Below are 136468 nucleotides of genomic sequence, written 5' to 3' on the forward strand. Positions count from 1 at the left end.
TGGAGATCCATTTTGGGTAGTGCACTTCTCTAATTGCTCCTGCCTCCAGCAGGTTACCTACTTCTTCTACTACTATTTCGGCATGGTGAAGTGCCGATCTGCGAGTGCGCTGAATGACTGGTCTGGCGGATAGGTGGACATTGAGTTGGTGATAGATGAAGTTTGGATCAATGCCTGGCATGTCGTAGGGTGTCCAGGCGAACACTTCGATGTTAGAGGTTAAGAATTCTAAGACCTCTAATCTCTCAATGCTGGACAACGACGAACCGAGCAAAAAGAACTTATCCGGGTTCTTTTCATCTATTCTTACCTCTACCAAGTCCTCCACTGCTTTCTGATCCGTCGCTTTGCCGACTTTTGCGAATAGCTCATTACTTTCGGGTTCTTCCACCGAATGAACGTATCCTTTGGCAGCGCGGCTGCCATTCACCGTGACGAAGCATTGTTTTGACATGATCTGATCTCTATAAACTTCTTCAATTATATCGGTGTCGTTGGGGAACCGCATTACCTGGTGGTAAGATGACGCCACTGATCGCATGGCATGCAGCTATGTCCTGCCCAAGATAATGTTGTAAGTGGAGGGGACCTTCAATACCCAGAACTCCACTTGTTTCGTCACGCTTCCTGCTCTGATTGAAAGAATTATTTTACCGACCGGCCATTCTGGCATGGAGTTGAATCCAATTAGGGGAGATACGGCAAGCGCCAAGTCTTTGTTTTGCAGTTTTAATTGTTTAAATATTTCGTAGTACATGATTTCGCATGAACTTCCCTGGTCAATCAGAATCCGCTTGACGTCAAAATCCTTGACTCGGAGAGTGACGACTAGGGCATCATTGTGAGGACAGTATATTCGATCCAAGTCTTTATTCGAAAAAGACATGACGTTTGTTGCCTCTGTCTTCCCTTTCTTGATGGCAGGTTGAGCACTTAGCACCTCCCTTAAGTGTTCAGCCTTTTTGATTGATCCTCTGAGCTCACATACACGCTCAGGTTCAAAGACTCCATGTATCACATTAATAACGCCTTGAGGTGGGTCGTTGATCGGCATTCCGTTGGGGTGGTTATGGTCCTGGGGGGCTGGTTGCGTCCCTCCTTCAATGTATTTATCCAAGTGACCTGCTGCCACCAATTCTTCCAAGTGTTGTCTCAATGGCGTGCAGTTTTCAGTGCGGTGCCCCTTTTCTTTGTGGAAGGTGCACCGTGATTTTTCGTCATAGTCCTTCTGAGCTTCTCCTAGCTTGGCTGGCCACTTGACGAAAGGCTCATCTCTTATTTCGCTCAGAATCCGATATATCGGTTTCTTAAACACCGTGGTTATGGCAGTGCGGATTCTCAACCATCTTTTATCCGGGTCTTCTCCGTTATCTCGTCTACCACGTCCGTTTCTGTTCTGACGATCTACTACATTAACCTTTGCTGAGGTTTTCTTTTCTGGTACTGCGGTCGTACCAGATTTTGCTTTGGCACGTGCGCCATCCTTTTCTACCCTGATGTGCTGATGTACTCTTTCCATCAGGGCTTCCATGGTGAGGGGTGGTGTCATGGTGATCGAGTCCCTTAGTCTGTTCCCGACTGGTAGGCCTCTTTTATATTGTGCAATGGCGAGATTGGTGGGGCAGTCCCCAATCTGATTGAATGTCTCCCAGTAGCGACTGTTGTAGGATCTTAGGCTCTCTTTATCGCCTATGTCGATGGAGAGTAGCTGGTCGATCTCCACCGGGGTTTTAGTGTTTGTTCGGAACCTTGTTACGAATGCTTCTGCCAATTGTGCCCAGGAGGCTATGCTGCCCTCTGGAAGTTTCTCGAACCAAGTCAAGCCTAGGTCGCCAAGGCTTGATAGGAAGAGTATACACATCAAGGCCTCGTTTCGCCTGTACACAGCCATGACCTGGCGAAAGCGGCTTAAGTGTGAGTAGGGATCCGTCTTCCCTTCATATGTAGTGAATTTCGGTTGAAGGAAGCCTGATGGTAGGGGCACGTTTTCAATCACCGGAACAAACGAAGAAGTCTGCAGCCTTGCTAATGCTTTGTCCGTTGGTTCGTAGGCTGGGCGCGGTATTGGCATTCCAACCTCGACGTTTCCATGCGTCCGAGGAGCCAACCGTTGTAAGGCAGAAACTCTGTGTGGATCTCTTGCCTTGGCATCCTCCTTGCATCGTGTCTTTTCATCGAGCACGGTTCGTGAGTCGGATGATCTGGGTAACTCCGTCTGTCTAGATCTGGTTTGGTGTGAATGCGAGGGCCAATACGTGCTTCCTTCAGTGTATGATCTTTCAGATCTCGTCCTCTCAGACCTGGAGTGACGAGTTCTGGAAGACCAGGATTGAGTATCGCATGTCCTGAGGCTTCTGCTCTCTCCTTGCGAGGGTGTGGTATTCCTACTACGATTTTCTGAGTGGCGAGGGGGCGTCTTGTTTTTACGCCCCTCTCCTGTCGCCACTTCTTTTTTCTTCATCTGGCGCTTCAAGGCCTCCATGTCCGCCGCCATCTTTCTTATTAATTCATCTTGCTCCTTCACGCGATCTTCCAGAGCTTGAGGATCAATCCTCCGCCTTTGCCTATCAGGACTTTGCGAACGAGAGTGACAGGGGCTGTTAGTTCGCCTCCCCCTAGTATCCCTCCTGGTGTTATGTCGTTGGGGCTCCAAATCTGCCATGGGAGGGATAGAAGGTAGTCCTTCACGCCTTGCGCCCCCATCTGGAGTTTGTCCGTCGATGGCGGACTGTGGCAATTCTTTAATGTGCGCCATTGTTTCTGAAGAGGAGAAGCTTAATCAAGAGGTTTCGTTCTGTCTGTTTTTCCCACAGATGGCGCCAATTGTACGGGAAAGAAATAAACCTTCTCGATAATCCTGTTGATCAAGTTTGCACTCCTCCAAACAACGTTTGCTTTGCCACCTGAAAGCACAAATGTGAGCTAGCCGGCGGGTGTGTGCCGGAAACCCCTCCGATGCCTAAGTCAGCAACTAGACAATAGACAATAAGCTCTGTGTATTCTAGAGTAAGAATTGGGATACCTGTACAAAGGTCTGGTCATGAGCTTTTATAGACTTTACTTTGCCACAATCCTAGTAGGATTCCAACTCTCCCTATGAGAGTCCTTCTAGGAATCACACACCTTACTCACTACCAACCAAGTAAGATGGTTTTGCACAATCCTAGTAGGACTATACTCTCCTTAGCAGAGTCCTCCTAGGAGTCATACTCCTACTCACTACCAACCAAGTGAGATGGTTTACACAATCCCAGTAGGACTCTAACTTTCCTTAGCAGAGTCCTACTAGGAGTCTCATCACTGCAAACCAAGTGAGATGGCTGAACTTTTTACCTCGGTTATACATTCTTGCCCGAACTGATTTATCTCCGTCCCCTGCCCTTCGGACCGTGTGATCGAAAGCCGATCTAACAGATGTCACCCTGCCGAGCTATACACAACTCGGCCCTCGCCAATTGATGCTACCATCTTTTAATAAGCTGCTGCAACCACACCGAGCTAAGTTACCTCGGTCACACGCTTAAGTAATGATGTAGATGGCGCCCGGTCGAGTTATACCAGGACCGGCGGCCGAGCTATACCAAGCCCGACATCCTTTCTCACCAATACATCGGCTAACCACCAGGCCCACTTATTTCGGCTGACATCTTTACCTCGGCTTACATTGCGGTCAGCTAAGTTACTTCGACTCTGTGATACTTTAAGCACTACTATCAGTCTTGACTTCGAGATGACGCCTTGTAGAGTTATCGTTTAGCTCGGTCCTCTTTCTACTGATACCTCGGTCCATAGTTCGGCCCAAACCCAAAATATGAGATGTCTTCTTGGCCTAAAACCGAGCTACACCAGCCCTTATCTCGGCCCATTACGTGGTCCAACTCCCAAAGAAGACTCTTCCTAGCTCGGCCCAATTTGTTTACAAATTACCCTCTCATAAACAATTATAAGAAAATTGGTTCCACCATAAGTATTTAGATTATTACAAATTAAAACTAAAAACTAACAAACAAAAATAATAAAACAAGATACTATGTGGGTTTAGGTTTAGATTTAGGTTTTATATGAAATAAAAGAAAATACTATATGGGAGGGCGTATTGTATACGGTCTGGATCTGTTTCAATTCGAAACCGTGGGGTTCAATTTGGAACTGATCTGTGGACTACGAATTTTTAATTTTTCAATTTGGAACCAAACTACGGATTTAAAATACTAATCCAAACTTACCGAATTGGACTGAACCGGATTGGATTACGAATTTTATGGATTCCTTGCTCAGTCCCAAGAAAATGTTTTCCGTTGAAACAAACGGAGCATAATATAAATGGTGTGAAATCATGAAAAAGAAATGATAATATCATTTTTTATTCATGTAACTATCAAATTATTGATAAAAATATAATTAAGGCTAAGTTTGGCTACAAAGAAAAAAGTGCACTTATTTCATCTTTTTATCTTTTTTGGGTCACATTAATCAACATCTCCTCTCTACTTTTTCTACACATAATACAAAAAAAAGTCAAAAAGTACACTTATTTAGTCTTTCCAAACTAGGCCTAAATACCATATGTATTAATGTGATGCTGTTTGCACTTTTTTCTTTTTTATTGATGTTAATCCATATGTACATGTTTGTTTGGTTTCATCAATAAAGACATCATTTTTTTTATGATAAAAAAAAAAACTATGTGAATTAAAACTTTAACGGGCTCAGCATAATTATGTTAAAATTATAAAATTTATTGTATTTTCTATAAACTTCAATTAGTTTAGTGTAATTACTCTTATTTTTTTTTTTTATCACTTTGCATGACCAGGACTCCATCTATTTCTTGAATACTCTTGTTTACTTATTTGTTTAAAGTTGATAATCAAAAAGTTGGTCGATGTAATTTTTTTTCTAAGTTGAAAGTTGATAATAAAAAATCATAAGTTACGAACATATTTTTTATTCCTACTTTCATATAATTATTTTTTTTACCAACGTTTATAAGTTAATTTTATCTCAACAACAACCACAAGCAGGATTTGCACTACTTATTTTGATATATATTTTAAAATAAAAAAGGTTAGCTCAAACTCAATAAGCTATATCAAGGCCAATATTGCTATAAAAAATTATTAAATTGTATATTTGTAATGATGAGAGAATATTTAAATTATTTAAACCTGATCCAATTTCAGACCCAAAGGGGCCAAAACCAAAATCATCTCCACAGTTACTTGGACTGCGACATTAATGTATTTAAAAAAAGAAAAAAGAAAATAGAGTGTATTCTTTCCAAGCTTGACCATGATTAATTGAAAATAAAGTTTAAAAAAATGGAAGGAATATAAACAGAAAAGATTATGATGCACCCCTTTTAAAATTATGTGTATAATAATTTTTTTCTAAATTAAAGAAGTGAGTCAAACACTCAAGTTGTCCACTAATCCAATGGTGACATTTTAGCTTCGTTTTTTTTTTGAGGAAATATCATTTTACTCTCCAAACTTTCACTCATTTTTTAAATTGACCCTTAGATTTTGATTAATATTAATTTTACATCTAAACTTTTGAAATTTTAATCAATTTAGCCCCATGCCGTCACATTCCGTCTACAATTGGACGGAATGTGCTGACGTGACATCAAAATTCATAAGAAATTTCATTTTACCCCTCAAACTATATTTTAAAAATTAATTTACCACCCAAATTAAAAATCAATTGGCCCCCCAAACTATACATTAAAAATCAATTTACCCCCACGCCAGCATATTTCGTCCAATTGTAAACGAAATGTGACGGCAGGAGCCAAATAGATCAAAATTTTGAAAACTTAGGTGTAAAATTGATATTAATTAAAGTCTGAGAGTTAAATTGAAAAACATATGAAAGTTTGGGGGAGAAATGATATTTTCTTTTTTCTTTTTTTGTATAGGGATAATGTGGTCACTGCTTTTGGTTCAGATTTTTTGTCTCCTTTTTCTCAGCTTCCAAACAAAATAAAAAAATTAAAGGTCCTGTTTGGCTATCCTTATAATTTTTTTATTTTTATTGTTTTCAGAAATTTGTAATATTTCTTTTTAACATTCTAAGTTCAAGTTTAAGTAATATTTTAGTTAGGAGTTGGTTAAAATTTTAGTTTATCGATTTTGGAGTTGGCTTTCTGCATAATTTTTTATTTATTTATTTATTTTCTTTGTTTTCAATGAAGTTTTTAAAAAATTTCAAAAAATTTTACACGTCTTGATCAGTTGAATTGAAAATTTAAGAAGACTAATAAAAGCAAAAAACGATCGGCTTTTTACCTTCTTTTTTTTTTATAGGTTTGGGGGGGGATAATTGATCAGTGTATTGGTTGAATTTTTTTTTCCAGATTCATGATAAATTTTATAAATTTTAATTATTAAAGTTATAAATTATGTCAGGAGTATGTAATTATTTTTTAAAACCACACCTGATGTGTAATTTTTCTTTCTTTTTTTTGTCTCAAGTAATTTATTTTTAATTTGTTTTTATTTTTTAGATTCGTCTACACAAAAAGGATTAGAAAAATAAAAAACTTAAGCATAATTTTGAAAACAATTACTAAAACCAAATTTTTAAAATAAAAATGTTAGTTTTTTAGTTGGATGTCAAACACCCCCAATTTACCAAAAAAAAAATATGCTAAAAAAATTAATTTATTGGCAATATTCTTAAAATAAATTATTTATTTATATTTTTATATGAAAAACTAGTTTGTCGTCAAGAATGTTTTAGCAAAATGATTTTTTTTAACAATAAGCTATCCTTCAAACTATAGCTAAATGAAGCCTAAAGTTATATCGTGTTAAGGTATATAACTTTAAAAACTAAATCATTTTGTTTAGTTTTGAATTTTTAAAAATAATTTTTTTTTTCTTGTTTTGTTATCTTGAGTAATTTTTTTTTAGTCATTTTTTTAATGTTAAAGATGAACTTAATTTGAATATGCTTAAAAAGTTAAATATTTATAAAAAAATATATAAAATAATTCAATAAATATAAATAATATGAAAATGTATTTTTTTTTTATAAATTTAGTGATTTTTTAAAATATTTTTTTACAAATTATATATATTTTTAAGTGTATCTAGATTAACCAAATTTAAAAATAATAAAATAATAAAATTTATTGAATTATTTCAAAAAATTACAAAAATAAAAAATAAAAAAATACTTAAAAATTATTTTCAAAAACCCCAATAATATCTTAATATTATTTTATTTCGTTTTAAAACTTGAGTAGCTGAGTCATGTATTTTGACTTTTATTATCATGCAAAGCATACAACAAAATCAATTTAAAAAGCGGAAATGAGCCGTAGTTCAAATCCAATGGCTCGAATTGGCTCGAAAGAGGGAGAAAAGAGAGGAGGAAGAAGCAGAGGAGAAAGAGGGAGAGAAGAGAGGAAGAAGAGAGGAGGAAGAACAGAGGAGAAATAGGGAGAGAGGATCGTCGTTGCTCGCCTCGCCACCGCCACCGCTGTCGCCTCGCTGCCGCCGATCGTCGCAGCACCAGCGACCTCCGGCTCTGCCTCGCCTCCCCCCCCCGGCCCCCGCTTCCAGCCCCAAATGTTGGGCCCCCTCCAGTCCCTCCTCCTCCTCCCCCTCCAGTCCCTCCTCCCCTCCTCCTCCTCCTCCTCCCCTCCTCTTCCTCCCTCCCCTGCTTCTGGTTCTGCTTCACCTTCATCTAAAAAACGAGGCCGTTTTTGAATTCGAGTCATTTCGAGCCGCTCGGTTTCGAGCTACCTATCACTGCCGTTTAAAAAGGGAGAATTACTTATCAGTTGGATAATAATAAATAAATAAATAATCCAAACATAAAAGGGTGTAAGTCTCGGTTTTTTACTTACACCCTATCACAAATTTATTTGCACATTCAATATTTTTGTAATTTGTTTTCCTGCCTCACTTTTGAGTAATTCTGCTTTTCAAAAAATAATAAGGAAATTTCAATTCAGGCTAAATTCTAAAAAAAAAAATTTACAATAAATAATAAACTTTATAAATATTAATTATAGAAATTATAATTTTTTGAAAGTAATTTCCCAAAAACAATTGATGGATATTTATCTGTACCAAACGAGGCCTAAATCAATCCTATCCGGGTTGAGAGGCCTAAATATGTTTTCATGAAAAATTATTGATTGATTTTGGGTGCTATGTAACCATGCTTACACCAATCACAATTTATCGTATCTGCTTATGTTCCTTAATCATGTAATATAAATTTATGAATCTCACCATTTTTATTAATTATAACATTATTGTGACACATATGACAATACTCAAGATCCAGCAATAACTTCTCTATTCATTGAAGTGAAGTCACCTGAATTGTTCATTTGAATCATTTCCACTTGTCACGTGATTCTTTCAAACTCTCCCCAACACGTCAAGCAAGCACGTGCATTTAGGAATGGCAACGGGACGGGGCGGGGCCGGGGATCACCCTCCCCGTCCCCGATCCCCGATCGCAGAACTTCCCCTGTCCCCGGCCCCGATCCTCGACTGGGATCCTACTACCCTCCACCCCCGCTCCCTAACGGGGATCGGGTTTCCCCGACCCCGAAAATCCCCGGCCATCAACAACCCACTTGAGCTCAAATACAACATCGTCAACAGATCTTCAAAAGAAATTAACTCTAGAAAAATTTTTTAAAAAAAAAGCATCAACAGATCACAACACATCAACAGATCTTCAAATACAACATCATCAACATCAAAAAAAATCAACAGAGAGATCTGAGTAGAGAGAGAGAGAGAGGTTTGAGAGAGAGATCTGTCGTGGTGGAGACGAGAGGAGGAGGAGGTGGCAGAGGGAACGCCGTCGTCGTCGTCGTCGGAGGTCTCGAAGGAGAAAGAGGTGGCCCTCGTCGTCGTCGAAGGAGGAGGAAGAGGAGTTGGCACTCTTCTCGGAGGAGGAGGGTCTTATTCGGTGGAACGTCATCGTCGTCGTCGTGGTCGCCTGTAGACACCTTATTCGGCAATGATTCTAAATCTGTAGACACCTATCTGCCATTGATCTTCATCACAAGATCTCCACAGGAGAGAGAGACAGAGAGAGGGAGAGAGGCTGAGAGGAGTGTGATGTGAGTGAGAGAGAGGGCTAAACATATAATATAATATAATATATATATATATATATATTATATAATAACCCTAAACAAATAATATAATATATATATATTATAATAACTATACGGGGGTTCAGTCGGGGCGGGGCGGGGCGGGGACGGGGCCGGGGTTGGGGAACCTATCCCCGTCCCCGGCCCGAAAGTCATCGGGGATTTAATTTTTAATACCATCCCCCGCCCTATGGGGATAATTTTCGGGGAAAAACCATTTCAATCGGGGTCGGGGGATCGGGTCCCCATCGGGCCGGGTTTAAATTGTCATCCCTACATGCATTTATCAAATTGTGTTTCGGTGGTGCTTGGATTATTTTTGGGAAATTACACATGGTATGTCAAGAAAAAATATAAAAAAGTAATAAATTTTTTAAATATTAATAATTATAATCATAAACTATTTAACTATTGTGTAATAATTTTTCAAAATACTCAGTGAATGGTAATTTCCCTATTATTTTTTGAAAAAATAATATATCAGTGATATCTTGTAAAAATAATAACAATTTCATAAAAAAGTTTTTGAAATTATCTTTTAATGTTACAAAAATTTTCATTAATTTGTTATTAATTTTTCTACAATCAACTTAAATGATATTTTTATATTTGTTTTAGTGACTTTTTATTTTATTTTTTTTCATTTTTAGTGATTTTGTTTTAAAAGTTTTCATTAAACTTTATATTTTTTAGTTTTACTCTGTTAGACAGATTAAAAAAAAAAAAAACTTTAAACAATTTTTAAAAAAAAGATTAGAAAGTACATAAAAAAATTATTTATTTTGACTTATTTTTGTTTTGTTTTTTTTTTTTGTAGCGAACTTTGTTTGAATTTATTTTTTCATTTTTTTTGAACTCGGGTTAGTCCGAATTGCCTGAATTTCACAAGGCAACAAACAATGCTTAATACAAAAATTCCAAAGTTAAAAGGCACAGATAACTTTATTGAAAGGAAAATGACCTCAAACAAACCTACCAACAAAAAATAATAATATGCCTATTTCTTTTTGCTTTTTTTCAAGAAAATCTGAGATCAATGCATTACAAACAAATAAATAAATATAGCCAGCAAATAAATCAGAAGCTGCTAATCATCTTCTTTATCTAATCATATGCATAACATAACCAAAGAAACACAAAAACAAAAATTTACTGAATAATATATATATATATATATATATATATAAATATCAACTTGGAATCAAACACAAGCAGAGCACAAGCATAGCCCATGGCTGGTATTTCTTGTTGGTTCTCAATATAAACACACACACACTCTTTTTCTCTTTCCATAACCAAACCCATTTTTCTCTTTTTGTCTAGACCTGAAAACATGAAACAGAGTGAAAGAAGAAAGTCGAAATCCAATGAGTCAGTCCCAAAGAAGAAGAAAGAAACAACCACAGAGAGGAATGGGTGTTGCAAGACCAAGACCAAGACCATTGGAAGAAGATAACCCAAACAATTATATACACAAAACTTCACTAACATAAAGATATTTTGCAAATCTATTAAGAAAAAATTTTAAACTCATAGATCCACTAGTTTTGAGTGGTAATCGAACGACGAGTGACCAAAAATAGACAGATTGAAGCACGAATACAAACACAGAGAGGGATCTACCAGTTTTGTGTGGCGTCGGTCAGAGTCGAAAGGGTGGCGTCGTTGCTGGTGGCTCCACTTTGTGTTCATAGCCCTTGTATCTCCGCTGTTCTTCAACTTTGATGAAGAAATAACTCTGATGGAGAAATGAAATGAGAGTCTGAGACAGAGAGGGAAGAAAAGAATAGATAAGGTAGGGTTTTGTTTTTAGTTTTAATCTAATGGTCCAAATAAAATATTCTAATCCAAGGGCCAAAGACCAACCAAATAAATAAATAAATAAAATTAAGGGCCACGTATTTAATTTATACATATATTATATAATTTATATAATACATTAAATGCAATTCGGGTTCCGGTTGCTCAGGCTATCCAAGAATTCTGCCGAGGGCATCAAAAATCTGCCCAGGCCCATCCAGATTACAAGATATTGTTGCCCAAGCCCTAAAAGAACTCGGGCTGGACACAGGTTGCTCGGGTTGAGCCCGCCCGAGTTGCATCCTGTCACAACCCAAACCCGCCCCTATGGGTTTAGCACCGTAACCGGCCAGTAATCCGAGATTACCGAAGGTCTGCTTAATAGTAAAACAGTAATACAGAATACAGGGGCTGGCGGAAGCCAAAACAATAATTAAAAGATGTCCAATGAGCTGTGACGGTCTGTATGCAAAAAGACTTTTCATTACACATGTACAATCGTACCAAAACAGTATGTACAATATATACAATCATTCAGGACAGGGACTTAATCCCTATTTAAAACAGTACAGTACAACCATTCAGTCTATACAGTAATTACATAACAGATACAAAAATGGGGAAACTAAAACACCCCAAAAGCGTTGGCTTGAAGGACTTGGAACCTCGCAATGAGGCACAGTGGTTGGCTTTGACAAAACAGGAGTTAAGCTTGACGCCCCTAGCAACAGTCCGGTGCCTGAACACCTACATATATATATATGAGCAGTGAGCTAAAGCCCAGTGAATAACATATGCGTAAAGAGGTTAAGAATGAATGTCTTTTCAGTATCGAAAATAGTCATTTATTAGTATATCAGTCATTCAGTTTGTGGCTCATAATTCATGCCATAACAGTCATTCAGAAACTATAATAGTCATATGTGGTACATCCAATAGCAAAACAATACAGTAGGTCTTATCAGACCGAACAGTCAGTTGATGGCCATCATATCAGTAAACAGTAGTGGTTCCAACATGGGAACCGACAGAGATCTCTGTGACAGTAGCAGTACAATATAGTAACAGTAGGTCGCTATGGATGCCACGAATACAGTTCACAAATAGGACATCATTCATTCAGTAACAGTATCATTTCAGAAAATAGTACAGTTCAATTGTTCAGAAGATAATCATTATTGAACATATCTTTACAACATTGTTACTCACAGAGTTCTGTGCTACAGATAAGCTAGTACGCGTCCTCGAATGCCAATTCTACACAGTTACAGAGTGAACACACACTAAGCTACACAGTTGAGAAATAATAACTTAATCCCTATCTTGACTCGGTGTGGTTCTACATCGATATCCTCATTAAGATGCCTTAAGCTAGGCCTAAGAATGCCTAGGATGAAATGAGGATGCAAAGATGCACTTTTAAAACACTTAACAAATTTTCAGAAAATAGGGGTTCCGCTCGAGCGTGGGTTTACCCGCTTGAGTGGACAGGCAAACAAAATACTCCGCTCGAGCAGACTGTAAAACATGCCAAAAATACTGAATGTGTGAAAATCACGCTCGATTGGGCGCTCGATACCCGCTCGAGTAGACTGTAAACAAGACCAAAGTGCTGGGAGCACGAATTTCACGCTCGAGCGCCAGTCACTCCGCTCGAGCGTGAGTCCAAAGTCTGGAATTTCCAGATTTGAACCTCAAGCTCAAAACTCAACTTTAAATCATCAAATTCGATCCTCTTGGGCCAATTTTCTGGAAAACACTTCAAAACCCATAATATTACATGTTTCAAAGATCGATTTGAGAAATCAAAGCTCAAGGGTAGTTTAATTAAACACAATTTTGAACCAAAATTTCAAAAACATAACTTTAATGTGACATGCAAGTATTTAACCAAGATCAAAGCTTCAATTACATGCTCTAATGAGCCAATTTCCTCAAAAACAAGATGAATTCATGGTCCATTGCAAAAATATGAACATGCATGTGGAATTTCATGAACATTAAATTCAAAACTCAAGAATGGCAACATGCATGCATGGATTAAGCTCTTAATTCAACATATGAAGCTAATTCATGTCTTTAATCTCTAGACTTCCATGCCATGCAACAAAATGACTTGAATTCATGAACAAGAAGGTATAAACTCTACCTTAAGTCTCCAATTATAAGACTAGAAGCTCAAGTAGGCAATCTCTTCTATGATTCTTCAAATTCCAAGCTAAAACTCTCAAGAACAACTCAATTCTCTCACTCTCTCTCTCTTAGTCGGTTGAGGGCTCAAGAATGGCTGAACAAATGTTTTGTTTGAATGTAATAAGGCTTCAATATGTGTTGCCTAAGTGGTCCACTAACATGGCATTATGGTAAATACTTGGACTTTTGTGCTTCAATGCTATTTAATCTAATTTAATCATACCGAATCACATTTCAAGTAAATATACCATAAAATCTCATAAATTCTAATTAGCACATAACGCTAATCAATTTTTGGTTCAGCCGCCGATAAGGCCTTCAATTTGCAGTTTAAAACATAAAACATGAACAGATAATTTGACAGTCAAACAGATAGAAATGCACTTAAACAGATACAGACAATCAATCAGTTCAGGATTTCAGTCAATTCAGTTAATTATCATGATCAGTCTCAGTTTAGCAGTAATCAGTGGTGTTATTAGTAAATAGTGGTGAGGGTTATTACAGTCTCCCCTCCTTACAAAGAGTTTGGTCCTCCAAACTCGAATTACCTTCATTTTGGAAGAAAACCGGATTCAGTAAGAACAGTTCAGGATATCTCTTCATCATATCATCTTCCCTCTCCCAAGTGGCATACACGCCACCATGGTTTTGCCAGTCAACTTTCACTAACGGAATCTCTTTGTTTCTCAACTTCTTGATCCGTTTGTTCACAATCTGAATAGGCCGTTCTTCATAAGTGTAGTCATCACTTAGCACTACACGGGTAAGGTCAATCACATGGAAGGGATCCCGAAGGTATTCCCTCAACATTGAAATATGGAACACGTTATGCATATGCTCCATTTCAGGAGGAAGCACTACTTGATACGCCACCGGATTAATTTTCTCAATAATCTCATGCGGTCCGACATATCTCGGCTCTAACTTGCCTTTCACTCCAAAACGAGTCTGGCCTTTCATCAGTGTCACTTTTACAAAAACATGATCACCTACTTCATATTCTCTGTCTCGTTTTCGGACATCCGCATAACTTTTCTGTCGGCTCTGTGCGGTTTTTAGTCTCTGTTGAATCAGTTTCACATTTTCAGTAGTTTTCTGTACAATCTCGGGCCCAAGCAAAGGCCCATCTCCAACTTCTGCCCAGCAGATAGAAGATCGACATTTCCTACCATATAAAGCCTCAAAAGGCGCCATACTAATACTTGAATGGAAGCTATTGTTGTAGGCAAATTCAGCTAAGGGTAGATGACTTTCCGAATTTCCCTGGAAATCAAGAACACACATCCGCAGTAAATCCTCTAGAGTCTGGATGGTTCTTTCTGACTGACCATCTGTCTGAGGATGGTAGGCACTACTCAGTCTCAGTTCAGTACCCAATGTAGTTTGCAGACTTTGCTAAAATCTCGATGTAAACTTCGAGTCCCTATCAGAAACAATGGACACAAGCACTCCATGCAATCTAACAATCTCATCAATATAGAGTATAGTCAATTTGCCTGCATTAGAAATTGTTTTGACAGGTAAGAAATGAGCAGATTTAGTCAATCTATCAACAATAACCCAAATTGAATCCATACCTTTATTGGAGCGAGGGAAACCAACAATAAAATCCATAATGATATGTTCCTATTTCCACTCCGGTATCGGTAAGGGTTGCAGTAAACCTGTGGGTCGTTGATGTTCGGCTTTAACTTGTTGGCAATGAAGACATTTTGACACAAAATCAGCAATTTCTTTCTTCATTCCCGGCCACCAGAAATTCAGTTTCAAGTCTTGATACATTTTCATATTTCCTGGATGGATAGACAATTTTGAATTATGGCCCTCTTGCAGAATTCTTCTTTTCAGTTCAGAATCATTGGGTACACACAATCTTCCTTGAAATTTCAACGCATTACTTTCAAATTTGAAATCCGATCTCGGTTTAGATTCCCGTTCTTCGATGATCTTCTTCAAGAAGTCATCCTGTTGCTGTTTCTCTTTAATTTCTTCAATCAGTGCCGGTTGAGCAGAAATAGCAGCTAAGGTTCCACCTTGTTCACGCAAAACAATCTCAATTTCAAGTCTTTCAAGGTCACATAGCAACTCTTTCTGTCCGGTGAGTAAACAGGCTAAATTTCCAATCGATTTCTGACTCAATGCATCGGCAACGGTATTAGCTTTCCCGGGATGGTATAAAATTTACAAATCATAGTCTTTAATTAGTTCTAACCATCTCCGCTGCCTCATGTTCAGTTCTTTCTGTGTGAAGAAGTACTTTAAACTCTTGTGGTCTGTGTATACCTCACATGTCGGCCCATAAAGGTAGTGACGCCAAATTTTTAGTGCAAACACCACTGCAGCAAGTTCCAAATCATGGGTCGAGTAGTTCTTTTCATGCGGTCTCAGTTGTCGGGAAGCATATGCAATCACTTTCCCATTCTGCATTAAAACACACCCCAAATCCTTATGAGAAGCATCACTAAATACAGTATAACCATCCGTACTTGAGGGTAAGGTGAGAATCGGTGCAGTCACTAGTCGAGTTTTCAACTCCTGAAAAGCTGATTCCCTCTGATTGGTCCAGTCAAATGATATCCCCTTATGAGTTAGCTGTGTCAGTGGTAGGGCAATTTTGGAGAAGTCTTTGACAAACCTTCTGTAATACCCGGCTAAGCCTAGAAAACTTCGGACTGACATTTGTCGGTCTAGGCCAGTTCACTACTGCTTCAATTTTCTGTGGATCAACTAAAATTCCATCTTTACTGATTACATGCCCCAAAAACATAACATTGTCAAGTTAAAATTCACATTTAGTCAGTTTAGCATACAGTTTCTGTTCTCTTAGGGTCTGTAGGGCAATTCTCAAATGATGTTTATGTTCCTCCATACTTTGGGAGTAAATTAAAATGTCATCTATGAATACAACAATAAATTCATCGAGGAATGGTTTAAAAATTCTATTCATAAGGTCCACAAATGCAACAGGTGCATTGGTAACTCCGAAAAGCATAACTAAGAATTCATAATGTCCATACCTCGTTCGAAATGCAGTCTTTTCTATGTCCCCTATCTTGACTTTCAACTGGTGGTATCCAAATCTAAGGTCAATTTTGGAGAACACTTGGGCACCCTGTAACTGGTCAAATAAATCATCAATACGAGGTAATGGATATTTATTTTTCACTGTTACCTTGTTCAATTCGCGGTAGTCAATGCAGAGTCTCAGTGAGCGGTCTTTCTTTTTCACAAATAAGACTAGTGCACCCCACGGTGAAGTACTGGGCCTGATGAACTTCTTATCTAACAACTCTTGCAGCTGAACTTTCAACTCTTTCAATTCAGTCGGTGCCATTCTGTAAGGAGCTTTAGATACTGGTTGTGTACCCGGAATCACATCAATGGTGAACTCAATCTCCCTGTCAATCAAATCCCCTGGCAGATCATCTAGAAAAACATCTGGGAATTCTCTGACTATAGGAATATTGTTCACATCAGTATCATCATCAGTAGGTACAGTCAATACAGAACATAGATACCTTTTACACCCCTTTCTAATCAGTTTAAAAGCTTTCATGGATGAAATCAGGTACGGGGGAAGTACTATTCCAACTCCGTTAAACACAAATTCAGGCAGTCCAGGTGGACGGAAAATAACTTGTTTTGTTACACAGTCTATGGTAGTATGATATTTTGTTAACCAGCTCATTCCCAATATCACATCAAAGTGATCAATATTCAATGGCAGTAAATCAATATACAAATGTGCCTCTCCAACAATAATTTCACATGCAGGGTACATATAAGCACAAGTCATGGATCCCCTAACAAGTGAAGATACAGCTAACAGATAGTTCATGAGTTCCAATGGTCTATTCAATTTTCGCGAAAAAGCATGCGATACATATGAATGTGTAGACCTCAAATCAATCAAAACATACTCATTTTGAGCACAAATTGAGAGTATACCTGACACAACGGCCTCGGTATTCTGCACATCTCCCGGTACGAGTGCAAACATTCGGCCTTGCCTCATAGGCTCTTTTCCAGTCGCTTTAGGGTTGGGTTTTGGTGGAGCAGTTGATGCTGCGCCGCTGGCTACAGTTTTACTATTGCCCTGAGAAGCAGAGGGGCAATCTTTGACCATGTGGCCCACCTTGCCACACCTGTAACAAGCACCAGATATTTTATAACAAACTCCCTTATGGTTTTTACCACAGTCGGAGCAGGGCGGTATATAACGATTCCCTTGACTAGAACTAGTCGTTGACCCTGTGTTCTGCTTTTTGTTCGATATTGTTTCTGCCTTTCTTGAATTTAAAACCCCGTCTCTTACCACGCCACTCGGTCGATGGTGTGTCAGTCTGTTTCAATGCCTCGATGTTTGACTCAGTCATTATTGCTCTGTCAAGGACATCTACATATTTTAGTAGTTTCAGAACATTGATCCTATCCAGTATTTCCACATTAAGGCCGCCCTCAGACTTCCTGGCCTTTTTGTAATCTGTATCAACCATGTGTGGTGCATAACAGGCAAATTCTGTAAATTTTGATTCATACTCAGCCACGGACATGGTACCTTGTTTCAGTTGTTCAAATTCAGTCACCTTTCTGTCCTTGACACACTGTGGGAAATATTTCTCAAAGAAGGCTCCCTTAAACTGAGCCCAAGTCATAACGGTGTCGGTGTCACGGACTAGCATCCACCACCTTCTGGCCTCTTCTTGTAAGGTGAATGTAGCCAATAGTGTGCTTCAGAACACGGAAAGACTTCAAATAACTTTTCCGTTTCAAGCACCCACGCTTCGGCCTTTAAGGGTTCAAGGCCTCCCTGAAAGGATGGCGGTTTCATCTTACTAAACTTCTGTGTCAGAGCTATTATATCATCATTAATAGGTGGCTCTGGTTGTACTAGATGAGGTAGGGGCTGTTGGTTCTGTTATTGCAGCCTTAAGGCCTCAGTCAACATTTCCACTATGCTCTCTAACCTTGCCATTCTGGCCTCAAATGATTCAGTTTCATCAGTAGTTCTTGCATTATCCATTTCACTATAGACAATTATGGCAATTATAAACATAGACAGTTGCATACTTAAACACATTAGAACATTAGCACAGATATTCATGTCATGGCCATACACACTTTTCATGCTCATGCAATGCCCTATTTACTTTTCTAGGACATCCTATAGCTCATTTGGACACGTGTGTGCAGTATAACTCGTGGTTTAAGTATCGCTCTGATACCACTCTGTCACGACCCAAACCCGCCCCTATGGGTTTAGCACCGTAACCGGCTAGTAATCCGAGATTACCGAAGGCCTGCTTAACAGTAAAACAAATACAGAGTACAGGGGCTGGCAGAAGCCAAAACAATAATTAAAAGATATCCAATGAGCTTTGACGGTCTGTATGCAAAAAGACTTTTCATTACACATGTACAATCAATACCAAAACAGTATGTACAATATATACAATCATTTAGGACAAGGACTTAATCCCTATTTAAAACAGTACAGTACAACCATTCAGTCTATACAGTAATTACATAACAGATAATGAAAGGGGGAAACTAAAACACCCCAAAAGCCCTAGCTTGAAGGACTTGGGACCTCGCAGTGAGGCACAGTGGTTGGCTTTGACAAAACAGGAGTTAAGCTTGACTCCCCTAGCAACGGTCCGGTGCCTGAACACCTACATATATATATGAGCAGTGAGCTAAAGCCCAGTGAATAACATATGCGTAAAGAGGTTAAGAATGAATGTCCTTTCAGTATCGAAAACAGTCATTTATCAGTATATCAGTCATTCAGTTTGTGGCTCATAATTCATGCCATAACAGTCATTCAGAAATTATAATAGTCATATGTGGTACATCTAATAACAAAATAGTACAGTAGGTCTTATCAGACCGAACAGTCAGTTGATGGCCATCATATCAGTAAACAGTAGTGGTTCCAACATGGGAACCGACAGAGATCTCTGTGACAATGCAGTACAGTATAGTAACAGTAGGTTGCTATGGATGCCACGAATACAGTTCACAAATAGGACATCATTCATTCAGTAACAGTATCATTTCAGAAAATAGTACAGTTCAATTGTTCAGAAGATAATCATTATTGAACATATCTTTACAACATTGTTACTCACAGAGTTCTGGGCTACAAATAAGCTAGTACGCGTCCTCGGATGCCAATCCTACACAGTTACAGAGTGAACACACACTAAGCTACACAGTTGGGAAATAATAACTTAATCCCTATCTTGACTCGGTGTGGTTCTATATCGATATCCTCATTAAGATGCCTTAAACTAGGCCTAAAAATGCCTAGGATGAAATGAAGATGCAAAGATGCACTTTTAAAACACTTAACAAATTTTCAGAAAACAGGGATCCCGCTCGAGCGTGGGTTTACCCGCTTATGTGGACAGGCAAACAAAATACTCCACTCGAGCGTGAGTTACCCCGCTCGAGTGGACTGTAAAACATGCCAAAAGTACTGAATGTGTGAAAATCACGCTCGATTGGGCGCTCGATACCCGCTCGAGCGTGTGACACAAGTCCTCGCTCGAGCGTCTAATACCCCACTCGAGCGGACTGTAAACAAGACCAAAGTGCTGGGAGCATGAATTTCACGCTCGAGCGCCAGTCACCCCGCTCGAGCGTGAGTCCAAAGTCTGGAATTTTCAGATTTGAACCTCAAGCTCAAAACTCAACTTTAAATCATCAAATTCGATCCTCTTAGGCCAATTTTCTGGAAAACACTTCAAAACCCATAATATTACATGTTTCAAAGATCGATTTGAGAAATCAAAGCCCAAGGGTAGTTTAATTAAACACAATTTTGAACCAAAATTTTAAGAACATAGCTTTAATGTGACATGCAAGTATTTAACCAAGATCAAAGCTTCAATTACATGCTCTAATGAGCCAATTTACTCAAAAACAAGATGAATTCATGGTCCATTGCAAAAATATGAACATGCATGTGGAATTTCATGAACATTAAATTCAAAACTCAAGAATGGCAACATGCATGCATGGATTAAGCTCTTAATTCAACATATGAAGCTAATTCATGTCTTTAATCTCTAGACTTCCATGCCATGCAACAAAATGACTTGAATTCATGAACAAGAAGGTATAAACTCTACCTTAAGTCTCCAATTATAAGACTAGAAGCTCAAGTAGGCAATCTCTTCTATGATTCTTCAAATTCCAAGCTAAAACTCTCAAGAACAACTCAATTCTCTCTCTCTCTCTCTCTCTTAGTCGGTTGAGGGCTCAAGAATGGCTGAACAAATGTTTTGTTTGAATGTAATAAGGCTTCAATATGTGTTGCCTAAGTGGTCCACTAACATGGCATTATGGTAAATACTTGGACTTTTGTGCTTCAATGCTATTTAATCTAATTTAATCATACCGAATCACATTTCAAGTAAATATACCATAAAATCTCATAAATTCTAATTAGCACATAACGCTAATCAATTTTTGGTTCGGCCGCCGATAAGGCCTTCAATTTGCAGTTTAAAACATAAAACATGAACAGATAATTTGACAGTCGAACAGATAGAAATGCACTTAAACAGATACAGACAATCAATCAGTTCAGGATTTCAATCAATTTAGTCAATTATTATGATCAGTCTCAGTTTAGCAGTAATCAGTGGTGTTATCAGTAAACAGTGGTGAGGGTTATTACACACCCCTATTCAAAGGTCACAAATTTGGGTGGTTGCTACAGAGCAGGGCCACTCAACCCTGTAGCGGTAAGTCGCGGACTCGCACATAGGCAGGGATTCAAATCCACACTCTTGACCAGACCTGAAATGTTCGTCTTACCAACCATATATTTTGTTTCCCAAGTGAATCCTACCAATCATATATGTTGTTGTCCGAGTAACTGACCTTGAGGAGAGTGGAAAAAAAGACCTCAGGACTTATGTTCCAAGATCTTGCCAAGATGCCATAATCCTTGGGTTAATTTAAACCGGACCATGTTGCCCTCTAGGTGTGGGTGGAGATGCTCTTCAAATAATGCAATTAACAAAACGAGTTTTCTACACATCCACTTAGGCTGTGCGCAATATATGTGTATCTCTGATTGCTCTTATCCACATAGCTCTCTATTTTCTGATTTTTGCACTCACTCTCTCAAAATCTCTGAATCCCAGTAAAGCCAAGTATATCATCACTCCTCATACCATCTCCAATAGTTATTAAATTTATGAATCGTGCTAGAGGCCTTGAAAGTTCAATGCTCGAATGCCTCGAATCATGCTTTTTTTTTTTTTTGTGCTATGTTGGTTTGGTTTGGTTTGTTTTTTAATTTTAAATTTTTTTTGGAAGGGTAGTTATGTATAGAGGTGTACTAAAAACTAGACATCTCGCATCAACTCAGCCTATGTGGTTTAATAAGAATAGTGAGTTGAGTTGGACTGGTTGGGTGATAAAATTGATTGTAATGTCTCCAAAATAATACAATAAAGATAACTCATATGTGGAATAAATATAAGAAACAACATACTTTCATACATCAGAGTTTACTGTTTAATAACAATTAAATGCTATGTAGGCTTACATCTTTCCAAGTCATTACTTGGTTACACAAATTGAGTCTCGCTCATTACATCTTAAGCCCTTGGCTTCACAAATACCAACAAACACACAACAATACATAATTAAGAAGCTCTTGCTTCCCGAACGTCCATCCGCGCTATTGCCTTGGAGAAAACATCTCATCTGCACCTGAAAAATGGTATTCCCATATAGGATGAGCTAACAGCCTAACAGAAATAATCTAACACAATTTATGAAGTTTAGCAAAGGTATAAATACCACGTATATAAACAATACCGATATGGAAGCATCCATAAGGCCTACATACCCATTGGCCACTGAGGCCAATCTTATTCTATGTTCCATCAATTCATTTCCAGTTCATATATATATGACACTCAATTCATGAGTTAAATTCATTATCTTTCAAAAACCAAAATGAGACTACAACTCAATGGTTTTCCAATTATGCAAACATACACATAAACACTTCAAAATTGCCATTTTACAAATATTTCGTCCGAAGGAACCGGCACCCATTTATATAAGAGATTTCGGGTCTTTCACCTAGGACACTCAGGCCAGCTTGCTTCAAATGGAGTCCATCCCCTTTCTTATCTCCAAACAAATATACATATGCAATACATTTATAAATATAATCATATATGGAGTACATCCCCTTTCTCCTCCCAACAAATATACATATACAATGTATTTATAACATCATCAATTATGGAGTACATCCCCTTTCTCTTCCCAATAAACATACATATACAATGTGTTTATAACATAGTCACATTCAATGACAACCAACAATAGATTAGCATTATATCGCCTAATCCTCATACAATTTCTACAAAAATCATAACTATCCTCCACCGATAGCCCAATGCAATTATTTCCAAGATATATTCAATATCGGATTTAATAGTTTATTCAAAACTTCTATAGGTGAGATAATATATATCTAATATCACCATTTATATCAATAATCATCCACTTTAACATATTCAATGTTAATTCCAATCATTTATACAAAATAATCATTTCATCAAATTAGGGCAAAATCCCATTTTTTCCAATATTGACCCAAATACCCCAAAATCAACTATTTTGGTACACCAAGATCTTATTTTCAAGCCTTATACTCATTTACCTCATTTCATCAATATTGACCCAAAAAACACCCAAATCTTAGATTTGTCCAAACCGCAACCAAATCTCATCATCTATACACAATAGCAAATAACTAAGCTAAAAACCATACTAGAGTGTAGAAAATCCCTACCTCGAGTGTAGAAGACGAACAAGCAAGATCGAAACTCCAAAGGTGACGAAATCAACTCTTACTTGGATCAACATGAAGCTCGTGAAGCCCTCTACCTTATTCTCCAAGACACTAGGGTCAAGAACACAATGAATATAGATGAAATCTTAGAGAGAAGGTGACTTCTAGAGAGAGAGACTGCCAATTTAGGGTTCGGGAGTGAAAAAGGAGATAAAAAATGCAGCAAAATGGTGCTGTTGTGTACTGATGTAAACTAGGCTCGCCCAAGCGAAAGAGTTCTCACTAGAGCGACCAGACACAAAAAAGTTGCCTCACTCGAGGTGCTCGCTCGAGCGAACAATGCAAAGCTTCAAGTCTGCAACGCAGAAGCACGCTCGAGCGAAGGAAAGCTCGCTCGAGCGAAGAACACCAACCTTCAGGTCTTACAGAGACGCAGATGCACGCTCGAGCACAAGAGTGCTCGCTCGAGCGAAGAACAGTTTACACAAGGCTCGCTCAAGCGTAAGAAGCCTCGCTCGAGCGAAGAGGCAAATTTATGGGCAACAAAGTTTTGGAAAAACAAGCAACCAACCTGTTCCAAACACACAACTACAACCTCATAACCAACAATAAGGGAAAGACAAGGAAAGCAAGGCATAAACCACCATCCAAACCATACAAACCCGAGTCCGAAACACCACAAGAGACGGGTCAGAACCAGGGTTGCTATATTGACTGATTATGTAATAACCCAACCCTCGCATGTGTTCTCGATATATTTTCAGTCCCTCATTATGCGTATTTATATGCTTATTATGAAATGTCACATGGAATTAAGTTTAAGTAAGTGAACCTTATGACTATGGATTCATATCTGTTGAATAAGGAGACACGTGGGTTCGTTTTTGACATTTTTATTGGTATGTTTGGAACCTCCTTATTTTATTTTGGGGTGTTGCTTGAGGTGGTAATATGATGGTAAAGTAAGATTGGACCAAAAACTTTAATTCGAATAATTCGTCTACGATCAGCCGGCACTCTTTTGCCTTTTTCTTTTTCCACACTTTGAATTTGGATGTGAGGTTAGAACCATTGGAACGCTTATCTCCGGGGCTTCAATTTGACCACAAGAATGACCTAAAACGGAATCCGGATGAGAGAGTTATACCCGTTTGAAGTTTTCACATCTGTGTTGGAAGCAGGTCCGCACGTGCGGGGATAGCGGCGCACGTGCGGGACTGTGCGGGACAGCAGCTCAAAAACGTGATTTTTGGACCATTTCTTACATTTTCTTTTCCTCTCTTCTTCTCCCCTCCTCCATGTCCGAAACCCTAGCCCGCAAAACCTTGATTTCCTCCACTTTTATCAACAATATACCATGGTTCTTGCATTAAGGATGGAGAACAAGAGAAGATCAACATTTTCTACCGATTGGATTTCGAAATTTTGGAGGAATCTCATCAAGCTTGCTTGATTCTTGAGGTATGGAATCTTGGGAGTTAAATTGATGGGTTTAAATGGTGAATTATGAATCCTAGGTGTTTAATCAATGGGAAAATGGGAATAAAAAGTAATGGGTTAATAAGTTTGAATTTGTCTTGAAATTTCAATATTTTCTTGAAACCCTAGGTTGATTAATGATGATAACCAATGATTTGGCCCAAATTGAAAGTAAAATAATGAAATTGAGATATTGAATTATATATGTACAAGTTTAATTGGAATTTGGAAATGTTTGAAAATTATGTTTAAAATTTGCGAATGAACTTTGTTATGAACGTTGTAATTCATGCTTTAATGTAAAGGAAAAATTGGAGAAATAATTTATTAAGGATATGGATGACATGAACTTGGTTGTGGAATGTTGAAATGGGATTCAAGGATTTAGTTTGAATTATGTTGAATTGCAAATTGATGCGTAATTGGTATAAAAAAAATTAAACAAGTTAAGAACGGAATAATTATATGTGACCCAATTTCTATGTGTATTATGAATTGTGTATGGTCAGCTACAGGGGCGGACCAAGCATTTGAACACTGTGAGTAGTAGTACGGTAGTCGTACATTCAATGATCGTTAATGATTCTTATTGTTAACATTCTATTTCTTGCAAGTATGTTGATTGGAAAATCTAAAGGCATTATTGCGCAATACATTTTATTATTGTTGACAAAGAATACTAACATTATGTGCAAGATATCTATAGTGATTCACGACGAACCAAGGGAACGTATAAGCATTATGGAATCATGGTATTCACGTATCTCTGAAATCATTCAATTTGTAAATGTGCTTATCTCTCATTAGTAATTATCAGGAACGTCCTGTTAAACTTAAGTTAACTCATGTGAATGATGTAACGGCTACCAGTAGTACTCTGCTAAGTACAAGTCAAATATGGTAACATATATGAACGAGCAAACAAAGGTGTATGCTTCTATATGTTATTAATAGATCAAGTGAACTACGCTATTTCTTAACAAATAATTAGCTAAGACCACGGATTATTTTATACGTTAATACCTGCTAAGTATTATGATAAATAACGGATTGACTTACGGATGGCTCAACCCAAAGACAGAATTAAATATCGATGACCTTGTCATGTAACCCACATTATGATGTAACCTGTTCTGTCTTTGCTAAGTGTACTGTAATGACATAATATAACAAGAAATGTTCTATGTTCTAATATGTTACGTGTTGACGTAATGAACAGTTGGCCATATATGTAAGGTATTCATGACATCCGTAGCACACGACCCTTACCTGGGGGTAATAATACCGTGTTTTCAAATATGTTACAAGTTCAAGTATGTTACAAGTTTAAGTATGTTTTCAAGTATGTTACCAGTTCAAGTATGTTACAAGTATACGCATGTTACAAGTTCAAGTATGGTACAAGGTTATATATATTACAAGTTCAAGTATATACAAGTTTACGTATGTTACAAGTTTACAAGTTTAAGTCTGTTACAAGTTTATGTATGTTATAAGTTTAAGTCTGTTACAAGTTCACGTATGTTATAAGTTCAAGGATATTACAAGTTCTTAGTACCAAGGAACAAGAATGCTTTATATTGACTTGTTAGCACTATTGAAGTACCAGGTATAATTAAGTTTGAATTCTGATTTTTGTTTATGAATTAAGCATAATGCATATGTATGAATTTGTTTCCGTTTATAATATGACATGATATGTATGGTTGGTCTAGAACAAAGTGCTACTTGGAACTAAGTGCTACATTGTGAGCCATCTCTAGAGTCCATGTGAGCCACCTCTTGAGTCCATACATATATGAATGAGGTTTATAGCCAATCTGGGCTTATGGCCATTCTATATGATCTATGAGACTAGAGGCCATTCTGTATTTTCGGTATGGAACAAAGTGCTGTACGGAACTAAGTGCTGCAATGCGAGTCACCTCTAGAATCCGTTCATGAGCCACCTCTTGAGTCCATACATATGTTATGAGGCCTATGGCCATTCTGGATAAGTTATTATAATATGAAACAAAGTGCTACACGAAACTAAGTGCTACGATATGAGTCACCTCTAAAGTCCGTGTGAGACACCTCTTGAATTCATACACATATGTTCAAGGGCTTTATGTCATATGTTCAAGGGCTTCATGCCATATGTACAAGGGCTATATGCCAACATGTTTAAAAGTTTAATGCTAAATATGTTCAAGGGCTATCGCCACTTTGTTCAAGGGCTTAAAGCCATTATGTTCCAAGATATTATGTTTCAAGTCAATATGTTTCAAGATTGGGCCTTTGGCCATTCAAGAATTAATACAGAATCAATTAACCTTATACCTCATTATTTATGTATGCAATGATATGTATTATAATTCAAGTTGAGCATTGAATCGTTTATGTACTATTATTCACCGAGCTTCGCTCACTTTATATTTTGTCTGTTCTGTAGGTAATCACTTTGGGAGTCCGTCTTAACCCTTGAAGCTCACCCTTCAGTTGTCAACCTCAGTATGCCCAGGCTCCTAGACCAAGTCTATGCATTTATGTCAAGTTTTGTTAAGATTTTGGCTTGCACTTTAATTATTTACCTAAGGTTAAAATGTATGTATATGACCCCTTTCTATACCAATGTTTGTTTATGCGGTCATGTATGTGTATGGGTATGTCTAAAAATAAATGACTCTCACGAATGTGATCCTGGCATGTTAGGTTTAGCTCAATGGATGCTTTTTATGTGTTATTTTATTATATTAAATGCTTCCGTTCAGGCCCCATATGATATGTATATCAGGTTAAGTGTCCGTTTCTGTATGGGTCATGCCCGAACTTTTAGGGGCGAGTTTGGGATGTGACAGATTAGTTAGGCTGATAGTTAAAATTTGTTAATTTCCTCCGAATCTTCCTGATCAAAACTCTATGGAATTAACAAATTTTAACCACTAGCCTAACTGTTGGCCCATTTTCGCTTTCGAATGTTAGATTTGTAATTTAAGTGTGCTTGCAAGGATTAATAAGTCCTTACAGAAACATTTGATTGCCAACCAATTAACCAGACGATTGCTTCGAAGTTTTTTTAGCCTTAATGAAGAGGACTTTTACTGGTGGCTTGTTTTAGGAGAAAATTTAGAAAAAATAATTCATAAAAGTAATAGAAATAGAAATAGGCAGAAACAGTGTTAGAAATTAATTTTACTAAGTAAACAAGAGTTTACAATAGTACCTTCGCACTTTCACAGCTTCGAAAGGGATTATATCAACAGACTACTTTAGAACTACTCCAAGGAAATTGAAGTGTAGTTTAGGAAGCAAAGAACTGAAAACAAAAGACTGGAAATGTAAATTAAAATAAACTAATTTCTGGATCTGGTTCAGGTGTCTTCCATTGTTAGCCTTCTCTTCTATTTATAAGCTTTGATGGTAACTGTTGAAGTGGCTGATAACCATCGAAGTAACCCCCATGATTTCTGAACATGGCTTCAAGCAGTTTGCCTCCACTAAGTCACTCCTGAAGTTAGGTTTCCCTCATAAATTTGAATTTAAACTTTCCATAACCGTTTGGTCACGTCATCTTGCTTGCATTGCTTGTTCCAGTACTTTGCAGATCCATCGTTGTTGTTGTTGTAATCTGCCACACGTCTTCTAGTGATTGGAGACCTTCATTAATTTCCCAAATTACGCTTTACAAGTCATGTGTCATACTGCAATTGGCTTGTACAAAATATATAGCTAACACTAACTAATCAATCAATTTTGTCATCCAACTAGTCCAACCCAATTCACTTACCTTATTAAATCACATAAGCTGAGTTAGTGCGGGATGTCTAGTTTTTAAGCACACCCCTACACATAACCACTATTGCAAAAAAAAAAAAAAAAAAAAAAAAGAAGAAGAAAAATCAAACCAACATAGCTCAAAAAAAAAACCATTTCGACCCATTGGAGCCTCGAAATTTCAAGGCCTCAAGCATTTCAGTAAATTTATTATCAAATTTAAATTTGATAAAAAAATTACTTTTTAATATTCTAACAATTTATCAAATTCGATATCAAATCTAAAATTTTAATTTTTTTTTTTTATCAAACTCAAGATCAATATGCCTTTCAAATCACTGTTCAGTATTGTTATATTTTTTTTAAATGTTTTTAAATGACCCCTTCAAAATAAAAATTTATAAAAATATTATACTAACTAATCGATCGGCCAATCGTTCACCAGCAATTTGATAAAACACTGTTAGAGTATTTGATATGAAAAGAAATTTTTACCTAATTTTTATTTAACTTTAGTGAAAAAATTGATGCAATGCTCTCACTGTCTTACACACAGATACATTACACTGTACACTGTAGTTTCAGATATATATAGAAAGAGAAAAAGAGCACTCTGCCCCATAAAAATAAAAATAAATAAAGGAGAAAAATTTGCATTCAGATAATGACTTGTAACAGTTGTAGTAGTTCACCAATAGTTCTCTGTATTGTTCTCAAGACAAGAGTCAATTCAAATTCACATTAATTGTTGAGAATTGAGTTCCAATTTCATTTCTCTCTCTCTCTTACTTTCTCAGAATTCACAGGCTTTTTTGTAAACCCATTTTGTTAAGAGTTGAATTTTGAAAACTAGGGTTGGGTTATGCGCAATGGCATTGATTTGGGTTCTGTTACTTTGCTTGTTTTGACAGTTGGTTTGTGGGTTTTGTTGGGATTTTTGTAAGAACGCTTGGTGTTTAAGGTTAGAAAAAAATATGGGTTGGTGAGGGTGGTGAACCTGTTTGCCCCTCTCTCTCTCTCTCTTCAATATCAAGCCTTTTCTCTTTCCTAGGGTTTGGTAAGCTGTAAAACTAGCTTGAATTTCTTGCCTTTTCTTTAGGTTCTAAGCCTTTGAATTCAAACCCTTCCTCTTTCGCTTGTTTTAGCTTCTGCTTCTTTTCTTTTCCTTGCATTTACTTTTGTTTATGTATTTATCTATATTTCTGATCCCTATGTATTCTCATGTTTTGCCCAACAGTTTTTAAATATTTTATTTTAGATTTGTAGATTTCTAGCAACTGTATTCCAAGTATTCTCCTTAAAATATATATATATATATTTTTTCTATTTTATATTTAATTTTGTTCTATTTGTAGACTTGAATGAAGCTTCTTCACTTTGTACTATGAAGAACATGTGTTTGTTGTGTAGCCCCACTGAGTTCTTCCTCTAGTGCTGCTTTCATATCTCTTTCCTTTTGCTCATTGCAGCATTTTGTTTATCAAAGTTCTGGCACATTGTGAAAACAGTGTTTGGTAGCAAGATTTTCAAGATTCTAACACATTGTGAAAACAGTGTTTGGTATCTAAGAATTGGGTTTTGTCTTGTTTATCTCAAAGAAAGTTAAGAGTAGAGTGGGGACTTTGAATTTTTGATCAAAGACAGGTGAATTGGTTGAAATTGAGATTTGGGTCAAATTTGGTTTCCAATCAAAAGTAGAAGCTTTCAGGAGTAAATGTATGGATCGCAGGGAAGCTATGTCATTTTCAGGGTCTACTTATTACATGCAGAGAGGGATGCCTGAGTCAGGTTCGGGGACTGGGGTACAGGGCTCACCGGGCATTCCATTATCTAATCTAAATGTATCATTTCAATCGAACATTGGGGGTAGTTCAATTGGATCAACAATGCCAATAGAGCCTTCATTGGCAATTTCACATCATGGGGTTGATGTGGGTTCACCGTCTGCTATGCCATCAACTGAGCGTGTAAGAAGAAAAAGAGGACGTCCTCGAAAATACGGGCCTGATGAGAGTCATGGGACTGTGGCATTGGCATTGTCTCCCACTTCATCTAATCCTCCGGTGACTACAACCCCGAACCAGAAGCGGGGTAGAGGACGGCCCCCGGGGACTGGGCGGAAGCAACAATTAGCTTCTCTTGGTAAGTATTTTTATAGTGATCTAAGGCCATGTTTGTTTGGGTGGACATAAGCTTGGGATTGGACTAATAGTCCAATAAAATTATTAATCCGATGTTTGGTTAAACAATTGAAGTACGGACTAATTATTTTAAACTTGACTATTAGTTAACATAGGATATATAATCCAACGGATTCGTAGTCCTAGGACTATTAGTCATGGGAATGCTAATCCAGTCCGCCCAAACAAACATGGCCTAAGGTCATGTTTGATTCACAAAATTAATAGTGAAGTATTAATAATCCTATTAAATTAGTGTGGTATTCACTATCCAATTGGATTAATATCCATTGGATTAATAATCTCACCCCTACCCCATTACTAATAATCCTACAAATTTGTTGGATTAATTATCTATTGGATTAATAATCCTAAACCAAAATGTTAAAACAAACATAGGATAATTGGGCCCACAGATTAATAATCCTAATTCCATGCTCTAATCCACCCAATCAAACATACTCTAAGAGAATTTCCAATTGTTCAATAGCTAAACGTCTACATATTGATATATTTTAGCAATAATAGTGTCAAAATGTTATATTTTAGCAATGTTGATTTAATGGTGCAAATGTTATTTCTTCTATTTTTCTTTCAAAAAGCCAAATAGAAATGCTATGTGTGGGTCCCAGCACATGAGCGTATAAACAAAAGGGCTTGTCAAATTTTAGCTACAGCTAAACCTTGTGTTAAGGCCTAGTTTGGAAAGACTAAATAAGTGTACTTTTTGACTTTTTTTGTATTATGTGTAGAAAAAGTAGAGAGGAGATGTTGATTGATGTGACCCAAAAAAGATAAAAAGATGAAATAAGTGCACTTATTTCTTTATAGCCAAACTTGGCCTAAATTTGGCACAAGGTGTAGTTAGCCATTGGAGAACCCAAAATTGAGTTTCAGGCAATTTTTTAAGCAATAGCAAGCCTTTTAGCATAGCATTGGTGAAGCATAGCCTTTTAGCATACATAGATTAACCATGATGAATAGGACTGTTTGGGATGTCCTAAATAAGTGTATTTTTTATCTTTTTGGATTAAAAAATTGAGGAAAAAAATATAAATATTTGGGTTAATTTTTTTACTTTTTATGAAAAAATGTTTATTAAAAAATTATAAAAATTAGTTTGTAGGGAAAAATTAGGATTGTGAGTTGTGCAGCCGTAATTGTTGACTTTTGGTGAATAGTGTTAACTTTTTGACTTTTTGATTAACTTTTTGACTTTTTCTTATCTTCCCAAATTTGACCTTAATCTCAGCAACATTATAGTGGAAACAATTGAATTATTTAGCAATTTCGATTTTTATGTATGGGAAGTTCCTCCATTTTTGCAAGGTTGGTCATTATCGTCATGTTGGTAAATATCAACTTTTAAAATGCACTAGTGCGAAATAGCACGACTAGGTATTGGCAATTTGATACTCAATTTTTATTTTTTATTGATAAACGTGGATGTGTTCTGACATGGAAAAGTAGTCTAAATATATTTTAGACTTAAAAAAGTTACAACTAGCAACAAGTGCTCATTGGAACAATGTAATTGGTTAAAATGTTCTACCTCCCACTTGTACAATATAAAAGAGTTCATGACAATATTACATGTGCTGTCATTATAATCAGTGTTTTTGGTATTATATATTATTCTAAAAGTGCCATAACTACTGGAAAAGCTCACTATCGTCATTTCCTGCTGTAGAAGTTTTGCTTGTCATAGAGTTAGTGATGTAGTTAATTTATGTTGTATCATTTAGATTCATTATTACTTCTAAAAAGTAAAGTTACAGCCATTTTAATATTTTAATGTAAATCCCTCTATTTTAATATTTTAGCAGCAATTTGAATGGTTGTACTAGGAAAAACCAATGATGGTCAAGATTGAGTAAATCTAATGGTTAGTGTTGTTTCCCAAAGTCCAATTGCTGAGTGCTACATAGGACAACTAGCGAAATTGCCCATGCTTGAAGGAACTTCATTATTTGGGAAGCAATGCTAACCGTTAGATTTATTCAATCTTGACCCTCAACTATGTCATGCGGGACATTTTTCAAAACTGATTTGTTTTATTATATAGATTGTTGGGAGTTTTGCGAAGTGTCAAGTTTCCAAAACCAAGCAATTAGTTTTCAGGTTATGAGCATGTCTCTCCCACAAATTTTTGATTCGTCAAACACATTTGTACATGTGTTCTAAAGTGTCGGTGTCCCACATAGATGTGTCTACTCTATAGAAATGCCCATGTTATTAGTATATTGGTGCTTGAAGTATTTGTTAGCTTCTTGAGTAAGGTGAACCTGCAAAACCAATAGAATATAGAAATTCAAGTGGAACAAGGAAAACAGATACAGATATATCAAAAAAAAAAGAAAAGGAAGAGAGATAGACTTTTCAACAATGGATCAACACTCTGGTCGTGTACAAATATTTATATTAGAATGCATAACCACTTCCCAAGGTAAGTGGGTTTGTTATGCAAATTGTGGCAGATATTGTCCTCAATTGTCTCCTAGTTAAATGGTGTCTGTTATCTAGTGAGAAATATGAAGAAGTATAATCCTGTATAACATTCACTCGATGGGTCTTCCTAGTCGAATCTCCATCAAGTTGACTTGGTAAGACAGTCTTCCCAGATTCTAAATGGCGTAAATAGATGACACATGGTATGCAAACTTGTAATATTTGAAACCAATTTTTTTGGATAATAATACTTAATTTTGTAAATAAATATTACATGGTGCACCAATACAATATGAGGTTTTCCCATCAACGGTGTTATCCATCATAATGAGAACAGGGCTTTTTGGTGACATAATCCAACAATATTTTGGTATGAGAAACTAGTGAGGAAACTCTAATTAATTATTCTGCATTTAGACACCATAAACAGTATGTTAATTAGAGCTGTGCAAACATAATTTCGTGGTGCAAAATCATATCCCTCTGGTATGCTCTTTTGTTGTTTAAAAATATTAGTGCTGTATTCTTTATGGTATCCCATCCCCAACACATTAACAGGCCTTTGTCTTGATGCTAGGTGTAGGAAAATGGGGCCAAAATAGAATTGAGCAATTTGCATGACATTTTGAAGGAATTGGTTTCAAGTTTTAGTGTGGCACTAGTTGAGTTTGACACGCTGGTGGACCTAGAAATATAACTTTTATTGATAACACTCTAGTACACAAAACAGTTGTACACAATCACACACTAATACACTTTACTTATCCACTCACACATACATTCAAGCACTCACACTTTGTGTCTTCCTCACACAAGGCCTTAAGACCTTAGTTGCACGAAGCGGGAGCGGTGGCGGGAGCGGGGAATCGTAGTCATTCCAAGAATCGTTGGTAGGGAGCGTTTGTATATATATGAAATAATATAATATATAAAAATATATTGTAAGATTATATATATATATATTTTTCTCTAATGATAATGAAAATATATATTATAAATTTAAAAAAATATATATATATAAAAAAATCATATGTTGAAATATTATAATTATATACTTGTATTAAATTTTTTTCATTTATTATAAAATATTTATATTATTTTTTTATTTTATAAATATCTAATTAATTAAACACAACATAAAAAATTTAAAAATAAATAACAAATAAACATTCATTTTAAAAATAAATAAAAAATAAAAATTAAATGATTCATTTTATAGATTTTATTAAATATTTTTTTATTATATATAATTTAATTAGATTTATTATTATATAACAAATTATATTATTTATTATATTTATATTATTTATTGGGGCCAAAATAGAATTGAGCAATTTGCATGACATTTTGAAGGAATTGGTTTCAAGTTTTAGTGTGGCACTAGTTGAGTTTGACACGCTGGTGGACCTAGAAATATAACTTTTATTGATAACACTCTAGTACACAAAACAGTTGTACACAATCACACACTAATACACTTTACTTATCCACTCACACATACATTCAAGCACTCACACTTTGTGTCTTCCTCACACAAGGCCTTAAGACCTTAGTTGCACGAAGCGGGAGCGGTGGCGGGAGCGGGGAATCGTAGTCATTCCAAGAATCGTTGGTAGGGAGCGTTTGTATATATATGAAATAATATAATATATAAAAATATATTGTAAGATTATATATATATATATTTTTCTCTAATGATAATGAAAATATATATTATAAATTTAAAAAAATATATATATATAAAAAAATCATATGTTGAAATATTATAATTATATACTTGTATTAAATTTTTTTCATTTATTATAAAATATTTATATTATTTTTTTATTTTATAAATATCTAATTAATTAAACACAACATAAAAAATTTAAAAATAAATAACAAATAAACATTCATTTTAAAAATAAATAAAAAATAAAAATTAAATGATTCATTTTATAGATTTTATTAAATATTTTTTTATTATATATAATTTAATTAGATTTATTATTATATAACAAATTATATTATTTATTATATTTATATTATTTATTATATGCTATAAACGGGAGGGGGAAGTGATATGCAAATCAGAGAGAGAGAGAGAGAAGAAGAAGGAGGAGAAGAAGCAGACGACGAAAGCGAAGGCGAAGAGAAGACGAAGGCGATCGACACAGATGAAGACAAAGAGAAGACGAAGGCGAAGGCGAAGGCTAGGGTTAGAGCAAAGGTCGAAGGCTAGGGCTAGAGCGAAGGTCGAAGTCGCGAGACCAGGTTTCTCTCTCTCTCTCCCCTTTACGATCCGATCTTGGACTGAATCGCATTTCTCTCTCCACAGAAACGCGATTCTTACACGTTTCTTCCTAGGAAACGCAGAATCGAGTAAGAATCGCCACCTGGTTGCACGATTCCTGCAACTAAGCTTAAGACACTTCACACTAGATAGTACTTGACCACTTACTTTGGACTCACTTTAGACTCACTCTTCTTTCACTCAATTGTCCAATTGCTTAGTACATGCACTCATCTTATATTTATACTAGTTAAAGAACTTTTTAGAATAAACTCATACTTTCCCTACACTCTAGAACAATCTAGATTACTCTAGTACATATTAGAGCTTTCTATTATTCTCTAAAATATTTTAGAACTTTCCGAAACTTTCTAGATTTCTCTAGTTTTCTCCAAACTTCTTTAATGTTCCGGAACCTTCTAGGATATTTTAGAATCTTCCGGATTTCTCTGGGTCTTTCCAGAATCTTCTAGATCTTTTCGGAGTATTCTAGATATAAGTGGAAACTTCTAGAATATTCTAGAGAGAAGATTTTAAAGAGCGAGGAGAGTTAGTGATGACTCTTAACACTCTCCCTCAGCACTAACTCTCATTTGTAGATTATGTAGCCATGCCATGTTGTTTCGGAAATTCTTCGTGAGTATATCTGCACCCTGGTCCTCTGCCACGATAAACTTTGTCCCCATCTCTTCTAATATTGACTTCCCTATTTTGAAATGATTTATTCTTCCATGGAACACCACGTCCTTGGCCAGCTGTAGGATTCCCATCCTCCAATTTAGATAGCGAGTGCCACATTTGAATATGTGTTGATGCATCAATATCTTCTTTTGTTGTCTTCCTCCAATTGTTAAATTTTGTTGTTTCCTGAAATGTTATTGGCTCCTTTATATCATCCATCTTAGCAAAGGTTGCATCAACATACCTTGGATTGTGTTGACATTGCCTTGCAGATATTGATTGCTGTAGCTTTATTGCTTCTTCAACTATTTTTTCTTCTGTTTGCTCCTCTAACTTCTCTAGTAGATGAGCTTCTGAATCTTTAAATGTTGATGACTGAGACTCAATTGTAAGAATCGACTTATCTGTGATAGAGTGTGCATCCATTTCCTTGGTAATTGCATTGCACTGCTCATGTACGCCTTCATCGATGCCTATCTCCTCTTCTGAATCTGCTTCAGTAACCATGAACATTGTAGGAGATGCTTCAAAATCCCATTCTTCTTCAAATTCTGGCTCTTCTTCTAAGTAGCCTGGTTCCACGGTCTCAAACATTGCACATGAAGCTTCGAAATCCCATTCTTCTTCACTATCATCTTAGTAACCATTAGATGTTACCATATTACCTTCAATTGGTCTTCTTCTTGACCGGCAATCTTTTGTGCAATGGCCAATTTTGCCACATTTGAAGCACTCTATGTTGTGTCGTCCAAATCTAATAACTTTTCGATCATTTTCATCATTTCGAACTCCCCCTCGTTGATAACTTCGATCTTGTGATTGTTCATCTTTTTCTTTATTCGATTTTCCATATTCTTGCCACTTCGGTCCATCTCTTTTCTTGTTACTAAATAATGCCTCTTCTTCACTTTCATTCTTCAATGTGACTCTAGCCATTTACTTTGCTAGAGTTTCTTGATTCACCAATAGCCTTTCGAGCTCGACCAGTGATGGTTGAGTGGACCATCCTCTAATAGCGGCCATACACCCACTATATTCGGGTCTTAAATCTCGAGTAATAATGCGCCTCATTCTTGACTCGCTAATTTTTGACTTGGGATCAAGTTGTGAAATTTCATTGCAAATAGTCTTTACCTTGAAAAAATATTAGCTGATAGGCATTGATCCTCGTGTCACCGTTGCAAACTCGTTTTCTAGATACTGAAGTCGTGCATCGTTTATCTTCGAAAATAACGCCGCAAATGTGTCCCAGATTGCTTTTGGAATAGTAGCCTCCCGAACATACTTCAATAACTCTTTCTGAACAGTTGTCCCTAACACGAACATTGCTTTTCCAGCCTTAATCCGTCACTTTCGCAAGGCCTCTGCATTTTCTTCTCTAGGGGACGCAGTTTTCTTGCCATCAACAATCTCCCATAGATCCTGTCCTTGAAGATGTGCTGTGAAAATATATGTATTATTGATTGATATTAATGTGTTGTGTTTATTACAATTACAAGGATTCCTATTATATAGGAGTGTGTTTGGGAGTAGGTGGAGAGTAGGTGAAGTGGAGGTGGTAGTGGTGTAGTGGGTTAGGTTTAGTGGAGGTGGAGGTGGTAGTGGTGTAGTGGGTTAGGTTTAGTGGAGTAGGTGAGGTGGTAGTGGTGGTAGGTTTATGGTAAATTCTAACAGCCCCCCGCAAACTCAAGGAGGATAGAAACTAACCAACTTGAGTTTGAAGAGAGGAACAAAACAAGAAAATACATAAAAATAAAAAAGGATAGGAGACACTGTATGGTCGTGTCAGACCGATGGTGAAGACACTGTATGGTGGTGTCATAACGTTGTAGAGGACAGTTTATGGGGTCATGTCGGACCGTTGTAGAAGACAGTTTATGGGGTCATGTCGGACCGTTGTAGAAGACAGTTTATGGGGTCATGTCGGACCGTTGTAGCAGACAATGTTGTGACAGTTTACGGAGTCTTGCTGGACCCTTGTAGAAACTAACCGGAATCTATGTCGGGACAGTTTACAGAGTCTTGTCGGACCCTTGTAGAAACTAACCGGAATCAATGTCGGGACAGTTTACAGAGTCTTGTCGGACCCTTGAAAAAGCTAACCGGTATCAAATGTCGGGACAATTTATAGAGTCTTGTCAGACCCTTGGAAAAGTGGCACCCTCAAAAGGTGTGCCCAATTTTGTCAAAAGGCGTGCCATCAAAAGGCGTGCCCAATTCATCAAAAGGTGTGCTGGACATGATGGCGAGGCACGTGGGCGCCTTGGCTTGCGTGCCCGTTTGTCGGCTGGTGGTAAGAGGCGCGCGATGCGCGTGGCTGCCTCGGCTATAAGACAGAGGCTGAGGCTGAGGCAAAAAACCTGCGAGAGATATTCTGAGAGAGATTTCTGAGAGAGATTCTGTAACACTCTGTTTTTCTGAGAGAGAATTCTGAGAGAGATACTGTGTAACACTCTGGTGCCTAGAAAATGGCTTCATCGTCTTCCCGCGGGCTGCTCACCCTCTTTCCCGACCTCAACGAGTCAACAAGAGAGAGAACTGGTGCGGTGGCACTGGAACCTCAACCAAGCGCCCCGGAGTTTGCTCCGTTGAACTTTCCGATGCGGTCGGTGGAGCAAAGAATGGCAGTGCAGTCGGATGTGGAGGCCAATCAGTATACTTTGAAGTCATGCGTGGAAACCATGACTGCGGTCACAAACCTGTCGAACCGGCTGCAGAGTAGGACAAATGAGGTGCAGCATTTAAACTCCCAACTGGCTCTGCTCCAACGCATGTATAAGGATGCGCGAGCAGAGATAAGTGTGCTAAGGGCAGAAAACAAGGAGCTGAAGCGGAAGGCCACCGTGATGTTCCGATTTGGAGGTCCTCCATATGCTGCAGTGGAGGAGTATGGGGGAGTGAACGTGCTGGGCGGCGTGGAAAACACAGAGGCAACACCGTCAAGGACTGCCCAGGACGGAGGCAAAAAGAAGAGACCGGCGGCTGAGTAGAGCGGTGGGTGGCCGTCTGCAGAAAAGAAAACAAAGCTGTTGTTGTTGTGATGTTTTGTGTATTTTTGTTTCTTTTGTTTTTTTTTTTTTGTTTGTTTGTTTGTTTTTTTTTTGTTTGTTTGTTTGTTTTTTTTTTTTTTTTTTTTGTGGTGTAAAATGGTGATCGGGGTGAACCCCGACATGAATAAAATAAGATTGGTGTGCAGTTCTTCCGCTTCTTCATTCGTCCTTTTTATTTATTTATTTATTTTTTTTATTATATTTTATTTTATTTTATTTATTTATTTATTTTTTTGGAATAAAAAAATATATATATATATATATATTCTATAGACTCTAGTGGAAGGAATGATGGGTTTGGGCAACAGCACATTGTGGGAGATGTGGAGTCTGACAAATAAAAGAGGTTTGGTTGTAAAGTAAGAGAAACGTGGGTGGTGGTAAAGGAAATAAAATATAATAACAAGAAAGGTGGGTGGTGTCAAGCAGGGGCTATGAGGAATTGTATTTTAGTGGTTTGTGGTAGAGTGGATCACATGGGTTGAGTTATTTTATTTGAAGCTTTGTTGATATTACCATAGATCAGAGAGAGAGAACGAGTGGTCCAGTGCAGAGGTGGCTCCCATGGGCGTTGCAGCTGTGATGTGGTGCTTCCCGTGGCTGGAACATTTTGGTGCGCCTCAATAGCAGCCACCAGCTGAAAGTTCTTGACAGAGGCCACTGTGACACGTCCTTTGAAATTAAGGCACCAACACTGCAACTGCTCGTGCCATCTAGGAGCTTTGTTTTGCAAAATCAGTGGATCTCTCGCGTCATGGACTGATTCAAATGGCTCAGCAGGACTACCGAAGCCAAACTTAACAAGGTTTTTCCCTTTTGAAACCAATGAAGGAGAAAACGGCTCATCAAAACAAGTTCCAAATGTTGATGGAGTTGGGGCAGTGCCACCTTCCTGAATTGCAGACATGGTGTTCGACGAAATTTCCCAGAGGGATTTTGAGTTTGCTTCGGCGAGGTGGTGAAGAAGAATGAAGGTATGTGTAGAGAATTTTAGCAGACTAGATTGAGGTCCGGCGGGCGACTAAGGTGAGGTTGCCGCCCGCCGGTGAAGCGAAAATATTAGGTTCTAAACTCCTGATACCATGTGAAAATATATGTATTATTGATTGATATTAATGTGTTGTGTTTATTACAATTACAAGGATTCCTATTATATAGGAGTGTGTTTGGGAGTAGGTGGAGAGTAGGTGAAGTGGAGGTGGTAGTGGTGTAGTGGGTTAGGTTTAGTGGAGGTGGAGGTGGTAGTGGTGTAGTGGGTTAGGTTTAGTGGAGTAGGTGAGGTGGTAGTGGTGGTAGGTTTATGGTAAATTCTAACATGCCTCGACGCATATTCGCCAATAATCATAATTAGAATAATTTAATTCCTCCATACTACTAATGAAGCTTCCGAAATCCACCATAACAACTGTGCTCATTGACTTCAACAATCTTTTGTATCAATCTCAATCGCTCTTCGTGTCGGTCCCTGAATGACCAAGCTGTGATACCAAATTGTTGAGTTTGACACGCTGGTGGACCTAGAAATACAACTTTTATTGATAATACTCTAATACACAAAACACTTGTACACCATCACACACTAATATACTTTACTTATCTACTCACACATACATTCAAGCACTCACACTTAATGTCTTACTCACACAAGACCTTGAGACACATCACACTAGATAGTGCTTGACCACTTACTTTGGACTCACTCTTCTTTCACTCAATTGTCTAATTGCTTAGTACATGCACTCATATCATATTTATGCTAGTTATAGAACTTTCTAGAATACACTCATACTTTTCCTACACTCTAGAACAATCTAGATTACTCTAGTACATATTAGAGCTTTCTAAAATATTCTAGAACCTTCCGGAACTTTCTAGATTTCTCTAGCTTTCTCCAAATTTCTAATGTTTCGGAACCTTCTAGGATATTCTAGAATTTTCCGGATTTCTAAAATATGCTCTTACTTTTCCTACACTCTAGAACAATCTAGATTATTCTAGTACATATTAGAGCTTTCTATTCTTCTCTATTCTAGTTAAAGAATTTTCTAGAATACACTCATATTTTCCCTACACTCTAGAACAATCGAGATTACTCTAGTACATATTAGAGCTTTCTAAAATATTCTAGAACCTTCTGAAACTTTCTAGATTTCTCTAGTTTTCTCCAAACTTCTTTAATGTTCCAGAACCTTTTAGGATATTCTATAATCTTCCGGATTTCTAAAATACACTAATACTTTCCCTACAATCTAGAACAATCTAGATTACTCTGGTACATATTAGAGCTTTTTGTTCTTCTCTAAAATATTTTAGAAATTCGAAAGATTCTAGAATATCCTAAAAGGTTCCAGAACATTAAAGAAGTTTGGAGAAAACTAGAGAAATTTAGAAAGTTTCGGAAAGTTTTAAAATATTTTAGAAAGCTCTAATATGTACTAGAGTAATCTAGATTGTTCTAGAGTGTAGGGAAAGTATGAGTGTATTCTGGAAAGTTATTTAACTAGTATAAATTTGATATGAGTGCATATACTAAGCAATTGGACAATTGAGTGAAAAAAGAGTGAGTCCAAAGTAAGTGGTCAAGCACTATCTAGTGTGAGGTGTCTCAAGGTCTTGTGTGAGGAAGACACAAAGTGTGAGTGCTTGAATGTAAGTGTGAGTGAATAAGTGAAGTGTATTAGTGTGTGATTGTGTACAAGTGTTTTGTGTACTAGAGTGTTATCAATAAATGTTGTATTTCTGGGTCCATCAGCGTGTCAAACTCAACAATTTGGTATCAGAGCTTGGTCGTTCGGGGACCGACACGAAGAGCGATTGAGATTGATACAAGAGATTGTTGAAGTCAACGAGCACAGTTGTTATGGCGGATTTCGGAAGCTTCATCCATGGTATGGAGAAATTAAAATATTCTAATTATGATCATTGGTGAATATGCATCGAGGCATATCTTCAAGGATAGGATCTTAGGAGATTGTTGACAGCAAGGAAACTGCGTCACTTGGACAAGAAAATGCAGAGGCCTTGCGAAAGCGGCGGATTAAGGCTGGAAAAACGATGTTCGTGTTAAGGATAACTGTTCAGAAAGAGTTATTGGAATATATTCGGGAGGCTAATACCCCAAAAGTAGTCTGGGACACATTTGCGGCATTATTTTCGAAGACAAACGATGCACGACTTCAATATCAAGAGAACAAGTTTGCAACGGTGACACAAGGATCAATGACTATCTGCCAATATTTTCTCAAGGTAAAGACTTTTTGCAATGAAATTTCACAACTTGATCCCGAGTAAAAAATTACCGAGTCAAGAATGAGGCGCATTATTACTCGAGATTTAAGACCCGAGTATGGTGGGCTTATCGGCTGTTAGAGGATAGTCCACTCAACCATCACTGGTCGAGCTCGAAAGTCTATTGGCCAATCAAGAAACTCTAGCAAAGCAAATGGTTGGAGTCACACTGAAGAATGAAAGTGAAGAAGAGGCGTTATTCCGTAGCAAGAAAAGAGATGGACCGAAGTGGCAAGAATATGAAAATCGAAGAAAGAAGAAGATGAACAATCATAAGATGATCAAAGTTATCAACAAGGGGGAGTTCGACATAATGAAAATGATCGAAGAGCTACTAGATTTGGACGACGTAACATAGAGTGCTTCAAATGTGCAAGATTGGTCACTACGTAAAAGATTGTCGGTCAAGAAGAAGACCAATTGAAGGTAATATGGTAACATCTAATGGTTACCAAGATGAGAGAGAAGAAGAATGGGATTTCCAAGCTTCATGTGCAATATTCGAGACTGCGGAACCAATTTACTTAGAAAAAGAGCCAGAATTTGAAGAAGAATGAGATTTTAAAGCATCTCCTACAATGTTTGTGGTTACTGAAGCAGATTCAAAAGAGGAGATAGACATCGATGAAGGCGTACATGAGCAGTGCGATGCAGTTACTAAGGAAGTGGATGCACACTCTATCACAAATAAGTCGATTCTTGCAATTGAGTCTCAATCTTCAACATTTAAAGATCTAGAAGCTCACCTACTGGAGAAGTTGTGGGAGCAAATAGAAGTAGTAGTTGAAGAATGGATAAAGTTGCAACATCCAATATTTGCAAGGCAATGTCAACACAATCCAAGGTATGTTGATGCAACCTTTGCTAAGATGGATAATATAAAGGAGCCAATAACATTTCAGGAAACAACAAAATTTAACAATTGGAGGAAGATGAAGGTGTTGCATTAAGATAAAGTCGGACTTGGCATTCGGTACTTAAGCCCAAGGATCGAGATTGTATATTCAGCCAAGGACCTGGTGTTCCATGGAAAGATAAAGTGTGTGGCAGTGTATCATCACTTCAAATAGAAAAAATCGTTACTGGAAGAGATGGAGACAAAATTTATTGTGGCAAAGGACCAGCGTGCAGAAATACTCACAAAGAGTTTCTAAAACAACGTGGCATGGTTGCATAATCTAGAAATGAGAGTTAGTGTTGAGGGGAAGTGTTGAGAGTCATCACTAACTCTCCTCGCTCTCTAGAATCTTCTCTCTAGAATATTCTAGAAGTTTCCACATGAATCTAGAATACTCCAGAAAGATCTAGAAGATTTTGGAAAGACCTAGAGAAATCCAAAAGATTCTAGAATATCCTAGAAGGTTCCAGAACATTTTTGGTGAAAACTAGAGAAATCTAGAAAGTTCCAGAAGGTTCTAGAATATTTTAGAGAAGAATAGAAAGCTCTAATATGTACTAGATTGTTCTAGATTGTAGGAAAAGTATGAGTGTATTTTAGAAAGTTCTTTAAATAGTATAAATATGAGATGGGTGCATGTACTAATCAATTGGACAATTGTGTGGAAGAAGAGTGAGTTCAAAGTAAGTGGTCAAGCACTATCTAGTGTGAGGTGTCTCAAGATCTTGTGTGAGGAAGACACAAAGTGTGAGTGCTTGAATATATGTGTGAGTGGATAAGTGAAGTGTATTAGTATGTGATTGTGTGAAAGTGTTTTGTGTACTAGAGTGTTATCAATAATGGTTGTATTTCTGGGTGTACCAGTGTGTCAAACTCAACACCTAGTTCTGAAATGCAAGGTTGTTAAAATCGGGATCCTACGTTGGATCGTTGGAGGTGTTTATAGGATCGGATCGTAGAATCGGATCGAGGATCGTAAGATCCTACCAAAAAGGACAGATTACATAATAATTTGTTACAACCTATCACCTACTTCACCCACTTAAACCTAGTCCACTAAACCTAACCCACTACACCACTACCACCTCACCTACTCCACTAAACCTAACCCACTACACCACTACCACCTCCACTTCACCTACTCCTTACCTACTACACACTCACCCTCTTCTATATATAGGAATCATGAATCATTGTAATATATATAACATCAATCAATCAATAATATATAAATTCTTACATGGTATCAGAGCAAGGTTGAGAAACTAGTAATTCTGCTTCACCGGCGGGCGGCAGCCTCGCCTTGGCCGCCCGCCGGCCCTCTAGTGATCCTAACGTTGGTAGAGTATGATCTCTCCATTCCTCTGTGTTTGAATCTTAGACCACTGTTGAAGCTACTTGAACTGCTTGAGCTTCTCTCTAAGCCCTGGAACACGATCTTTCCCGATGAGTTCATACGCGGACTATCAACGGACACACCTCGGACTACTGTAGCAGGTGTTGATTCCGTTGTTGCTCTGCGCCTTGGGCTTCGTTCGATTCTCGTACCGGTGGGGATTTCGGACAACACAGCCCTTCGCTTCACTAATCGCACCCTAGGGGTGCTGGAGTTTGGATTCTGATTCTTTGTGAGAACGATCGGGTTTTGACTGAGATTAGGCTTCTCGGAATCAAGCGAAAGCCTCGGGAGATCATCGTGCTCGTGACCAGACGATGAGGACGAAAGAGATAAGCGAGACGAAATTGAAACGGACTCGCTATCTGAGTCCTTTAGCAAAGGAAGACTGAGCGAAGACTCCAGAACCGAGCTCGAAGATTTTGAGCTTCGATGGAGAAAGTTCTTTAGAGATTTAGAGTTACTACTGTTATGCAAAGGGAAGGACGATGACACCTTGTGGTTGTTATCTTGCTTAGCATTGTTGTTGAGGTAACGTTTCTTCAATCCTAGAAACTCCTTCCACCACTAACATTGTCATGCGGTATTGCCTCGGGTCGGGGTGCTGACTTCGCTACGGTGTCTGTGATGTAATGGAGAGGATGTTGTTTGGTTGCATGCACTGCCAGCGCATGTTAAGCTGCGTTGTGCGTGGTGAGTTTTTATTGGTGCAGCTTTTCTCCCAAGTCTAGCTGTAGTCTGCTAGCTGGTTGATATATGGGGAAGACAGGAACAACTTTCTCACGTGGCTTGTTTTTTGAAATTGTGGTTGCCGGTTATGCAGCAGAGAAGAGTTGGTGGTTTGGTCCCTTTCTCTCCACTAGACCCCTTTTAATTATATCCATGATTCCCTTTCCTTTAACACCAAACCTTTCTCTTCCTTTTGACAGTTTGAAAACACATGCCAATGTTCCCATCATTTTTCTTTTTTATATATATATTTATTCCACCACTCTCACCACACCCCCACTCTCTTCTTTTATTTAAACATATCAAACCCTCTCTCCACTCATTCCTTTTATTATTTTTATTATGCACCTACTCAGACTCCATGTGCTCTTTGACCCTTTTTTACCAACCCTTCCACCCACATAAAAAAAAAAAAAAAAACAAAACAAAACAAAAGAAGAAGACGGACTGCACACCAAACTCATTTTATTCATGTCGGGGCTCACCCCGATCACCATTTTACACCACCAAAAAAAAAAAAAAAAAAAAACACCACATCCACAGGCGGGATTTTTCTTCTCTACTCTGCAGCCGGTCTCTTCTTCTTGCCTCCGTCCTGGGTGGCCCTTGCCGGTGTTGCCTCCGTGTTTCCCACGCCACCGAGCACGTTCACTCCCCCATACTCCTCCACTGCAGCATATGGCGGCCCTCCAAATCGGAACATAACGGTGGCCTTCCGCTTCAGCTCCTTGTTTTCCGCCTTTAGCACACTTATCTCTGCTTGCGCATCCTTATACATGCGTTGGAGCAGAGCCAGTTGGGCGTTTAACTGCTGCACCTCATTTGTCCTACTCTGCAGCCGGTTCGACAAATTTGTAACCGCAGTCATGGTTTCCACACATGACTTCAATGTATACTGATTGGCCTCCACATCCGACTGCACTGCCATTCTTTGCTCCACCGATCGCATCGGAAAGTTCAACGGAGCAAAACCAGAGGTGTTTGGTTGAGGTTCACGGGCCACCGCACCTGTTATCTCTCCTGTTGACTCGTTGAGGTCGGGAAAGAGAGTGAGCAGACCACGGGAAGATGAGGCCATGTTCTGGGTAGCTGAACGGGAAGAAGAGGCCATGTTTTTTTTGGGTTGCTGAGTGTTTCCGAGAAGGGTTGGATACAGAGTATTTACAGATTGTTTCAGAATGACAAGTTCAGAGGTTTCAGTCTGGTTTGGTTTCCTCCGCCTCCGCATTGGTTTATATTGACACTAACGATGCGGCCGACACGCCGCTCTGTCGCTCACGTGCTCGCCGCGTCTCCGGCTCACCTTTTGATGGCTCGACGCTTTCTGTCGGGCACGACTTTTGATGAAGTGGGCGCGCCTTTTGAGGGCGCAACTTTTGATGGCACGTCTTTTTATGGATTGGGCACGCATTTTGATGGCACGTCTTTTTATGGATTGGGCACGCCTTTTGAAAGATTGGGCACACCTTTTGAGGGTGCGACTTTTTAGGGGTCCGACAAGACTCTGTAAACTGTCCCGACATTGATTCCGGTTAGCTCCTTCATGGGTCCGACAAGACTCTGTAAACTGTCCCGACATTGATTCCGGTTAGCTCCTACAAGGGTCCAGCAAGACTCTGTAAACTGTCACAACAACTGTCACAACATTGTCTGCTACAACGGTCCGACATGACCCCATAAACTGTCTTCTACATCGGTCTGACACCACCATACAGTGTCCTCTACAACGTTATGACACCCCCATACAGTGTCCTCTACAACGTTATGACACCCCCATACCGTGTCCTCTACAACGTTATGACACCACCATCCAGTGTCTTCACCAATGGTCTGACACGACCATACAGTGTCACCTATCCTCTTTTATTTTTATGTATTTTCTTGTTTTGTAACTCTCTCCAAACTCAAGTTGGTTAGTTCCTATCCCCCTTGAGTTTGCGGGGGGCTGTTAAAACCTATCACCTACTTCACCCACTTAAACCTACTCCACTAAACCTAACCCACTACACCACTACCACCTCCACTTCACCTACTCCTTACCTACTACACACTCACCCTCTTCTATATATAGGAATCATGAATCATTGTAATATATATAACATCAATCAATCAATAATATATAAATTCTTACATAATTTAATGTAAATAAATATTTCTTATAAAGTATACACGAAATGAGCCTATATTCTATTAAAAAAAAGTGAAGATATTATGAAAAATATAATACTCTATGTAAAATGTACATATAATATTATACAATAGAAAATTCGATGGCAAAAGTATTGTATTTCATCAAAAAAGAAGGTGAAGAAGAAAAAGAATTCTATAACAAAATACTTTACAATCTACAATAATGCATACAAAGTGAAGAAAAAATATTTAACAAAGTTGAATATGAAAATATATTAAAAACTCAAAAGAATAACTTAACCGAATGATAAGGTTTGTCTTTAGCATCCCTGGTGGAGCGGATTCAAGTCACAAAAATAATCTCTCCAAAAATTGGGATAAAATTGCAATCATCTTACCCTCCTTAGACTCTGCTAAAGCTAAGTTTATTTTTCCGACTATTTAATTTTTTTAAATTACCGCAATATTTGAATGTTTGTTTTCTAGTTTGTTTTTCTTAGTCTATTTGATTCAATACTATTTAATTTTTATTATTTATTTTGACCACATAAATTGGTATTTAGACAACAAACATAAAATTTACAATAAAATATGTCATACAATACAAAATAAGGCTTGTAAATTGGATCGGATAGGATCGGATTCGGATCGGGATTCTACGATCCTATAAGATCCCACTACCAGGATCGAAAGATCCTACATATAAAGAGGTTTTTACACGATCCGGATCGATTGTACTTAAATAGATCGTAAGATCCGGATCGGGATTCTGATAACTATGCTGAAATGACCTGGTTCAAATTTTGCCAACTCATTAGTAGCATTAATTAGACCAAAAATTATCTGTTCTTGATATGTATTAAGTTACCATATTTTGTTATTTGGGAATGGGGTCAATTTTTTTGAAATGGTTAAACTCAAGCACAAAACTGGTTTTTCAATCAGTCAATCCCAGTTTTTTGAAATTTGGATAATAGCTCTTGTCAAACTCATCTAGATTTGATGTCTTATTACTTGATAAACTGATGTTAAAGAGAATTCTCACTTACACTTGTTTCTTGTATCCTTTAAATTTTTGAGGGTTTTGCTTAAATTTCGCTTGAACTTGTTGACAACCCTCATGAATTGCTTCCGCTGAAGTGGCCTATTATTTTGCTCAGTTTCTTTGCAACCACAATCACTTCTTTTAATGATTAGTTTTTGTGAATTTTTTTCCTTCATGTAGTTTATCTTTCTGCTTTTTGAATGATGTTGCACATAGTTTAATTGTTTTGCTAGGTGAATGGCTGTCTGGTTCGGCGGGGATGGGCTTTACTCCACATGTCATCACCATTGCTGTAGGAGAAGTATGCCATATCCTCTATCGATCTGTGTTAGACTATTAGCAATTCACAAAGAAAAACCAATTAGCAATTTATAGACGGTGCACTCTATCAGTTAACTGAATTGACCCTAAACATAATGTGTTGGGTCAAAAAGATGAAAGCCATAGATGATTAATTTTCTTGACATTGACATGTTACATTTTCCATGAAAGGGATGTGGTGTAAATCTGCTTAAACAGGCACGGATGCTAGCATGTAAAGTATATAAGAGAGAGGAGTTAGACTTTATAAATTCTAAATTGAAATGTAAATTATATTTTGATGAAAATGGAATTTGAAAGATACACAACGGTCCGTGACATGGCCTGGGATGGTTTTGCTTGTTTTATGCTGTCGATGTTGATGACCTGAAAAGCAGTCTTCAGTAGGATAAGTCAGCCTAAGATGCACTTTTGATAAGGAAGAAAATTGAAAGAGGAAACAAAAATAAGAATAATTAAAAAATTTGACATGCCACGTGTTCACATGTTTCCGTGGTGTGTTGGTTTCCAATACGTGTTGGACACGGACCCAGCGCCCAGTTTGGTGTGTCCATGGTTTCTAGCTTAGAGTGGTAATCTCTTTTTACATTTCATGATTTCTTGTAAATAGTTTATTTTCCTTGATATTGTTTATCTTTTCTTGCAGGACATCACGGCAAAAATTATGTCCTTTTCTCAACAGGGCCCAAGAGCTATATGCATTTTGTCAGCCAATGGTTTCGTCTCCACTGTAACTTTTCGTCAGCCCTCAACTTCTGGTGGCACTGTGACATATGAGGTTTAAGCACTTAGTATTCGCATTATGTATTTACTTTTTTGTTGCTCAAGGACATGCTAAATAATTGTGATATCTTTGAATAACATTGCTAAACTTGACATATGGTGTCCGTCTGTACATGTACATATATATAGTGGATGATGGGATATGTTTAAAAAAGAAACATATCATAGAAATGATCCAATTTCATGACTGATGTTTTAGGTATCCTTGAAAGCTCTCGACTCAAGATAAATGCTTGTGTTTTGAATGTGGCATTGAATCTAAGGCCTATGGTCATGCATTTGGAAAAAGGAGTAGTTCTCTTTCCTTGTTTATGTAACTAGGGTTTAAAGTGATTAGAATAAAATACCTAAGTCTTCATTTTACAGGGAATATGACGGGTAGTTGGAGGTTAAAAGTGATTTGCATCCATAAAAATAAAATGAATGTTCGTCTGTTATGTTTTTGACAATCATAGTACTAAAATCCTTCCAATGCTCTATTTTGTATTAAAGTCATGTTGATTACTTATAGCAAGAAATCATAAATGGATAATTTGTATTGTTTTATTTAGTGTATGTGTATGGACCCATAAATCTAGTTTATACATGGATACATTTATGATTTATGATAGGCTGTGGGATTCACATCATTAATGGGATCTACAACAATTTTCCTATCCAAAGTTTATGCTTGTTGCATTTGGATGATTACTGCTACCTAGGATTTTAAATATTGGCCGTTGAGTATCGTATCACCCATTATATTTCGCGATTTTGGACTTTCAATATCGTTATTCATCAATACATCAGCAGATACTGTCCGATATTGACTAATACATAACTGTATTACCGATACAGATATGTTATTTAAAACCATGTCACTGCTGCAGTAATGTTGTGAACCTGCTTTTTGGAGAAAAACGTTTCTAGATTTACCCAATGAAGAAGAAGAAGAAGAAGAAGAAGAAGAAGAAGAAGAAGATAGCTTCTAGATCATGCCTATTCCTTTTGGTTGGACCGACTTTGATGGAAATTTAACAAGGGAAGGGCCTTGTTGGATATTTTAACTGTGTCAAAATGATATTAGAGCAACATAAACTAATTTTCCTTTCGATATTCCCACATCTATATGCTTATTGTGGTCATTCTATATTTTTTTTAATTATTTTTGTGATTTTGTTTTGTCATGTTTATTTCATTTAAATGAGAGAGTGTCCCAGGCTTGAAATTCTCACCTCAATGCTCACTCATGTAGTACTGGTCCTCGAGTCCTTGACCATTTTTTTGCAATTTATATCTTTGCAGGGGCGTTTTGAGATAGTGTGTCTGTCGGGCTCTTACTTGCTCTCTGACACTGGTGGTTCCCGTGGTCGAACTGGCGGTTTAAGTGTCTCGCTTGCTAGTCCCGATGGTCATGTCATTGGTGGTGGAGTAGGGGGAATGCTCATTGCTGCCAGCCCTGTTCAGGTAACATGTGTTTGCTTTTCACACACTACTGATTTATGTTCCTCATTCACAGTTCTCCTTTGTTTAAAGTGACATTTCACTTCTATCCATTAAAGAAGACAATTGCGGATTTTCTGTGGCTTCTCTACAAATATGACATTTGACTTCCATACTAAATCTGTGAAATGAGGTTATCTAGGGTGAATTTTGTAATACACCTGATCACAAACATTGAGATTTTCCCAAGTCATTTTTTTTTATCAAATTTCCCAAACCCAAGCTGTTTTTAACTTATTTTCTACACTTGGGTTGTTTTTGAAGTCATGTTTTTAATGCATGATTTTGCATTTAAAGTTGTGTTTTTAATTCACAACTTGAAAAAAAAAAAAAAATGAACATCACAAAAACGTGGGATGGTCCCAGGACTTCAGCCAATCGATAACTTTTACTCCTTTGAGATCTTAGGGCATGTTTGATTGGAAGGATTAAAGCATGGGATTAGGATTATTAATCCGTGGGCCCAATCATCCTATGTTTGTTTTGACATTTTGGTTTAGGACTATTAATCCAATGGATAATTAATCCAATAAATTTGTAGGATTATTAGTAATGGGGTAGGGGTGGGATAGTTAATACCACACTAATTTGATAGGATTATTAATACCTCACTATTAGTATTGTGAATCAAACATGACCTTAGTCTCTAAGCCATAACTTTGTTCAATTTTTTTGTTGAAGTTGTGTATTAAATGCAAGATTTTAATTTAAGGTTGTGTATTAGAAATATGACTTTGAAAATAAAGTTGGGAAATAAGTTGAAAACAGCCTTGGTTTTGAGAAATTTGATCTAGAACGACCAGGGTTTTGGCTTTTATAGTCCAAAAAGCCTAAAATAGCTTTAGCCTATTGGGCTTGGTCTTAAAAGTTGAACAAAAGGCTTTAAAACCTGCTTTTTACAGCGCTTAGTCAATAAAAAAAAAAATCTTAGCCATAACTTTTCACAATATACATATATATTTCAAAAATAGTGTGGACTTTACATACTTTTGTACAAGTAAATTCATAAAACTAAAACATAAGTCAATCATATCGATTTTTAGGTGCTAAATTGGAAGATGATGTTACCTATTATTCCAGGTAATAGTTGGAAGCTTCCAGTGGGGTAGTTCAAAGACAAAGAACAAGGCCAGTGGAGGCATTGAAGGTTCCGGAGATTTGAACTGCCAGACAGCTGATGATCCGGTCACTCCGGCTAGTGTTCCTCCCAGTCGGAATCTCACTTCAACCTCTTCTGCCAGTGTTTGGCCCCTCTCACGACCAATGGATATGCAAAACGTGCACGTTGACATTGATTTGATGCGTGAATGACTGTTCTTATTAGTAGATAGACGAGTAGTGTGTATATACTTGTTTGTTAGGCACTTGAACCTAATTCCTTAACTGACGATTTTTCGCTAGAGGGATCAGTCACTTCATATCCCATTGCAGACATTTGGGATGTACTCTTTTTATCTTTCAAGCTTAATGGAAATTTAGTTGGAGTTTAGTTCTAAGCTCTCTATTAACTTTCTTTAAACATAGTTTGTGATTAACTAATTGATATTTTGGGTGTTATTTGTGAGTGACATAAAGATTTCAGAATATGTTTGTTTTTTTTATAACTTGAGTTTGAATTTATTTTAGTCTGCCATAAATTGTACACACATCTGACATTGATTCTTCTAATAGAAGCCAAAGAAACATCAAATTTGGGAATTGCTTTCCTTCCTAATGTCTTGCTTGATAAAAGTAGGAGGTTGTGATTAACCGTAGCAATTTGTCCTTGGCATGATCGAATGAGCTGGGGAAGTAAACATGAACGGCCTAGATGGGCCTGATAAAGACGGGAAGTGCATGTGCTCTCTCAATATAAGCTCAAGTTATAGCTGGAGTTTAGCCCTACTCGAGTTCCGGTAGGCTTAAGTTATAGCTTCACTTTAGCCCATATAAGTGTACACACCTAATATATATTATATACTAGCAGTAACTCGTGCGATGCACGAAAAAATAAATTATATATATTATGTGATAAATAAATCATTTAATCTTAAATTATGTCTATACATAAAAAATTATTAATTATAAAAATTGTTGAGAATAATAGTATCATAATCACTTGATAACATAAATAATTTGTATCAAACTAAACAAAACATTAAAAGAGAAAAATTCAATAAACTCAGAAAAGTTATCATAAATTCACTTAGACTTTTAAATCAGTGGTGTATATTATTATTGTGGGATCAAATTATGAATAAATATCAATTTTTAATTGCACTTTATAAGTAGTTTTTAAAAAATTTTAATTCAAGTTTGTTGCCTTACTCATAAAAAGAACTTCTCAAACAAATCATTAATTGATTATGTTAACAACTCTCTATCTTTGATTTTCTCTATTAATGACACACGCATATCACATCAAAGTATAAATCCTTCTCCATAGTTTGAATAATACTTGCATAATTCCTACATCAATTTTAAAAAATTAATCAAGATAAGAATTTCGTAAGATTATAAAAATTATATAAGAAAATAGTTTTAATCCATTTTATTTATAAAAAAATGCTGAAAAATTATTTGAATTGTACTTGAAGAAATATAACAAATGATAACTTTAATCATTATATACCCAATATATATATATATATATATAAGTTACTCAACGAAAAAATGGTCGAATATAAATAAAGTCATGAACATTGAATTAAATCATATGGGCTCTAAATTGATAGTATAATCTAGCAAATCAACTAATAATAACATAGAGATATTGACAAATATGTAGTACTTCTCTATCATCTTTGTATTATATTCATTAATTTTATATATCATATAAAAGTTTTACTCGTTTCGATCCTTCAATAAAATAAGGATCAAGAAAACAAATTTGATAAGAAATTGATTCTAAACTTTATTATTGCAAAAAATAAAAATTTCAAAGAGAGAATTTAGAGATGGGATTAAGGAAATAATATAACGAATGACGACCTTATAAAAGATAAAAAAAAATAAAATAATAATAATAATAATAATAATAATAATAATAATAATAATAATAATAAAACATAACAATGATCTAATGCAAACTATTTTTAATAACTAATAGAAAGAATATCAAATTATTACCTTGTATAAATATAGTGACAAAAATTAATTTTGTGAGATTTTTGTGCTGCCTTCTCCCATGCAGCCTTCATTATTTCATTATTAATACTGTTCTCATTCAGAGCCAACCAATTTCATTATTGATACTTTTATCATTCAGAGCCAATAAATTTTTTTTAATCTTTATCATTGGGTAGATAATAACGAATAATAAAAACTATTAAGAGAAGGTTAAGAATTTAATAGGAGATAAGAAGTTATAGATATGGGCATTTCATAAGATAAAAAATTTAAAATAAAAAAAGATAATATGTGGTAGAAGGAGAAAAAAATATGAGTAAATCAAAATAAATATTTAGATATATATATTTTTGATAGATATATAGATTAACAAATCATATCTTTGTCTAAATTTTATTATTTTAATTTTTTGTAAACCAATTATTTAATCTTTATCTGTACCTGTAGGCCACAAAATTAATCTTTTTAAATTATTTATCAAATTTTATATGTTTATTTATCTATAAGTCATGAAATTAATTTTTTCAAATAATTTTTAAAATTTTTATCTTTATCTATAGGTCATGAAATAAATTTTCATAAATTATTTACGAATTTTTATATGTTTATCAATAATGAAATTAATTAAAGTACAAAACGAAAGGATAAAAAAAAAGGAGTAATTTCATTTTTTTTAAATCAATTATTTATTCTTTATCTTTATTTGTAGGCCATGAAATTAATTTTTATAAGTTATTTATCAACTTTTATATGTTTATTTATGAGAAGAAATTTTAAATTATCTATAAGTTATGAAATTAATTTTTTTTTTATTAATGGTTTAATTTTTATTTTTATCTGTAGACTATAAAATTAAATTTCAGTTTTTATATGTTTATCTATATGGAGGATTCTCTTTCAAAGCCAACAAATTTCATTATTAATACTCTTCTCATTCAGAGCTAATAGTTTTTTTTAAAAAAATCTTTCTCACTGGGTAGATAATAACGAATAATAAAAATTATCAAAAGAAGGTTAAGAATTTAACAGGAAATAAGAAGTTATAGATAAGGGCATTTCATAAGATAAAAAATTTAAAATAAAATATATATATTTTTTAATATGTTTATTTGTGAGAAGAAATTTTAAATTATCTATAAGTTATGAAATTATTTGTTTAATTTTTATCTTTATCTGTAGACTATAAAATTAATTTTCAGTTTTTATATATTTATCTATATGGAGGAATTTTGAAATTCAAATCTTTATCCATAAGCAATGAAATTAATTTTAATTTAAATTAATCAAACAAAGAGAAAATGAAAAAAAATAGAAAACATGAAAAGCAATCAAAGAAGGTTGCCACGTAAGAAAGAGAGAGATTTAAAATTATGAGAATTTCAGCCCATAGGGGGGCTCCAAACCCTAGCATTTTAATTTATCTCATCTGTAGGCATCTTGGTCGTTTCAAATGACCAACTCCAACAATACGAGTTTCAGTTTAATTTTTTTTTCAATTTTAAAAACGTGTAAAAAAATAGAGAAGTGATGTGACCTAAATAAATAAATAAATTAACTTTTATATTAAGTGCGATGTTTGTATTTATTTATTACTTATTATTTTTTGAGTTTTTAAAAGTTAAATACATTAATTTAAGATGAACATAAAAATAATTTGTTGTGTTTAAATTTGAATCACCCAAGTATATCCCAAATTATTAGAGTTAAACTCATACTCAAATTTGTTTAAACAAATTTAGAGAGTTTGGACTGAGTCAAACTCCAACTATAACAAATCTTTCCATACTTTTAGACCTAATTTAAACATATCCTCAACCAATTAATTTGTATTTGAATTTGGATAACTCCAAGCCATTAGACTTTTTCAAGCAAATTGAGATAACAATTTGGATCATATTCAACTTTCGAACGATCGCTCTGTACATGGGCCGGGCTTTTATGGATTTACTTCAGGCCGGCCCAGTTGGTAGGTTTCGGCCTATAAATAGACCTAAACACCAGTGCTCATATTAAGCCCCAACGCAAACGCAGAGCGTAGAGAAGAGAGGGAGAGGATGTTGGCCAGATTAACAGAATAATAAAACAGAACAGATAATATAGTATGAGCAAAATTTTGATCTTAATAGAATAACAAAACAGATAATGAATAAACACAGAACTTAGTGATCACTTACAACTTTCGTCTGAATTAAACTTAAATCAAATGTTGTGATTGAGGCCAGTGTTTGGACACTGTGTCTTTAAGACAGAAATTCGTCCTCTCCTAGGTGCTTGAGAATTACGGACGTCCTGTCTCCAGGATTCAACAATCACCCCAAACAGATGCAGCACTGCAAACTGATTGTACAGCGAACCAGACTGTGGTATTTCGAACTCACACTAGAAACAAAATGACGAATGTATGTTACAAAGAATGGAGAAGACTGAAACGGGAAAAATTCTCTATCTCTGGAATGGAGGGTTGATATATATATATAGGCTGAGAAATGCCTAAACCGAAAACAGATGACCATTGAAAGAACAGTCACCAAGTTGAGACGCAACTGTTGGAGAAGGAGAAAGGCTGCAACCGAAAAATTTAAAATCAAAATATCAGATTTTGAATTTTTCCCGCTGAAAATTATTTGGAAAAATTCAAACAATTTCGGAGCAAAAAATAAAGGACGGGTTAGACCCATACCCACACCCGCGCCCGCCCCGACCCGGCCGGACGGCGGCGGCAGCGCGCGCGTGTGGTGATGGTTTTGGGTTTGTCCATAACTCCTCCTCCTACAAAACTTGGGTACCCCTTGGGGCCCAACCCAAGGTCTCCACCTTAGAGCTTATAAACACTTTGAAAATCTTCTATGTTTCCTATGTGGGACAAAGTTTTAGATACCAATTCAAAGTAACCACACAAAACATTTTTCATGTTTATGAGGCTTACTTCGGTATCAATTTCTCATTCACTCGTAAATGGTTTCAACCACCCGAGTATATATTCTTGTTCCCCACATGGCAAGGAACGTATTGCCACTCGGACCCACCCAAACCGAGGTGTGGGACCTACATTAAATAAAGCTCAAAGTTACCGGAAATTAATGGTTATAAACCATTTTTCTCTAACAATCCCCCACATGAATGAAATTGAAAACGAATATGCAACAACATGCAGACACTGAGAGTACAAAACTGAAAATATCCTGCAAAGGATAGGTAGCTTTTGGCTTTGAACCTTCCCTTGTGAAAGACGATCGGGTTTACTGGCTGATTAGTGAACATGATGTCTTGAACTATTCTGCCATAGGTGTAAACCAAGACAACAGTCTGTCACACAGTTTTATTTCCTTACACAATCTGGTTCTATCGGTTGTGCCCATTTTGGCCCTGGACAATACCTGGTTTTCATGAGTGCTCTAGAGAATTCAGCCTTTTACCAATTCTCATTGAACCGGCCCAGTTCACACTCATATAGGTGATTTTCATTAAGAGTATTCTGCTATACCCCACTTGGATTTTCAAGATATGAATATCATTAAAAGCAAAAGCTTAACCTGATTAGCGCTGCAGACATCACTATGTCATCATAGGAAAGGGTAGGAAAATTTTTCCCTTAGTGATACTAATGAGTCACACATAATTCGGTTGTCCCTTTGAACCTAGATTTTGGGATCTCCAGTCAGCTAGGTTGGGTTGCCATTAAGGCGACTCTTTAGTTAAAGGCTTTAAGCCCATTCCCCTCGATGATCTTAAGACTTGTTCTCTGGTCAAACCTTTGGTTAATGGATCCGCGATATTATCTCTTGACCTTATGTACTCAATGGAGATCACTCCATTTGAGAGCAGTTGCCTAACAGTATTATGTCTACGTCGTATATGACGAGACTTACCGTTATACATATTATTTTGTGCTCTTGCCATTGCTGCTTGACTATCGCAATGAATGCAAATGGCTGACACAGGTTTTGGCCACATTGGGATATCCTCTAGAAATTGACGAAGCCACTCTCCTTCTTCACTTGCTCTATCTAAAGCAATAAATTCGGATTCCATTGTGGACCTTGCAATGCATGTCTGTTTGGATGACTTCCATGAGACTGCTGCACCTCCCAAGGTAAAGACATAACCACTGGTAGACTTAGAGTCTTTAGTGTCTGAGATCCAATTAGCGTCACTATAACCTTCTAATACTGCTGGATATCTCATATAGTTCAGCCCATAGTTTCGAGTATACTTTAGATATCTAAGTACCCTAACTATTGCTGTCCAGTGGTCTGTTCCTGGATTGCTTGTATACCTACTTAATCTGCTAACTGCATATGCTAAATCTGGACGAGTGCAGTTCATGAGGTACATTAAGCTTCCGATGATTCGGGAGTATTCTACTTGTGATACACCTTCACCCATATTCTTTATCAAATGAAGATTAGCATCTATAGGGGTCTTAGCGAGACGATCGTCATGCTTGTTAAATTTCTCAAGTATTTTATCAACATAATGTCCTTGAGACAAGGTATATCTTTCAGATGTCTTTGTAATTTTTATTCCAAGTATAACATCTGCTATTCCCATATCTTTCATGTCAAACTTAGAGTTCAACATTTTCTTGGTAGCTTTGATCATTTCATTATTACTACCAAGGATGAGCATATCATCTACATATAGGCAAACAATGACATATCCCTTTTCTGTGTTTCTCACATAAACACATTTGTCACATTCATTAATTTTAAATCCATTTGACATCATTACATTGTCAAATTTTTCATGCCATTGTTTGGGTGCTTGTTTTAGACCGTAAAGAGACTTCACAAGTTTGCACATTTTTTTCTCTTGCCCTGGAACCACAAACCCTTCTGGTTGTTCCATGTAAATTTCCTCATTCAGATCGCCATTCAAGAATGCAGTCTTAACATCCATTTGATGGATCTCAAGATTATTCAAAGCTGCAATAGCTATTAACATTCGAATTGACGTTATTCTTGTTACAGGTGAGTAAGTATCAAAATAATCTACTCCTTCAGTTTGCCTGTAACCTTTAACTACAAGTCTTGCCTTGTATTTATCAATTGAACCATCCGGCTTCATCTTCCTTTTAAAAATCCACTTGTAACCCAGAGGCTTACAGCCTGGTGGAAGATCCACCAACTCCCATGTATGATTTTGCAGGATTGATTCAATTTCACTGTTGATAGCTTCTTTCCAGGAAGGAGCTTCAGGAGTAGACATTGCTTCTTTGAAAGTTCGAGGCTCCTCTTCCAGTAAGTATGTTAAGAAATTAGGACCGAAAGATTTTTCTGTCCTAGCTCTTTTACTACGTCTGGGTTCCTCCTTGACTTTTTCCTCTAGGTTTTCCTCAACTTGCCTTTGATCATTGTCAAAAGCAGTATCATATGTCCTTTTAGGCTCTTGCGTCAATTTACAAGGAAACACATTTTCAAAAAATGATGCATTCCTTGACTCGATAATTGTATTGACATGGATCTCTGTGTTCTCACTTTTATGTACCAAAAACCGATAGGCACTGCTGTTGTTTGCATATCCTATGAAAATACAATCAACAGTCTTGGGTCCAATTTTAACCCTTTTCGGTTCTGGTACTGCCACTTTAGCCAAACACCCCCACACTTTCAAGTATTTGTAGGAAGGCTTTCGACCTTTCCACAGTTCATAGGGTGTTTTATGAGACTTCTTATGAGGAATTTTATTGAGAATATAATTAGCGGAAAGAATAGCTTCCCCCCACAAGTTCTGAGGTAACCCTGAACTTATTAACATGGCATTCATCATTTCTTTTAAAGTACGATTTTTCCGCTCAGCAACTCCATTTTGCTGAGGTGTATAAGGTGCAGTGGTTTGATGTATTATTCCTAATTGTGAACATAAGTCACCAAATGGTGCTTCATATTCACCACCTCTGTCACTCCTTATAGCCTTTATTTTCTTGCCAAGTTGATTCTCAACCTCAGCCTTAAATTCTTTGAATTTTTCTAAGGCTTCATCTTTGCTTCGCAACAAGTATACATAGCAGTATCGAGTGCTATCATCAATAAAGGTGATGAAATATTTTTTCCCTCCTCGTGTTTGAACAAATTTCAAATCACATAAATCACTATGGATTAGATCTAGAGGTTCAGTATTTCTTTCAATTGACTTAAAAGACGCCTTAGTCAATTTTTATTCAACACATACTTCACACTTATGATTTGCATCAATATGAAATTTAGGTAGATATTCTAAATTAATTAATCTACGCAAGGTACCATAATTAACATGTCCTAATCTACCATGCCACATACATAAAGACTCAACAAAGTAAGCAGAAGATGTGTTATTCTTATTAGAAATAGGAACCACTGTCATTACATTTAGTTTAAAGAGCCCATCGCTCAAGTACCCTTTCCCCACATACACCCCATTTTTAGTGAGTACAAAATTGTCAGATTCAAACACAAGACGAAACCCGTTCTTGCTCAGCAATGATCCAGATACCAGGTTCTTTCGAATTTCTGGTACATGCAGCACTTCTTTCAAAGTAAGCTCTTTGCCTGATGTCATCTTGAGTACTACTTGTCCCTTGCCTTCAACCTTGGAGGTAGAAGAATTGCCCATATAAAGTTGTTCCTCGTTAACCACCACCTGATATGTGGAGAACATCTTTTTCTCAGAGCAAATGTGACGTGTAGCACCTGTGTCCACCCACCATGTTTTGGGGTTGCTTACCAAATTCACTTCAGACACCATTCCGGACACATGTAATCCCGAAATCATTGCACAAAGATTTTCCTCCTCTGTTACGTTGGCTTGAGCAGGTTTCTTTTTCATGGTTCGTTGAGTCCGACGCTTGTAACAATCTTTGGCACGATGTCCTTGCTTGTTACACACATAGCATTTGCCTGTGAAGTTTTGAATTTCACTTGTCTTAGAACCAGAGCTACGTTTTGAACTCTCACCAGGATACTTCCTCTTCTTATTGTTGTGCTTAGGCTTCTGTTCCACCACATTAGCCTTAGCCTCCATCAGATTACGCCCACTTTTCTTTTCAGACCCACGGTTGTCTTCTTCAATCCTCAACCGAACAATCAAGTCCTCCAGTGACATCTCTTTGCGTTTGTGCTTTAAATAATTCTTGAAATCCTTCCAAGACAGCGGTAATTTCTCAATCATAGCTGCTACCTGAAAAGACTCACTAAGAGACATACCTTCTGCATGAATTTCATGCAAGATAAGTTGTAGATCTTGGACTTGACTGATCACCGTCTTGGAATCCACCATCTTAAAATCCAGGAAGCGACCAACAACAAATTTCTTTGTTCCTGCATCTTCCGTCTTATATTTGTGATCCAAGGAATCCCACAACGTTTTTGCTGTCTTGATTGGACTATACACATTGTAAAGTGTGTTGTCCAATCCATTGAGGATATAGTTCCTGCAGAGAAAGTCTGCATGTTTCCATGCATCTACTGCAGCAACAACTTGCGCATCACTCTCATCTTCTTTTAGTGTTGGCGCATCTTCTCGTAAAAGCTTGCCAAATTCAGGGTGGTTAAATAAAATAACATTTTTTGTTGCCACCTTTTAAAATCGGTACCACTGAATTTTTCAGGTTTTTCCCCATGGTTCACTGGAACATGTCCATGACCCGGGCCATGAGTCAGAGCAGGAGTAACAACCGGAATCGATACTACCGGTGGAGGCACAATGGGATTAGGAGTAACAACAGTACTTTCAGTTGTCATCTTTAACTTTCTGATTAATAAAACAATTTAATTAACCAGAAATTATTTTCCAATAGAATAAATAATCTAACAAAATTCTAGAACAAAATATTCTATAAGAAAATAAACAAATAAATAAGAGGAGATCAAGAATATATATTTATTGGAAACAGACAAAAAGGTAGTATAAACTAAATCAAACAAACAAACTGTTTATGAGAATCAATTAATTTCACTAAATGAAGTATCTTATCAAATTAATCAAATTATAATGACCAACAGTAATATGACTAAATAAAACAACAATTATAGAGCATATACTGTGTATTAAAAAAAAAAAAATTATATACAGAAATTTAATTTTATCTAAATACAGTACAATATGTTTACATACTGTATTTTCTTAACAAACTAATCATGCTCCAAGAAAGCAAATAAATGGATAACCAAATATAGTAGCACTCAGAATTTGTTTAAACAAACAAAAAAACAAAAAACCAGAATTCTAATCAAACATAACAGTCAATAAACCAAAACCAAACAGACTACTTATGTATTAAAAAACTTATCAACACACATGGCATGTGATAAAAACTACTAGAGCTCTAATAAAATAAAGAATAAACATGTTGTTCAACAGGCATGTGATAACATTGAACTTTAACTTTCTGCAGATATGAAATAAAGAATAAAACAATCACTCAAAAAGTTATCATTCATCAGTGGATCCCAAATAAACTGGAATCTATACAAAGACTAATTTATTATTCTGTCTGGAAGATAAACACACAGACTACTTCAATATTCTGTAAAAAAAAAAAAATTACTAAACCGAAGAATATTTATACTGGATTACAAACGTAAAACAGCAACAAAAGAAGAGAAGCAGTATTTCTGTCTTAAACTTGTTGGCCAGATTAACAGAATAATAAAACAGAACAGATAATATAGTATGAGCAAAATTTTGATCTTAATAGAATAACAAAACAGATAATGAATAAACACAGAACTTAGTGATCACTTACAACTTTCGTCTGAATTAAACTTAAATCAAATGTTGTGATTGAGGCCAGTGTTTGGACACTGTGTCTTTAAGACAGAAATTCGTCCTCTCCTAGGTGCTTGAGAATTACGGACGTCCTGTCTCCAGGATTCAACAATCACCCCAAACAGATGCAGCACTGCAAACTGATTGTACAGCGAACCAGACTGTGGTATTTCGAACTCACACTAGAAACAAAATGACGAATGTATGTTACAAAGAATGGAGAAGACTGAAACGGGAAAAATTCTCTATCTCTGGAATGGAGGGTTGATATATATATATAGGCTGAGAAATGCCTAAACCGAAAACAGATGACCATTGAAAGAACAGTCACCAAGTTGAGACGCAACTGTTGGAGAAGGAGAAAGGCTGCAACCGAAAAATTTAAAATCAAAATATCAGATTTTGAATTTTTCCCGCTGAAAATTATTTGGAAAAATTCAAACAATTTCGGAGCAAAAAATAAAGGACGGGTTAGACCCATACCCACACCCGCGCCCGCCCCGACCCGGCCGGACGGCGGCGGCAGCGCGCGCGTGTGGTGATGGTTTTGGGTTTGTCCATAACTCCTCCTCCTACAAAACTTGGGTACCCCTTGGGGCCCAACCCAAGGTCTCCACCTTAGAGCTTATAAACACTTTGAAAATCTTCTATGTTTCCTATGTGGGACAAAGTTTTAGATACCAATTCAAAGTAACCACACAAAACATTTTTCATGTTTATGAGGCTTACTTCGGTATCAATTTCTCATTCACTCGTAAATGGTTTCAACCACCCGAGTATATATTCTTGTTCCCCACATGGCAAGGAACGTATTGCCACTCGGACCCACCCAAACCGAGGTGTGGGACCTACATTAAATAAAGCTCAAAGTTACCGGAAATTAATGGTTATAAACCATTTTTCTCTAACAATCCCCCACATGAATGAAATTGAAAACGAATATGCAACAACATGCAGACACTGAGAGTACAAAACTGAAAATATCCTGCAAAGGATAGGTAGCTTTTGGCTTTGAACCTTCCCTTGTGAAAGACGATCGGGTTTACTGGCTGATTAGTGAACATGATGTCTTGAACTATTCTGCCATAGGTGTAAACCAAGACAACAGTCTGTCACACAGTTTTATTTCCTTACACAATCTGGTTCTATCGGTTGTGCCCATTTTGGCCCTGGACAATACCTGGTTTTCATGAGTGCTCTAGAGAATTCAGCCTTTTACCAATTCTCATTGAACCGGCCCAGTTCACACTCATATAGGTGATTTTCATTAAGAGTATTCTGCTATACCCCACTTGGATTTTCAAGATATGAATATCATTAAAAGCAAAAGCTTAACCTGATTAGCGCTGCAGACATCACTATGTCATCATAGGAAAGGGTAGGAAAATTTTTCCCTTAGTGATACTAATGAGTCACACATAATTCGGTTGTCCCTTTGAACCTAGATTTTGGGATCTCCAGTCAGCTAGGTTGGGTTGCCATTAAGGCGACTCTTTAGTTAAAGGCTTTAAGCCCATTCCCCTCGATGATCTTAAGACTTGTTCTCTGGTCAAACCTTTGGTTAATGGATCCGCGATATTATCTCTTGACCTTATGTACTCAATGGAGATCACTCCATTTGAGAGCAGTTGCCTAACAGTATTATGTCTACGTCGTATATGACGAGACTTACCGTTATACATATTATTTTGTGCTCTTGCCATTGCTGCTTGACTATCGCAATGAATGCAAATGGCTGACACAGGTTTTGGCCACATTGGGATATCCTCTAGAAATTGACGAAGCCACTCTCCTTCTTCACTTGCTCTATCTAAAGCAATAAATTCGGATTCCATTGTGGACCTTGCAATGCATGTCTGTTTGGATGACTTCCATGAGACTGCTGCACCTCCCAAGGTAAAGACATAACCACTGGTAGACTTAGAGTCTTTAGTGTCTGAGATCCAATTAGCGTCACTATAACCTTCTAATACTGCTGGATATCTCATATAGTTCAGCCCATAGTTTCGAGTATACTTTAGATATCTAAGTACCCTAACTATTGCTGTCCAGTGGTCTGTTCCTGGATTGCTTGTATACCTACTTAATCTGCTAACTGCATATGCTAAATCTGGACGAGTGCAGTTCATGAGGTACATTAAGCTTCCGATGATTCGGGAGTATTCTACTTGTGATACACCTTCACCCATATTCTTTATCAAATGAAGATTAGCATCTATAGGGGTCTTAGCGAGACGATCGTCATGCTTGTTAAATTTCTCAAGTATTTTATCAACATAATGTCCTTGAGACAAGGTATATCTTTCAGATGTCTTTGTAATTTTTATTCCAAGTATAACATCTGCTATTCCCATATCTTTCATGTCAAACTTAGAGTTCAACATTTTCTTGGTAGCTTTGATCATTTCATTATTACTACCAAGGATGAGCATATCATCTACATATAGGCAAACAATGACATATCCCTTTTCTGTGTTTCTCACATAAACACATTTGTCACATTCATTAATTTTAAATCCATTTGACATCATTACATTGTCAAATTTTTCATGCCATTGTTTGGGTGCTTGTTTTAGACCGTAAAGAGACTTCACAAGTTTGCACATTTTTTTCTCTTGCCCTGGAACCACAAACCCTTCTGGTTGTTCCATGTAAATTTCCTCATTCAGATCGCCATTCAAGAATGCAGTCTTAACATCCATTTGATGGATCTCAAGATTATTCAAAGCTGCAATAGCTATTAACATTCGAATTGACGTTATTCTTGTTACAGGTGAGTAAGTATCAAAATAATCTACTCCTTCAGTTTGCCTGTAACCTTTAACTACAAGTCTTGCCTTGTATTTATCAATTGAACCATCCGGCTTCATCTTCCTTTTAAAAATCCACTTGTAACCCAGAGGCTTACAGCCTGGTGGAAGATCCACCAACTCCCATGTATGATTTTGCAGGATTGATTCAATTTCCCTGTTGATAGCTTCTTTCCAGGAAGGAGCTTCAGGAGTAGACATTGCTTCTTTGAAAGTTCGAGGCTCCTCTTCCAGTAAGTATGTTAAGAAATTAGGACCGAAAGATTTTTCTGTCCTAGCTCTTTTACTACGTCTGGGTTCCTCCTTGACTTTTTCCTCTAGGTTTTCCTCAACTTGCCTTTGATCATTGTCAAAAGCAGTATCATATGTCCTTTTAGGCTCTTGCGTCAATTTACAAGGAAACACATTTTCAAAAAATGATGCATTCCTTGACTCGATAATTGTATTGACATGGATCTCTGTGTTCTCACTTTTATGTACCAAAAACCGATAGGCACTGCTGTTGTTTGCATATCCTATGAAAATACAATCAACAGTCTTGGGTCCAATTTTAACCCTTTTCGGTTCTGGTACTGCCACTTTAGCCAAACACCCCCACACTTTCAAGTATTTGTAGGAAGGCTTTCGACCTTTCCACAGTTCATAGGGTGTTTTATGAGACTTCTTATGAGGAATTTTATTGAGAATATAATTAGCGGAAAGAATAGCTTCCCCCCACAAGTTCTGAGGTAACCCTGAACTTATTAACATGGCATTCATCATTTCTTTTAAAGTACGATTTTTCCGCTCAGCAACTCCATTTTGCTGAGGTGTATAAGGTGCAGTGGTTTGACAGATTTCATGAGTTTACAATTGTTCCTTCCCTGTTGGCCTTCAATTTTTATGACAGTAACCGTATTATTTTAATATTTTTGTAACTGATGAAATGGAACATAATCAAAGTTATGGTGCATTTACATAAATACAGGTGGGTAAGAGGAGGATTATTAAAAAGAGGATCCATGTGGGCATTCAACATGTGCAGCCATCAAGGTGCACTGACGATTTTAAGATGAGGACCATGAAAAATGAGCAACTGAAGTTGGAGGCGAAGGCTAGAGGTCTTGTTATCAGCACAAAAAGGCAACCAGAGAGCCCTAAATCTGGTTTCATGGTGGAAAGTCCCATCTTGGAGACTGTCAGTTCTATACCCTATGACATCGTGAATGATCTCTAGGGTTATTAAATTTGTTTGAATTAAATTTTTTTTAGATTCTTTGCCCACCAATTTTTACAAGGACCATTAATTTGACAACAATTTTTGCATAATATTTTATTTTATTCTGTTACAAGTTCTAATCAAATTTTTTTGTTTGATTAAGGAATACACTTATTCTTGTATCTTTTTTTATCAGCAGACTCTGGTTGATTAAAGAAGGCATACTTTGCTGCTTGATTTCAGATATATTTAAAAAAAAAAATATGATGCAATAAGTTTCTTGGCCCTATGTTTATACAGGGCATTCACTCTGACTTTAAACCTGATTATGAAAAAAAATAAATAACATATGCCCATAATTTGGTTACAATTTTGTATGCTCATAGAATTTTGATTAATTTGCTAAATTGCTACTAGATGCTAGGATATTTGGAGCTTATAATAATATTTTTTTTTTTTAAATGTGATCCAATTCCACTAGAAAGAAGCATACGCCAACAGCATACCAAACATTACCATGCTTAAGTTTCCTTTGCTACTTTTGGTTGGCAATATCAATTCATGTCTTATTTGATTAATAATTTGGCAATTCCACATCACTTTTTATAGCTAAGTCTTTTGCATATATTAAGGTATCTACAATCTTTATTCAAATCTTGACTCAAATTTAAATTTGAGTAAAAAAAACATTCAAAACTCATTTTCCAATTTATAAATGACAGAAAACTTATTGCTTGCTTTGGAGCAATGCTTCATGGTAATTACCAAATCATACCTCCTTGTATATTGGCCAAAATATCAATAAGAAAGGTTAGAAATTTACAATTTAAATTTCACAATTTATCTATAATGACATAGTAGGGAAGTTGAGTTTTACATTATCAAGTTTGTAATAATTCAAAAATTAATACATAGCATATCATGTCATTGTGGATCCAATTATGAGACTTAAATTAACGGGTAGTGTTATGGTGTGCAACCCCTTAAGGTTGCACACCATATGCAACCAACACAACAGAAAGGCGTAAGTGTAAGGTGTAAGTTGCACACTTAAGAAAAGTCCTAAACTATATCTCAAGGCTTTTTCCAATTCTGATATACAAAAATTATGTATAATCTTATCCCTTAAATCAATTTTTATCAAGTTAGAGTACAGCCTATAATTGTTTTAGGAGCACCCAATAATTTCCCCAATAGGGTCCTGACTATCTGAAATTCTCTGTTTAAAAAGATTGAAACTGGATAAACATCAAAAAAATATTTTCAAAAAATAAATTTAAAAATTAAGCCAAACAGTGCTAATTTGAGTAAAATAGTGTTTGGGTTTAGGTATTTCATGTCAAAAGAACTTTTTATGAATTTAGTCATGATTGAAATATTTTCAAAAAATAAATTTAAAAATTACGCCAATCAGTGCTAATTTGAGTAAAATAGTGTTTGTGATGAAGTATTTCATATCAAATGAACATTTTATGAATTTTGTCATGATTGAAGATGGCTTTATTTATGATTGTTTTGGCAAATGGGTAAAAAAATATTTTTTGACTTTTAATTGTATTACCTCTCTATTTTATTATATATTTTTTTTTTAATAAAAACATAAAAAAATTAAAAAATTAATTTTTAACATAATTCCCAAAATAACACCAATTCTCATTAGAGTAGCATAGCATATCAGTTCACGCAAAGAAAGTGTACCACTCATTTTATTTTATTTTTGATAAAAAAAAGTGTACCACTTATGCATTCCATAAAACTTGAGTAAGGGAAAAGGCACCACATAATCCCACATATATTAATTGGTATATTAATTAGTATATTAATAGATAATGTGATATAATTTTAAAAGTTTTGAATTTTTATAATTTGTATAATGAGTAGAGTCATAATTTTAAAGTAATAATATCATAATAATATATATATTAATGTACGGGGGCGAAATATCCTCTGCTTTTCGTACTCTTTGGAGTTCAAGCTTCGCGTGACGGCGTCTAACCTGACAACACAGAGAACGGTGAGCTGTCCGGCGGTGGTATGCCGGATAGACCCTCCAACGATCAAGTCAGATTACTAGAGGAAGGAGGCTATTCGAGAGAGACAGAGTATTTCAGATAGCGCAAGTTTCTTGCCACCAACATTCGTCCTCCCTTCTTTTTTCTAGGTTGGCCATGCAGCCTCAGGATTATGCGCGCACTACCTCTGCTGTCCTTCCCTAGACAGTTGGCTGCGCTCGCCTCCCACCACGTTACACGTGTAAAGGCCAAATCCTCCATACAATACATGCAAGACTGCCAAACGATACTGACGCGTGCCTGGAGCAGATATCCCCTCCCTCGCGCCATTGGCCCAAGTGACACACCCGACCGGCATACCAAGACCGGCCTATTCCTTGGGAGCAAATCACAACCACAAAGAACACGACCAAGCTGCCGAGCTATCGGGCGCACGCCGACCTCTTCCCGGCCTAGACTCTTTCCGGACTGTCATCTGCTCGGTCGCGCCGTGCTAACGCGCCTACCGCTGAACGACTAGCAGCCACAGCTCGGCCAGGCCTTAGAGCATGCCTGGTCGGCAAACCTAGCTCGACCGTGTAAAACAGGCCGGAGGGCCGTGCCGATTGAGGAGATAGCTCGGCACCGAGAGGCTTGCCAAACCTGCGTTATCGTAGCTCGGCCGTACTGTCCGGTGCAAATCTCCCCTCTCAATTGTCCCTTAATCCCATCTGAGCTAATCGTGATTGGGGTTACCACCATGACTGAGCTAACGGTCCCTGAGCTGCGCCAGTACCAAGCCGCGCGTGATTGGTTTGGAAGCCGTTACCGAGCTATCCCATTTTGGTCGTCACTGCTTCAGCGGTCTCGTCGAGGGCCGTACAACCGTACTGACAGCCGTCCTTTCGATGCCACGTGGCTTTATCCCATTGGCCCCGTGCGGCCCCAAAGCGGTCTTTTCAAGCGCGAAATTCAAACGGCGCAGCCGTTTGGTTTTTCCCACTTCCTTAAACACTTACACGAAGGGTCACTTCTCCCTCACTATTCATCTTCTCCTTGAGCCAAAACCTTAACTCTAAAAACTCCATTTCCTTCACCGTCGTCGCTGCCACTTGCTTCACCCATCGTTTCTGTTACTTCTGAAGCTGCCTACAAGCTTGTAGAGTCGAACCCCGCTCGTCATCAGGTTGCAGTGAGTTTCCCCACTTCCCCATTGTGTTTTCAGTTTCCATTTTCCAGTTTTTCAAACCTGTTCTTCATTTTTGTGCTATTGTTCTTCATGTTCTTTGCTTGGGACTATCGACATTTCCTCTTATGCGTAGAACCTGTACACCCTAGGGCAAATGGAAACTGTAGGAATGGAAGGGGCCCTCGTGCCCTTGGTTCGAACAAACGAGCCCTATTTTTGGGATGAACAGTTTGAATCTGGGTAGAATCGAGCTAAATGCTCATTTAGATCCGTAAGTGGAGCTTCAACCGAGCAAAAACTGGTTTATGGCTTCTTCTCGGGGCCTTGACCGAGCTGAATACTTAATTAGATCGGTAAATATGACTGAATCGAGCCAAAACTTGTTCGAGTTATCCTCTTGGGCCTTGACCGAGCCAAGAATAGAGTAAGAACCAAACCATGAAGGCTGAATCAGCCGTGCAGTCGAGCCGCGATAGGGGTCAGACCGACCAAACTCCCAAAAAACCTTTCTCCGAGCTAAGAGTTCCAATATCAGCCGTGCAATTAATGCCGTGCTAACCCTTGGGCTTATTATTTTATTTTTATTTTTTTTCAACAATGCAAAATAAACTAGGACCGATCAGGCCAGTCCAGAACCCTCACTGGTAGAGCTCAAAGTCTGAGCAAATACACCAGAATTTTCCCCCGAGATACAAATTAAACCACCAAATAAGTAAAACCGAGGTAGATGGGGAAGTACCAGTTCATGGTGAGCTCGTCCGGTGCACTAGCTGAGTTTCGTAGGAAGTATAACATTCCAGACGATGTCCATTTAGAGCTGGCCAAGAAGGGAGATACCCCATGGGGTGACCTAGATCGGTGCCCCTTCACGGTTATATTCATCGTGGAATGAGGGCTTCGCTTCCCGGTCCAACCCTTGATCTGCGAATTTTTGAGGCAGACAAGGCTTTGTCCAACCCAAGTCTCGAACAACACGTACAAGATAATAAACGGTGTGGCCGAGCTGAATAGGAGGCTCGGACTCAATCTCGGTCTCGCCGAGATATTACATCAATGCAGCCTTAGCAAAAATAAGGGTGGGTTTTGCTGGTACCTGAAGGTTAAGAAGGGCCGAGCAAAATTCATAGAGGGTAACCCAGATAAGGAGACAAACGACGATGACTTCTTGTGGGTGTCCGGTCGTTATGAGGACACCGTGGCACCCATACCGGGCTGGTATATTAGGAAAGATTTTGGTAGTGCTGGTGAGTAGCTCGACAAACTGCACTACTTTCTTTTTGCACTGATTTTCTTCTTGCCGATCTAACGCTTGTCCTTCTTTTTGTAGATTACAAGCTCTTGGCCGACGACTACTCCCGAGCTAATCAAGAGGCCATCAGAGTTCTGCTTTGTCATCCGGCCGAGGAAAGGGAGTTTCCAAAACTCCTCGGCTTCGAACCGACCTACCACTACACAGCACCACGCAAGAACAGGGTGACTGACTTTCTTCGTGCGCCCTCTCTGGAACCAGATCCAAGTCTCCCAGCGATCAAACTTGTTCCCCTCACCGCCGAACAAGAAATGGCAAAAATCCGGGCAATCAAATCAATGATCATCGGAGAACCGAGCGACTCCCAGCCACCAGAGGTACCTGGGGGGACTTCCTCTACTCCAACCGAGCAAAGGGAGGGGGCTGTGTTGGCTCTTGCAAGCGAACATCCAACAGGCCGGTCGAAGAAGCGACCAAGAAAAGACCAAACCGGGCAACAACTGGTCAACGAAGATTCAACCAAGCGCACATCCACCGAGTTGGGTGACCAGACCGAACAACTTAGCGAGCCATCCAAAGCCACTACGACCCCGCCGGTCTGGGCGCCCGAGATTAAGTACAAAGGCCGGGCTGTCTCTGAGGCCGACTCCGTGTACGCGGACAAGGATTCCTCCCTCGGTTTCAACATGACCAAGGGGCTGATCCTTCCCGCTGACATGAAGAAGCACGACGAGCTGTCTGACCTGAAGGTGCTTCGCTCGGCAGCAAAATCGATCGTTTTGGTAAGTTCCACGCTTTTTTCTTCAAGTTGTTGACCAGTTTTTGCTCGATTTTCTGAGCGTTTACAATCTTTTATTTGTTTTCAGGCCGCGCAAAAGGACTATTTAGCGCACGACCGAATGATCGCAGTGCGGCAGAGCTTGCAAGATGCCATAGCTGAGAACAAGGCCCAAAAGGCCGAGATAGCGAAGCTTAAGGCCGAGCAGGAAGCAGTTGAGGCCGAACGAGATAACCTGAGCCAAAAGGTTGATCGAACTGAAGCGGACAAACAGCGGGCCGTGAAGTCGACCAAAGCCCGGTATCTCGCCGAGCTGAGGAAGCTGCGCGATGCCCATAAAGAGGAGAAAGATAAGGCAGTTAGCGACGCTGAAGACAAGGGCTATGCTCAAGGCGAAAAAGCGTATGAACGGCAAGTGCAGGCGACCAAGGACATCTTTTTCCAGTGCGGTTGGAAAGCTGCCGTGGAGAAAGTTGGCCTTGGTCAGGATGCTGACATGTTCCTACATCCGCCTGCGGCCTTCATACCGCACTATATACAGGCTTATGCGAGCGCCGCGCAGAAGAGACTCATAGAGGAGGCCAAAAAGGAAGCCGCGGAAGAAACCGCTGCCGCGCAAAAAACCGAGCAAACTTCTCCTGAAGCATCTCAGGATGCCAAAGATCAAGTAGCCGATTGAGAGGTTGTCGCGGTGGAGGACGCGGATGATGAGTTGGAAGAAGGCTTGCCCGAGCACAGTGCAGAGGTGGCCGAGCAGACTCTAGAGGTCGCCGAGCAAACGGTTGACCTGGAATTGGACTGAAATGCCCCCTCCTATTTCCTTCTTTATTTTCGTCTCTTTTCTTTCTTTGTTTAATGTAACCGGGCTAGGGCCCCACAATTGTAATGCAATTTCCTCAATCAATGAAATTTGAACTTTTTGCCTGCTGATCTTCTCTTTTTGTTCGGTTGCAACGTGCGAAATGTCCTAGTTCAAACTTTAATGTACCATAACTGATAGGCCGGCTGGCCGCTCAGAATTTCTTCAATTTAAATGTTCGCAGTTACTCTCAGCTCGGTTTTTCTTTTTTCCTTTTTTTGAACGAACCCAAAAATTTTTATTCGGCCGAGCAAAAATTATCACTGCCGTTCTGGTTTTGACAACACTTCAAGTCTTTTATTTGAGCGGGCAAAAATCAGCTCGGCCCTAAAGGAAGTTGGACAAATTTCAGTTATTTTGCTTCGACCAAGCAAAACCAGCTCGGCCATTAAATTGGACAAAACACCAATATTCCGACATGGAGTTGGAGAGAACGCCAACATTTCCTTTCTCTAAGCGAAGTCAGCTCGGCCTCTTGTAAGTTGGACAAGGCGCCAACAGAGCGCTTGGCCGAGCAAAGTCAGCTCGGCTATTATTTGTTGGACAACACCAACATTCCGTTTTGGCCGAGCAGAATCAGCTCGGCCTTAACATTGGGCAAAACACCAATATTTCATTTAGGTTGGTCATGACGCTAACATCCCAATTGGGTGAGCAAAAAACCAGCTCGGCCCTTGAGTTGTTCCATATGCCAGTCATTTCGTTGGACAACAATACACCAACTGTTGGTGCGGTCTGCTTCTATACCGGCGAGATAAAATTAGTCCGGTCCCATTCAGGTCGATCCCTTTGCCCCTGGCATCCACAGTGGCCTTGTACCCTTGCGGTGTCATTGTACAGAAAGATGTGATACAAAAAAACAAGAGAGCTATTTTTCATTACAAAAAGCAGTGCTATCCTTACATTAAATGCCAAAAGGCTTAAGGTCTAGAAAGTTAAGCAACAAAAGCAATTACATTTTAAAAATAAAAGATCTTAAGGTTGGCTGCATTCTACGGTCTGGGGACAGCTTTGCCATCTAAATCTTCCAGATGGTATGCCCCTTTGCCTGCGAGACCGGTCACCTTGTATGGTCCTTCCCAGTTTGCACCGAGCTTTCCTTCGCCAGGGACCACCGTGTTGCCCAGCACTTTTCTTAAGACCCAGTCCCCGATCTTGAACAGCCTGGGGTGCACAGCCTTATTGTATTTCTTGGAGAGTTCTTGCTGATAGGCTGCTATGTGGATTAGGGCCCGCTCCCTCCTTTCCTCAGCAAGGTCTAGCTCCAATGCCACTGCTTCATTGTTCAAATTTGGCTGGAAGTTTTCGGACCGGATGGTTGGCATGTCAATTTCCAGCGGGATAACGGCTTCCATGCCATAGGCCAAGGCAAACGGAGTTTCTCCGGTCGACCGTCTTGGCGTAGTGCGGTATGCCCAGAGTACGTTAGGGAGTTCTTCAGCCCACCTCCCTTTGGCCTTCTCAAGCCACTTCTTCAGCCCATCCAGGATGGTCTTGTTTGAGGCCTCTGCTTGACCATTTGGCTGAGGATAGGCCGGCGTTGAATTGTAGAATTCGATCTTCAGCTCTTCGCAAAATCTGCGAAAGAGTTTCCCATCGAATTGAGTGCCATTATCTGAGATGAGGGCCTTGGGTATACCAAAGCGAGTGATAACATTTTGCCAAACAAACTTCTTCACATATTTTTCCTTTATGGTCGCCAGTGGCTCAACCTCAACCCACTTTGTGAAGTAATCGGTGGCGGCGATGAAGAATTTGCGATTGTCCGGGGCTGATGGGAGTGGCCCCACTATATCCAATCCCCAGAGTGCGAACGGCCAAGGACTTGTAAGGGGGAGCAATTCTCTCGCTGGCTGGTGGATCTGGTGAGCAAATTTTTGGCACTTTTCACATCGGCGAACGTATTTCTGCGCGTCTGCCTGTATACACGGCCACCAATAACCTTGTGAAATTGCTCTGTAAGCCAGTAACCTACCCCCAGTATGGCTGCCGCAGATGCCTTCGTGGATCTCATAAAGGAAGACTTCCACCTTAGCAGGGTGAACGCACTTCAGATATGGCCCGGTAAAAGACTTCTTATACAAGGCTCCGGACGGGGAGAGCCAAAACTGTTCTGACTTGGCCCGAATCTTGTTGGCCGCCTTTTCTCTTCCGGTAGAACTCTATCTTTCAGGAAGATGATGATGGGGTCCATCCAAGAAGGACCCAAGTCGGCGCAGAGCACCTCGGTCATTTCCGGTTCCTTAATGCTTGGCCGAGGTAAAAATTCTATCATCAAGGGGTTAGGGAAAGCTGTCTGAGCAGAAGCAAGTCCGGCCAATTCATCAACCGCGTTGTTTTCCTTGCGGTTGATTTGTTCCATTCTTATTGCAGCGAACTTCTTGATCTCTGCGCGTACCAGCGCCTGATACTTGGCCATTCTTTCGTCCTTTGCCTCATACTCCCCCGAGACCTGATTGACCACCAGCTTGGGATCGCTGAATACCATCAGGGCTGACGCCTTCATTCTCAATGCGCTTCTTAGTCTGGCAAGGAGGGCTTCATACTCCGCTTCGTTGTTGGATGCTGGGAAGCCGAGCGTAATTGCCTGCTTGATAATCAGCCCATCCGGTGAAGTCAGTACGATACCCAGCCCGGCCCCATGCCTGTTGGATGCCCCATCGACGAAGAGCTTCCACATCTCGCCAATAAACAACTTCTAGCAATCAGAGGGGTTCTGGGAGCTTCTCAATTCCAAGTCTCTGATCGGTTCATTCTGGTCTCTTTCCTTGCCTTGATTGAGCACGTCTTCCAAGAAGTCACCCGGCTCCTTTAGTGCGGTCGCTCGTCGGCCTTCTCCCGCTTTTGAGCCAACACTCGTTTCTATTGCCAGAACTGTGGGCTGTGCTAAATCCGCGCCAGCCAGATCGACCGGGCAAATTGGATGCGTTCCAGGGGCGAATTCTGCCACAAAGTCTGCAAGAGCTTGAGCCTTGATTGCGGTGCGCGGACGGAACTTGATATCGTATTGCCCCAATTCCACGGCCCATTTCAAAATTCTTCTGGTGAAGTCTGCTTTTTCAAAAAGCACCTTAAGTGGGAACTCGGTTAACACAACTATTGTATGGGCATGAAAATAGTGCGTCAGCTTTCTTGATGTCATTATCAGGGCCAGCGCTAATTTTTCTAGCGGAAGATACCGCGTCTCGGCCGGGAGCAAAGTCTTGCTTACATAGAAGATGGGCAAGTGCTGGATGCCTTCAGCGCGGACTAGGACGGCGCTCACAGCATGTTGAGAGACAGCCAAGTAGAGATACAATTCTTCGCCCGGCCGAGGTGTGACTAAGATAGGGGCTGAGGAAAGGTATATTTTTAAGTCTGCTAGTGCACGGTCACATTCGTCATCCCAAAAGAACTTGGCCTTCAAAGTTTTAAAGAAGGGACTGCAATGATCTGAAGACCGGCTGATGAATCTGTTCAGCGCGGCTGCCATCCTGGCAAGATGTTACACGTTCTTCGCGGAGTTTGGGCGCTCCAGCTCTTTTATAGCCTTGATCTGCGATGGGTCAGCTTCAATCCCTCGGTTTGTGACCAAAAACCCCAGAAACTTCTCGGTGCCGACTCCGAAGGCGCACTTGAAGGCATTCAAACGAAGTTTGTAGTGCTTAAGTATGGCAAACATTTCTGCTAGGTCGGCGAGGTGTTGAGACTTCTCCTTACTCTTTACCACCATATCGTCGATGTAGGCCTCCATTGTTCGGCCCAAAAGAGGAGCGAACATCTTTGTCACCATCCTCTGAAAAGTTGCCCCAGCGTTCTTCAGTCCGAACGACATGACTTTACAACAATACAGGCCTCTAGGAGTAGTGAACGACGTGATCTCTCAGTCCGGTTCATATATGGCTATCTGGTGGTAGCCGCGATATGCATCCAGGAAGCTAAACCTCTGATGGCCAGCGATCAAGTCCACCAGCTGGTCAATTCGAGGGAGGGGGAAGCTATCCTTTGGATAAGCACGGTTGACCGTCTTGTAGTCAACGCAGACTCGCCACTTACCATTCTTTTTCGGGACCACCGCCGTATTGGATATCCATCGAGGGTATTACACTTCTTCTATCGCCCCTACTTCTAACAAGTTTTTGACCTCCTCCGCCACTACCTCGGCATGGTGCAGAGCCGAGCGGCGAGTCCTTTGAATGACCGGCCGCGCGTTTGGAAAGACGTTCAACTGATGGCAAATGAAGTTAGGGTCGACGCCAGGCATATCGTAAGGCGTCCACGCAAAAGCCTCCATGTTGGAGACCAAGAAGTTGACATAATCCAACCGCTCGGTGCTAGTCAAAGACGATCCCAAGAGAAAGAACTTAGTTAGGTCATTCTCGTCGACGCGCGCTTCCACCAAATCCTCAACCGATTTTTCCTCGGCCTTTCTTCCTACGTCATCAAGGACCTCATTTCCCTCGGGTCCCTCAATCATTTGGACAAATCCTTTAGCTACTCGGCTGCCATTTACCGCAACGAAGCATTGTTTGGCCATCACCTGGTCTCCCCAAACTTCCTCTATTTGTCTGTTTGGCACCGGGAAACGCAAGACCTGATGGTAAGTCGACGCTACTGCTTGCATGGCGTGCAACCAGCTCCTGCCTAAAATTAAGTTGTAGGTGGACGGGGCCTTGAGCACCTAGAACTCTACTTGCTTTGTTATTGAACCCGCTTTGACCGGCAGTATGATCTTCCCTACCGGCCACTCTGGCTGAGAGTTGAAGCCAACCAAAGGGGACGTCGCAGGGGCCAAGTCCTTGTCCTCCAACTTCATTTGCTTGAATGCGTCGTAGTACATAATTTCGACCAAACTTCCCTGGTCGATCAAGATCCTCTTGGTGTCAAAGTCTTTGACGCGAAGAGTTACCACTAGGGCGTCATTGTGGGGTATCTGGATCTGCTCCAAGTCCCTGCTTGAAAAGGTAAGAATGTCCTTCTCCTCGGTCTTCCATTTCTTTACAGCGGGCCGAACGGAAAGCACTTCCCTCATGTGCTCGGCTTTTTTAATCATCCCTCTGAGCTCGCAGACCCTTGCAGGTTCAACGATGCCATGGATGACGTTGATTACGCCTTAGGGTGCTGCCTCTAGGGCGGCTAGGCCGTTTGGCTCGGTTTGCCCCAATGGCGTGGCTTTCATACCCCCATCTATGTATTGGTCAAGATGTCCCGCGGCCACTAGCTCTTCTAAATGTTGTTTGAGCGGCAAGCAGTCCTCCGTTCGGTGTCCCCGTTCCTCATGGAAGGTGCAGCGATACCTTGAGTTGAAGCCTCTCTATGCATTCCCCAACTTGGCCGGCCAGCGAACAAAAGGCTCGCCTCTGATCTCACTCAAGATGCGGTAGATAGGGATTTTAAAGATCGTGGTGATTCCAGTTCGCACCTTCAATTTTCTCTTAGCATCCTCCGCTACGTCACGGGGAGCGTCAGCTCGGTCGTTTCTGCGACCCTTGTTTCTGTCATCACGGTTTGGGCCACGTCGTTGATCTCTTGGCCTGTTGCTTGGGCGGTTATCCTCCTGCTCGACCGAGTGAACTTTCCCTGCTACCCTTCTGTCCGCTGCGGCTGGATTAACCTTCTCGGTCGTGGAGGCGGCATCGTCCTCTACACGGATGTGCTCATTGATCCGCTGCATCAAGGACTCCATGGTTGTGGGTTGGTGCATTGTGAGCGAATCCCGCAGCCTATGCCCGACTGAGAGACCCCGCTTGTATTGAGTGATCGCCAGATTGGTAGGGCAGTCGAGGATTTCGTTGTAGGTTTCCTAGTACTTCGCGTTGTATGCCTTCATTGATCCCCCTGACTCCATCTTGATGCCCAGAAGATGATCGACCTCCTTCGGCGTTCGAGTGTTGGTTTTGAATTTGGTGGTGAAGGCTTCCGCCAGTTACTGCCACCCCTCTATACTCCCTTTTGGAAGCCTTTCGAACCACTGCAGGCCCAGTTCTCCCAAGCTTGTTGGGAATATGAGGCACATCAAGATGTCATTGCGCCGGTGGCCAGCCATTACTTGCCAGTAATGACTCACGTGCATGTACGGATCCGTTTTGCCGTCGTACAAGGTGAACTTAGGCTGGTGGAATCTGGCAGGGAGTAGTGTACTCTCGGTCTCTGGAGACAACGGCGTGGCTGTAAGTCTCGCCAGCTCTTTGTCCACTGGCGTATGGGCCATCACTCTGGGTGCTGGCATCGCCACTTCTTCGCTACAGTGAACTGGGGCACTCAACCTCTGCCACGCCAACACTCTCTGAGCCTCTCGATGGCGCGTCCTCTCCTCCAATACATCCCTCAGGTCTCTAGAACGGGTGGAGAAAGAGTAACGTGACGTCAGAGAATGGCGCGAGGGACGGTATGTGCTGTCTCGAGTGAGGGATCTGCCCTCCCTTCGGTCGGAATCTCCAATCCCATAGTTCCTGGTGATGGAGAGAGAGTGGGTCCTCTTCTGGCGGCGACTGCTAGAATGGGGGGGACGGGGTGCGCTCATTGAGGTTGCCCTCTCCAGCAACACCCTTCCCTTTGATCTGGCGTTTTAACATCTCCATCTCCACCGCCATCCTGCGAATGAGGGCGTCTTGGTCTTTGAGTTTGTGCTCCAGGTGCTGCGCATGGGACTCCCCCCGCCGCCGTTGGCCTTTTGGACTTTTCGAGCGATCAGTACTCCTTCCGCGTTTGTCTTGAGCGCCTCGCGAAGAAGTTTCTAGGCCCGCCATGGCTGGAACATTCGGGGGGCCTTCTCTCCGTCCGACAAACTCTGGTGTGACGCCATCGACGACAGATAGTGGAGTTTCTTCGTTGTTGGCCATGGAGATGGTTGAAGAAGCTTGAAAAACAAGGTTTGAGTATCAAAGAGTTCCCACAGACGGCGCCAATTGTACGGGGGCGAAATATCCTCTGCTTTCCGTACTCCTTGGAGTTCAAGCTTCGCGTGACGGAGTCTAACCTGACAACACAGAAAAAGTGAGCTGCCCGGCGGTGGTATGCCGGATAGACCCTCCGACGATCAAGTCAGATTACTAGAGGAAGGAGGCTATTCGAGAGAGATAGAGTATTTCAGATAGCGCAAGTTTCTTGCCACCAACGTTCGTCCTCCCTTCCTTTTTCTAGGCTGGCCATGCAGCCTCAGGATTGTGCGCGCACTACCTCTGCTGTCCTTCCCTGGACAGTTGGATATGCTTGCCTCCCACCACCTTACATGTGTAAAGGCCAAATCCTCCATCCAGTACATGCAAGACTGCCAAACAGTACTGACGCGTGCCTGGAGCAGATATCCCCTCCCTCACGCCATTGGCCCAAGTGACACACCCGACCGGCATACCAAGACCGGCCTATTCCTTGGGAGCAAATCACAACCACAAAGAACACGACCGAGCTGCCGAGCTATCGGGCGCACGCCGGCCTCTTCCCGGCCTAGACTCTTTTCGGACTGTCATCTGCTCGGTCGCGCCGTGCTAACGCGCCTACCGCTGAACGACTAGCAGCCACAGCTCGGCCAGGCCTTAGAGCATGCTTGGTCGGCAAACCTAGCTCGACCGTGTAAAACAGGCCGGAGGGCCGTGCCGATTGAGGAGATAGCTCGGCACCGAGAGGCTTGCCAAACCTACGTTACCGTAGCTCGGCCGTACTGTCCGGTGCAAATCTCCCCTCTCAATTAATATAATAATTGATATACCAATTAGTACATAAAACACTACCGATTAAGTCATAATTGACATCGCATATCTCATAACCATTAATCACATATCTCATAACCAATACTCTTTTCTCATAACCAACATCACATATCTCATAACTACTAGTTACATGTCTCATAACTAACACCATTTTGCTCATAATCACACCACTTTGATCATAATCAATATCTCATATCTCATAACCACTAACACATATAGCATAACCAAACACCATTTGACACAACTTTACTCATAACCAAAATCACATATCTTATAATCACTAATCAAATATCTCATAACTATTACCCACATATCTCATAACCAACATCACATGTATCATAACTACTAAACACATATCTCATGACTATACCACTTTGATCATAACCAACATTACATATCTCATAACCACTAATCACATATTTCATAACCAAACACCCTTTGACTTATAACTACACCACTTTGCTCATAACCAAAATCACATATCTTATAATCACTAATCATATCTCATAACCTTTACCCACATATGTCATAATTACATCTCATAACGAACACCCTTTGCCTCATAACCAACATCACATATATCATAACCGCTAATCTCATATCTCATAACCACTACTCACATATAGGGGTGTAAATTTGGTCCACGAGCTCGCGACACACCCCAAGTCCGCTCGCGCCCTGGGTGGGCCTAACCAAGCTTGAGCCTAAGCCCAACCTAAGACCCTGGGCTACGTGTTCTAGAGCCCGTCTTGGCCCTGGTGTGTTATGAAGTGTGACCCATCCTGTGAGCTCGACTCGAAATTTTTTTCCTCATCTGGCCAGACCCGACCCCAATGGCTCCTCCCTATCTGTCAGTGCAACGGCCAAAAATTTAAAACAAAAAAAAATTGAAACAGTCATAAAACCGTTAATTCCATTTATAGCCAATTTTATTTATTTGTATTTATATATAAAATAACCCCTCTTTCCCAAGTCCTATAAATACCACCTCTCTCTCATTTTATTTCTCACAAACAAATCTGCCTCTCAAACTCTTATTCTCTCTGAACTCTCAACTCTCTCAATTAATTTTGAAATGTCATCCCTAAGTGACAATTGTAATGATCACCTATCTCTATTTTAGATTTATTTTTAGCCATAGTAATATACAAACGATATACTTTTTAAAATATCCATATGCACTTATAGATATATATATTTTAATATTTTAATAATTTAACTAAATTTTAATAAAAAATATGTTGAAAAAAATTATCTATGACGTGATTTTATTTTGTTATACTAAATAATTTTTCTCCTAAATTTTTTTCCCAACTTTTCTTCATTGTTTTCTCTACTCAATTTTCTTTCTCTTGATTTGTCGTAGTTGTGTCTGAGTTCTCTCTATTCCTTAATCAGACTTCTCTATTTCGCTCAAATTATCGAACGACCATCGTTGATAGTTCTTCCTCACTAGATTCTTCCTCTTTCTACTCTTGTGTCTATGCAATAGATCTTTGAACTCGTCACTATTCTCTCTGTCTATTTCAACACTATTCATTCTGGTGATATTTCTTTATCTAGTAAATGCATCTATCTCGAAACTCTAGCTGTTTCACATTAATATGTCATATATATACAAACCTTTGGCCGTAGTTATGATTTGAAAGGTTTTGTTATTATCAATTTGTACATGTGTTATAGAACTGTTGAAAAATGAATATTACACATTTTGTTGCATTGTTCTACTATCTCAGTTTTCTTCATTCCTTAAGCATCTCTCTCATTCTTTACTGTCACTGTAGAATCTCTGATGTTCCTTATAGGAAACAACATCGCCTTTGACGTCATTTTCACAAGTAATAAGCCCGTTTAGTCTCTCTTTCCCATATTCCCTTTTCTCTCGCTCTACTAGTTAATCTTTTCTGACTCTCATTTTTTGTTCCATGGCTTTAAGTCGTTGATTAAATTATTTAATGATTGTCATTATATTTTATTTTCTCTGTATCATGATAGATCCCGATTGGTGATTATAGGATTTTTAGTGATTTGTTAGTCATTTTATGATAATTGTTATGAAACTTTGTTACTTGATTACGATATTTGTAGTTTATAAAAAATTTGAATATTTTTGCCACATTAATTAGTTGTGTTATTACGCATTTTGTGATTGATGTTATGAAATTTTATAAGTTGGTTATAACATTTGTGATTTGTGAACATTTTGATTATTTTTATTATGTCAATTAGTGGTGCAGTTACACATTTTGTAGTTGATATAATTAAATTTTGTGAGTTGGTTATGACATTTGTGATTTTTAAAAATTTTAGATGTTTTTGTTACACCAATTAGTGGATAGTTATATAATTTTTGATTAATATTACGAAATTTTGGGCATTAGTTACATCATTTGTGATTTTCTATAATTTTAAACAATTTTGTTACACCAATTAGTGACGCCATTATGTATTTTGTATTTTATATTACAAAATTTTGTGACTTGATTACAATATTTGTGGTTTCTAGAATTTTCAATATTTTTATTACGCCAATTAATGGTGTGATTATATATTTTGTAATTGATGAGTAAAATATTTTTTTTTTATTAATTTTACTTAATAAAAATAGATAAAGAATTTATATTAAAAATTAAAAAATTAAGTATAAATTAATAAAATTATAAATTAATAATTTATTTTATTATAAAACTCTACTCAGAAATGTTTTAATTTTTTTTAAAATGATTATTACATACCCCTTAAATTTTTTATTTTTTTTCTAAAAATGTAAAACAAACATCCAAATTTTGTCGAACTCACAATTATTGCTTTTGACAGATCCTAGACCCTTTCTCCAGCCCAAACGTTTTCAGAAATCACTCTCTCTCTCTCTCTCTCTCTCTCTCTCGGTCGTCGCAGCTGCCCATTGCCACCGCCGAGACCTGTTTTGCTTTCTCCGCCGCATCCTCCGCCACGGAGAAAAGCTCCCAAAGCTGTTGACGAAGATCTGTACAGGATCTCGCCGGAGCTCCTCCGCGCCAAGCACTGAAGAGTGAGTTTATTCCTCTGCCTTTTCTTTTCCTTCTCGTTTTAGTAAGCTATATGCCTCAATCTCTCTCTCTCTCTCCCTCTCTCACTGGAACTTGTTTCTCTCCCATTCTCCATCTCCATTCTATGAAACCCTAGACCGAAATCCCGTTCTTTGAAACTGCCCTTTCACCTCTGTGAACTCACTGGGTTGGTTTATAAAATTAGGAAAATATGATTTGAATAGGTTTAGGTTTTTTATGTTTGTTAGTTGTTTTGATTCCATATATATATATATATATATATATACTTGAAATTTGGCTTGAGTGTGTGAAATCTGATGTGTGGGTAGTTGAATTTTGTACTCATGCAACTGATATGAGAATGTAATTTTCTATTTGTTTATTGAAATCTGTTTATGTTTCTAACAGTTAGTCTTGTGGTGGCTTGATTTTCCTATGAGAAAGAAAATTAAAGTGGTTTGGGATGTATTAGCTTTAGCAATTTTATGGGAATTGTGGAAACTGAGATACGAATGGATATTTTGATGTTACTATATAAACCCATTAAGGTTTTATAGTTCACAAGCTCACAGACAAACAATCGGATATTGTAAGTTCATCAACATGCATTCAGAGAAGTTGATGCAATTTGATTTGGAATGGTTAATATTTGTTCTTGTAGAGCCAACTTATTTCATGGAACTAATTTATTTATTTAAAAATCCAAGAAGACAGAAGAATTGTTATATATAAGATACCTTCACCAATTTTCTGGGAATTGTGGAAAGTGAGAAACGAATGTTTGTGTAATGATGGTCATCTAGATTGGATCAAGGTTTAGGAAAGAATTATTCAAATGTGGCTATATGATTTAAATCCAATAAACATTTGAAAATCTTTTCTGTGAATGACTTTTTGTTCAATTATCAAAGTATTAATGATTGTGCACCTCATTAAATGTATATATTATGTATACCTTACTTTTAAACCATTAGATATTTATTTATTTATTTTTTGATAAATAAAACCATTAGATATTTATAAATTAATCTGCACCATAATTTAATTAAAAAAATTTGAATAGCTTCTCAACCGGTTACTTTTTTTTTTTCTTTGCCTTTTACTGATTGTGCCTCCCCCCTCCCCACAAAGGCTCACGTTGTTTTGCCAAAACCCTCATGTTATTTGGTCCAAAACCCTCCCGTTTTCAGACACAACTCCGGTGATCTTGTCCGCCCTAGAAGACCATCCCGCAAAGTGCATCTTTTTTGCTGATTGTTCCATATCTATTTTCTACATGTAAAAACTTTACCTGAAGGTATGAATCTCTCAGTATGTCTGTCTTTGCAACTCGTTTCTCTTGCCTTTCTTTAACCGTATTCTATGAAACCCTAGACCAAAATCCCCTTTTGTTAACCCTATTTCCTTTCTCGATTCTTGTTTCCCCTTCTTCAAAATCACCTCACTTGGAGTGGTTGGTTTCTAAATTTAGGAAAATATGACATGAATAGCTTTTGTTTTTCATGTTTGTTTGATTTGATAGTTGTTTTGATTCCATATATATGGATATATACTTCAAATTTGGCTTGGGTTTGTGAAATATGATGTGTGGTTAATTGAATTTTGTACTCATATAACTGATGTGAGACTGCAATTTCTTATTTATTTGTTAAAATCTGTTCATGTTTATAATTTTTCGTTTCGTGTTATGTTATACTTCTAATATTGGTGCTTTTGGGTTATGGTTGAATATAATATTCCCCTTATGGATTAATAGTTGCATATTTTACCTCTGCATTTGAGGATTTTTATTTGATTGATATACAATTCTTCTCATGATTGGAAGCTGTTGGTGCATTATCTATGCACATTTTATTTTAATATTAATTTTATATTTGTTTGTAATCCCATCAAATTGAGTAGGGGTATGCTTAACATTCAACTCAATGTAATACATAATGAATGGGAAAACCAATGACTTTCTATATAAATTTAGAAAAAAATATTCTTTATTATACCAACATGCGCAACACATCCAATGTATAATATTAAAAAATCCAATGGCTTTCTGTTGTCCCAAATGAAGAGTAAGAGATGAATTTATAGAATAGTGATAAAATGTATATCACATTATCGGAGAAGAGAAAATTGAATACATAACAACAAAAAACAGTTTCAGAATATATTTTGCAAAATATTAGAATTTAACAATTTTATTAGCTGTCATTATTAGCATCATCAATGATCTTCATAATAAGATTTTGAAATTTTATAAGAATATGATTTCTGTGATGCTCAAATCAAAACATCCGATTTCCAAAAGGGCTCTATGAAGATCAGAAAATCCAATAACAACAATCACATAGTCAGCCTAATTAAAAGCAACTCATATTCCTCTTTGACATAGAAAAAAACTACGAATGAAACTAAGTTATGCTTTTTAAGTAAACAACAATTCTACATAACCAGAAAAAATGCTTAGAAAAACGTATAGAATTCTAAATGGGTGGATCAGATTGATATAGGGTGTGGTTCACATCACATCAAGTTAAATCTATACCAAACATTCAAATTCTAGGAACTTTTCTACGTACAAATAATTTATGTTAAGCAAGAATTATAACCAAAGCCATAATTGCTGTCATTTATAATTAATCACTTTATGATATATAACTTCATGTAAATATGACATATGGATTGATGTTGGCTCAAATCATTTGGAAAATGCACTCCCACATTTTTATTTTATTTTAAATTTTTTTGGAAAATAATAAACTAGCACAAAAGAATAAAATTATGTGAATGCGTTTTGCTTTCTATGACGTTGAAACCATCATATTTCCTTAATGTTATGTTTGAATCATGGATTTGGTTAGGGATTTGGAAAGGGAAAGAAAAAAAGTATGTTGAATGTAATTATAGTTCATTGACATTTCACCCACATTTTCCCATTTCCTTTTCAAATCTCTACTCATATTTATGATCCAAACACATCATAAAGGTTCTATCAATTGTAGCAAAAAATCCAATAACAATAATCCAAATCCAGTAGTCCAATAGTTCAATAGACCGGATACAAAGTTTTCAAAAAAATAATCCAATAGTCCATCCATTTAGGGTGTGTTTGGTAATGTTTACGTTTTCAATTTATATTTACAAAAATTTTATAAACTGGTTTTTATTTATTTTTTGTTTATTTTTAGAAAAACATAAACCACAAACGCGTTTGGTAATTAACAAAATGTTTAAAAAAAATTTAAAATATAAAAAAGAGTGAGAAATGGCGAGTGGTGGCAAGTGGCGACGGAAGACGGTGGTGGAAAGTGGTGACGGTGTGGGTAGTGGGTGGGTGGGTGATGGTTGCGGGTGGTAACGAGTGGGTGGTGGTAGTGGTGGCAGGTGGGTGGTGGTGGTGGCAGGTGGGTGGTGGTGGCAGGTAGGTGGCGGGTGGTGGTAGTGAGTGGATGGGTGACGGTGGCGGGTGGTGGGTGGCGGATGGCGGGTGGTGATGGTGGGTGCATGGGTGGGTGACGGTGGCGGGTGGTGGTGGTGGTGGTGGTGGCAGGTGGGTGGCAGGTGGCGGATGGCGGGTGGTGGCGGGTAGGTGGCGGATGGTGGTGGTGGGTGGGTGGGTGGGTGGGTGGGTGGATGGGTGACGGTGGCAAGTGGTAGGTGGTAACGAGTGGGTGGTGGCGGGTGGCGGTGGCAGGTGGGTGGCGAGTGGGTGGTAGGTAATGGTGGTAGTGGTGGTGGTGGTTGGTGGTCGGTGGTGGTGGTGGTGGCGAGTGAGTGGCAGGTGGCAGGTGGTGGTGGTGGGTGGCTGGTGGTGGCAGGTAGTGGTGGCAAGTGAGTGGTGAGTGGTGGTGGCAAGTAGGTAGTGGCGGCGGGCGGTGGATGGTAGTGGCGAGTGGTGGGTGGTGGCGGGTGGATAGCAGGTGGGTGGCGGATGGTGGTGGTGGAAAATGGTGGCGGGTGGTGGCTAGTGTTGGGTGATAAAAAAAAAAAAAACTGAAAACTCAAAATGGAAACACATTTTTTGTGTTTTCATTTTTTTGCCAAATTTATAAACTGAGACCACTGATTTATAAATCAAAAATTTTACCAAACAAGTTTTTATTTGAGTTTTTTAAATTTTTGTAAATATAAACAGAAAACTGAAAATGTAAGTGTTACCAAACGGCACCTTAGAAGCTACTCAGCTTCACCTTTGACACAGTAAACTACTTGGAAATTGACCAAGTTATGATCTATTAAATAATCACATAGTTCATTCAATCAAATAATTTTTTTTTTTATTTTTGTATATATTTTTATTTAATTTTTTGTTGAAATGGTCAAACGGTTGGTTGTGGTACATTTGTTTAAGTGTTTATTTATGTAATGGTTATTGATACTTTGAACAAATGTAGTAGACTTTCATCTCTGTTATTGCTTATGCAGTTTGTTAATGTTCAAAGATGTGCAAAATAATATTTTTCGTACATAGATTCTTTCTTTTCTCCCCATAATCATTAATTTCCTTAAGTATTGTCTTCTTTACTAACTCTGTTTTGATGTTTTGTTTTTGTTTGTCATAGGTTCTCAATTTCTCCATCTGAACGTAGAAGTAAAGCTATATCTCTTCCATCCCTTCCTCCCTAGCGGTTGTATTAGCATGTGTGCTTTTAATTTATTTGCTTTTAATTAATAGCAGGTCACTGGCGGTTGTGCATTTTTTTTATTTGTTTATTTTAATTGATAGTAGGATATTTGCGGGTGTATTGCCTTTTTTAAAAAACTTTATTTAATTAATAGTAGGGCACTGGCGGGTGTGCTATTTTATTTATTTGTTTCATTTTAATTGATAGTAGGGTACTTGCTTCTGTGTTTTTGAATTTATTTGATTGGAATTGATAGCAGGGCACTAGCGAGTGTGCTTTTTATTTATTTGTTTATTTTAATTGATAGTAGGATACTTGATAGTAGGATACTTGATAGTAAGGAACTTGAGTTTTACATTATCGAGTTTGTAATAATTCAAAAATGAATACATAGCATATCATGTCATTGTGGATCCAATTATGAGACTTAAATTATATCTCAAGGCTTTTTCTAATTCTGATATACAAAAGTTATGAATAATCTTATTGCTTTATCAAGTTAGAGTACAACCTATAATTGTTTTAGGAGCACCCAATAATTTCCCCCAATAGGGTCCTGACTATCTGAAATTCTGTTTAAAAAGATTGAAACTGGATAAACATCAAAAAAATATTTTCAAAAAATAAATTTAAAAATTAAGCCAAACAGTGCTAATTTGAGTAAAATAGTGTTTGGGTTTAAGTATTTCATATCAAATGAACTTTTTTTGAATTTAGTCATGATTGAAATATTTTCAAAAAATAAATTTAAAAATTACGCCAAACAGTGCTAATTTGAGTAAAATAGTGTTTGGGTTTAAGTATTTCATAATGAACATTTTATGAATGTTGTCATGGTTGAAGATGGCCTTATTTATGACTGTTTTGGCAAATGGGTAAAAAATTACTTTTTGACTTTTAATCTATTTTAGGTTGTATTACCTCTCTATTTTTTTTAATTTATTTTTTTATTTTTTAAAAGAAAAAAAAAATCAAAAAATCAATTTTTAACATAATTCCCAAAATAACACCAATTCTCATTAGAGTAGCATGGCAAATCAGTTCACGCAAAGAAAGAGTACCACTCATTTTATTTTACTTTTGATAAAAAAAAGTGTACCCCTTATGCATTCCATAAAACTTGAGTAAGGGAAAAGGCCAAATAATCCAATATATATTAATTGGTATACTAATTAGTATATTAACAGATAATATGACATAATTTTAGATGTTTTGAATTTTTAAAATTTGTATAATGGGTGAAGTCATAATTTTAAAGTAATAATATCATAATATATATTGGTACAATAATTGATATACCAATTGGCATATGTAACACCATCGATTACAAAATTTAGTAGCAACATGAAACAAGAGGGGAAGTATTAAATTTTACAAGTATAAACCTATTTACCACGCCAAATTCTTTGCCAAAGGAAGAAGAAGAAAAAGTCCTTTCCAATTCTTGTGTTACTTGATAGTGCAAATCTCTACCACCACCACAAACCCAATCATGAACAACAAATATCAAAAGTCCTTTCCAATTCTTGTATTACTGGATGATGCCATAACGATCTAATTAGGGCCGTGCATAAAACAGCCAAAACCACACCGAGTAATTGTTACTTTCATAACCTTGATGTTTTTGTAATGGTTATTTGATTAATTGATTTTCACACACATAAATAAAGTCATTTTATATGTTATATAGTTGAAGTGAAAGATTTTCAAGTGCTTGAATTGAAAGATTTTCACAAATCATTATAAAAAATCAGCGACGTTGTACTGTATCCTACTTTTTTAAAGTTTTGTCCTACCAGCATACCCATAACATTTTTTTAAAAAAATTTCTTGCAGTTTGAGGAAATGGCTGCTGCTTGGGAAATTACAGCAACGGAATTCTTGCAAGTATGCTTTCTTTGTGATCTTTGTCGCTCTTATGTATTTTTTTTTTTGGTACCCTGCATTAGGGGTGCTTGGCATCTGATTTTAGCAGCTGAACCTGAGATGCATTTTGTTTTCATAATTGTAGGGTTCTCATAGACAAAATCTATTTTTGCCAAGAAATTCACTCAGGCAGAGAAATCATTTACTTTGGGGCACACTTCGGCATCGAATTCCATCACCGAGAATATCTACTAAACGTACTGCATTTAGGCCTTCATGTCCAACAAAGGTCAGAGCTGTGGTTTCAGGGGATGTGAGTAGTGCAGTTGATGAAGAATTAGGCATGCTTCAAAAACCTGCTGAAAGGGTTTTACATTTTTTCCGCTTACCATTGATTCAAGAGAGTGCAACGGCAGAACTTCTGAAGTCAATTCAGATGAAAATTTCAAATCAAGTAATTGGTTTGAAAACTGAGCAGTGTTTCAATATTGGGCTTGATTCTGGTCTTTCAAGTGAAAAACTCTCTGTTCTTAAATGGCTTCTAGGAGAAACCTATGAGCCAGATAATTTGGGGACTGAGAGCTTTTTTCATAGGGAAAAGAATGCAGGGTCAAACATGGTGATAATTGAAGTTGGGCCTCGTTTGTCATTTACAACTGCATGGTCTGCTAATGCTGTATCAATCTGCCGAGCCTGTGGATTGACAGAGGTAACTAGAATAGAAAGATCAAGGAGGTACTTGCTGTACATTAATGCTGGAAGCAGTTCATTGCCAGATCATCAAATCAATGAGTTTGCTGCGATGGTGCATGATCGGATGACTGAGTGTGTTTATACCCATAAGCTCACATCCTTTGCTACTAGTGCAGTCCCCGAGGATGTTCAATATGTACCAGTCATGGAGAGGGGCCGGATTGCATTGGAAGAAATAAATGAGAAAATGGGTTTAGCCTTTGATGAACAAGATTTGGAGTATTACACTCAGCTTTTCAGAGATGACATCAAGCGGAACCCTACAACAGTTGAGCTCTTTGATATTGCACAGTCTAACAGTGAACACAGCAGGCACTGGTTTTTTACTGGGAAGATAATTATAGATGGTCAACCCATGACTAGGACTCTGATGCAAATTGTCAAGAGCACTTTGCAGGCAAATCCAAATAATTCTGTCATTGGATTCAAGGATAACTCAAGTGCAATCAAAGGATTTATGGTGAAACAGTTGCGACCAGTTCAACCTGGCTTGACCTGCCCGTTAAATGCAAGTGCTTGGGATCTTGATATCTTATTTACAGCGGAGACCCACAATTTCCCATGTGCAGTGGCACCTTACCCTGGTGCAGAGACTGGTGCGGGAGGTCGAATCAGGGATACTCATGCGACTGGAAGGGGGTCCTTTGTTGTTGCATCTACGGCTGGTTATTGTGTTGGGAATCTTAACATAGAAGGGTCTTATGCTCCTTGGGAAGATCCATCATTCACATACCCGCCAAACTTGGCTTCCCCTTTGCAGATTCTCATAGATGCTAGCAATGGTGCATCTGACTATGGGAACAAATTTGGGGAGCCCTTGATTCAGGGCTACACAAGAACTTTTGGAATGAGACTTCCAAGCGGGGAAAGGCGGGAATGGTTAAAGCCGATAATGTTCAGTGGAGGAATCGGGATGATTGATCACATCCACATATCAAAAGGAGAGCCTGACATTGGAATGTTAGTTGTTAAGATTGGAGGCCCAGCATATCGTATAGGAATGGGAGGTGGTGCTGCATCCAGCATGGTTAGCGGTCAGAATGATGCCGAGCTTGATTTTAATGCCGTACAGCGTGGGGATGCAGAGATGGCACAGAAATTGTATCGTGTTGTTCGTGCCTGTATTGAAATGGGGGAGAAGAATCCAATCATCAGCATTCATGATCAGGGTGCTGGTGGCAACTGTAATGTTGTTAAGGAAATAATATACCCAAAGGGTGCTGAGATTGATATCCGGGCAATTGTAGTTGGTGACCACACCATGTCTGTTTTGGAGATATGGGGTGCAGAATACCAAGAGCAGGATGCGATATTGGTGAAGCCTGAAAGCCGCAGCCTTTTACAGTCAATTTGCGAGAGAGAAAGAGTCTCTATGGCTGTCATTGGGACAATTAGTGGTGAGGGACGTGCTGTTTTAGTTGACAGCAAAGCTATTGAGAAGTGCCAGTCAAGTGGACTCCCTCCACCACCACCTGCAGTAGATCTTGAGCTTGAGAAAGTTCTCGGACACATGCCTCAAAAAACTTTTGAATTCAATCGTGTTGTTCATGTGCGAGAGCCACTTGACATTGCTCCTGGGGTAAAAGTGATGGATGCACTAAAGAGGGTGTTGAGACTTCCTTCTGTCTGTTCAAAACGCTTCTTAACAACTAAAGTTGATAGGTGTGTGACAGGCCTCGTGGCACAGCAACAAACTGTGGGTCCTTTGCAAATACCTCTTTCTGATGTTGCTGTTATCGCACAAACTTACAGCGACTTCACTGGAGGTGCATGTGCAATTGGAGAGCAGCCAATCAAGGGACTTTTGGATCCAAAAGCAATGGCACGACTGGCTGTTGGAGAAGCACTCACAAATCTTGTTTGGGCAAAAGTTACTTCACTTTCTGATGTTAAAGCGAGTGGGAATTGGATGTATGCTGCGAAACTTGATGGGGAAGGAGCAGCCATGTATGATGCTGCCACGACTCTCTCGGAAACCATGATTGAACTTGGAATCGCTATTGATGGAGGAAAGGATAGTCTATCCATGGCAGCCCATTCATCGGGGGAGGTAGTCAAGGCTCCAGGAAATCTTGTAATCAGTGCCTATGTTACTTGCCCTGATATAACCAAAACAGTGACACCGGATTTGAAGCTTGGAGATGATGGGGTACTTCTTCTAATTGATTTGGCAAAAGGAAAGCGGCGTCTAGGTGGGTCTGCTCTGGCTCAAGTTTTTGACCAAGTTGGACATGAATGTCCTGATCTTGATGATGTTTCTTACCTTAAAAGGGTTTTTGAGGGGGTTCAAGATCTTCTTTCCGATGAGCTAATCTCTGCGGGTCATGATATCAGTGATGGCGGGCTCGTTGTCAACATTCTTGAGATGGCATTCGCTGGAAATTGTGGTATTCAATTGGACTTGACTTCAGCAGAGAACACACTCTTCCAAATGCTTTTTGCTGAAGAGCTTGGTCTTGTTCTTGAGGTTAGTAAGAAGAACTTGGATAAGATAATTGGAAAACTTGGCAGTGCTGGCATTTCTGCTGAAATCATTGGACAAGTAACCACTGAACCTGTGATAGAATTGAAGGTAAATGGGATAACTCATTTGAATGAGAAAACTTCCCACCTTAGGGACATGTGGGAAGAAACCAGTTTTCATTTGGAAAAGTTCCAAAGGCTAGCATCGTGTGTTGAATTAGAAAAGGAAGGGTTGAAGAGTAGGCATACACCTTTGTGGGCATTATCGTTCACTCCAATTTTCACAGATGAGAAATACATGGCTGCTATTTCGAAACCAAAAGTAGCCGTGATTAGAGAGGAGGGAAGCAATGGGGACAGGGAAATGTCTGCCGCATTTTATGCTGCAGGTTTTGAACCGTGGGATGTCACGATGTCAGATCTTCTTAACAGAGCCATATCTCTGCACGAGTTTCGTGGGATTGTGTTTGTGGGAGGTTTTAGCTATGCCGATGTTCTTGATTCTGCAAAGGGTTGGTCTGCTTCTATACGATTCAATCAACCTCTTCTAAAGCAATTTCAGGAATTTTATGAGCGACCTGACACTTTTAGTCTTGGGGTTTGCAATGGGTGCCAGCTCATGGCTCTGTTGGGTTGGGTTCCAGGCCCAGAGGTTGGAGGTGTTTTTGGAATCGGTGGTGACCCATCACAACCAAGATTCGTACACAATGAGTCAGGACGGTTTGAATGCCGCTTCACAAGTGTGACAATAAAAGACTCACCGGCTATAATGTTCAAAGGAATGGAGGGTAGTACACTAGGTGTATGGGCTGCACATGGTGAGGGACGAGCATATTTCCCTGATGATGGTGTTTTGGACCGTGTTCTTGACTCAAACTTGGCACCTGTGAGATATTGTGATGATGATGGGAAACCGACTGAAGCCTATCCTTTCAATCTGAACGGTTCTCCTCTGGGCGTGGCAGCAATTTGTTCTCCTGATGGGAGGCATCTGGCGATGATGCCTCATCCGGAACGTTGCTTTCTCATGTGGCAGTTTCCATGGTATCCGAAACACTGGAATGTGGACAAGAAAGGCCCAAGCCCATGGTTGCAGATGTTCCAGAATGCCAGAAAGTGGTGCGATTGATGTGGGTTTTTGGTTCTTTCACCATCAACATTGTGATGAATAAGAGTTGTGATCAATCATGTATTGGTATTGTAAGGTATGGTTTTTTTATATCGCTATTGAGAAGGCTTTTCATAAAGTTTTTGTAGACCAAGAAGTGGATTCGGTTATGGAATTCTAAATTACTTTTCACACCGAGTCCACTATCTCAATTTATTTGCTGAAATTATAGAAGGAATTTGTATGGAAGAAAGAGGTGACACAAATTTTTGAGAAATATTTGACCTGTTTTTTTGTTTCGTTTTTGGGTGAGAAATGTTTTGTTACCTTAATGGATAATTTGCTGCAATGCCATATGTCAATTTGAGCAGTCTCACACTATGATTACGTAACTTGGGGTCTATGTGAGAACCCGAATATAAAAATAAAATAGATAATTAAATAATAATTTTATAAACCCCAAATATTTTATTGTGAATCTTTAAATGCAAATTAAATATTACTAGAGGGATTTTAATTAATTTTATACTTAAAATAAATTATGGTGAAAGTCTTTCATTTAGAGGCAAGATTTTTTTTTTTTTTTTTTTTGGGGGGGGGGGGGGAGACAAATTAGTAAGTATATTTTGATCTAATAATAGTTGTATTTTATTTAAATTAAGAGAGACCTGTTATATAATTGATAAAAAAAAACCCGAAGTTCTCTTATTCATTTCATAGCAGCTGTGAGAGTGAGGGAGAAACAGAGAGCAAGAGACAGAAAAGAGAGGGGGAGAGTAAGGAACTTCCAGCACCTTTGTGGCTCAACAACTCTAAGGTAACAATCAATCTATTCTTGTTCTATTATAGTATGTTGTTTACATAGTTATGGTGCATGTGGGTATTGTGAGTTGTAGGAAGAAAAAGGAATAGATTGGGATAGTATTTTGTGTATAAAATTATCATGCAAAATTTTAAAGCGAATTAAGGAACTAGAGTCGTTGGACAAGAATTTTGCACAAAATCAAGAAATCATGTCAAACGGATGAATTTTGAATGGAAAATTTTACAGTAGATTAATTACATATTGAATTGCATATCATAATTTTCTTATAATTTTTGGGAGTCAAAATCCATATAAACTGTTCAAATCTGTCCAGGAAACTAGTACGAAACAGTAACTTCGGAAGTGTCGTTCTCTTTGGGTATAAATCTTAAAATTACCAAATTAGCGCCATTAGAACCGGTCTTGAGTCTAGTTTTTAAAATTTTTGTCCTTGTGTTGATTGCTTGTGTATACTAAGAGAACTATTAATTTCTTTAAAGTGCTGCAAAAATTGACCTTTTTGGATATAAGTAATCGTAAATAATTATTTTGATAAGGGAATTAAGGAAAACCAATTGGGTTTGAATCTTAGGATATATTAGTTAATATATGAAGGGTTTTGGAATTTTTCTAACAGCGTTGAGTGGGTTTTTAATTTTCAAAGTTAGTGAATAGATTGGAAAAATTTGTTTTAAATTCTGTTTTATCTTAAAGTTACTTCTAATTAAATTTCAATTTGAACCCATGTCTTGGGTAATTTTAGACCTTAAAGAACATGAACTTAAGTATTATTTAAGAGTAATGGCGAGTTGGGTTGAACCGGGATAGTACGCTTTAGCTTGGGGTTACTTAGTTTCTTATTCTTTTTTAAATTAGTAGTGACGTGTAGTTTTCATACTTGAGTGAGGACACTAGTTAGACTTTATACTCTATTCGAGTATTACATTATTCTGTTTTCAGGTGAGTAGTTGCATGTTACATATTTTTATAAATGTTTCCCTACTCTAAACTGTTGAAAAATTAAATTTTTGTTTCAGTTCTGAACTATTTTGATAAAATTATTATATTATCAATGAAATTAACTTATTTCTGAAACATGTGTAAATTTGGCATATTGTAAACTATTTATTGTGGTCTCATGTTTATTTTGGTGAACTACTATGTTTTGCGAAATTGAATCTTATGGATTATTGGGACCATCTGTATATAAAAGTTCAGGAAAATTATTCCATTGTGTGTGGTGACTCTGGCCACTAGGGAACAGATCCCGATTGGACTGTGATGACTCTAGTGCTCAATGATTGTAAGGAAAAAACCTAGGCTAGGCTAGGTGGCCTAAATCAGATCGTCTTAGAGAAAAGGCCTGGGTTGTCACCCCGAGAATGACTCTTGGTTTGATATTGGATCCAATGTGCTTATTGCCTTGAGAACTTTATGGCATGTTACTTGTTATTCTTGGTACCCAGTAAATTATTGATGATCATGTTGTAATCTGTTTTAAGTGGAGAATGTCATTTGTTATGTTCTTGAGAGACATGAGTATTTTAACTGTTGAATTGTGGAATCTTCTTTTTGAAACATATTGTCTTTATCAAAATTGTATGCCAATCTAGTTTCTATGATATATATCTTATTTTGGATTTGAACCATGTTTTCAAAACTATATTTACTATCCATACTTCTATTCACTGAGCTATCTGCTGACTTAGTTGTTTTTCCAGGTGTTAGAAGGACCTAGAGTGGATTCATGGCGTAGTGGGGACTTAATTGCATGGATCTCTAGGATATTTATTGATTTTGTTTTAGCTTGTTATGCTGGTTTTGAGCATATGTTGTGGTTGAATTTTATTTAAAATTATTTTATTTTATAGGCGGGTTGTGTCTCGTTTAGTATATATTTTTGGAAGTTGGTTATGACTTGTTTTGCCATGCATACTTGTGACATGTCATGGGATTGAGCTTTGATTTATTTTTACTGGACTATTGTTACAGCTATTCTATGTGATTATGGATTCGTGTTTAGGCTTATGTGTGCCTTGGGTTAAGGGCCACGGCTAGTCATACCCGGGTCTGGGGTGTGACAGTCTGTTTCACATATTTATTATTATTATTTTTTGGGGTATTATTTTTCTGAAAAACACAACTTGTTTTGAGAAAAGGTGTAGTGGGTTTCTCATATTCTACCTGGTACTGGTTTGTGCTTATGACATGTTAGCGACGAACACAACCCGCTTAATGAGCAACATCCTAGCCAGGGGCTGTTGCATTATTGAACTAACTGGACATTATTGAAATATCTTTTGGTTCTGGTTCTGGGTAAGGATTTGATTTGTCATACCAGTCTTTAAAGAGCTTGCTGATCACTAGATGTACATTCCACTACCTTTACACTGCCTGGGTTGTTACAGGTGATGTCATGCTAATTAATGGAAAAATTTTCATTGTCTCAAACAAACTTCCTCAAATCCCATTTTTAAGCTGTATAAACTGGTTAGATATGTAGTTATAGCCTTATAAATATGGTTTCAAAACATAGAAGGAAATATCTTTAACGGGTGGTTACCCATCCCTCGTATATTTTCTGTGCATTTTTATTTTTTCCCGAATATGATTTGATTGACATTATGATGGCATGCCGCTTGCCACAGCTAGTTCTAATTCGATCAAGATTTTATTTGAAGGAGATCCAAAATCCCTAAATTGGACCAATACACGTAGAGGAAATAATGTAGAGGAAATAACATCGTAGATTATTGCACGAACTGTACAAGAGGTGAGTGCTTCTTAATCTGTCATGGATCTTTTCTCTTTTTGGAACATACAGGAGCAAAACAATCAACCTGTCAATATTGGAAGACCGACGCAGAATTATTATAGGAACTCTTTCCGGGGTGTTTTTTCTTTGACCTTTCCATAGGAACTCTTTACGGGGTGTTTTTTCTTTGACCTTTCCAAAAGCTTCTTCTTCGCAATTCACTTTGCTCACTTGTTCTTTATTTATTTATTTTTGTATTTTTAACAAAAATAATGAAAGTTTTAAAAGCACCCATTATTTTCCTGTTGTTTTTTTTTTTGTGTGAAACCAGTTCTGGAAATTTTGAGGATAACTTCCCCCCCCCCCCCCCCCCAAAAAAAAAGTGCATAGTTTTTTAAAAACAGTTTTGTGAAATAATTTACCAAATAAATTTTAGCAAATACTGTATGATCAAGACCAGTCTTGAAATGGAATATATTAAACTCTTATATCTCATGGTTTTTTGACTCCAGTTTTGATGTTTGTCTCATAATTCAACATTCAAGCTTGATACGGGTCAAGTTTGAATGGACCATGATGTTTAGATTCCATTCAACAGTTGGGAGGACCTGAATTCTGTCGAACGATTGTCTGCTACTAGTAGGGCTAGGTAAGCATCCGGCCAACCTAACTCAATCTGACCTCAAATGAACTATTTCGATGCAATGGGTGGACGAATGCAGATTTAGCAATTTTGAAAAAGTTGAGTTTCAATTGGGTGGCAGATAAACAAGTTTCAACCGGTGAAACCCAACTTGTCTAAATTAATTAGGAATTCTTTATAAATATTGATTTTTTTTATTGACAGAAAGTCAGTTGTTAATTGTTAAATTAATATCTATGAGAGTTGGCATCTTCACTCTTTGCAAAGGGTCAAGTGCTTACTCCCTTAATTCAACTCTCCCTAGGGAGAGTTGAACTTATGACATCCCCTTAGTTGAATTCATGACCTCTCCCTAGAAACTAAGCCCTTAGGACCTGTTTGTTTTCCGTTGTAGGAGTCTGGAGTGGACTTCTAGTGATGAATAGTGTTTATAAATCATGTTTGTTTAGCTTATGGAGTTCTGGATTGGTTGTCCTTTCAGATTATGAAAGGTCTCAACAGAGTGGATTATGAGTCTAGACAAAGAGGTGGTATTAGAAAATAGTTCGTTCGGCTTAGGGTGTTACTGGTTGTCTAGCCGATCAAACAACCAAGTGTAATTTTTTTTTTTTTTTTAATCATGTTGGGCAGTACATATTGAACATTAATATTTAATGTTTTTGTATTTTTTTGTTAAGTAAAAACCATGGTTTTATTTGTTTTATTATTTTATATAAAAAGATAATTTAACAATCCCCACACTAACAACCATTATCAAAACAAATACAATTTCAATTAATCCCCTCACTAACAATCCTCTTACTATTAATTTTCTCACTATCAATCCCCTTCAATCTACCTCTGAAAATAAACGGGGTCTTAAGAAAGTCATGGTGGCCAATTAGAATACTCTAGTTGGTTTTATAAATATTAATATATACAAATATTTATATATTATGTTATTTATTTGTTTAATAAATAAAATATTGAAATTTGGGGGGGGGAGGGGGGACACCAGAACTTGCACTACTCATATGATGTTTTTGTAAAATTAGGATTTGTTTAATTCGCCAATCATCCGCATCCACTTGTCAATCTGACAAACCCACTTAGTCAACCTCCAAACCATAGGTGGTCGGATGCAGTTAAATTTTCTGAACCCAAACCCCATTTGGTAAGATAATTTAGCTAAACTTGGAGGTAATTAACCTCTTGAGCTGCTCATTGTGAATGAACCTCCAGACGAAATTCGCCATGCGTTAGTTGCGGATTTGTTGTATCTGGATGGGAGTAATGAGGCCTAGTCCTCTTGTTTCTCTTTTTTTGTTTCCGATGTACCCCCCAAAAAAAAAAACAAAAAACCCCGTTTGGTCAGTTGACGAATCATGTGCAATCTGCCCAAACTCAACCTGCGAGCATCCCTAGCTACTAGAAAGTAATTTAAAGTGTGTATTTCTTGTTTTGTTTACAAGAAAGCTAATTTTATTGCGGACTACCTTGCTAAATATGTTACGATTTCCTGGTAGAAAATAACTACTACTATCAAAGAACTGACTCCTTTTTATATTCGCTTTTATTATCTAATGTATGACAAGTCCATTCTTAATAATAAAATAAAGGGAAATTACACCGTGTCAGAATTTTTTTTTACAAAATAATAATAAATATTAATTATTAATATTATAATTTTTTTTATTAATGAGTAATTAATTTTTTCTGCCATCACTATGCAACAGTTGTCCCATACATAATTTCTTGTGCGAACATTTCTTCTACTTGGGACTTTCTTAGGTGTGCAATGCACACCATGTGCACCCCACTTATACATTTGTTTTTTTAGGTTATACAAGTTTGTGCTAGTAGTTATACAAAAAAAAATATTACAACTTACATATTGGTGACTTGCTAAGCATAATAAGTTATATTATATACATGTAAGTAATTTTAAAAAAATGAGTAAGTTTTGACAAAAATGTGTAAGTACGTTCACAAAACACAAAAGTTTTCATAAAATACTTAAGTTTTCACAAAACACGTAGATGATTTCACAAAAACTTGTAAGTTAACACAAACCCTAGTAAGTGTGTTCCTAAGAAGAAATAAGTTTTCACAAAATGCGTAATTTTTCACAAATCACGTAAATTATTTCACAAAAATCCATAAGTGTAACAACCCTCATACTGTTTACTGATTAGGGACTGATTGATTACCGTTAATCACCGATTACTGTTAAACGAAACTGATAATGACTGGTAACTGACGGATAATCGAACTGAATGAAATACTGAACCGACTGACTGAAATTGAAACTGAATTGACTGAGTATATGTTAGTTAATTGCATTCTATCTGTTTGATTGTCTGATTATCTGTTCATGTTTACATGTTTAAACTGCTAATTGAAGGCCTTATCGGCGGCCGAATTAGAAACCGATTGATGTTCCGTGACCCTCATAATTAATATGATTTTATGGTATAATTATCGGAAAACTGATTAGGTGTGATTAAATTAGATTAAAATAAGCCAATTGAAGAGTTGGACTTAATTACCGTTTTGCCATTGAGTGGGCCACTATCTCACACACATACTTGAGCCAAGAACAACATTTCCTCAGCCATTTTCCTTCTCATTGCCGACCAAGAGGGATGAGAGGAGAGAGAGTGAGAGAAATTGAATCCTACCTTGGGTTTTGCTTGGAGAATTGAAGGAATTGAAGTATAGATTGCATATTTGAGCTCCTAGTCTTCTAGTTCAAGCTCTAGGTAAGGATCTTATCTTCTCATTGATGCTATTGAACTAGTTCTTGCATGGTTCATGCTTCATTGTAGAACTAAGTCATGTTTTGGGTCATTAATGGTGAATTGAAGCTCATTTCTTGCATGCATGGTTGAGTTAATGAGTTTTGAGTTGAATTCATGGTAATTGGTTACATGCAAGTCCATGTTGTAAGAGTAGACCATGTTTTCATCTTGTTTTGAAAAGAATAAGCTCATTTGAGCAAGCTTTGAAGCTTTGATTTGGTTTAAATCCTTGCATGTTGCATGTTCTTCATATTCTTGAAAATGGGTTTGATTGTGGTTTTAATTGACTCACCTTTGGGGCTTGAATTCATAAATTGAGCTTTGAAACTTGTTATACATTGAATTTAATGATGTTTTCCAGAATTTGGGCCCAAGAGGTCGAGTTTGGAGTGGTTGAATGCTTGGTTTGAGCTTGGGAGGCAGATCTGGAAATTCCAGATTTGGCTTCCTCGCTCGAGCGAAGGATTCCCCGCTCGAGCGAGCACCTTTGTCCAGGGCTCCGCTCGAGCGACCATCGAGCGACGATCGCGCGTAAAATTTCAGCATCCAGTACTTTTACTGTTTTGCAGACCGCTCGAGCGAAGGATTCCTCGCTCGAGCGAAGCCTTTGATTTTGGACTTACGCTCGAGCGTAGAAAGTCTCGCTCGAGCGAGGCTCCTATTTTCAGCAAACTTTGCGAAATATTTTCTAAGTGTATTTTTGCATCCTCATCCCATCCTAGGCATTCTTAGGCCTAGTTTAAGGCATCTTAATGAGGATATCGTTGTAGAACACACCAAGGCAAATTAGGGATTAAGTTATGAGATTTCCCAACTGTGTAGCTTAGTGTGTGTTCAATCTGTTAACTGTGTAGGGTTGGCGACCGGGGAGACACGCTCTAGCCTACTGTAGCCCAAACTCTGTGAGTAACAATTGTGTAAAGATATGTTCAACTGATTATCTTTTGAATACTGAACTGAACTGTTTACTGAACTGGTATTATTTACTGAATGAATGTATGTCCTTTATTTCTGAACTGTACTGTGGCATCCTTAGTACCTACGGTTTACTGTTACTGTTACTGTTACAGAGATCTCTGTCGGTTCCCTCGTGGAACCACTACTGTTTACTGACTGATGGCCATCATTACTGTTCGGTCTTTTAAGACCTACTGTTACTGTTATGCTAATGGATGTACCACATATGACTGTTTACTGTACTGAACAACTGAATGACTGATTGAAATGAACTGTTTTCATACTGTAAGGACATTCATTCTTAACCTCTTTACATATTGTGTTATTCACTGGGCTTTAGCTCACTGCTCATATATATATGTAGGTGTACAGGCACCAGACCGCAGCTAGAGGCGTCAGGGTTACTCCAGTTTTGTCAAGCCAGCCTTTGTGCCTCACTGCGAGGTTCCGAGTTGCCATGCTATGGCTCGGGGGTGTTTTGTCTGTTTTTCCCCCTTCTGTACTCTTTTACTGTTTCGTACAGACGGAATGTTTTCTGTACTGTTCTGTAGGGTTGAGTCCCTAGTTGAATGGATGTGAATATTGTACATACTGTTCTGTACTGTTATGTGAGAATGTATGAAAAGCCTTTTTGCATACAGACTGTCACAGCTCAATGGACACTATTTAATTACTGTATTGGCTTCCGCCAGGCCCTGTACTCTGTTTTACTGTATTACTGTTCTGCAGGCCTTCGGTAATCTCGGATTACTGGCCGGTTACGGTGCTAAACCCATAGGGCCGGGTTTGGGTCGTGACAATAAGTTAACACAAAAAATGGATAAGTGTGTTCCGAAAAAGTAGGTTTTCACAAAATGCATAACTTTTCACAAATCACGTAAGTGTTTCACAAAAACCCATAAGTCAACACAAAAATGGGTAATTGCGTTCACAAGAAATAAGTTTTTACAAAATAGGTAAGTTTTCACAACTCACGTAAGTCATTTCACAGAACCCATAAGTCAACACCAAAATGGGTAAGTGTGTTAAGAAAAATTAAGGCTGTGTTTGGAGGAGTTGGAAACTTAATTCCACACCTTGGTTTGAGTGCGTTGTTTGGTTAGAATTTTCAAATATACACCTACTTTTGAAAACATGTCTATCCGGTCATCCTCCTGGATGTCCCCTTGGACGTCCGGCCAGCTGATTGGAACAGTGTTTTTTTTTTTGCACCTGTTATTTTTATATTTTAAATAAAAAATATTTTCAAAATTTTTTAAATTTTTTTATGAGCTTTGAATAGAATTTTAGGTTGTGTGTTTGATCATGAGTTGTACGTTTTTGAATTAAATATCATATGTCACATCAAAAATTTCATATTCAATTCAAAATTCTTTTCAAAACTCATAACTAAACAAATTTTCCACACTAAAATCATAATTCCAAAACTCACAAACTCAAAATATTCTCTATTCTCAAATCATAATTCTAAACTTCTATCAAACACTACTTAAAGTTTCATAAAATGCGTAAGTTTCCACAAATTAAGTAAGTGTTTCACAAAAACCCGTAAGTTAACACAAAAAATGGGTAAGTGGGTTAGGAAAAATTACGTTTTCACAAAATGGGTAAGTTCTCACAAATCACGTAAGAGATTTCACAAAAACGTGTAAGTGAACACAAAAATGGGTAAGTGGGTTAGGAAAAATTAAGTTTTCAGAAAATGCATAAGTTTTCACAACTCACATAAGTGTTTCACAAAAGCCTGTAAGTCTACACAAAAAATGGGTAAGTGCGTTACGACAATTAAGTTCTCACAAAATGGGTAAGTTTTCACAAATCACGTAAGGGATTTCACAAAACCGTGTAAGTGAACACAAAATGGGTAAGTGTGTTATGAAAAATTAAGTTTTCAGAAAATGCGTAAGTTTTCACAAATCACGTAAGTGTTTCACAAAAACTCGTAAGTCAACACAAAAAATGGGTAAGTGTGTTCCCAAGAAATAAGTTTTCACGAAATGGGTAAGTTTTCACAAATAATGTAAGTTATTTCACAAAAACGTGTTAGTGAACACAAAAAGTGGGTAACTGTGTTAAGAAAAATTAAGTTTTCATAAAAACCGTAAGTTTTCACAAATCACGTAAGTGTTTCACAGAAACCCGTAACTTAACACAAAAAATGAGTAAGTGTGTTCCCAAGAAATAAGTTTTCACAAAACGAGTAAGTTTTCACAACTCATGTAAGTCATTTGACAAAAAAATGCCTAAATGAACACAAAAATTGGTGTGTTAAGAAAATTTAAGTTTTCACAAATCACGTAAGTTATTTCACAAAAACGTGTAAGTAAATAAAAAAAATGGGTAACTATGTTAAGAAAATTTAAGTTTTCACAAAATGGGTAAGTTTTCACTAATCATGCAAGTGTTTTACAAAAATCCATAAGTTAACAAAAAAAATGGGTAAGTGTGTTCTCAAGAAATAAGTTTTCACAAAATGGATAAATTTTCACAACTCACGTAAGTCATTTCACAAAAACGTGTAAGTGAACAAAAAAATGAGTAACTGTGTTAAGAAAATTTAAGTTTTCACAAATCACGTAAGTGTTTCACAAAAACCCGTAATTGTACACAAAAATGGGTAAGCGTGTTAAGAAAAATTAAGTTTTCACAAAATACGTAACTTTTTACAAATCATGTAAGTGTTTTACAAAAACCCATAAGTCAACACAAAAAATGGGTAAGTGTGTTCCCAATAAATAAGTTTTCACAAACTGAGTAATTTTTCACAAATCACATAACGGATTTCACAAAAACACGTAATTAAACACAAAAATGGGTAAGTGTGTTAAGAACAATTAAGTTTTCACAAATCACGTAAGTTATTTCACAAAAGCGCGTAAGTGAACACAAAAATGGGTAACTATGTTAAAAAAATTTAAGTGTTCACAAAATGGACAAGTTTTCACAAATCATGTAAGTGTTTCACAAAAACCTGTAAGTGTACACAAAAATGGGTAAGTGTGTTAAGAAAAATGATGTGAAGGATTCTTGGGAGGATGAAGAAGAAACTGCTCTGGTAATGTTGATAACATGTTTTGTTTTGTTTTATTTTATTTTAAGGTAAATTACACTGACACCCCCTAAGGTTTATGTTTATTACATCTCCCTTCCTGAGGTTTAAAGTTTCATTACAGATTCCTCTCTCAGCAATTTAATTTTTTTAAATACCAATTTTGCCCTCATTAGGTAATTACGTTGACACCCCTCACATTTTAGAAATTACAATCCCTTCCCTAAGATTTAAAGTAGTATTACCAATTGCCCCCTCGGTTAGTATTAGTTAGGAAAAAATTCATTGAAAAAAAAATTAATTGGAAAAAAAATTCATTGAAAAAAAATTAATTGAAAAAAAAATTAATTGTAAAAAAATTTTCTTATTAAAATTTTTAAACTTCTGTTTAAAAACCAACGTAAACTCATATTTGGAATTTATGTTTTTTTCTCAAATTTACAAACTGGGACAACAATTTATAAACCAAAAAAATTATCAAACAAGTTTTTATGACAGTTTTTAAAATTTTTGTAAATATAAATTGAAAACTGAAAACGAAATAATTACCAAACATACCTCAGATGGTAAAAATGTCGTAAAATTAACAAATAATTAAATAAGTTACCAACGTAAGAAATAACTTATCAAAAGATTCTTAGGCTATGTATGGTTTGATTTTTAGAATTTTTTTTAAAAAAATTAAAAATTAATTTGGTTAAGAAATAAAAAAATAATAATTATCATTTAAGGGTAAAAAATAATTATCATTTTAACTTTTGGGTTGGTTATATACATACGTATGGCTGTTTCAATTTAATTTGTAAAAAATTATTTCTAACCACTTGAAAGATAAAAATTATATAAAATGATAATTATTTTTTATTTCTTAACCAAATTAATTTTTAATTTTTAAATTTTTTTTTCTAAAAATCAAACTATACATAGCCTAAGAATCTTTTGATAAGTCACTTCTTACGTTGGTAACTTATTTAATTATTTGTTAATTTTACGACATTTTTACCATCTGAAGCCTGTTTGGTAACCATTTCGTTTTTAGTTTTCAATTTATATTTACAAAAATTTTAAAAACTATCATAAAAACTTATTTGATATTTTTTTTGGTTTATAAATGATTGTCTCAGTTTGTAAATTTGAGGAAAAAATGTAAATTCAAAAAATGAGTTTACGTTGGTTTTTAAATAGAAATTTAAAAACGTTACTAACAAAAATTTTTTTCAATTAATTTTTTTTTTCAATGAATTTTTTTTCCAACTAATACTAACCGAGGAGGCAATTGGTAATGCTACTTTAAACCTTAGGGAGAGGATTGTAATTTCTAAAATGTAAGGGGTGTCAATGTAATTTACCCAGTGAGGGCAAAATTGGTATTTAAAAAAATTAAATTGCTGAGGGGGGAATCTGTAATGAAACTTTAAACCTCAGGAGAGAGATGTAATTTTCAAAAGGTGAGGGCGGAACTGTAATAAATATAAACCTCAGGGGGTGTCAGTGTAATTTACCCCATTTTATTGGTTTATTGAAATGTTGATAACATTCTTTGTTCCATTAGATGTGGAGATGAGTTATCATAGCTGGTAAAGATGTGGAGATAATGTAGCCATACCTAAAACATGTAATTTTGTAGTATGTGTTAAATGACTGAACTTCATTTTCAGCCATTCCAATTTAGTTGTGTGCTCATTAGATTAATCTGCCCTCCTAAATATGTGGCAATATGTGATGGCGAGCATGGGAAGAAGAAAAAGGGCAAATCTGAAATTTCACAAGAAGCACATTTAAGAAATTATGGATTGAAGTTTGGAATAATTTTGAGTCTTTATTTGAATTCGTTCTAATCCTAGTAGGTTTTAGTAGTAAGGGTATTAATAATATTATAGTAATTTCAATATTTGTTGGACATGAGTTGTAGGGTTCGCCTATGGGTTTTTATTTTGGGGTAAGTTATTAAATGGGTTGTTATATATAGGTTTTATTATGTCTAAAATAGTCTTAGTGGTAAAAAAATGTCAAAGTCTCCTATTTGAATTTGTGTCATGGTTGGAGTAGAATTATAAGTCATCAAAGTTTTCTATCATAGTTGAAATAGAATTGGAAGTCATAATCATAATTAGTCTAGAATAGTTGCAGTTACTAAATATTCTTAGTTTCTAAATTTGACTCGTAGTTGTTATAGAAATAGGAGAGTCTTTAGCCTTCAAATATGTGCAATCTCAATGACTCAACTCAGTAATTTTTTTTTTACCATACTAGCCGTACAGGCAGTGGCGGAGCTAGGAATTTAATATAGGAGGGGCACTTATTAATTATAATCTCAAAATTTTTCTTCCTCAATCAATAACAATAACATAATAATAATTTTTCGAGCTAATATTAAACATTAAAAATTAATATTCATTACAAAAAGTTTTTAATTTTAAACTTTTACAATTGACCCCGACGAGTTTTCATCTTTTGAAATCTTTCCATGATAGTATTATTGTCAATGTCATCAAAAATCTCTCTTTCAATGTAGACAACCAAGCTATCATTCATCCATTCATCACCCATTCGGTTCCGCAACCGATTCTTCCCAATATTCATAGCTGAAAATACCCTCTCAACAGTAGCAGTTGCAACAGGCAAGATTAATGCTAAAGTTAAGAGCAAATACACCAATGGATATATTTTGTCTCTTCTAGTCTCCACCATTTTCTTAGCAAGATCGGCAATTCCATTCAACCTTGACAACTCACTACTGGATAGCATGTCGATAATATATGTATCAAGTTAATCATTAAGTACCATGAGCTCTACTGAAGAAAATTTTTTGGGATAAAATTCGGCAAGATGAACTAACTTTTTCTTGTCAAAACTAAGAAAGAGTTACATGGATTCAAACATGCCATACAAAGTAACAAGTCCGTGTTCGACTCAGTGAAACGAGCATTTAGTTCTTGAATTTGCAAATCCAAAACAGTGTAGAATAACTCAGCGCGATAGTGATGTAAGTTTGTAATTTCTTGAGCATTGCGCCTTTTTCTCCCTCGAGCTACAAACATATCATCCATTTGGGGAACATTAATTTCATGCTTTTCACAAAAAGACAAAATATCAGCAAGTAAAGATGTCCACCCACTCTCCCTCATCTTTTGGAGCCATACTTTAGAAATTTGAACAAAAGAATCACCACCAGCTTGATCTCCAATATCGGGTTTGAAAAGATAACAACATAAACAAAATATTGCATCTTTTGCTACGCTGTACTCCAACTAATTAGGAAATTCACTAAACCAAGCCTGATTAAATCGCCGAAGTTTTTATTCAAATGATTTTTGTGGAAAATTATGATCATGAGGTTGACAAGGACCTTTTTGTAGATATGCCCTACAAATTTGGTCTCCATCATTAGCATTATAGTCCATAATCCGGGGCCATAGTCCTGGATCTACAGGAAAGTCTACTAAGTTGATTTCTATGCGACTTTGTTTTGCGGAAGAATAATTATAATCCTCTTCTTGAGGAAGAGATGATTCCAACTTTGATTTTCTTTTGAAATATTTCTCCATGACTATTTTAAAAAATAAAAATCAAAATAAAAATTCATAATCAAAATCACAAACCCCCACAAATCAAAATCTCCAATTTTAATACAAATCAAAATAATTAAAATTTAGCACAAATCACAACAAATAAAATTTCTAATATACCAATATTATAACGGCTGAAAGTTCCTAATTTAAATAACAAATACTACAAATTAATATTTTTAATTGTAGCACAAATCAAATCCCTAATTTCAGCACAAACAGCAACAAACCAAAATCCCTACTTTTAATATAAATCACCACCAATTAAGATTCATAATTTTAGCATATCAAAATCTCTTATTTTAACATAAATAATAGCAAATAAAAAAATTTTACAAATCAAAACTTAACAAACTATAAATTGATACTCATAATTTTTATTTAAAAATAAAAAATCATAAATAAAGTTACCTGTAAATAATGAAGAGAAGATATCAAAGTTGTAGTGTGATCCCAAATCTGTCTTGTGTGATTCTAATATGATAAATCACGAGTTGGTAAATTAATAATAATAATAAAAAAAACCGTTCTTGCCGTTTTCCATAAATGAAAAAAAATAAAATAATAATAATTAGGTTGAATTTGTGTTAGTTTGTTTGGGTGTGTGTATTAGTGCTACGCACTAAAAAAGTGTTTCGGTCAAAGTGGGCCGTGTATATAGGGAAAAAATATATATATATATATATATATATTTCCAAAAGTCAGGGGGACACGTGACTCCCCTGACCCCCATATACCTCCGCCTCTACGTATAGACATAATGATAAAGTTCTGAATCATGCACGCACCTGTTTGCTAATCACTGGACCAAGGTCTGCATCAGGTTCCATTCCAGCACTTACTTTAAGTGCTTTAGCACGCTCCACTAGCTTATCTTCCCTGAGAAGGATTTAACAGATTACTATATTAGTATAACAAAGGTATCTCATAGCTGTTATAAAACTAAATAAGCACCGTTACACATTCAGCCATTTAAAATTGATAAATCCTTTTAAAATATGTTAGGGAAGAGGATCCCTTTACATAGCATGAATAGCAAGACTAAGAAACTTAAATCTCATATTATCACTATCCTTTACTGAAACTTTCTATTGACAAGACAAGGTCCTTTTGCTTGATTGCAGGTTTCTGTGGAGAATGCCAGGTCCTTGTAGTTATGAAGAATTATCATCATAGCGATGCCCCTCATATCCAGTTAAGGGTGCACTGAAGTGCAACAGACTGAAATTGTCTGTGCCTCATTATTTAATTCGAATATGTTAGAATGGAATTTTTAAACTTGGTGACACCACTAATGCTCTAGAATTTTTGGACATCATACAACTTGAACGTACAAGTACAACTTTACTGGGAAAGCTTTAGTAAGCCTAAACACTTTCTCTCACAATTTTTAATTCGAATAGAAGCTCTTTGTTAGTTTGGGAAGCCACCTGTTAGGTTTTTGGAGTAAAAAATATGCGATATGTTAAAAGGCTACAATATTATAATAAGGTTTCTAAAAACGAGGAAGGTGTTGATTCAGAGATATTTACCAGATCTCTAATGAGGAATGAAATGGAGTTCTCTAATGCATCTGGAAATGGAGATCAAGATAGCCTTCTAGGAGAGCAGCAATAGGTAAGTACCACTTGTAATGTGACTAAAATCACATGCTACAACATTTGGAAAAATGACTGCAAAATGGCTAGATCTTGCTGTTGAATAGTTTGATATACATCGTTGTGCCATTTCCTAGCAGCTTAAATTTTTGGGACAGTTAGTAACTTAACATGGTATCAGAGCTCAATTTTGGGAGACGTCTTGGGTCCCCATTTGCATTCTTTCTTCTCTCGCTTGCATTGAAAACTCTCTATGTTTGTTTGTTTGTTTGCTTCTCCATGTGCAAGAAAGATGAGGTTGTATGTGAGGGAGGCTGTTATTGTTAGATCCATTTCCTCACAATTTTAAGTTTTGGGGACAATTGGTAACCTAACACTTCCAATACAAGAGTGGCCTTCAAGGCAGAATTAGAGACGCAGCAAGTTCCATGCAGTCCACTATTGGACTTGCCATTTTCATGTTGTGTGTGTGTCAGCATGTAAATGGATTGTAGTGTAACTATGATCACTGTTTTGTTAATATCCAGCTCTGAGCTCTCCAGTAATTGTTACCTTAATATAGATAAAGCGATCAACCTTTTGTAGTCTCATAGCTAAATTGCAACATAGTGCCAGGGTCCACATTGTAGAGGGAAAATGCAGATTTAGATGGCTATCTTGACTAGTTATTGTTGTTCAAATTGTGAAATTAAATAAATAGATTTATGAAGAAATCAAATTATATACCAAGAACAAATGCTGATAATTACAATTAAATTTCAACAGAAATACACAAAACAATAAAAGGGTAAATAGACGAAATCGAAGCCTACAAGGAAGCAGTTTCCTTAAAACAGATTTCGCCGCCTCACGGGTCGAGTGCTTGAGGAATCCCAGTGTCTGTCTCCCAGGATACGATGGTCAAAACCAGCTACGGCAGAAGCACTTTCTGTCTAGCTTAGCGAACAAGAACAGTGGCAGCACTCTCTCAATGTAGGAACTTTCTGGCAAACTAACTTGTAAAATGGAAGCAAAAAATTTTTATATAGAAACTTGATAGGAGGGTCTCAATTTATACATGTAAAGGGGAGAGAAGAAGAGCTTCCAGCCTTTAAGGCTGGTCATTAAAACACCAAGCATCCATAGCCCTTTCCAAAATATGAAAGTTTGGATGCCCAAAAGATTCACACCCTTTAGCCAAGAAAAAGGATTTAAATACTCTTTAAAATCCTATTCATGAATCTAACATCATGAGGCAATTTCTTGACAATTTCTTATTCAAAACCCAATGGTTTTTGGCTCACTTGGACCTAACACAATAAAAGGTTAGGACCCACTTTAATATTTAATTAAAGTCACCACATTTTAATATTAAATTAAAGTCACCAAAAATCATTTTTTCCAACAATCCCCCACATGAATAAAAAATTGACCGAAAGACTCAACAAACGGACATCGTTCAACAATAATGACTCGAAGAGAGAGTACAACGAACTAACCCCGACATCAGAGAAGGTAGCTTTTGGCTTTGAACCTCTCCCAGTGAAAACCTATCGAGTTTACTGGCTGATCAGTGAATAAGACATCTTGAACTGCTCTGCCGTTTATGTAAACTGAAACAATAGATCTCACACGGGAATTACTCCTACCACCATTCTGTTCTCACTGGTGTGCCCTGTGTGGCCCTAGACACTAGCTTGGTTCAACGAGTGGTTTCAAAGAATCTTGGCCTATCCAATTCTTCTAGAAGCGGCCCCACTTCAAACTCACATAGGTGACTCTACTTTAGTATCCTGCAATACTTAGCTCAACAGCTTAACACACAAGCGTCATTAAAAGCTCAACTTAACCTCTACACTTGCAAGTATCGCTGATAGAAGGAATGGCTGGAGGTTTAACCTCCTCAGTGACATACCACCGTTACACGCAATTAGGTTGTCCCATTGAACCTAGATCTTGTGATCTCCAGTCAACTAGGTTAGGTTTCCATTCCGGTAACTTCCAAAGGCCTCAACCCCATTCCTTTTGATGACGTTTCGACTAACACTCGACTTAACCCTTTGGTTAGCGGATCCGCAATGTTGTCCTTAGACTTTACAAAGCCTAAAGAGACAACTCCATTCGAGAGTAGTTGTCGTATGGAATTATGTCTATGATGAATATGTCCACTAGTGGACTTTGAGTCCTTTATATCTGATATCCAATTCGTGTCACTATATCCTTCAAGCACCGCTGGATATCGAGTATAATGCAGCCCATAATCCCGAGTGTAGTATAAATACCTTAACACCCGCACAATGCCCTTCCAATGAGAAGCATCGGGATTACTTGTGTATCAACTAAGCCTGCTAACCGAGTAAGGTATATCTGGCCTAGTACAACTCATCAGATACATTAAACTTCCAATTACCCGAGAATATTCTAACTGTGAGACACTTTCATTATTATTCTTGGTAAAATGTAGACTTAAGTCTACAGGTGTCGATGACACACTCGTATTTGATCCACTAAACTTTTCAAGTATCTTATCAACATAATGAGACTGAGATAGTACAATTCCGCCAGAGATTCTGGTAATCTTAATTCTCAGAATAACATCTGCAATGCCCATATCCTTCATGTCAAACTTAGAGTTTAACAACTTCTTGGTAGTTTTGATCATTTCATCGTTACTACCTATAATGAGCACATCATCAACATATAGACACAAAATGACATAACCTTTGTCAGTGTCTTTGACATAAACACACTTGTCACATTCGTTGATTCTAAACCCATTTGATAATATTACGTTGTCAAACTTCTCATGCCATTGTTTAGGCGTTTGCTTCAAACCATACACAGATTTGACAAGTTTACAGACTTTCTTGCTTTGTCCTGGAGCTGAAAACTCTTCAGGTTGCTCCATGTAGATTTCTTCATTCAAATCCCCATTTAAGAAAGTTGTCTTTACATCCATCTGGTGTATCTCAAGATTGCGCAAAGCTGCTATCGCAATCACCATGCGAATGGATGTCATCCTTGTAAGAGGAGCTAATTTAAGCCCATTAAATTAATTAGGCCCAATAGTCCAAGGTTGGTGGGCCCGAATTTATCGCCATCAAACGGGCCGAATCGCTCTAAGCCTCAAAAGGGTTCGGATCCACGAACTTAGAGACTTACTCGGACCCGGACTCGAAAGGGTATTGAGCTATCCTAGAGATCTAAGGCACTAGGACTCGAAAGGATTCGGATCCACGAATCTAGAGATCCGAAGCAATTGGCTTCGAATGGATTCAAATGCAATCTAGAAATCGCTTCGTTAATGAGTCCCAGAACACTTGCGGGCTTGGAGCTTTCCGGGATCTACGTACCAGAACCATGGGCGTAATGGAGTCCGAACAAAGGACCCGATCCCGAGGACGGTGAGTGGAGATAAATTCACTTTTCGGTTAAACTAGCCTATACCCGGGTTGAGGTGGCACGATCTAGGGGGTCCCTGAGAGTTGGCAATGTTTGCGGCAGGGCGTTCTCTTGAACTACCCCTGACCCTTATGCGGCAGGACGTCCTCTGGGACTGCCCCTGAACCTTTGGGATGATTGGGGATCATTGGTTAGGTGTGGCTAAGAAGAAGGGTTCGCCGAGAGGTTGATCTCCTCTTCGGGGTTTTCCTCATCCTAGGAGAGGTCACCTCCTCGGACAAGGTGGTTAGAGAGAATATTCCCCATGTGCCTTGCACATGGGCTCCATCCTACATCATGAGGTGCCTATAAATAGCACCCATCCATAGCTTTACAAGGGATAAATTTTGGAGAATTAACTCTTGGGAAAGAACTAATTTCCCTTCTCCATTATCAACCTTGAGAGTGAAAGTGGGAGATCCATGGAGAGCCTTGCCATTATTCTCTCTCTAACCATTTTGCTTTCTTCTTCACCCAACTCATATCTCCATCATCTCCTTTACTCTTGTGTTCTTGAGTTGAGACTATTGAAGAATCTAAGCCTCTCATCATCTTCTAGAGGATTCGAAGTTGTTCTTCAAGGATCTTTGATGATCTTCGAATTTTCCAACGACGTTGTTGAACCCTTTCATACATTTGGCGACTCCACTAGGGAGGCGGATTGGTTAATGTTCTCAACGAGATCTGGAACCCACACAACTCTAACAAAAATGGCAGATAATGAGACCCATCAACAAGGCTCTTCCAATGGTGGTGATGAAAGGACTCAAGTTCAAAACTCACCTCTCATCCTTGAAGCCATTCAAGGACTCCAACACACTCAACAAGAGATTCTCACCAATCTTCAAAATCTCGCCCACACCATGTTGGTGATGGGTTCGCATTTCGCACCACCGGCAACAAATGGAGGTCAAATCGGCGCCGGTAAGCATCAACAACTTCATGGTGATGTTGGGAATGGCCAAAACCATCATGATCTACCCCAAATTCTCCATGAAGTTGTACAAAATGGTGTGCAAAATCAAGTGTTAGGAAGAACAAGTCATGGCCAACCTGTGGCCCATGGAGCGCAAAATCACGCACTTGGAGGATCGAGCCATGGTTCATCGGTGGTTGGAGGAGTTTCTGACGCAATGAATGGTGTTCCAACGAATGTGGAAGTTCAAGGAAGGCCTACAGAAATTTCTCTACAAAATGGTGCTCCATCTATGCCTAATTTTGTTCCACCGATTGTAAATTCTACTCATGTACCGAGTGAGTCTCCTTTGGCTCCGATGCCAAGTTTACAAGTCCAACCCAGTATAGCCGTGGCGTGCAATGAACTTTATGGGACCCAATATAACGTCCCATCATCAAATGGCATGTCCATAGGTGCCGATGGCCAATATCGTTGTGCGTCTTCGCCAATGATGAATTCTCAACACCCAAATGGCCAAGTCACTCCAAGTTCAATCTTCGGGTCTATAAGCCAAGTTCTGGGAATACCACCATCAAGTTCTCTCCCTTAACAATTTCTCACCCTTGCAGATGTGCAAGCCATGTTCAATTTTAAACGGAGCAAGAGGACTTTACCCTCTTTGCCCGATCCGGATGTTAAGCCACTATACCCTATTGAGATGTTAAGTTATCCATACCCGGAAGGGTACACGGTACCGAAGTTCATCAAATTCAATGGCAAGCAAGGAAATGCTCGAGAACATGTTGTTCGGTTCATCGAGACTTTAGGGACTCATGGTTCAAATCATGTCCTCCGACTGAGAGAATTCTCTAAGTCCCTCACTGACCGAGCATATAGTTAGTACGTTGACTTGACCCCAAACTCTGTTCAGAGTTGGGAGGAGATAGTCAACAAATTCCATACCAAATTCTTTCAAGCGGCTGAGAAGATAACCGCACTTACCCTATGTAAGGAAAAACAGCGAGAAGGGGAAGACATTCTCGAATATGTGAAGAGGTTTCAAGACAAAGTCGTAGACTGTCATAAGGCTGTGGAGGAAAGCTATTTGGTCCAAATCTGTGTTGAAGGGGCATTGAACGGATACAAGATGCTTCTTGTTAATCACAAGCTACCCACCTTCTGAGCACTAATTGAAGCATCTCGAAACATCAACATACCTCAATCTCAAGAGATCGGGTTCGAGACTAGTTATAAAGCCAGCTTCAAGTCATCCCGAGGACCTTCTGTCACTGCGGCTTCTGCGTCTTCTACATGAAAGTCGCAGGGGGAGGAATTCAAAGGTCAGAAGAGGAAAAACTATGAAGATGACACTCCTTTTCCGTGTAGTGTCGAGGAGGTGAAGGCCTTAGTTAAAGAATGGGTGGCAGACGGGGAACTGAAGCTGCCTCATGTCGAAGAGCTTTTACCGAAGAAGGACCGCGAGGGTCCTAATTATTGTGTTTTCCACCGATCACTAGGACATCCTACAAAAAGAAAGTCGAAGAACATGAGATAGAGTTCAGAGAACAGGAGTCCCAGGATATCTTAGAAGAAATGGCTATGATGGTGCATGATGGACACAAACCGAGCAGCTGGTGAAAGCTTTCTTAACGGTCTTGCAACTTTAGGGGAAAATTTCAACATTTTATAGAAGAAGTCTATCTATGACATTTACAATTTGTATTTACTGCATTGTCTAAGAATTTTCTATCTTTCTTTCTTATGTTATGAAGAAAGTTATTTCCTCTATATTATGTATCTCCATTAGAAGTTATTTTCTCTACATTGTATACCTTCATTATGTTATGTTGCTTGAAACACATTTCAATTTTTGTTGCCCCTCGAAGAAGAAAGAGGAATAATAGACTCGGTTACCAACCTGAAGGGACCTTTCTTGACGCAGTAGAAATGTACTCCGACTCGGATATCCGAAGGACAGCCTTTGCTTCCATTAGTTGTCGAAGTAGAGTATACTCCCACTCGGACTTCCGAGAGACAGCCTCCATTAGTTGTCGAAATAGTATGTGCTCCCACTCGAACTTCCGAAGATTAGCCCTTACTTCCGTCAATGCAACCTTCGAGGGTCTTTTTTATTTAAGCAGAGTCTGTGTTCCTACTTGGACTTCCGAAGAATAGCCCTTATTTCCATCAGTGCGAGCTTCAAGGATCTTTCTTGTTGAAATAGAGTGTGTGCTCCCACTTAGACTTTCGAAGAACAGACCTCGCTTCCATCAGTGCGAGCCTCAAGGATCTTTCTTACTGAAGTAGAGTGTGTTCTTCCACTCAGACTTTCAAAGAGTGTCAAGGATCTTTCTTACTAAAGTAGAATGTGTGCTACTATTTAGACTCTTGAGGGACAGCCTCGGACTTCTGAGGGACAGTCTTGCTTCTACTCAGACTTCCGAGAGACAATCTTTACTTTTATTGGTGCAAGCTTGATAGACTCGGTTGTCAGCCAAGAGGGATCTTTCTTACCGAAGTAGAGTGTGTGCTACTATTTGGACTCTTGAGGGACAACCTCGGACTTCTGAGGGATAGTCTTGCTTTCGCTCGGACTTTTGAGGGACAACCTTGCTTTCGCTTGGACTTCCGAGAGACAATCTTTACTTTTGTTAGAGCAAGCTTGGTAGACTCGGTTGACTTCCAGAGGGATCTTTCTTGCCGAAGTAGGGTGTGTGCTATTTTCGGACTCCCGAGGGACAGCCTTGCCTCCATTTGAACTGCCGAGGGACAGCTCTTGCTTTTATTAGTGCGGGTCCGAAGAACAGCCCTTGCATTCATCAATACGAGCTCCGAGGATCTTTCTTTTCAAAGTAAAGTGGACTCTTACTCGAATTCCCAAGGGATAGTCTTTGCTTCCATTAGCTGCCGAAGTAGAAGTGCGCATCCACTCGGACTTCCAAGGGACAACCTTGTTTCTGCTCGGACTTCTGAGAGAGAGCCTTGTTTCCGCTCGAACTTCTGAGGGACAGCCTTGTTTCTGCTCAGACTTCTGAGGGACAGCCTTGTTTCCGCTCGAACTTCTGAGGGACAACCTTGTTTCTGCTCGGACTTCTGAGAGACAATCTTTACTTCTATTGGTGCAAGCTTGGTAGACTCGGTTGCCGTCCAGAGGGATCTTTTTTGCCGACGTAAGGTGTATGCTACTTTCGGACTCCTAAGGGACAGTTTTGCTCTTATTCAGACTTCCGAAGGACAGCCCTTACTCTCATTAGTGAAGGTTCTGAAGGCCTCGAGGTCGTGGATTTCGCAAAAAAAATTTATTTGCCTGAAATAGTAAAACTGACAAATGAGACGAGCAGTATCAATTTCATATCCTGATTCAGGCATTATCGGAATGGGGCAACATCAACAAATAATAATGATCTATTTAAGCTACAACAATTTTACTTCTCCGAGCAAGTTCATGAAAATGCAACAATCAAGTTTTTGTCTCTCCGGGTCGGTTCCTCTCAATCCAACGTAAAGGTACAACGGTCACACAAAATTTTGGCATCAACTATGTATTTCCCAAGCATCCACAAGATCAACAAAACGACAATCAATCATTCAACAACAAGATTTATATACAATATGAGGGGCTCATTCCCTCAGGTTTCGCTTGCAACAACATTTATTGTATTTTGCTCTACAAATTACCCCATCTATATCAGATTTATCAACACAAGATCAAGCTCCAAAACATGAATTTCAGAACTACATTTCATCATGAGTTCAAGATCCAATTGGAGGGGTTCAACAAGTTTCTCATTTTCTCTCAAAAAAAAAAAAAAAAAAAAAAATCAAGTGCAAGTGTCTTGAAGGCTATAATGTTCAAACCACATTCAAGCACCAATGACTCAAGCTTATATGAGGCTAACAATTCAAATTGATTTCACACATTTTGGGATTTTGTACAAATTAAACATTCTACCTTCCAGCTCCAAAGTCATGAATATTAGGCCCAACAAATCAAAGCTCAAAGCATAAATATATATGTGTATATATCTATAATATGGTATAAGAAGAAGGAGAAGAGGGCTTTGGTAGAAGTAGCAAGATCAGATTCAAGGCAACAATGACCAAGAGAGAAATGAAGAATAATGTAAATTGAGGCTCAACAGTGCTAGGCAAGACCACACACGTCGTGTTGAGTGGGCAAACGTGTGTGGTCGGCGTTGGACAATCTGAGGAGTTGGCAACCACGCACGTCACGTTGAATGGGCAACGATGTGGTCAGCACTGGATAGTTGAGGACGAAGGCAACGGGGATGACGTTGCAGAGAGATCGGCATCGGAGCTGGTCGGCGGAGTTGAGCTCCGATGTGTCTGGGTCTCCGAGAAGCTGCGTCGTCACACTAAAATGAAGTACCGACGGTGAGCAGCAGCTTGGGTCACTAGTGCGAGCTGAACCGTAGCACAGTGAGGTCACAGGTGCGAGCCAAACCGTAGCACAATGAGGTCACAGGTGCGAACCGAACCGTAGCACAGTGAGGTCACAGGTGCGAGCCGAACCATAGCGCAGCAGCAGCTGGAGCAGGACAGCAGCGCAGTGTACCGACTGCCGTGAGTGAGTGTGCGCTGCCGAGTTGTTGTGTTGGCGACAAGCTGAACGGTGACCACACACGTCGCGTTCAGTAGGGCGACGTGCGTAATCGGAGCTGGACAGCAGAGGCTGGAAGCAGCAGTGGTCTGCAAGAAGAGGTGAAATTGCAGCAGAGAAAGTGTGCCGAAATGGGCTCTGGTATTGTAGAAACAAGTTTTTCTTAAAGAAGAAGAAAGGGAACCTGGGGTGGTCTCTCAGTTTAGAGAGAAAAAGGCGCCGCAATGACTATAACAAAAAAAATGAGCTATCAATTAGGTCTTTGTCCCTTTTCTTTAAATAGAAAAAAAAAAGGAGGTGTGATGCTGGAATATTCCCTCATATATATTATTTATACATATATCCATATAGATGGATCTGCCGTATTGCCAAGCAAGGAAAGAAAAAGTTTGGTTTGTGTGGCCTCTCAAATTATTCTACTCTCTCTCTCTCTCCATATATATATATATATATATATAAATAAAGGGCCTAAGTTATTTGAAGATTGGTTTGGTTGCCAGAAAGTGAATTTTGAATAAAGAATTTGGTGGTGGTCTTCAAGAATCACATACGGCAAGTCCAGTTTGACTATAAAAAAGGTGCAGGTCTTTATCTCTTTAAGAATAAAAAAATGATTGATGATAGGTGCTTTATTTTGTCCTGGAGTGGAGAAATATTTTCTTAGATGTTAAAAAAAAAAAAATTCAAAAAAAAAATTAAAAAAAAAGAGAAGTTATTTATTTATTTTTTTAATATTACTGGTCGATTTTATCTGTAAATTACGGTGAATTTTCAGTTTTATCTATAGACTCTGTCAAGACCAAACATTCCCGAAGACGTAATGTGAAGCATGGCTGACAAGGTGAAATTATGCATGTCCGAGAAAAACACAATTTCTCATACACGCAAGGGGCAAATGTAACAGGAGCTAATTTAAGCCCACTAAATTAATTAGGCCCAATAGTCCAAGGTTGGTGGGCCCGAATTTATCGCCATCAAACGGGCCGAATCGCTCTAAGCCTCGAAAGGGTTCGGATCCACGAACTTAGAGACTTACTCGGATCCGGACTCGAAAGGGTATTGAGCTATCTTAGAGATCCGAGGCACTCGGACTCGAAAGGATTCGGATCCACGAATCTAGAGATCCGAAGCAATTGGCTTCGAACGGATTCAAATGCAATCTAGAAATTGCTCCGTTAATGAGTCCCAGAACACTTGTGGGCTCGGAGCTTTCCGGGATCTATGTACCAGAACCATGGGCGTAATGGAGTCCGAACAAAGGACCTGATCCCCAGGACGGTGAGTGGACATAAATTCACTTTTTGGTTAAACTAGCCTATACCCGGGTCGAGGTGGCACGATCTAGGGGGTCCTTGAGACTCGACAATGTTTGCGGCAGGGCGTTCTCTTGAACTACCCCTGACCCTTATGCGGCAGGACGTCCTCTAGGACTACCCCTGACCCTTTGGGATGATTGGGGATCATTGGTTATGTGTGGCTAAGAAGAAGGGTTCGCCGAGAGGTTGATCTCCTCTTCGGGGTTTTCCTTATCCTCGGAGAGGTCACCTCCTCGTTAGAGAGAATATTCCCCATGTGCCTTGCACATGGGCTCCATCCTACATCATGAGGTGCCTATAAATAGCACCCACCCATAGCTTTACAAGGGATAAATTTTGGAGAATTAACTCTTGAGAAAGAACTAATTTCCCTTCTCCATTATTAACCTTGAGAGTGAAAGTGGGAGATCCATGGGAGAGCCTTACCATTATTCTTTCTCTAGCCATTTTGCCTTCTTTTTCACCCAATCTCTTATCTCCATCATCTCCTTTACTCTTGTGTTCTTGAGTTGAGACTATTGAAGAATCTAAGCCTCTCATCATCTTCTAGAGAATTCGAAGTTGTTCTTTAAGGATCTTCAAAGATCTTCGAATTTTCCAACGACGTTCTTGAACCTTTTCATACAATCCTAGTTACAGGTAAGTACGTATCAAAGTAATCCAGGCCTTCTCGTTGCTTGTACCATTTGATAACGAGCCTCGCCTTATACTTGTCAATTGACCCATCGGCCTTCATCTTTCTTTTAAAAATCCATTTGCAGCCTAAAGGCTTGCAACTTGGAGGTAAATCTACCAACTCCCAGGTGTGGTTCTGTAAGATGGAGTCAATCTCACTTTTGATCGCTTCTTTCCATAAAGGACTCTCCGGAGAAGTCACAGCTTCATGGAAAGTTTGAGGTTCATTCTCAACCATATAAGTCAAGAAGTCTGGACCAAAATATTTGGATATCCTAGCCCTTTTACTCCTTCTAGGCTCATTTAAACCTCAATTTGATCATCACCTGAATCATCAACATGATCATCCTCACTAGCAAGCTCATCAAATTGCTCCAAAGACCTTGGAACCCCTTCATGGGTTCGACAAGGAAAAATATCTTCAAATTGACTCTATGATGGTATTCCTGTGTATGTCTGGAATTTCAGACTTATGGACAAGAAACCGATATGCACTACTATTATGTGCATAACCAATGAATATACAATCCACGGATTTCGGGCCTATCCTAACCCGTTTGGGTGTAGGAATCACCACTTTTGCAAGACACCCCCACATTCGCAAGAATTTATACGAGGCTTAACGCCTTTCCATAACTCATACGGCATCTTGTCCACTTTCTTCCGGGATACTTTATTCAGAATGTAATTTGTAGAGAGAATTGCTTCCCCCCACAAGTTCTGTGGCAATCCAGAACTTATCAACATAGCATTCATCATTTCCTTTAGCGTCCCATTCTTCCGCTCAGCAATCCCATTAGACTGAGGAGAATAAGGCACCGTGGTTTGGAGGATAATCCCAGATTGAGCACAAATCTCAATAAACGGAGATTCATACTCACCACCACGATCACTTCTTAAAGCCTTAATCTTGCGGCCTACTTGATTCTCAACTTCATTCTTATAAAGAACAAACTTGTCAATCGCCTCATTTTTGCTTTTGAGAAAAAAAACATAACAATACTTAGTGCAATCATCAACAAAAGTGATGAAGTACTTATTGCCACCACGTGATTGTATAAATTTTAAGTCACACACATCACTATGCACTAAATCCAACGATTCTGAACTTCTTTCAATAGAATGAAACGAAGATCTTGTTAACTTTGCTTCAACACAAGTTTCACACTTGTGTTTCGTCAGAACAACCTTGTCGGACTCAAAAACCATGGGAAAACATGTTTATTGAGAAAAGACCTTGAGACAAGATTCTTACAAAAGTCCGGAATATACAGGACTTCGTTTAAGGTTAGCTCCTTTCCTAACGTCAACTTCAGGACCACTTTTCCTTTTTCCTCAACAATCGAGGTAGCAGAGTTTCCCATAAAAAACTTCTCACCGTTTGTAACCGGTTCGAAAGTTGCAAACAGCTTCTGCTCGGAGCAGATGTGGCGTGTAGCCCCAGTATCAATCCACCATTCTCTTGGGTTTGAACCCACCAGATTCACCTCAGAGACAACGGCAGACAAGTGCATATCATCCTCCTCATGAGAGTGCTCTTGTAAGTCTGCCATATGAGCACGAGGTTTGGTCTTGTATGGCTTCTTCTGCTTGCGGCAGTCACTAGCTCGATGCTCCTCGTTACCACAGTTATAACACTTTCTATAGCGATCCCGGTTGTCCCTTTACTGTTCCGTTGTGTTCCGGACTCGGTTCCGTGAAGTTGGTAGTGGTATCTATCTTGTTGTCGTCCTTTAATTCCACTTGATTGAGTTTTAGGATGTTTTGAGCAGGGTTGTTACAGGTTGGTTAGGCCTTGGTTTCAATTCCTTGTTGTTCAGTTTTTAGGCGATCCGCTCGAGCGGGTCTTCTTGCGCTCGAGCGGGGATTGCACACCTCCAGTATTTCGTGTTCCTGCAAAACTTCTGCAGATGAGATTTTTATGCTCGAGCGGGTTTGTTTACGCTCGTGCGGTAGCGCTCGAGCGGGTTTGTTGGCGCTCGAGCGGGTAGTACTTTCTGGGTATAAGTTCTGGGAGGGGGAAATCTACGCTCGAGCAGACTGGTTTTCGCGCTCGAGCGGAAGTGCTTTATTCTTGTGTCTTGGCGCTCGAGCGGGCCTTATTGCGCTCGAGCGTGTCCAGATTATTGTTCTTGGCGCTCGAGCGTTGTGTTCTCCGCTCGAGCGGGTCATGCGTATATGAGTTATCCGCTGGGTGATTTTAAATCACTTTTTACTTTCTTTTCTCTCTCCTACTTTTTCTAAAACCCATTTTGAGAGCTCCTCTCTCTAAAACTTTACATTATCTCTAGGTATTGATCTAGCTAGGGTGTTTTCCTCACCTTTGGCCTTTACAAAAGAGTTGTTGATCGTCGAGGGCTATCTTTTGATCCGAGAAACTCGTGGTTTGGAGCAAGTTCGTTTCCATCGTCTTCTTCGTTGGGTCTCATCTTTTGAGGTAGGGATTCCTACTCACTCTTATGGTCTTTGACCTAGATTTTAGTTGTTTTGATAGAGTGTTGAACTTGGTTGATTTTGGGACTTAGGGTTTCAAGATGGATGAAAGAGGGTTTTGTGATTTTGGGCTCATAATGTGTATTTTGGGTTTCAAAATGATGACATAGTTGTTGGTTGGTGATATTGGAACCTTCGGGTTAATATCGAGAGTTGGGGGTAAAAGCCCTAATTTGTTGTTTAAAATTAATTGGTATAATTAATTTGGGTAAATTGTGAACTTATGGAATTGAGTTGGAAATAATGAAATTGGCTCATTATGTTGTGAAATGATGGAGTTGGATTTATAAATCGCTCACTTATGTAAACATTGATATTTTATCTGTTGGAGCTTTTATTATCTGTTTAGAAATAATTGCTTGGGCTACCGGTGGAGGGTAGTTTTGATTGTTGTAGACAATGCATGATGATTAGGCAAACTAAAACTAATCAATTAGACATGTCATAGAATATGACGGTTGATAGAATACATTAACGTTATGTATTGATTGATTGCGTATATGACCTTTGTGTATATATGTTGTGTGTGTGGGAGGAGATAGGGGATGTACTCCACGGTTTAGGGGAAGATAGGGGATGAACTTCTAAACCGGATGTTGTTTGGGAGGAGATAGGGGATGGACTCCACTGATACAGCTCATATGCTTGTCAGATAATGTGTTGATACAGCTCGTATGCTTATCTTTGGAAGTGTTGATACAGCTCATATGCTTGTCATTGGAAGTGTTGATATAGCTAATATGCATATCTGTTGAGATGTTGATACAACTAATATGTTTATCTATTGTAAAATGGGAAATGTTTAATATGAGTCATTATCTCATATAAGTGGTTGGCCAGGTTCTGAGCCATTGATGTAAATTGTGAAATTGATAAGGGAATGAAAATTGAAATGAAACATGAATATAGTGATCATGAAGTGGAAATGGATTCTGAATTGGTTTATGAAAGTTGAACATTTATCAATTGCTAATGTCTTAGTCATTGCTCATACTGTGTTTAGCATATCTCTACTGGGCGTTGGCTTACCCTTTATGGGACATTATTTTCAGGTACAGGTAGTATGCCACCCCCAAGGATATAGCCTGGATGATGATGAGAGTTGAAGACTCTTTCTTTTGTTTATTTTGATGTATTACATGTAAATTCAAGCCAAGGGCTTAATATGTATTGAGTTAGTACTCTTCTTTTTGTAACCAAGTGTTAACTTGGAAAGCTGTAAGCCCTTAGGGCATTTGCTTTTGTTGTTAACATGTAATACAGTTGTAAGGATTACTCTGATAAATGAAAATTGTTGATTTCTTTTGTATCAATGCATGTCTAAAATGTTGGTTTAATGTTATTAAGTTGAGGGCGTTACAACTTGGTATCAGAGCGTACCGGGTTCGAATACTTTGGGTACGTGGGAAGTGATTAGTATCACAATGGGTTTGTCTCGCTTGATAGAGACTTAGGTGTAGTGTCATATGCTATGTGCTTAAATTGATAACATGCTTATGTGTTTATATGGGTATAGGATTTAATTTTTAGGATGTTGATTGGATCCTTGGGTTTCTGGGAGTCTTGCTGGAAAGACACTTGATCAATGCCGTTTCTAACCGGAACTCTAGTAACGCCTCGGGACTATCATTATCCGGAAATGAAATTCGTAAGTGCTTATGCGTTTATGTGCTTACATGGAGTGAATTACAGTTGTCCATGCATTAGGACGCGGGTGTTATAGCTTTGGCACATTTGTGAATGTGCTAATAGTCTTGGTTACCTTTATTAGGATGTCAGGGCGAGGAAGAGGTGCTAGGCGTGGTAGGCCTGCGAGGCAGGAGGTACCTTTACCGGATGACATTCCGGCAGTGCAGGAGGGAGTTGGTCAGGCCAACGTGGCCGAGCCAGCGGGTCAGCAGGCTATGGGCGCCTTGGCCCGAGAGATAGCAGGAGCTATGGGTATTCTCAGAGCTGAGAATCAGGTTGCTGAGGCAGGGCCTTCTTTCTTGAAGAGGGAATTCTTCCGGTCTAACCCGGACGAGTTTGTTGGGGATCCGAAGGAGCCACTTAAGGCTGACGAGTGGTTAGAACTGATGGAGAAGACGTTCGAGATGCTTGGCATCGAGGACGGGGCTTTAAAGGTGACCTTGGCATCCTTCCAGCTGAAGGGAGATGCGGGTCAGTGGTGGAAGTACGAGAAGGGCAGTGTTGGTGGTACATGGGGGGCATTTGTGAATGCTTTCCAGGAGAAGTTTTTATCTTCAGCTACAAGGGAGAAGCTGAGAGAGCAGTTTTGCCAGCTTAGACAGCAGGGCTTGTCAGTGGCCGAGTTTGAGGCTACTTTTACTAGCCTGTCCAGGTTTGCACCTGAACTGGTGGCGTCCGAGGAACGCCGTTGCTTTGAGTTTGAGCGGAAGTTGAGGCGAGGCCTCAAGTTGAGGGTTGGTGGATCCTTCATCCGAGAGTATAGACGTTTGGTGGATGCGGTAGCTCATATGGAGCTCATGATGCAGGAGGAGGATGAGGGGCAGAGAGGCTCTAAGAGGGGCCAAGATGGTCAGGGTGATGGCAGGAGACAGAGGGGTTCTAACCCTCAGTAGTCTCAGGGTGGTGTGGCTAGATCGACCTTTCCAATGACAAGTGCAGGTTCTGGGAGAGGTAGTCAGGGAGGCTTGACTTGTTTTGTGTGTGGCCAGCTGGGTCACAAGTCTTCGGTTTGCCCGTAGAAGGGAGGGGGTCAGCGAGCTACTTCTTCTTCAGCTAGACCTTAGGGCCAGAGTCAGGGCAGGGGCCAGACTTTGTCTTGCTATCAGTGTGGTCAGCCTGGGCACCTGAAGAGGTATTGCCCACAGTTGAGTGCTACTTCAGAAGCGTCTGGCTCTAGGCAGACGCAGAGTTATCAGCCAGCTCAGTCTGTGCAGGCCTCGAGGGCCAATCCGGGAGCTTCGTCATCCTAGTCAGTGCAGCAGTCGTATGCTCCGAGGGGTGAGCAGGTGGATCAGGGGCCTACAGGGCGCGTGTATGTTGTTACCGCGCAGGATCTAGTACCGGCTCCATCAGTAGTGAGAGGTATCTTTCTGTTTTGCAACTCGGTTGCTAGTGTGTTGATTGACACGGGTGCATCTCATTCTTTTGTATCTGCTGCATTTGCATCTATTTTGGAATTGGAGTTGGCACAGTTAGCATCTCCTATTTGTGTAGTATCGCCTATTGGTGGTGAGTTGATCTTGAAACAAGGTGTTAGAGGTTGTGATATAGAGGTTGCCGACCATAGGCTTCCTTTTCCTTTTGTTGTCGTGCCCATGAAGGGTTTTGATGTTATTTTGGGTATGGACTGGCTATCGTCATACCAGGCTGTTATTGATTGTTACCGCCAGAGGGTCACGGTTTGTACCTTAAGCGGGGAGTGTTTCCATTTCTTGGGGGATCGGGTTGGTAGTGTGTTGCCACCGATGTATGATTCGCGAGGGCGGAGTGAGCTTAGTGGTCTACTTGCTAGCTTTTTGAGTAGTGAGTTTGATGAGACCCAGATTGTGTTGCCGAGGGTGGTTTGTGAGTATTCGGATGTCTTTTCCGAAGACCTTGTTAGTTTGCCACCTCACCGAGAGATAGAGTTCTCTATTGATCTAGTGCCCAGCACGGCGCCGATTTCTATGGCACCCTATCGTTTTGCTCCAGCAGAGTTGGTTGAGTTGAAAGTTCAGCTCCAGGAATTGCTAGATAAGGGTTTTGTTCGCCCTAGTGTTTCGCCGTGGGGAGCACCGACCCTCTTTGCTAAAAAGAAAGATGGTGCCTTGAGATTGTGTATCGACTACCGAAAATTGAATCGGGTTACGGTGAAGAATAAGTACCCTATGCCCCGTATAGATGATTTGTTTGACCAGTTGAAGGGTTCCCGTTGTTTCTCTAAGATAGACTTGAGATCGGGTTACCACCAGTTGAGGGTCAGGGAGGAGGATATTCCTAAGACGGCATTCCGTACGCGGTATGGCCATTATGAGTTTTTGGTGATGCCATTCGGGCTTACCAATGCACCGGCAGTCTTTATGGACTTGATGAACCGGATCTTCCGGGAATTCTTAGACCGTTTTGTAGTCGTTTTCGTGGACGACATTCTTATCTATTCGCCTTTAGAGGAGGAGCACGAGGAACACTTGAGAGTAGTGCTTGAGTTGCTTAGAGCCCATAGGCTGTATGCCAAGTTTGGGAAGTGTGAGTTCTGGCTAAGGGAAGTCAAATTCTTAGGCCACGTGGTATCCGGGGAAGGGGTGTCCGTTGATACATCCAAGGTAGAGGCAGTGCAAGATTGGGCACAGCCTAAGAGTGTGTTTGAGATCCACAGTTTCCTGGGATTAGCTGGGTATTACCGTCGGTTTGTGAAGGATTTCTCTAGGCTAGCTTCGCCGTTGACTAGATTGACGCGGAAAGGGGTCAAGTTCGTATGGAGTGAGACTTGTGAAAAGTCGTTCCAAGAGTTGAAGGTTAGATTGACCACCGCTCCGATTTTGATTATTCCGGAGAGAGGGTCGGGTTACGCGGTTTATTGTGATGCCTCACGAGAGGGTTTGGGTTGTGTGTTGATGCAAGAGGGAAAAGTGGTAGCTTATGGCTCACGTCAGTTGAAAATTCACGAGAAGAATTACCCTACACACGACCTAGAGTTAGCGGCAGTGATCTTTGCCTTGAAGATTTGGAGGCACTACCTTTATGGTGAGAGGTTCGAGGTGTTCTCGGACCACAAGAGTTTGAAGTATCTATTTACACAGAGAGATTTGAACTTGAGGCAGATGAGATGGATGGAGTTCATTGAGGACTATGATTTTGAGTTGCACTATCATCCGGGAAAGGCCAATGTTGTGGCCGATGCCCTTAGTAGGAAATCCATTAGTGATATAGCCTGTATTGCCATCCGGGAATGGGAGATGTTGGGCGCACTTGGCGAGTTTGATTTGCATCTAGGCGAATCTGTTGAGGCTGCGGCCTTGTTTTCTGTTGTTGCACAACCTACACTTGTGACTCGAGTGTTAGAGGCACAGAGAGGTGACCTTGAGGTAGAATCCCTCCGAGAGAAGATCTCTAGTAGGAAGGTTGAGAAGGGTTTGACGGTGTATCCCGACTAGTGTGTGAGATACCGAGACCGTTTGTTTGTGCCGGAGTCTTGCCGAAAGGAAGTACTCCGAGAGTTTCATCGTTCACGCCTTGCGGTGCATCCGGGAGGCACTAAGATGTATCGGGATTTGGGTCGCCAGTTTTGGTGGCGGGGTATGAAGAGAGATGTGGCAGCTTTCGTGTCTAAGTGCCTTACTTGTCAGCAAGTGAAGGCCGAGCATCAGAGGCCAGCGGGTTTGTTGCAACCCTTGCCTATTGCCGAGTGGAAGTGGGAGCATGTCACTATGGACTTCGTTGTAGGTCTTCCGAGGACTCAGCGGGGTAGTGATGCTATTTGGGTGGTTGTAGACCGGTTGACTAAGTCGGCGCACTTCATTTCTATGCGCGTGAGAGATTCGGTAGATCATCTCGCCGACTTGTATATTCGGGACATAGTGAGATTGCACGGGGTCCCAGTGATGATCGTCTAAGATAGAGATCCTCGTTTTACTGCTAGGTTGTGGCAGAGTTTGCAGAGTGCCTTGGGCACTAAATTGACCTTTAGTACGGCTTATCATCCTCAGACTGACGGGCAGTCCGAGCGTACTATTCAGATCCTTGAGGATATGCTTCGGGGTTGTGTCCTTGACTTTAGTGGGACGTGGGAGAGGCACTTACCATTGGTGGAGTTTGCCTACAATAACAGCTTTCAGTCTAGTATCAGTATGGCACCGTTTGAGGCCTTGTATGGCCGACCGTGTAGGTCTCCAGTGTGTTGGGCCGAGGTAGGTGATGCACCTTTGTTGGGTCCGGAGTTGGTTAGGGAGACGACGGAGAAAGTTGAGCTTATCCGTAGGAGGCTTGTTATAGCCCAGAGTCGCCAAAAGAGTTATGCCGACCGTAGGAGGAGGCCTTTGGCGTTTGAGGTAGGTGATCATGTTTTCTTGAAAATATCACCTAGGCGAGGTTTGATGAGGTTCGGGAAGAGTGGGAAGTTATCCCCTCGGTTTATTGGTCCCTTTGAGATCCTTGAGAGGATTGGCGAGGTTGCTTATCGTTTAGCCTTACCGCCACTGTTGTCCGGAGTTCATGACGTCTTTCATGTTAGTATGCTTCGGAAGTATGAGTCGGATCCGTCCCATGTGTTGGATTGGACCAACTTGGAAGTAGATAAGGATGCCTCATATGAGGAGAGACCGATTCGGGTCTTGGATAGGCGGGATCAAGTCCTGCGTGGCAAGACCATCCCTTTGGTGAAGGTTTTGTGGAAACATCACGGAGTGGAGGAAGCCACTTAGGAACGTGAGTTGGAGGTCTGCGAGAAATATCCGGACTTGTTCATTGATGAGTGATCTTGTATTTAAATTTTGTAATGTTGTTGGACTTAAGAGCTTTATATATGTCTTGAGTTGTAAAACATTGGTAATGTTTTGGTTTAATGGTAGTATGTTGTAGAACTTACCTTGATATGGGAGTTGATTATGATATTGCATATGTTGGCTATATTGTAGAACTGGAGTTGTATCATGTATATTGATTATGATATAAACTGTGAACCATGTATGTTGGAAATGGAAGAAAATTGCATGTTGATAATGCACTTGTAATATATGTTGTGAAATGCCTCTTGAAAAGAGATGGAATTGACCGGTAATGGGTCGAAATGTTTAATATTATGTCGTAATATTGTTGAGAATGGAGAAAACCTGTTTTTGAAAAACTTGTGTTTAATTTCGGGGACGAAATTCTTTAAGGGGGGGGGAGGTTATAGTGATCCCGGTTGTCCCTTTACTGTTCCGTTGTGTTCCGGACTCGGTTCCGTGAAGTTGGTAGTGGTATTTATCTTGTTGTCGTCCTTTAATTCCACTTGATTGAGTTTTAGGATGTTTTGAGTAGGGTTGTTACAGGTTGGTTAGGCCTTGGTTTCAATTCCTTGTTGTTCAGTTTTTAGGCGATCCGCTCGAGCGGGTCTTCTTGCGCTCGAGCGGGGATTGCACACCTCCAGTATTTCGTGTTCCTGCAAAACTTCTGCAGATGAGATTTTTATGCTCAAGCGGGTTTGTTTACGCTCGTGCGGTAGCGCTCGAGCGGGTTTGTTGGCGCTCGAGCGGGTAGTACTTTCTGGGTATAAGTTCTGGGAGGGGGAAATCTACGCTCGAGCGGACTGGTTTTCGCGCTCGAGCGGAAGTGCTTTATTCTTGTGTCTTGGCGCTTCAGCGTGTCCAGATTATTGTTCTTGGCGCTCGAGCGTTGTGTTCTCCGCTCGAGCGGGTCATGCGTATATGAGTTATCCGCTGGGTGATTTTAAATCACTTTTTACTTTATTTTCTCTCTCCTACTTTTTCTAAAACCCATTTTGAGAGCTCCTCTCTCTAAAACTTTACATTCTCTCTAGGTATTGATCTAGCTAGGGTGTTTTCCTCACCTTTGGCCTTTACAAAAGAGTTGTTGATCGTCGAGGGATATCTTTTGATCTGAGAAACTCGTGGTTTGGAGCAAGTTCGTTTCCATCGTCTTCTTCGTTGGGTCTCATCTTTTGAGGTAGGGATTCCTACTCACTCTTATGGTCTTTGACCTAGATTTTAGTTGTTTTGATAGAGTGTTGAACTTGGTTGATTTTGGGACTTAGGGTTTCAAGATGGATGAAAGAGGGTTTTGTGATTTTGGGCTCATAATGTATATTTTGGGTTTCAAAATGATGATATAGTTGTTGGTTGGTGATATTGGAACCTTCGGGTTAATATCGAGAGTTGGGGGTAAAAGCCCTAATTTGTTGTTTAAAATTAATTGGTATAATTAATTTGGGTAAATTGTGAACTTATGGAATTGAGTTGGAAATAATGAAATTGGCTCATTATGTTGTGAAATGATGGAGTTGGATTTATAAATCGCTCACTTATGTAAACATTGATATTTTATCTGTTGGAGCTTTTATTATCTGTTTAGAAATAATTGCTTGGGCTACCGGTGGAGGGTAGTTTTGATTGTTGTAGACAATGCATGATGATTAGGCAAACTAAAACTAATCAATTAGACATGTCATAGAATATGACGGTTGATAGAATACATTAACGTTATGTATTGATTGATTGCGTATATGACCTTTGTGTATATATGTTGTGTGTGTGGGAGGAGATAGGGGATGTACTCCACGGTTTAGGGGAAGATAGGGGATGAACTTCTAAACCGGATGTTGTTTGGGAGGAGATAGGGGATGGACTCCACTGATACAGCTCATATGCTTGTCAGATAATGTGTTGATACAGCTCGTATGCTTATCTTTGGAAGTGTTGATACAGCTCATATGCTTGTCATTGGAAGTGTTGATATAGCTAATATGCATATCTGTTGAGATGTTGATACAACTAATATGTTTATCTATTGTAAAATGGGAAATGTTTAATATGAGTCATTATCTCATATAAGTGGTTGGCCAGGTTCTGAGCCATTGATGTAAATTGTGAAATTGATAAGGGAATGAAAATTGAAATGAAACATGAATATAGTGATCATGAAGTGGAAATGGATTCTGAATTGGTTTATGAAAGTTGAACATTTATCAATTGCTAATGTCTTAGTCATTGCTCATGCTGTGTTTAGCATATCTCTACTGGGCGTTGGCTCACCCTTTATGGGACATTATTTTCAGGTACAGGTAGTATGCCACCTCCAAGGATATAGCCTGGATGATGATGAGAGTTGAAGACTCTTTCTTTTGTTTATTTTGATGTATTACATGTAAATTCAAGCTAAAGGCTTAATATGTATTGAGTTAGTACTCTTCTTTTTGTAACCAAGTGTTAACTTGGAAAGCTGTAAGCCCTTAGGGCATTTGCTTTTGTTGTTAACATGTAATACAGTTGTAAGGATTACTCTGATAAATGAAAATGGTTGATTTCTTTTGTATCAATGCATGTCTAAAATGTTGGTTTAATGTTATTAAGTTGAGGGCGTTACACTTCCCAAAGAACCGATAACCTGGTTCCTGTGGCTTGTAAGCCGACTTCTTTGCAACACCACCCCTTGGCCCCAGCTTAGAGCTCTTGTTCACAGGGGGCTTCTTCCTTATCCCAGAAGATTTGCCATGCTCAAGACAATGGCCTTTACTGAGGAGGTACTCCCTCATTTCTTTCTATTATCCTCCTCAATTCGGAGTTGGACAACCAGCTCTTCAATTGACATTTCCTTGCGCTTGTGCTTCAAGTAATTCTTGAAATTCTTCTAACCATTGGGAAGTTTCTCAATGCTCATAGCAACTTGGAATGACTCGTTCAAAGGCATCCCTTTAGCATGAATATCATGCAAGATCACTTGGAACTCCTGAACTTGGCTTATCACAGTTTTAGAATCTACCATTTTAAAATCAAGGAACCGGCCAACCATAAATTTCTTTGCCCCGGCATCCTCAGTCCTGTACTTTTTGTCCAGAGATTCCCATAATTCTTTTGCTGAGCTCTTGGAACAAAACACACTATAGAGTGAGTCTGCCAAGCTGTTAAACACATAGTTCCGGCAAAGATAGTCTGTCTACTTCCATGTGTCAAGCGCCATGACTTTCTGCCTGTCAGGCTCATTCTCTGCCACGGCTGGAGGATCCTCGCTCAGAACCTTGGCAAGGTTAAGCGTGGTCAAGTAAAACAGCATCTTTTGCTGCCATCTCTTAAAATTTTCCCCAGCAAATTTTTCTGGGCGCTCATGGTGACTAAGCGGTCCTCCCGGAACAGCCAGAGTAACACCAGGGTTGACCACAGAGGTCACAGCAGTAGGGGTTGGTAATCCAGTTGCCCCAGGGTTCAAATCCCCACCAACATTAGCAGTAGCAGCAGCATCAGTGATAGTTGCCATTTTCGAAAATTACACAAGAATATTACTTCTGTGTTTCCAGAAATTAAACTTAACCCTTAGAAAATCCCTTAGATGAAAAATTAATTCAAAAATTAGTCTCACCACAAAACCTAGAATCAAACATAGTCAAGAAAGTTCCCAGGAAGACTGGAGGGGTCACATCGGTTCCACTTAAAACCCAGTTAACCTTTTGACAAAACTTTTAAGAGCATGCTGACTCCTAGTTCGTGATAAACAATTTTAAGAATTAAATTTTCTTAGGGATGAACTAGATTAAAACAAACCAAGGTCCAAAATTTTTACAAGCAATGTAAAATGATTGCTACAACAATATAAGCAAATAAAACTTGCTACTACAAATTGGTAAACAAACCAACTACATCTCAAGAAAACATGCTACAAACATTTAAATAAAATAGCCAATCCATAAGGATTCTATTTAGTCCAAAAGCCTTTCCACGCTTAGGTATTCCTATTCAACACAAAAGTTAGTAGTCCAAACATTTTTGTTTTTACATCCCAAATATTATTCATTTGGTTTTATATTTGTTTTTCGTATTGGTATCCCTACAAAGAAAGTTAGTAGCAAACCATAACAAAATACAAACAAATAATCTAAAAAATTTAATAAATTAAATGAAACCATCTAGCCAACTTTTAATTATATAAGTAACTAATGCATTAAAATGCCAATTAAATTAAAACTTTAAAATAAAGTTCAATACTCATGAGTTATGAATGAAATTAATTCATAATAAACATTTAAACTATTAACGCCAAATAAATAAGTTAAATTCAAAGTTAATGCACCCAATTGAATAATTCACATGAATGCACCCAATTAGATAATTTAGATTAATGCACCTAATTAAATAATTCACATTAATGCACCCAATTAGATAAGTTAGATTAATGCACCCAATTAAATAATTCAGATGAATGCTTCCAATTAGATAATTTAGATTAATGCACCTAATTAAATAATTCACATGAATGCACCCAATTAGATAATTTAGATTAATGTTCCCAATTAGATAATTTAGATTAATGCACCTAATTAAATAATTCACATTAATGCACCCAATTAGATAATTTAGATTAATGCTCCCAACTAGATAATTTAGATTAATGCACCCAATTAAATAATTCACATTAATCATGTACACAATTTATAAAAAAAAAAAAAAAAACTCTATAACTCCAAAATACATTAAATTATGTGATATAGTCTAGAAAATAATAAGCATGTAACAAATTAAAACTAGAATAGAATTAGCATGTCAAAATTGCAACATCCATAAATTATATTTTATAACCTTAAAATTCATGCAAATTATGATAGAGAATTCTAACTAAACTAAGCAATTAGAGAGTACCATTGCATAATTTACAATCATTGAAATAGTGAGTAATTCCGCAACAATTCCTAGTAACATTATACAAAGCTAACCTAATAGTCTATATAAATCTATTCGATCAATTTCATAGAAAATATATATAAAATCTGTTTTAAGCTTGTTGTTCAAATTGTGAAATTAAATAAATAGATTTATGAAGAAATCAAATTATATACCAAGAACATATGCTGATAATTACAATTAAATTTCAACAGAAATACACAAAACAATAAAAGGGTAAAGAGACAAAACCGAAGCCTGCACGGAAGTAGTTTCCTTAAAACAGATTTCGCCGCCTCACGGGTCGAGTGCTTGAGGAATCCTGGCGTCTGTCTCCCAGGATACGACGGTCAAAACCAGCTACGGCAGAAGCACTTTCTGTCTAGCTTAGCGAATAAGAACAGTGGCAGCACTCTCTCAATGTAGGAATTTTCTGGCAAACTGACTTGTAAAATGGAAGCAAAAAATTTCTATATAGAAACTTGATAGAAGGGTCTCAATTTATACATGTAAAGGGGAGAGAAGAAGAGCCTCCAGCCTTTAAAGCTGGTCATTAAAACACCAAGCATCCATAGCCCCTTTCCAAAATATGAAAGTTTGGATGCCCAAAGGATTCACACCCTTTAGCCAAGAAAAAGGATTTAAAAACTCTTTAAAATCCTATTCATGAATCTAACATCATGAGGCAATTTCTTATTCAAAACCCAATGGTTTTTGGCTCACTTGGACCTAACACAATAAAAGGTTGGGACCCACTTTAATATTTAATTAAAGTCACCACACTTTAATATTAAATTAAAGTCACCAAAAATCATTTTTTCCAACAGTTATCTCTTGATGCTATGGATGGTGTTGAAAATTGTTCATTACCAACAGAAGAAACAAGGCAGGCTTGTAGCTGATAGGTGCTCTGTATACTGTTATAAGCAGCAGTAGTAGTTTGACAAGGTTCTTATACAAAATGTTTGGTTCATGGCATGTCAAATGGTCTATGTTACTCTTAAGTCCTGCCTATTTTAAATTCAACATTGCAGTAACGACCTCTCTATTGAATTCATTCTCTACAAAGTTATTTTTTATGTCTTTGGAATTCATATATGAATTTAAGAAAATTTGAGACCTTTGTATGGCCGTTTTATTATGAGTCTGGTTTTATAACTTGAATATTTTTTTTATAAAAAATATTGTGTAATTTTGTGTATATTATTTATAAAAAAAATTAGAT

General features: G+C 38.3%; 4 protein-coding genes and 1 long non-coding RNA gene across 10 annotated transcripts; 2 read left to right on the forward strand and 3 right to left on the reverse strand.

Moving 5' to 3' along the window:
* Positions 1-28495: 28495 nt before the first annotated feature.
* Positions 28496-52395, forward strand: LOC114304700 (AT-hook motif nuclear-localized protein 11). Its single transcript, XM_028249833.2, has 5 exons — positions 28496-30338; positions 48547-48614; positions 49281-49412; positions 50702-50863; positions 51980-52395. The coding sequence occupies exons 1-5, from the start codon at positions 29915-29917 to the stop codon at positions 52208-52210; spliced, it is 1017 nt and encodes a 338-aa protein (XP_028105634.2). The 5' UTR covers positions 28496-29914; the 3' UTR covers positions 52211-52395.
* On the reverse strand, positions 34227-37217 carry LOC145820608 (uncharacterized). The gene is made up of 2 exons (XR_014362491.1): positions 35234-37217; positions 34227-34372 (listed from the first exon to the last, which is right to left on the reverse strand). It is a non-coding gene; the product is annotated as an uncharacterized LOC145820608 (long non-coding RNA).
* Positions 44170-45365, reverse strand: LOC145820740 (uncharacterized). The gene is made up of 2 exons (XM_082917340.1): positions 45275-45365; positions 44170-44957 (listed from the first exon to the last, which is right to left on the reverse strand). The coding sequence occupies exons 1-2, from the start codon at positions 45363-45365 to the stop codon at positions 44293-44295; spliced, it is 756 nt and encodes a 251-aa protein (XP_082773466.1). The 3' UTR covers positions 44170-44292.
* Positions 52396-83263: 30868 nt separating the features above from the next.
* LOC114304702 (putative phosphoribosylformylglycinamidine synthase, chloroplastic/mitochondrial) lies at positions 83264-97152 on the forward strand. 6 transcript variants are annotated; one of them, XR_003644114.2, is made up of 6 exons: positions 83264-83545; positions 88100-88178; positions 89999-90049; positions 90174-94449; positions 95073-95169; positions 96879-97152. XR_003644114.2 is itself a non-coding variant. In XM_028249836.2 (4 exons), the coding sequence occupies exons 3-4, from the start codon at positions 90008-90010 to the stop codon at positions 94371-94373; spliced, it is 4242 nt and encodes a 1413-aa protein (XP_028105637.2). In that variant the 5' UTR covers positions 83264-83545; positions 88100-88178; positions 89999-90007; the 3' UTR covers positions 94374-94651. The 6 variants fall into 6 exon arrangements, 2 of the variants coding, with proteins under 2 accessions (XP_028105637.2, XP_082772979.1); XR_003644113.2 differs by having other exon boundaries at positions 95076-95169; XR_003644112.2 differs by lacking the exon at positions 95073-95169.
* A 10613-nt stretch (positions 97153-107765) lies between these two features.
* LOC145819410 (uncharacterized) lies at positions 107766-110099 on the reverse strand. Its single transcript, XM_082913397.1, has 4 exons — positions 109990-110099; positions 109699-109789; positions 108240-108412; positions 107766-108078 (listed from the first exon to the last, which is right to left on the reverse strand). The coding sequence occupies exons 1-4, from the start codon at positions 110097-110099 to the stop codon at positions 107766-107768; spliced, it is 687 nt and encodes a 228-aa protein (XP_082769523.1).
* Positions 110100-136468: the final 26369 nt, after the last annotated feature.

Source organism: Camellia sinensis, chromosome 2, assembly GCF_055761805.1.
Source record: "Camellia sinensis isolate YWXY chromosome 2, ASM5576180v1, whole genome shotgun sequence".
Lineage (NCBI taxonomy): Eukaryota > Viridiplantae > Streptophyta > Magnoliopsida > Ericales > Theaceae > Camellia > Camellia sinensis.

What these genes read in the sequence shown, in the direction of transcription:
- LOC114304700 (XM_028249833.2), top strand. Translation starts at nt 29,915, where the DNA reads ATGGATCGCAGGGAAGCTATGTCATTTTCAGGGTCTACTTATTACATG. An exon ending in GCAACAATTAGCTTCTCTTG is followed by an intron (nt 30,339 to 48,546) that starts GTAAGTATTTTT and finishes TTGTTTTGCTAG; the next exon opens with GTGAATGGCTGTCTGGTTCG. An exon ending in TTGCTGCCAGCCCTGTTCAG is followed by an intron (nt 50,864 to 51,979) that starts GTAACATGTGTT and finishes CTATTATTCCAG; the next exon opens with GTAATAGTTGGAAGCTTCCA.
- LOC145820740 (XM_082917340.1), bottom strand. Translation starts at nt 45,365, where the DNA reads ATGGGAACATTGGCATGTGTTTTCAAACTGTCAAAAGGAAGAGAAAGG. An exon ending in CATGGATATAATTAAAAGGG is followed by an intron (nt 44,958 to 45,274) that starts GTCTAGTGGAGA and finishes AGGAGTTTCTAG; the next exon opens with GATTGAAGAAACGTTACCTC.
- LOC114304702 (XM_028249836.2), top strand. Translation starts at nt 90,008, where the DNA reads ATGGCTGCTGCTTGGGAAATTACAGCAACGGAATTCTTGCAA. An exon ending in CAGCAACGGAATTCTTGCAA is followed by an intron (nt 90,050 to 90,173) that starts GTATGCTTTCTT and finishes TCATAATTGTAG; the next exon opens with GGTTCTCATAGACAAAATCT.
- LOC145819410 (XM_082913397.1), bottom strand. Translation starts at nt 110,099, where the DNA reads ATGAGGGGCATCGCTATGATGATAATTCTTCATAACTACAAGGACCTG. An exon ending in CTTGTCAATAGAAAGTTTCA is followed by an intron (nt 109,790 to 109,989) that starts GTAAAGGATAGT and finishes AATCCTTCTCAG; the next exon opens with GGAAGATAAGCTAGTGGAGC. An exon ending in GTCCAGTGATTAGCAAACAG is followed by an intron (nt 108,413 to 109,698) that starts GTGCGTGCATGA and finishes TTTTGTGAAAAG; the next exon opens with CATGAAATTAATGTTCCCCA.